We start from the raw sequence: 108,008 nt of genomic DNA, 5'->3' as shown, positions 1-108,008 counted from the left end.
AAGAAGAGAAAAGAAAAATCGGAACAAGCGCTGTGCATTGTGGGAAACAGTACACGAGGCAGACTGGTCCAATGCATACTGTGAAATTTTCCCAAACAAGCAGACATCCGGGGAGTTTTGGCATACTGCAGATTTTGCCCTTGTTCACATACTGCTTATTACATACTGAATTTTGGCCAAATCAGTACGTACTGCTAGGATAGAAGGCGGTTTCGAAAACAGCCTTAGACTGGGGTTTGGGATCAGTATAATGACTGGCATACTTGCTGATATCTAATTCCTTATTTAAGCCAGTGTCGGATGCATTCCTTCTTCACAGCTCTAATAACAGCTCCTCTTAAGCTTTTTTTTTTTTACACTGCTTCTGAATTACAGGTACTGTATTAATGACAATTATTTTAAGATCTGCTCATTAAAAGTCATTGCAAATTATATTCAGAGCGCATAGTATAGTAATGCTGCAGTGATTTCACACCATAAATAACAACAAAAACTGACATTCACATTAGGTCCTTTTGCAAATCAGAATCACTAATTGTTCAGAAATAGATTGTCCTATATCACATCTGACTGACGTGCATTCAAGGGGAATATTTGAACTGCACCAGAATAGGTTTGTCTATCTAGCAACTGCATGTGGAGTGAGTGGGGCTTGACAGAAATAAATCTTTCAGAACAGCCTAAAGCCAACTGGCACTCGTCATACATAATGTAATGCTTCATCATGTTGCCCATCTGCTGAAATGGTATCTCATACTGCAGGTCTAATCCATTCTCTCAATTGGGTGTGTGACTGTATGTTCCAGTTAAATAACCGTGAGAGCTGCTGTACCTGCCTGCTGCAGCGATTGAGTGACCTCAGGTGGCACGCAGCTCTCTCCTGCTGTTCTCCTCCTCATTAACATATCCTAATTAACGTTTCTAAAAGATGTTTTTCTTGTCGTGTTGGTAGGTACATTTTCTCAAGTGCTGCCCTTATGTGTTAATTAGCAACACTTATTCTTTATTTTATTTTTTCCTATCATGCTATTTAATATTTCTGTAACATTACAATGTTTCCTAGGCTACAGCTTTTTTTTCCCCAAAATGTACAGACCTTCAAACAAAATGTATAAGACAACAAAGTATGATGATGTAGATAATATATAAAACTCTTATTCACTCTATGGTAAGGTAGGTATGGTAAGGTATTTCTTCCTTAAAGCTCCTCTGAAGAGTTCTTAGCTGGTTGTGAAAAAGATTGAAGTTATATTTATGTCTCTTTATGATCTACAAAAAGCAAACAGACGATTAACAAGAGGGACTGTTTCTATATAGTTAGGGCCCGAGCACTGACAAGTTCGGCAAAAGCTGTATTGTAACCCTAAGGATTTTTCTTTCTTCTTTCTACCTAGTTAAGTAAATTGCCTTTTTGGAGCCTTCAACATGCCCGAAAATTCAACAAACTTGACACACTCATCAGGCCTGGCCACATGTTGATATTTGTTTCATCCCGTGCAAAAAGTCCTAAAAATGGCTCAATAGCTCCCCTTCTTTCTAATCGGGCACCCACGCAACACAGTTCAACTTACATGCATGACATTTTTTTCACATATCTATCAGGCCAAGCCCTACAAAAAAGATACCTAATGTCATGGTGAAATCCCAACAGGAAGATGGCCATCTTTTTTTTCCAATTTTTCACCTAATTCGCAAGGGTACGTATTTAAGAGGCCTTTTTCTCCGATCAAGTCCAAACCACGCACATTTTGTAGTAAACACATTGACGATTCAAAGTTATTGGGAAAATGTCGTGAAAACCAAAAATGTATGGGCGTGGCAGTCTTTGAGGCGATGCATCAAACACACGTCTCGCCATAAACAGGAAATAGATTTGGGGGGCTTTGAAATGTACAAAATCTCACCAAATCGGCCACAAGCATCGGCCGTGCATCCTATTTATATATTTTTGGGACTCTCGTCAAAGAAATTCAAATTTCTGCTTAAAGCGACCACTAAAGGGTTAAAAAAAGAGGGTAGAATAACCCTCTACTGGTGCAAGGCTGAAGTGCAATGTACACTATGCTGATAACTGTACGAGTATGCTCACAGTTTCAGCCTAGGCCTCATAGTGCAGCACAGCTACACCTGCTGCACATTAGGCAATGGCGCACATCAGGCTGTTGCGCACATCAGGTGGTGGCGTACATCAAGCGGTGGCGCACATCAGGCGGTGGAGCAGGCGGTGCTTGTGCGAGGGCCCATTCATTGCCGCTTGCAGCTTTAATTATTTTTATTGTCTGAAGGCACGGACAGAAGGTAGGTGTGATTAACTGCAAACTGCCAATACAGCCTTTGTTCATACATTTGATGGTGAATAGTCTTCATGAGTGACATCAAAAGAGAGCTGGATTTTATTTATTTTTGTCAAGAAACACTAGGTACATACATTTCAGACTACACCAGCAAAAACAGCTTTGTCCACAGGGGGCGCCAACACTGATACAAACCAAAAGTTCCTCACAGGAGCTTTAAGCACTTACTTTCTGCTCTGTCACACTTTTTGTCAGTAGTAGGTGTGATGGACTTCATAAATAAACTGGACACTGGACACAGAAGACTCAGGAGACTCTGACAGCTGACGTTGAAATAGTTTATGTACAACTTGGCCAAGGAGAAATGACATAACAGTACACAGGCAGGAGAGTGCAGTCCAATGCCAAGTCAGTTCTGTCAGACAAATCCTCAGGCATGTACCTTTATTCCCCCAAAGATGACACTACAGTTAGATAACCATATTTGGACAATAGGAAACAAAACAATTGGGAAGAAGACCTGTGCTCTAGTCTGGAGACAGTAAGTTGGTCACACACAGATAAAGACAGGAGCAGGGGGAGAGACCTTGATTACTACACTGACCCTGTCTAATCTATCCCCCCCTGTAGCCACAGCTGACATAGGAAGGAAGTTACTCTGCCCCTGACACTTAGGCTAGAGAAATACAAGAGTTAAACATTCTTACATACATATATAAGACTATGAAAATTCCACGACAGTAGGATGTAAAGCTTAATTGTGATAGTAAAACCAAATTTTAAATCTTTGTATTTGTACTAAGAGTTTCAGTAGTTGCTACTACTTCAGATCAAGCAAGGAATGTGATGTTATTTAATGTGTAACTAAATGTCCAGCAATACTGAAAGCTTTTTAAGTATCTTGTCCTCACTATACTCTCCTTCTTCCTCTCTTTAATCCCTTCAAAATGAATCCAAAGTACAACTATGCAAAAATCTATCTCAGTTTTCCATATCACACTATCATAGACTGATTCCAATAAAATTTAGACTGACACTTCAACATCACATTTCAGAATCAGCTACTTTTAGCTGGAAAATGTAAAATATCTTAAATCTCTTAAACCCACATTAATTAAGTTTACAGTTCTGGACTTCCCCTGCAGTTTTGAGTCATGCAGTCTGTCGCAACCACCTGTCCTTGACGAATGACTGTGTAGTGACGGGTCCTTGTTTACACAATAAGTAATGATTACTTTGGGGGAGTCTGCTCCCCAAGTGACTCAGTAATTTGCAAGAGAACACAGCTGAATTGGATTTTAAGGAGAATTCTGGCTGATGCACAACAACAAGAAAACAACAGTAAGTTCATTTTGCAACTTGTGTTTCTGAACATTATGTGCATGAACTGTAAATTATTTGGGTTTTATTTGTGTTTTGCAACACTGAAGTACTTCTGCAAGATATTTAAGTCCATGCAACTTTTCTGATGCAGTTTCATCTTCATTTGTAATTCTGTGTCCTCCCTCGTCTTGCATTTTAGTTATGAAGTCCTGGTGTTTCTTCGCTTTCCTCTGGTTGGCATATTTCTGCCATGGCACTCTGTCCTGTCCACCACTCTGCAAATGCTACCCCAGGAGAGGCGAGGTTGTCTGTAATGAGGTTCCCCTGACAGAGTACCCCTCTGAGGGTCTTCCAAAGGACACCACCCTGCTGACCATCCAGTTCACAAACATCTCCTCACTCTCAGAGCAGCATCTGAATGCAACACCTCTGCTGGAAGGGCTCCACCTGTACAGCAATCACGTGCAGAACCTGTCCTCTCATCTACTCCGAGGTGTCCCTCTTCTCAATACTTTGGATCTCACCGGGAACAAACTTTCTGAACTGCCTGAAGATGTCTTCATCCACGCCTCACTAGTCAACTTGGTACTGAAGAATAACCTGATTGAAAAAGCTGATACTAACTGGCTTCCTGATAACAGCAGCCTCATCTGGTTGGACTTATCAGGAAACCGCCTAACAGAGGTGCCAACCACTCTTCTTCAGAAACTGCCCAACCTGGACAATCTGGACCTTTCCAACAACCGTCTGAAGAAGATTTCTGCAAATTCTTTGGACTCTCTAACCAAACTTGAGAGGCTAAACCTGCAAAACAACAAGCTAGAAACCCTTCATCAACTCACACTTCAGGGCACCCGAAACCTCACGTATCTGTTCCTTAGCCGGAATAAGCTTAACAAACTCCCCAAGGACCTTTTTCAGGAGCTCACTAGGCTCAAGCTCCTGAGTCTGGATGACAACCAGCTGAGCCACATCCCTGCAGGTCTGCTGGACCCTTTGAGATCTCTGGACGAGGAGGGGCTGGACCTGTCTGACAACCCCTGGCTGTGTGATGGGAAGGTGGAGTACCTGTGGAGGTGGCTGAAGAAGAACAAGGCAAAGGTCTTCCTGCCAAATTCCATCATATGTGCCAAGCCGGAGACTCTGGTGGGCCGCACAGTGATGTCACTGACAGAAAATGAATTGAACCTTCGTTCTTAACAATTTTCATAGAACTGTCTTTTTTATCAGTAAACATTCTCTTTTTTGTCAAATGTGAATGTATAAATAAAACATGACATGAGTGACATAATTTAAGAATGCATGTCTTTATTTTCACTTTGATAGCAGATAAATTGTGTTGTCAAAGGAATAGTTATATTTGTTTGGTTAATATTCAGTTGCTACAATCAATACCCTCCTCCTGTGGATGTGCCAAGAATCTAATGCCAAGGGAGAGTTAGCTTAGCTTAGCATGAACACAACAGTGAGAAACTGCTGACTTGACTAATTCCAAAGTAAATCAAAAATGGCAACTCTAAAAACAATCTGTGATAACAAAACTTTAGAAGTTTACATTTTTAGTACAAATAAAAGAAACATGATATACTTGTTCATTAATGGGCTTCAGAGATGGTGGTAGGCAGATTTCTAGATGAACCAGCTTTCATTTTTTACTATGCTAAGCTAGGCTAATTAGTCTCTATCACTAACATCTTTAACAGGCATAAGTGAGATATCAATCTTCTTGTCTGTCTCTAAGCAAGAAGGATATGAAAACTGTTCCCCAAAATGTTTCTATTACTATCACTATTCTATCAAATTGTGGGTTTTTTTAACACTAAAAATGTTGAAAATGAGAATTGTGAATCAGGGATGTTTTTGGAGTCTGAGTAATTCTACAATTTTTTTAAGACAAACTGTTCATTTCTTTATTGAGACTTAATTTGAAATTTAAAACTGAAAAAAAAAAAACCCTAATGTTTCATTTTTACTATGCTAAGCTAGGCTAATTAGTCTCTATCACTACCTTCTTTAACAGACATATGTGAGATATCAATCTTCTCGTCTGTCTCTAAACAAAAAAGATATGAAAACTCTTTCCCCAAAATGTTTCTATTACTATCACTATTCTATCAAATTGTGTTTTTTAAAACACTAAAAATGTTAAAAATGAGAATTGTTTAAAGAATAGTTACATAAAATATTAGATATATTCAATATCTTAAAGCAAAGTTGTTATAAGTTGTAAACAACATGGTTTACAAACATTTTAACTGGAATATCTTCATGTAGTGTTGTCTAAAACTGTTCTCGTATGTATGAAACAGAAAATATTGATTTGTGCGTACAGAGAAGAGCAATCACTTACTGGTTGATAAGGTGGTTTGTTTGCATGGGATTGTTTGCCCCTTGCAACATTTTGTCCTGATTCACTTCTGGGGACAAATAAACCCAGTGTTGTATAAAACTAAGTCCACTTTCAACAACAGATAGAGTTCAGCCCTCCTGCTCTTCAGGTAAGATCCGGATTTATGATCAGATTTTCAAACTATGATTAGATTTTGGAATTTTCTTCTTCTCCTGTGTGCATCAGTCTCTTATACTCTGTGTGTTTTGTTTGTACAGCGCTTCAAATATGAACTGTTGGATACTCTTCATTTTTACAACACTGGCTGAGTGCCTCACCATAAAAAGAGCAGCCCACTCATGTCCTGAACTGTGCTCCTGTTCCTTTTCAACTCTGGGTGCAGAGGTGGAGTGCAGCCAGGAATCTTTGAGACATTTCTCTGTAGATGGTCTCACCTCCAACACCACCCGACTGTCCATCCTATCCACCAACCTCAGCAGTATCACAGCACATCATCTGAGTGCTGTGCCGCTATTAAAGAGCCTCCAGTTGTATCACACCAACCTGACAAGCCTCCCTGCAGATCTACTGAAGGACGTTCCTCACTTGAACTCACTGGATCTGACGGGTAATCGGTTGCTTCATCTTCCTCCAAATGTCTTTAACCATTACACACTTCGAAGTCTTGTGCTGAAGAACAATCTGATTGAAGAAGCAGACGCTGAGTGGTTTTCTGACAACAGTAGCCTCACCTGGCTTGACTTGTCTGGAAACCTTTTATCAGGTATATCTACCACTCTGCTTCACAAGTTGCCAAATTTGGAGAATCTAGACTTGAGTGACAACTACCTGCAAGACCTACAACCTGACGTCCTGACTAATCTGCACCAACTAGAGTCCCTGAATCTAGCAGGGAACAAATTAATCTCCTTAAAGTCAAACACCTTTATCCACAACTTGAAACTATCCCAACTATTCCTACAAGAGAATCGGCTCCAAGAGCTCCACGCAACCCTCCTTAAAGGTCTCCATCATCTTGAGCTTCTGTTGCTCAATCAAAACCAGCTGCAGAATCTTCCCCAGGGGCTACTGGATGAAAAGAAATCCTCCTTCAGGGTGATTTTAACAGGAAACCCCTGGGTGTGTGATGATAAGATAGAGTATCTGTGGAAATGGCTCACTGCCCATCCGCAGAATGTTTTCTTTTTGGAGGGAGTAACATGTGCAGGGCCTGGGGCTCTTAAACAACAACCAGTGTTCTCTTTATCAGACACAGATGGACTCAGCTGGGTTAAAAATTAGAGATGAGTAGGTGGTGCGCCCATTGACTGTATAAGAGATGGATGTGTCTCCATCCATAGACATATAAAGAGTAGACACCGCATTGGCTGCTGGGGCGCAAGAAATACGGCCGCCATCCTGGTCCAGTCATCCTACCCATGATCTTACCTGTAAACGTAAACTGAAGCAGCAGAGACTTCAAGATGCCAGAGCACTTAGTATTCAGCGAGTTATGATTAATTAAATGGGCTGACACTTAATTGCTCGTCAGCGCCAATAGGTAGTAGCGATCGATGCAGCGTCTACTCTTTATATGTCTATGTCTCCATCTCCTTCTGTTGTACAAAAGTGAAACCAAAAGACCCCCCATGACAAGTGCTGACATCTTGAAGCAGAGATGTTTTTGGAGTCAGCGTATTTGTACAAAAAATGTTAAGACAAAAAATGTTAAGACAAACTGTACATTTCTTTATTGAAACTTAAAGCTGGGGTTGGTAGTCATGGAAAACTAGCATGAATTTGAATGTAGCATGTCTTCAGGACCCCGTCTTACCCCTCCCCCTTCCCCTCGGAGCTCCTTGCATGCTCACATGCACGAGCGCCGCTGACTTGCGACCATATGATCTTGACTGATTCAAACCGGTCCTCACCAAAACATTATCATAGTGAAAGTTAAAAACACAAACAAACATGGCTGCTGTTTGTACTCACAACTGTCATGCTAGCATTATCCAGTCCACTGGTGACACGATACCAGGAGAAAAGTTATAATACATATAATACTGTAACAGCTCTACTGTTTGTTAAACGTGTTCAGTGTAGATGTTCTTAATTCCTACAGTTTTGACAGTTGGTGAAGGCATCAGGAGAGGTGTAGCGTGTGCGAGCAGCGAGCGGGAGAGAGGAGAGACAAGAGGAGAAGTTCTTCATTCATTCAAACATTGATTGTTGCTTTGTTGGTTGGCGTGATCACGGCCGACAGTCACCGGTTATTAAAAATCAACGTGTTCCCGACTCAGCTCGTCATCCCTACAGCGTATGGACTGACGCTACAATACATATACATTTTCTGTAGGACTTACTAAATGTCATTAATTCTTTTACTTGTCAGAGCCCCCGTGGTGAGAGCATTTTAGACTCTGATCTGGACTACAGTCCTGAGCAAAGCACCTCATGGCGTCAGAGGGGACAGGCCTGAGGTCGAGCGAGGGGGGCAGTAAATAGAGTCAGGGGAAGCAGAGGCAGGGGACGGGGACTCACTCGGAGTGCATGCTGGAGAAATGTACGCGCAGGAGGTGGGCAGAACGACAGGATGGGATTTGATTGGTTTAAAATTTTGGCACCCAAAAACGGTGATTGGTTTGTTTTTTCCCAGGTTTACTCCGGCTGTAGATAGCAGCTTCTTTTCGCACTTTTTTAAGAACACATTATGTATTGATAGCCATCGGGACATAAAGATCATTTTAACCAGTATAACAAAAAGTGTATCTAAATCTGACAACCAACCCCAGCTTTAATTTGAAATGTAAAACTGAAAAAAAAAAAACCTAATGTTTCATTTTATATTAAAGCATGGTTCCTTATGATCTCTCCTTGATCTGTCCTTTGTTTGGTTACAGTCCAGCCCACTGGGTGGCATGATACTCAACAGATTTACAAAGCAATATGATAAGTGCTTAAATGAACTGAGCAAACAGTGCAGCTCAGTTAAGAACCAATTTACTCTGTGGATGCCTGCCAACAATGTGATAAAGCAAATCTTGATTCCAATCAATTCTGACCACCATGATTAATGAGGCCATCAATGAGGCATCATTTCATTGCACGGACAAACTAGATTATAATCATGTTTTCACAAAATCTTTGTTATATTTTTAATACATCGGAAGCATATTTTAGGAAGCCAAGTTTAAGAGATGAAATGTGCATTAAAGGTGTCCAAAGAAGCATGAAATTCAAGCATCCTCTTGTCCTTCCTTGCTGTTTTTAATCAGATTCTTACGGTGCTCACTTGTTGTTGGTTGCATCACAGATTGCGGCATTGTTTCAGTCGTGCTTTTTCCTTCCTAATGATGTTGAGCATGTGGGAGTGAGTGGGCAGTGGAACGGCTGCGTCTTCCAGCTGACCTCTCCGGATGTGTTTTAATATCTTTCTCTTACTTTAAGTCTCTCACTCCTGATGTATATGTGTGTATATATTTTCTGTCTACCCACACTGTCCCTTGTGTCCTCAAGCCTTGATCCTGCTGAGTATGAACTGGAATGTAATTTATGACTCACATAAAATACAAAACATCGCCTCTTATAGGGACTGGTACTTATGAAAATTAAACCGTGTTTGTAAATGATCCCCTAAGAGTGGCTGGAAAACTTCAGGGGTTTGATGTATGCCTTTCCACTTCTTTGAACTGTTTCCTGGAGGTGAAAGGTTGAGGAGTTTGCTCGTCTGACTCATAATTCCCTCTTGTTAGAATCCCCTCTGGATGGAAACATCTGTTAAAGTGAACAAAGACACTCTCCTCTACCTTGAAACTACTTCTACTCTTGGGGTGAGACATTTAATCTCCATCTGCTCCAACTCGCCCTGAAGGTTTTCGTGTTTGTTAGTGTTTAATGGTCGTTTCTTAGATAAATGAGGATGAGACTCCTGGCATTGGTATGGATGAAGGAGAGCGCTCTCTGGCTCGCTGCAGCACTGTCGACTAATGATCACTTACACTAACACTGAAATCTAAAAGGTCACTACCAAGGTTTCACACACTTGAAAATGACTCTGGCCTTTTTGACTTGATGTTGTAAAAACAGGGACATGATCATCTCTGAAAGCTTCTCATTAGCACATAATGGTGCTCTAATCACTTGACATTCTTGTCTGAATTGGCAAACACATTATGTCTTTAAGAACATTTCCTGGTTATAAACTCATCAGTCTGCCATTTATGTTAATCTCTGTCTTGTTTTTGTTCTGAACCAATAAGAATTTATCAAAAAACTTAAAAACAGCACAGACATAGGTCTTAACGTGAAATAAAAATCAATCATATTTCCAAGGCCTACTTCACTACTTTGTGATTTGTATACTCTACTCCACTACAGACAAAGATTTAAATTGTAAAACATCAAAGGAGCTTAAAACATTGGTAAGCCGGCTTATTGGATAGCTAATCAATGAGCATGCTTCATTAACTTGCCACTTATTCTTTTGACCTTGAAAGATGAAATAGCAAGCTAATCGATGGGTATTGCATAACTTATAACCCAGGCAGTTATGCAAGTATTGCTGTACAACTAACTAACTTGCTGATCAGTCCTTGCATTTCTAATCCACCTGATGATCTGGCAATGAATAACAGTATCACATGGATAACTAGGTTTTTGTCTCTCTCCACACCAGCCCCACCCTCTTCTCAAATTGCTGTTATTGCCATTTTTGTCCTTCGTGCTAGCTACAGACATCGAAGATGTCACCACATGACCATGATCAACTCATATTTTTGTGTGCTTTATTTACATTTTTGTCATTACAACACCTAAAATAAGTACACAAGAAAATGTTGATAACACAGTTAATGAAAAATTAATCCACTCCATGTGTAGACAATCATTTTGATGAAATATAAACAAGGAGGAGTTGAAACTTACCACACTGTCTTCAAGGTTCCCGCCAAAAAGGATGTGCCCTCCAGAAATGTGAGTCATGTGACTTTGGAGCAAACCATTGCTGACACAGTTGACAATAATTTCTTGGACACCTATAAAGTGGATAATCTAATGTATATTAATGTTTTAAATAGATTTAAAAACAGCTATATCATGTTTTAATGATTACTTTTGAACAATTAATGCTTAAATAATATATAAAAACATCTGTTCTATTGTTAATTTTTAAGAGCAATCTTAACATTTAAGAAATTAGACAGCACAAAATCTGTAAATTCCAATATATAATTTGCATTTTTTGCAAAATAAATCACGGAACCTGTTAAATTTTTGTATTAAATGAAATAGACATATCACCCAGTATAAAATTGTTCATTTTTAAAAATAATACAATAATATTTGGTAAAATTGGCAAATACACCCCATGGACTTCAAATATACCCCTAATTATAGAATCACTCATGTGCTAAGCTAGCAAGCCAGCTGTAGTGAACTTTCAGACACCACTAACTGCTAATATAAAAATAAAATGTTTGGACAGTTCTTTAAAGTGCTTCATTTGTGAAAAATAAAAAACAGTACTTTAAAAACCTACACCAACATCTAAAAGGTAGAGGTTAGAGTCTTGATAAGTTTGCAAAATTGACTATTGTCTGCCATCTTGACTGTTTAAAGTGCCCTCTGCTGGCGGAGTGCACAACTGTGCTTAAATACCCCATGAAGCCATGCAGTCTCCATCACCTACACCAGCAGAACAGTGATTGAGGTGGATTTTACTGCAGCCAAACTGACAAACTGTGAGTAAAGACGATCATTTCTGACTGAGTGGGACTGTATTGAGTTATCATGACATCTTAGTTTAGGTTATTTAGATCGTTTAATTCATGTTTAGCTAATGAGCACGTAACCTGCTTATGCTTATGCTAGTAGAGACGCAATTTTTACATACTACAGATGAGATGAATAACACTGATATTTGGTACCCACTTATTGTACAATGAAAGCCTATCAATATGTCAGCATCATTTATTTATGGTGGATTGTAAGAAATAATAATACACTTTATTTATATAGCACTTTTCTAACATATATACCTATACATATATAAATACATACATACACATATATACACATGTACATATACATATATACATACACATGCACATATACATACATATACACATATACATACATACACACATACATGCACATACATACACAAACACATATATACACATGTACATATACATATACACTTACATATACACAAATGCATACATACACACATACATGCACATACATACATACACATACACATGTATACATACATGCATACATACATACATACATACATACATACATACATACATACATACATACATACATACATACATACATATGTACATACATACACATGCACATACACATACATACATATGTATAAATAAAGGAACTCCAAAGTACGAGAACACATAGCAAGACATCCAGATCAAAATAACATGTTTACATAGTTACCGTAAGTGGTTCGCTTTTGTAAGTAGTTCAAAGTTTGCATTTAGCATTTACTAATGCAATCGCTCCTGCATTTTATTTGCATTTATTGCCTCTTTACATAGTTTTCCTAGAGTTAACAAACCTACATCAAATTAAATGGATTTCTTTCCACTCTTTGATATGATTACAGTTAGTACACTAGAGTATGTGATCAGAGTTGCATCTTTGCCCACATAGCAAAATTGGTCTGGCCCGGTTCTGGCCCACAATACACGTAGACTCAGCCAACATACCGCAAAGAATGATGGCCCAGATATAGTTTGCCAGAGACGGCCCACACATGGGCCAGCTTAATCACAAGCTCACCCTTAATCGGCCCAGATGCGGCATGGACAGACCTGGACCACATAAACCAAGCCACAATCGGGCCAGATGTGGCATGCCATCATATATACAATGCCATCATTGCCAGACCTGGTCCACATCCGATTGATATACCACTTGCCATGCCAGCAGTCAGCCAGCAGTGCCGACTTGACGCCAGATCTGGCCCAGACATATTTGCTATGTGGGAGTGTGTTCATGAATGCAGATTGAGGAATAAGCTGTAGCCATGAATTGTGAAGACCAATCAGAATCAATTACTTAACACAGCTGTGTTCTAATACTGGTTAACCAACACCTGTACAGCCTATTTAATATTCAAAGTTGTCAAAAATGGAAAATTAGTTATACACTGTTTTGTCTGAGGTCTTTATAAATGGCTATTATTTCTGCTATAATGTTGGGCATTTAAACAAAAGTGGTATTTGTATATTAACTTTTTTTAAAGCTAGCCTGCAGTGTCCATCCAAGAACTTATTTGAAAAAAATGACTTTTATCAGAGGTACATTACTCAATAGACAAAACTGCCGTAGTTTGAAAAGTGTCCCCACTTATGGGATGAAATTAAATAAATCACAAAGAAATACAATCCTAAAACGAAGTTTGCCCTCTAAGAGAACACACATCCCTCACTGGACATTGGTTCTCTGTAGCGGTGCACCTTCAACCTTGGTATTTTGCCAGTCACACTCACCTTCTTACTTTATGTGCTTTTTGAACTCAGGCTGAAATATGAAGAAAGATTGTTGGCCTCATTAAAAGCTAACCTGGAGGTGGGTGAGAGAGGAGTCACACTGTGGCTGCCTTTAGAAGCCGGAGGACATTACCATGCAAGCACTTAACGACAGAGAAACCCTCCCATTGAGCCCTTTATCAACCTTCCCACACTTTTGTTACTCAAGATTGACAGTAGTTTGTTTATGCCTAAAACCTGAGCGTGTTCTGGACCAGCATGCAATGCAGCTCACCGCCCTCATCTAGCGTGTTTAATCAAGCGGTTGAAGGTGGCCAGCATGGAAAAGTAGCATGATCCCATGCATTAACCTGCATCTTCATTTATCATAATCCTACGCACATTTTATTCATCACATTCTGCCGGTCATTAATCATCGCTCTACTTGTCACATAAACACATGGAAATGATTGGGCTGTTGCATTTGTGTAAAGAGGACTGAGGCCCCTTCCCCGGCTGTATGATTGGTTGTTGTAAATGGCCTCTTGGTGCTCTCCAGGGAAACAGGCTATTAGGAGGCTTTTCCTAGATGGTCGCTGTGTGTAACACCCTGCGACAAATCGAAGCTACTTTACTGCTGAAATAAAGATTTTGATAGTGGCTCCCTCAATTAACGGCATTAACCTTTTGAGAAAATAACACATATTTATTTAACAATAACAATGTAACGTTAATGTTGTAAAAGATGAAAAGTGGGTGACATTGCAAAGCGACCTTAGGGAAACATCAACTTAGAGGATCAAATGACATCAACACGAACTTAATGGCACCAAAATTGATGGAGGACAGAAGGAAGCAGTGATGACGCACGCTAAGAGAGGAGATGGAGCACAAGGTTAGGGATGCTGCTCAATTTTCTCAGCCAGACACAGCTCAGAAGAAATTCAGAATGAGTAATCTCCAGCAAAGAGGACAGGCAAGTGTTGCGTATTTGCATTTGCTCCTTTAAATAACAAGATACATATTTTATATATCATTTTGATGTATGTACCTGCCTATACCTCCTCCGAATAATGAAAATGAACCCCCATATTTTTTAGGGCGCAAGGTTTCACACTGCAAAAAGCGAAATCTAAGTAAGATTTAATGTCACAGATAAGGGTGAAATAGCTTTTTTTTCGCGTGATAAGATAGTTTTTCTCACTGAGCAGTTTTTATGTTAGAGTGTTTCACTTGTCACTTGAGTGTTCTTAATGATCTCAGTAAGATATTACAGCTTGTTATTGAGATTGTATGACCTATATTGAGTAATACATGCTTGAAACTAGAATATCAACTGTTACAAAGCTGCTTCATTAACACTCACACGTATAAAACTGCTTTTTCAAAGTAATAATTTCTTATTTCAAGCATGAAATAAGAAATCATGACTGACACAATTGTATCTCTTCACACAATTAAAACAAATGACAGCCAAATGTAATCCACTCTTTTATTTTCAATGAAACAATAGAAAATATGTACTACTATATATTAGTACAGTTGGCACAGTACTGTAAACTGACACTTAATATTTAAACATTTAACATTTCAAACAGAAATAATTCATATACATTCAGATAAGTTCTTCCAAATAACAAGGCATGAATATGATTTATGAATTCCACAACCTTTGGCTCATTTAAGAATTTTCAGAAAATGATCCTACATAATGAGAAATATATTCTTAACTTTTGTCTTCCCATCAAGAAAAGTAAATTAGTTTTTTGTATAATTTTGCTGGTTTCAAGAAATGTAATAGTGCATGTCATTATGTCAAGATAATGGCACGAGCATTTACTTAATTTAAGAAAAAATGTCAACATATTGAGAAAAGAAGTGTCATATTTCTTTATTTCTATTAAGAAAACTGCACTTGTTATTAGTAAAAAATAACACTAATTTTAAGGTATTTCTGGGTTCATTGAGGTTAGATATTTTCACTTGTTTAGGAAAGTCTTGACAACTCAAATTTTGCTTAGTTTAAGTAATATATCCCCAATTTTTGTATATTTTTTCTTGTATTTGAAGGCTCGCTTTTTGCAGTGCATGGGTGGGTGATTTTAACTTCATAACCCAGTGTGTCGCACACTGAGCACTTGACCTAGAGGAGATAAAACATCTTTGAGAATGTAAAACCCTTTGAGAGGTTCCTTTAATGTGTCATAACAAGAGGATATTGAAGCCAGTGAACATCTCCCACTACCGTTCATACCAGACCAAATTAGGCTGCCTGAGAAAAACCCCCTTTATAAATTGTCCCAACCATACAGTGTTTTATTGCTTATGAATTGAACTTTTCAACTGCTCACGCAAGACTGTATTATGTCTTCTTTCAAAAGCTGCATAATTTCATTTCAACAACAACAGATCCAGATGCTCAGGACTTACAGTACATCTGTGTTTTTTCATAAACTTGCCCTCAGACAAAAACAACCGCTCTGATCTCCTCGTGACCCTCCGATAGCCTCCTTATAAAAACAGATTTTTATACCCCTCCCACGTCCTCCGCTGTTCTCCTTTCCCTGCACACATCCACGCTCTTATATGTAAATATTACACATTGAAGAGATGCTCTGTGTATGATCCTCGCAGCTTTTTTTTTCCACAGCTGCTGTAAGAGGAAAAATCTTTAGAGTACACACTCACTGATTTCTTTTGTGCCTTTCTCTGTAATTTTTCCTCCCATGGCAGATTGATCTCCACATTGTGAACCATCTGTAATCACCCACAGTGACCCTGCAGGGGACAAACAGGGCCAAGGGACTTTAATTATGTCTGAGCACAAAAAGACAAGAACACAGCATTTCATCACTGTTTGACATCTGAATCTTCTCCATGGCTCCTCACATCCTTTGCCACAAGTTTTTATGTGTGCTTTCTTTCATCCTGCTGAGCTCACATGGATTATCATTCGGCTCCATTTGTCCAGAGGGGCTTTAAGCAGTGCCTATAACAGACCTTTCACCTGTTGTTGGGGTGGTCCAACATGGAGCCATGTAGAGACTTATTCACATTATGTAGAAACTATGTCAAGGTTAGTGCTGGAGATCATGTGTCACTCATGAGCGCAGGGAGGGGTCAAGTCAGCTGTCCGTGAAGGCCAACTGTAGCAGGGAATAACGACTTATTGATTCACGCATTTACCAAGCTCTTGCAAATAGCTCTGAAAATGAAACCAGGGGCTGGTTGGACGAGCAGAATGAGGAGAGCAGGGGAGAAAAGCTAGGCTGGCTGCGTTGTTGAAAACAGACCGAACAGAAAGATAGATGACATGTTCGCTCCTCAAAAGTGGAACCAAAGACTTTGAGCTACATTCAATTAAATTACACAAAAAAATGTTTTCCACATTTTGTGTCTGTAGTTAGTTGTAATTGTGCTGATCCATATGGGGCGCAGTTTGTAAAGTTGTGCTGACTGAAAATAACGGCAACAATTCTCCACATTAAGCTGCAAAACGTCATAAAAATGTAGAGTGAATTTTTAAAAGTCACTTTTTTTATCACATTTAGAGGAATATTTGTGATCTTCTTCACATTTAATTTTGTTGTGAAAAATATGTTCAGTTAAAATTTAGTTAAATCTAAATGCTAAATAGAAATATAAATGATAAATTTAAATGCTAAATATAAATGTAAAAATTTAATATATGTCTAAATGTTAAATATAAAACTATATGCTAAATATACATATAAATATTAAATGTACATTTTTATTTAGCATTTAATTTATATTTAGAATTTAGATTGAACAATGATTTAACTTAAAAATTAAATGTGAAGAAGATCACAAATATTCCTCTAACTGTGATTAAAAAAGTCACTTTTAGAAATTCACTCTACATTGTTATGACGTTTTGGAGCTAAATGTGGAGAAATGTTTACTGTTATTTTCAGTGTGCACAACTTTACAAACTGCGCCCCATAGATTCATGGTCTCATACTCTTATTTATGATAAGTTTTGCAGCTCCTGCAGCAGTCTTTAGCAAATTAGCAGAGTAGAGGAGGAACAGCAAGAGCAAACATAACAAACACTGACACAAGAACTTGCCATAACGTGAGTTAGATTCAAATCAATACAAGAATGTATTCTGCTGACGTCTGTTTGCTGCTGAGGGATGATAACAGTTTTACTAGTGAGCTAAATATCTGCTTTGGTTGGCAGAAAGGGGAGGAAGTCATCACTATCGCTTGGTGAGGAGATGGAGACATTTTGTCAATACCTATATACAGTCAGCATTGAAGAACTTGACTAGCATAGGGCGACCATACATCCCAGTCACACTGGAAAAAATGCCCCCCCCCCCGAAAACCAGAAAAAAAACAATTTCATGGTACTTTTACCTTGAAATAAGCAGAAGAATCTGCCAATAGAACAAGTGAAAATTAGCTTGGTAAAATTTCTTAAAATGAGACGTAATATTTAGAAAACTGTGATCTTAAAATTAGCAGGGAAAAATTATTTTAAGCAATACTTTACCAGTATTTTGAAGCGTAGTGTCTCAGAATAAGACAGGAATGTTAACAATTAGTATTTTTTCACTCAAATAAATATTTTTGCACTAATACATTTCATGTCAACTTCTTCATTTGAGATATATTCACCTTAATTTGAGTTATATTATAGCAGCACTTCTCTAGGTTTAAGACCTTCTTGTACTTGAAATGTTGACTTTGAGCATTTTGAGATATGTCTTCCCATAGGGAGCTGGATATACTAATAATCAGTCATTTTGTATTTTAGGATAAGCCAGCTATGCTCAAAAGTAGGTGTTTCATTGTATGCATGTATTTTGAGGAAGTATATTTTTATCTGATTTAGAAGAAACGGTGCATGAAAAGTGTAACGCACCCTTAAAAAAAACAACTTTTCTTTCTTTCTTTCGTTCGTTCTTTCTTTCTTTCTTTCTTTCTTTCTTTCTTTCTTTCTTTCTTTCTTTCTTTCTTTCTTTTATCAATGGAGCTGTTTTATGATAGATCATAAATCTATGAAATGTAAAATAAACATTGTTTCCTCTAAATTACAACTCAAAACAAGATCATTTCAAGATTGTTTGACTTTACAAGATATTTAAGATGCATTGTCTTAAAACAAGTCCCTCTATCTTGCTCAAATGTTACTTGTTAAGTACATTTATCTTAAATCAAGAGGGATAAGACTTTTTGACTAAAAATGAGTCAATTTCACTTGGTAAGATTTTGAGTTTTTGCAGTGCAAGCTCCGTGTCATGAGTCAAAACACATATATATATAAAACATTAATATGTCCTGGTATTAAACAATTCCTGTCCCGGTTTTGACCTGTTGAAAAACAAAACAATGCACCACGCTTGCAATGCTGATTTTTCTCTATACATGTCAATCATTGCCAAGGCTGTAGCTGTTTTAACCAACAGAAAAACATCCCTAAAGCACGTTGAGTCAAAGTTCAACACTGATTTCTCTGTACTCTGTACTGACAGTACCCGCAGTGTAACATCAGGTAGGCTAGTTGTCATGCCAAAAAAAGGAAGTCAGTGTTTTTTCTAAAGAGCTCCTGAAGTGTTACAGCTTCAAAAAGTTGCATGCAACAAATTTACTGTGTTTTGTGGACACTGCTAGTGACTGTTTCCAGTCACACACATTGGAAATGCTGACATTCAAAGCCATAGTGGGTTCGCGGTACAATTAAGTTTGAAAATATGGTCACCTTAGACTAGCAGCACATCTATAGCTTCTTCGGAATATGTTGCATCAGTCAATTATACTGCAATGAACGCAAAGAGGAAAAGAGGAGACATCGGAGGAGATGGAATGTATGGCGATTTCAAAAAAAGATGCTACTCAGCTGACCAATCATATCAACACATAGTTACATTTTTGAGGAGGTGCACATCAGGCTATGTGCTTAGGCTTCTGTGTAGGAACAAGGCTATACGTATGCATGCTGGAGTAGAGTCATTGCAGATATATAAGCCAGGCTTTGGCTAACTGTTGGCTTGCTGGAGCTTTATGTTGACAGTTGTGTGTTACTAAGCTTCCTTTTATTCCTAAACATGAGTCTGGCCACCACATTTTACACTGGTCTAAAAAACAAATGATTTCATTGACAAAAGAAAAGAAAAGAAAACAACATCTAAAATATGCATTTCACAAATGTCTCACATTGTCTCTGTTCCTTAAATATCTATAGAGAAGATCTTTAGTTGTCAGCTTTTCACCTCGTCTTTACAAATGAAAAGTGTCATTTCAGAATGTTAAGAATGTTCTTGCAATTAATTTTCAGGAACCATCACAAAAAACCCACAAGCATCTAATGCTCATCACTCAAGTGAGTTTGACATTGATGGCAGAAATCAATCTCCTGGGTCTGGTTATTGCATCATAAGATAGATATCGCACGTTTAAATTTACTTAGAGTGTCACATGAGCCCATGGCAGAGCAGGCTGCTCATTATAATAATGCACAGTTGTCACAGTTTGACAGAGCCTGTGGAAAATGCTTGTTTGAGTAATTCTGCGACAGATATAAATCTTGTGTCTCTAAGGAGGTATGAACCTGACGTCACTCTAAATGAATTTTGCTTTTATGACCTGCAGTGCTAAATTAATTGTAATCATTGTAGCAAACCACTGTGGGACTCGGATGTTCAGCTCCATAAAACCTCATTGTGTCTGGATGAGATAATCAGCAGTGGCAAGAGCATCAGCAAGCAGGTCAGATCTATCACTGCGGCTGCGGTCTCTCAAGGCCAATTTCCTTAATTAGATGTCCATACATTAATCAGCAGAAGTGACACAGTGCCACTAGAACATGGCTGATACAGTAAAATTTGCTCTTTGTAAGCCGTTTTCAAGTGGGGACCGTCAGCAAAGGCCGTGAACTACTTGAGTGAGAGGAAAGAGAGCAACTTTCACCAGATGCTAAGCAGACCTCGTCGTAGCTCTTTGTTATGCAGCAGTTGTACACAGGAGAGCAGTGCATTACTTTCATGTGCTGCTGTTTATAACTTTCTAATTAAACCTATCTTTCAAAAAAGCCATGCATCATATGGATCGACTTCTAAATAAACTGAGGCAGCTTTAACAAGCTCTGGCTTTGAACAAGTTATTTGAAGCTGTCAGTGGACACTGCTTTCAAAGCCGGAGTTCATCTGGAGACTGTGCTTGGCATGAATGTGAAAGTTGTTAATCCAGACTGCAGAGCGCTGATCAAAGCAGCAAACACAACAGTAACGTGTGAAGCCATTTCAGGAGATGACAGTTCAAATAACACAGCAAGCTACAATAGATTACAGTGAAACAACGTGAATAAACACGCCATGGATTCTGACTTTTCATTTACATATTCATATTTGAGGAAAGACTGTTCCCCTTAGACTAGGGAACTTCACCCTGAAAGACTAACAGTGGAATATAAAGGAGGGATTTCACATTATTTTCCCCGCACTCTGTGAAGTTGGTTCAAACAAAGCCTGAGGGAAATACTGCTACCTCACTCTGACCTTCAAACTTGCTGAATCTGTCAGTGTTTCTCTTCAAATTTTAATTTTGAAGTTAGCTCCCTTTCAATCACAAAATAGTTTAAAGGTTTGCTTTGAGTTATCTGGGAAAAGCTCCATGAAATTCTTAAATATTTTTATAAAGCAAAGAATGCGCAGCAAGTGTTTAGTCTTGCTTAGGATAGATGCTAGCAGCAGGTCAAAACTTTTACTGTGGATTTATTTATTCACATGGGAGCTAGTTTTGCAAAGGCCCTTTCTCCACACTATGTTTCAGGACTGGAGAAAGATCCTGCTGTAGCTATTATATTTCAAATCAGTTCTGTTGTCTAGTTCTTGTTTTGGACATTAGTGTAGTGATGTTAATGATTGCACTTGCCATCATCTGTCTTTATTTGCCATTATGCACCAGAATTATTCAAGTAAGTAAGTAAGTAAATTCTATTTAGTATAGCACTTTCCATACAATAAAATCACAAAGTGCTTCACAGGAAAAACATTCAATTTAAATGAAATCACAAACATTAAAATGAAATCATAAAACATATAGCATAATTAAAACAGTCTGTACAAGGTGAGTCGAAGGTCTATTTAATAAATGTGTCTTTAAGAGTTTTTTAAAGGCGACAACAGGGACAGCTGAACAAAAATTTACAGGAAGAGTGTTCCACAATGTTGGTGCCACCACTTCAAAAGCACGGTCACCTTTTCTCCTTTTGTCACTTGACTTGACTTGACAAAAACAAGAACCTTGAAATGAATCCTAAATTTAACTGGAAGCCAATGTAGGGAAGATAGTATCGGATGTGATGAGGTGATGTGGGTTGTCCGGCTGGACTTGGTCAACAGCCTTGCAGCAGCGTTCTGGACTAATTGAAGACGATGGAGGGACAAGTCTGTATGTGGTCTGTGACGTGTTATTAGCTAGCCACTGGGATTTGTATTTTGTGTGTAACAGGAGCTCCCTCTGCCCCTGCAGACTTGAGGGAGTTTGCCCCATGTATTGGATGCCAGTATTCTGTCGCTGTAGTTTGTTTGTCCTGCTTAAAGTACAATAAAACCAACCTGCATGTATGAGAATCATTATATTTAATATCAAACACATTGATTTGTTGTAGAGAAAGGTAAGCTGAACATGTTGCAGGGTTGCAAGGTGAGCAACTGTATAGGTGCTGCAGCAGGTCGATTTTTTTTGTCTAGAGGTTGTGTGGATCTATTTTTGATGTCAAGTAAATGTTCAATACAAATTCATCTTATAAATAAACTACTTTGTTAGAGCACAAATGGAACCAAATCGACAAGCAGATAAGCAAGTTCACATGGAATATATCACACACACACACACACACACACACACACACACACACACACACACACACACACACACACACACACACACACACACACACACACACACACACATTGATCTGACAAATAAATGCATTTTATGTATATTATCAAAACACAATGAATTAACAGGGAAAAAATAACATTCCTATCTCTCTTGTTTCGCAAAAGGTTATCATGTTACATTATGACATCTCATAAATCATCTACTGAGCACCTGTTGTTACATAATGTAAGGACGAAGCAGCTGTTAATCTTCTCCTATCATTTCCAGATAGGGAGCCCGTATAGATCTGAATACCTTGGTGTCATTATTCATTCTGTAATTAAGCTGCTCAAAAGAAGCTATCCCAGCCAGATCAGATCATCTCTCCATTCCCTGAAACTCGTCTTCTCCTTTGACTTCTAACACCTCAGCACTATCCTGCAGCCTGTTATAAGGTTTCATTTCACCCAAGAACACATTTTTGAAGACAGATTAGCCTCTTCTGGTAAAATCAGCAATATGCATCATGATGATGGGCCCTTATTGAACTCTGTTTAAATATGTTGTTAATACGTTTGACAGTAGTAGGACCAAAAGTTCTGTACAATTTTGCATTCATAAAATATATGGAGCAACGTGTCACTTTTTTATTGCATCTTCAAGAGCTTTAATCCTGCATAAGCTTGATATTTTTGAGTGTCCAATAAATCTTGTTTATTATTTTAGATAAAATTATGCAAATCCACATGCCTTGGGCAACTACACTTATTTTACCCAATCCTCCCTATAAATAGATGTTCCGACATATTCCTCCCATGCAGGTTCAATGCCCTCTTGGGTATTACAATGTACCCCCTCTTGATGTGCTCCCTCTAAGATACCAACTTAATGGTCATAACTCCTGAATGCAAGTACACAGAGCAATGTTTTGTCCAATTTTTGCTGAGCAAGTATGATTAATATAGTAACAAAACTCATACAGCCAAAAAGAATCCTCTGTTTCATTGGGACTTGTAAGATATATACTGTATTAAATCCCATTTGATCCATTGTTGTAATAAAACATTACACAATAAGCCAATACTTATTAACTGTAGTATATAAACAAGATCCAGCACTCTGTATCCCTATGAAATATTAATTTAATGTCAATGCACCTTCATCAGGTAATACAGCACCACTATATATCTATTCATAAACACAGAGGAGCTACCACCTCTAACAAAGGGACTGCAGGGATTAGAATTGATTGATGATATTGATCTCACTCAAAGAATATTACAGCCTTGGCCTATTATGCCTCAGTTCCCATTATGCTTTGTGTTGGATTGAATGCTTGGTTAGTGAAGCTTGTTTATATTTTTGAATCTGAGATTTTTGGTTATTGTTTTGATTACTAATGTTAGAATTTGTGGGTTAAAGCTAGCGTGAAAGGTTTTTAGTAGGGATGTGAGGTTTAAGTCTACTGCATGATTATACATCCTCACCCTTGCTTGTTGACAGCAGAATTACTAGGCAGTTAAACAAGTTATTAATGTTTTTTTAATGTTGGACGGGCATATGTTGTGTCTGAGCTGTAGCACAAACACCCACCACTAGTTGGAGCCAGAGCTCCAGATGACTACTGTCCGATGTAAACAATCACAGATGACAGATGGGGTCCCGTAACTCAGCGTAGTTTAGAATATTTTTATTAAGAAAACTGAGGTAAAGTTGTATAAAGGCTATGTCTGGTTAACTTGACTAGAGCAATGCATAACCAGCACAGGTATGTGAATGTTAAGGGGCAGGGAGGACCTAAGGCTAGTGATGCTAGCTCTGCGGATGTAGCCACGCCCTGCAAACCCATTGACATATGATCTTCTTTTTTTTTGTTTTAGAAATATATGTATTAGGTTTTTTTAACAGTTCAAACATAACATATACACTTGGCTCACATATATATCATGGTTAACATTCAAGTTAAGTTAATACAGGTGTCAGGCCCAGGATTCACAATGTACATAGCAGAGGTGCAAAAATAGAGGAAAAGAATGTTAAGGAATAAATCAAATCAAATAATAATAATGATAATAATTAAAAGTTGTGTCTATAGCACAAATCCTCTTGTAAGAATAGTGGAAACATTTAGCCCATTATATACCAGGAAGGGTTCCCATGCTCTATGGAAAACATTGTCTCTTGAATGCAGTTTACATGTTAGGTAGTCCAGTGGGACATATTCAAGTATAACTCTCTGCCATTGTACCTTGGAAGGGACCCTATCTGTAATCCAGTTTAAAAGAATACACTTTCTGGCACAGAAAGTTAACACCTTATAAAGTTTCCTCTTATATTTGTCAGTAACAGTAGAATTAGGTATACCAAGAAGTAATGACAATGGTCCACATCGGTATTAATATAATTAATTAATATTTTATGATCTGCTTAAGTAAATAAGACCATCCGAGATAAGATTGACTATATATAATAAAGTATATAATATTTATATTGTTGAGATGTCACTTTGTCCATAGGGGGTGCCAAAATTGACACAACTTGAAAAGTTCCTCATAGGAGCTTTATTGCAGTTATATAAAAGGTTGTTTTCTTTCTACAGTATTTCATTCGTTTAACCATAACTGAGGAGACCGTTGAATCTCATGGTTACTTTGTATTCAAAATGTGAGCCTGTGTGAGGGTTATTCTTGTTGCACCCTCCTCCTACATGACTGTCACACACTTTATTTTCCAAACAAGAGTGGTGCAATTAAAAAGAACAGAACAATCTTATTCACAAGCAATGACCTACAATTTGTTAAGCTCCTAGATGTCTCATTGTACAGAGGCTCTCTCTGTACAACTTAATCAACATTCATGAAATCTCAAAGCGATCTAAAGGTCAACGTGGTTTTCAGTTTGTACTTTCCTCTAACCAATCCGTCACACTAATAGGTTTGCCGAGGTTTTTTCAAAGTAAAAGGGGTTTATTTGAAAAGAACTGAACAAACAAAATCACAAGCAATTCGCCATAACATAGAATGTAGAATGAGAATTTGAGCTGCATGTTGTATTCCCACTGTGCAGCATATCAGTAACTAATGTGTTCATATTAGGCTCCTGCAGCAATAATGAACTAAACCAATATAGTGTAATGGAAGAATATAATAGATTCAACTCCTGTAATGACTTCATTACTCCCCTCAGTAACTCTATAACAAATACACATAATCACACAGGTACTTCTAGTAGAGGAGAGTGCCTTGCATTGGCTAACTTTCCCCTGAGCTGATGTATGCAGGCTTGTTCACAGCAGCAGAGGACTTTTCAGCCGCTGTGAAGAAGGTGTTGAACAGGAGCCAACACAGATACTGTAACTGAGTTAGGGCTACATCACCTTCTTGACATCCAACATTAAATTGTTACGGCCCGAAACACCCATTCTCTATTTCACATAAGAAGCACTATCAAAAGAACGCTCTGATAACAACCTGGAACGATGAGGCCATAACTTGACTGCAAAATCTCAAGACACTGAGCCGAGACTCAACATACACTCTCTTTGTCTTCTTCTCAGGTGATTTTTGTCTCAAGGAACTGATTTACAGCTCCACTGTGATCATTGAGGTCACATTTTGGGAACATCTATCACAGTTTAATCTTACACTCGGGACTCAGAAAACATAAATCTTTATTTTCATTCAAAGAAAAGAGAAAAGGTTATAACCTAGTGCACTGTAAGAAAAAATATGTTTGTTCAACTTAAAATAAATTGTAACCTGGCTGCCTTAAAATGTTAAGTTCAGCAAACCAAGAAATTTAAGTTGTTCCACTTTTGTCTTAGTTCCTTAAACTTAGTTTTATTAACAAAGACAGTGCTGATGAATTAGTTACATCAACTTCATACTTTAAGTTTAATCGACAAGCCTTTTTAGTGAGACCAACAAGCAATTCTAAGTTTTACAAACCTAAATCTTAGTAGAAACAGCATAACAAACAAATGAGATCAAAATGTTTCTACAGGTATATTGAGTTGTAAAAACATGAACATGTAACTTGCCTGAACTAAGCATCTTGTTGGATCAATTCATAATTAATACTTCTGCAAACATGTCTAAAATGTTAGCTCAACAAAGTGTTTTGTTGAATCAACTTATCTTTTTAAGGCAGCCAGGTAACTTTTTTCCTGACTTGTTCATCTTAATTGTAAAATTACGTTCATTAAAAAACAAGTACTTGTCATTTCTTAAAACAACCTAAGCCTCAATTTTCAAAAAATACTACATAAAAATGATTTCTCAACATGGGACAACATTCAAAATACTTAATTCAATGTCAAAACTGATAATAGATTTTTTGTACGAATTTGACTTGGCATCAGAATGCTATCATAAGAATGGATTAATATGGCAACAGCCATATGTTTAATATTTATCTAGAAGTAAACACTTAGCTCACAAAACTGTAAGCAGAATAACAGAAGAGTGATCTCACTATATAAGAACTATGTAGGTATAAAAACAGAAACTAAGTAGTAAAAAAGTCTACAAACATTTCTCTTTTGGTAAACACTTAGCTTCTGCACTGCATGCAGAAAAGTATTCAAACATTGATCCAAACATTGATCCTTGATATTTCAAGTAAAACTGACATTTGAGTTGAACTGACTTAAGAAAGTGAGCTGAGGTAACTAAAACCTAAAATCCCTTTTTACAGTGTACTGTTACCCTCTCCTCATATTGCTCCTTGATTTATATTAAACAGTCAGATTCACACACACACAAATATATTAACAGTGCACCCATGATGACTATCACTCAGTATTCTCCTGCTGCTGTCTTCACCAGCAACTTAGTGTTTGCAAACTCTCATTCAACTCTCTGCAGGAGCAAAAGCTTTGCATCAGACCACATCTCTCTTAGTCACTCTGAGGGAAAGGAAACTGGCTCACGAGTGAGAACTATTTTCCAGGCGAATCACTTTTCTCTTCTCTTGCATCTGCAGTTATATTTCCTTTCCATTTATTATGAGTGCAGGGTAAGTGTACTAGCAAAAAGCAGAAGGCTGCACTTCATCTTCACTGGTCAGTGTTTAGTTTGCAGAGACACGGCTGTATTGATTCCACCATTTCACACTTTACATTGACATCTTGAAAGGTTTTGGTGTCGTCAACAGCGAGGCCATTTACTAATGCATTTGCAGCAATGCATTACCTGAGCACAAACAGTGAGGAGAGTGTTTATTATATTCTACTGGTTCCACACTTTTTACTTGACGTTTCTTATCGGTGTTCTTGAAAAACCCACAGGGGCTGACGTGATCATTTTGCAAGAGAACATTGTGCGATTTAAAAAGAGTGGAGGAAAAGGCAAGGTTAGGAGGAAAAGAACATTTGGTTGTTTTTCTGCGGGCTGGTTGAGTGCACCATCCTACCCTGCTTTTTTTTAGAAGGTCATATCTAATCTATGTAATTATTGTCATGCAATTTTACGCAGCTCTCAGCTTGAATCAAAGTGCCCCCAGGGTGCACCTATGTGGCCTTTTGAACAATTTGGTGAGAAAAACAGGAAAATCATTGGGCACACATTAACGCTCCTGGAACATGTTTTTCCTCTTTTCTGAATCTGACATCAGGGAGATTATCTTTCCCCTCTCCTGCTGCAGCAAATATCTCACAAGCAGAGAAAGCGCTGAGAGCGATGGGCTGTTAAAGCCATAGCATTATGCACACACATTCTTATTCAAATTAATGTGTTTGACCATCTTCTGCAGGATATGAATCCATTTATACATCCCATTTACACCGTTTGAAGGGAGACATTATCTTCTGTTTGTATGGCCCTGGGTGAAATGTTTTATCCATCATGTGTTTTAATGCCTCCATCAAGAAATTGATGTTTGCAGTGCTCTTCATTTGTTTGTGCGCAGGGCAACATTATTTCATGAATCACTGTGGAGGACAGTAGCATGGACCAAGGAAAGAGGCTATGGATTTTGAATAAAATGGTGATTAGAAGTCTGGTGGGGGCCACAGTATGAAAGTCCCGTCCCATCTGCTACCAAAAACACACATCAGATAAAACAGAAAAGATCCCTCAGGTTGGTACAGCCCACAACTTAACATTTCCTTTTGTTTGAGCTGACACTTATGGTCACAGAGAATTCAGTGACTTGTGTTAGTGATTGTGACATGTCTCACACTATTCCTCCTCTATACTGCTAATCCAGTGCACACAACACCGCAGGAGTCGCACTTGTCAACAGAGCTGTCAATCGTCATGGTGTTACACCCCTTTTTATGGAACCAATTAAATAATTAAAATTAAAATTCATAGAAGAATTAACACTTAGACAAACAGACAGACAGATAGAATCTATTTTTAAGAAAAAAGTATTTGACATGTCCACTGATTTCACAGTTTGATCCATCTCCCATCGGTTAAAATGGGGGAGGCAGGCTTTATGACTGCTACTGCAGCCAGCCACAAGGGGAGCTCTAAATATTTTGGCTTCACTTTTTTTTGGGAACTCTCATGCTGTCCATCATTTTATCGAGTCTCTGGATCAAACTCACAAACAAACAGAAGAAATAAAAGTTAGATTAAACTTGAAAACTGTGTCAAAAAAAAGTATTTTACTTTTTACTTTAAGCTATTTCGGCTGAAGCTGCCTTGTTCTTGTTTTAATTTAAGTAATTTAAGGTGGTTGATATTTAATCATATGTATATTATAATAACATGTTTCAACTTTTTTAATGTTCATGTGTAGATAATGATTGTAAGATATTTTATACAACATGTGTTTGCCTTTGCATCTGATACGTCAGATAATTTCCCTATCTCTGTACAACTTCTGTACAAGGACCCTCTTAACAGTTCACTTTTGATACACAGGCACAGCTGTTATTGTTCCTCTAGCATGCTCCAGTGCAGTCAAAAACATCCGACTCATTTCTGGATCAGCTCTTGTAACTGAGCCTGTCAGCAGCTGTCTGCCAGCAGTAACGCTTTGTCACTCATTTGAATTCATTTCCATCAAAGTTGTAAATAACCAACAGGTGCTCTTTGTAAAAGTCTAGTGACTTTTTTCTCATTTATATAGCATGAACCAAGATTCCAGTATAATGCCAATTAAGTCAACATTTTAGAGCGTGGTTGTGCCACATGATGTCAAAGAAATAGATCAGAGATGTTGCAGTATAAATCGGCTTTCTGTGAAAATAAGAAGCTAAGGTAAGGCAGGAAAAAATGAAGCATCTTCACTCTGTGTGTATCACTGTTACATGTGTTACACGTGTAAATCTGTTTTATCTGTTGTTCCTTTGTTAGTCTATATCTTTCTTTCTGTGTAGCTATCTATCCCACCCTCTAAGCCCAACACGGTCCCTGTAGGTGGGTATTGAACATGAGTCTGGTTCTGCTCAGGGTTTCTGCCTGTTGAAGTTTTGTTACCTGCTAAATGTTGCAAAGTATTTGCTTGTGGTGGTTTCATGTTGGCTGTCTGTAAAGAATATAACAAAGAGTACAGTCTCAAACTGTTCTTTATAAAGTGCCTTGAGATGTCATCTGTTATGAATTAGCACTGGGTTAGTAAAAGTGCCAACAACCCTGTTGTATGCATTTGGCCTTACAGTGATGTCACACCCCAGTTTATCACATACTAATGCCAGACAACCTCATACCTGAATTACAGTAAAGGTTGTCTTGGAGAACCGTTTTCCAGAATAACCTTTTCAAAGACTGCTGGAAAATATCAATCACAGGCATGCAGTAAAATATGAAGGACATGGGGCTGACATTTTGAAACCATGGCAGATTGCTGTACAAAATAATTATGTAAGGCGGAATATCAGAGTTTTGGGTTCAAGAGGATTTAAGCATCTTCAGTGACAGTGAGGTTATGCAAGTGAAGGATAAAGATGTCATTTGAAATTGTAACATTTAAGTTACACTGCATGATTATATTTATATTTGTGTAACAAAAAACAGTCACAGTTTTCCTTAGTTGTGATCAAAGAAAGACCTCAGGTGTTGAAAATAAAGCCAATGCAGAAGTGCAAAAGTTGCAGTTCTTCAAGTGTCCACTTGAGGAAGACTTCAGAAGTCAAGGGATCCTCATTACAGTCTGGTTAAAAAGCCAACAAACAGCTTGTTAGTATCATTTCTCTGTTCATACACATTGTACTGGGGGTGAATTATTTTATAACTCATAATATTTGACTTTATCATGGCTCAGAGATAAGCATAATTACGGAAGTCATCATTTGACTGACAGGGGTGTGCATTGTAGCCGTTCGTCAGCTTGGTATCCATGACGTCACTCATGTGTTCTTGAAGCGTTGTTTTGAAGCCAGCCGTCGTCGGGTTTGTTACGCTGAACACAACCTAACTCCGTCAGAGCCTTTAGCCTTTTCGCTAACAGCTACAGGGTGCCCCATCTGCCAGTCAAGTCAGACATGCGCTTATTAAGGCAAAACTCGTAAGTTTAATATCTTCGAAAATACTGAGTTATAAAAAGAAATAAATCGTATTTAAATGAGCGATTCAGGCCTAAACCATTTTTGAACCAGGCTGTAAACATGTTTATTTATGCTGTAAAGATCGTCTTTTTTGGATGGGTGTGTATTTGGTTTCCAGTGTTTCTGCAGCCAGCCTCAAGTGGACACTCAATGATGATGTTTTGAATCCTTCCACTTGGGTTTCATATTTTAAAACTGGAGGTTTCTGCTTGTTTAGGACCCAAAGTTCAGTCCACATTTGCCTCTGCTGTAAAGAAGTAAAGAGAGCTCCTCTTCTGTGTTACAACCATAGACTGTATAAATAATGGACGTAGTATCTGTGACGTCACTAATCTGTTCCTGAACACTGTTTTGAACCCAATCGGCAGCGGCAGCCATGTTGGAAATGCGGAACTCAACCAGGCATAGTGTGACGTAAAGAAGTGGAGTTTGAGCCTCCGAGCCAACAGCTATGTGTTCCCGTCCAGGAGTGAAGTCAGTCATGTCCTTATTTGGGCAAAAACTCATAATCTTAATATCTTCTGAACCGTCACGTTAGATAAAAATTCCCCCCCGTACAGTGTGTGCCGATAGAGAGATTAGCTACGTAGAGCCAAGCCGTTTTTTGAACCAGGCTGTAAATATGTTTATTAATGCTGCAAAGATCGTCTTTTTTGAATTGGTGTCTACGTATGTGGTTACCGGTGTTTCTGCAGCCAGCCTCAAGCAGATTCTCAATGAATTGCAGTTTATAACACTTCTGCATGTCTTCATAGTTTGAGACCGGAGGTTGCCGCTTGGTTACAACCAATTGTTTTGTTGAGAATCACTCGTGTCATCAGGGAACAATCACAGCTTTTGAAGGACCTATGTACACAATATTGTGTTGAACTTCATTGTGTCTCTGCCATTAGTGTACAGCCTTCATACAGGGACTTCCCTATTTATAGACAGGAGACATGAGAAGAAGAATACCCCTGTCCTAAAGGTCAACAGAGAGGCGAGCAAGTTTTGTCATGCAGACATCAGAATGTTTGGCTGAAACTGAACACCAATGTGCCACTACGTCACCAGGCAAAAATCATGACTGGGAGTCAGCTGGATGCGAGTTACAGACATCACTCTGATTACTAATAATCTTTCTGCAGTGTATCTGAGGGTTCAGGCAGAATGTCATACAGGGTTTATTTACAGCATCCTGCGAGTATGATCCATTATTTAACACTAGATTTAATGAAATGCTGAAGTGCAAAAGCAGCAGCATGATACTGAAGCAGGCACGGCATGTTATAGACTTTTTCCTGTTAATTATTCCTCGGCGCTCTCACTGCTCATCGGCGCAGTTGTGAAATGAAACGTCTGGAAGGAGATGTAAACACTATGAAAAATGAAACAGAAAATCTGCGTTTAAAAAGCCTTTATGGAGAACACAGTGACACAGACAAAGATCCTTTTTAAAAATCTGCTTTTCACAGAAACATGAGTCTTTGAATTATGTTACCATCTTTAAAACTTTAAAAAACGACATCCATCTTTACCCAGAATCCAGTCTTTGGATAACTACTAACAATCAATTAAAAAAAGATGTATTTGAGCTGTAGATGGACATTCTCAATGTAACTGTGACTATTTTTGTGAGGCAATAATGAGCACCAAATGTAAATAAACACCCAGTAACACCTCTTATCTTATACACCCACTGAACACCACGGTTGACCAACATGTGGGTGTAAAAATTGGTGATTAGCCAGCAGATCACAGCGGGTCACTGTGGAGAGGATCACACACCGCAGTGGGTATAAGTGTGAGAAAGCCTGTATGTGTGTAATTATTTGTAGGCATCAGAGAGGAGGGGAGATGTTTGTATTTGCCTCTGTTTGTGTGCCTGTACATCTAAATTTGAACGTGAAGGTGTGTGCGTGCTTTTATGTGTAGCATTGTTCTGTTGCACAATGCCCGCCTTTGACATTACAGCTCCACCTGTCAGCACGTACAAAGGCCCTTCTCCAGCGGCTGACATGTGTGAGTGTGCTGCTGGTCAGGAGAGATAGCAGGGTCCTGGGTGAGACGATGTGTGGGCGGACAGTCCAGCCCAACCTCCTGTGTGATCTTTATTTCAGGTTGCAGAACTTCAACTGCAGCTAAGGGGGGAAACAGAGCTGAGGGGAGAAACAGAGCTGAGGGGGGAGCTGCCTGAGACTGAATCAGTGACATGGTACTAATCAAACAAGCTGACATCTTGTTTCAGTGATTGGTGCCGACAGGCTGTTAGGAAGATGATTCACCCTTCTTCAACAATTTCAGATGTGACAGGTGATGCTGTAATGAGGCCTGCATGATAAGAGAGAAAAACAGGCAGTGTGTGATTACGTTGTTCAACATTGTGATAGAGAAATGAAGTGCACTGAGTAAAAAGTAAGAAAGAATGCATGCATCCACAAAAAAGTTGTTAGCTTTTGGAAAATAAAAACAGCTGTTAGCAAGCTTACACTTCCTCTGACTGCATTCATCATCATCATCATGGCATGAGAGCATTGGTATCATGCCCATGCTTCCATCCACTCAAAGTGTATTCACACTGAGCAAGAAAGCACTGCTCAATTACAACAAATAATTTTTCTTATTAATGCAATAAATTTAGACTTCACTTGTTTATTGCAAATGTTTACATTGAAAATATGATGAAATTGGGATTAATCATGCAGTTATAATTATATAAAGATCACGTAACCTAAAATCTCACATTTCTGAGTTTTAATTTTACGTTCCCAGTCAAAACTATTTTTCTTCACATAACTGAAAGATCGCATTTTGAATCCTTTCTTTACTCTCTGTGAGGAACTTTAGGTTTGTGTTGATTTTGGCACCTGCTGTAGGCAAAGATGTGATCACTTTGCTGTTTTGCCAAGGTGGTATTTTCAGAGAAAAACTCTCTCAAAAGTCTGATTTCCTTTCATTGTAGAATATGTCACTCAAAGTGAATTATTGCTGTTGAAAGTGAAAAGAAAGGCTCCTTGTTTATCGGGCTGTCCAGTTTTTTGGCCTGACATATTCCCTCTAGCAGCAGATCCAGGTATTAAAAGTAAGGGGTATTGGTTAGGCCTGGTGGCCGGAGCGCAAGCTACATATACTGGGACTGTAGTCTTTGTTGCAGTGGTAATAAACATGTTTATTAATGCTGCAAAGATTGTCTTTTTTTGATTGGTGTCTATGTGGTTTCCGGTGTTTCTGCAGCCAGCCTCAAGCGGATTCTCGATGTATTGCAGTTTATAATACTTCCGCATGGGCTTCATATTTTGAGACCGGAGGTCATGACCTCTCGCTGCATGACATCCCCAACTCTCTATCTTCTCCTGTCTCTCTTCAGCTGCCCTGTCAATAAAGGTAATAATACCCAAGAAATAACTTTAAAAAAATAAAATTATAAAAATAATAGTTTTGTTTCTGATGGTCTCTTTTGCTTTTGTTAGTCGTAAACAAACACCGGTATTAATTCAAAACTATTTCACAGCCAGTTGAAAACTCCTCACAGGAGCTTTAAATGTTGTGAAGGTCACTTTCATTTAACAGAACTGTGAAAAAAATCTGAACTTTAAGGCTCCTGTGACAAGTTTTTAGCTGGTTATCATATTAAGTCAAATGGATAATGAAGACTCTACATGACCCACAAAAGCAAAAGAGGCAATCAGCTAGAATACCGGTTATTTCTTCACAGTAATAAATGATGCCTGTAAATGGTACCATGGGGTAGGTGTCAGACAAGGGGACAAACAACTTACTGTCAGAACAGCCATGGCAAATATTCACTGCAAGTGATGTGACTGACATTTAAAGAAAGCAGTATAAGATATTTGTGAACACTTTTAAAACATAGACAGGACAAGATCAGCAATTTGCCCTCAGGGGCCACCATAACTGACATGAACCGAAAGTTCTTCACAGGAGCTTTAAGCTTCTTAGTTATTCATAATTTCATATCCCCATCTGGTGCTTACCCTGTGGCAACATTTACAGGTATTAAAACTAACGTCATAAAAGATAATTAAAATTGTTGGCGATGATCTCTTTTGATTTTAGGGTCATAAAGAGGCACAAATATTAATTTTAATAGATCTCATAGCCAGTTAAAAAAACTCTTTACTGTAGCTTTAAAGACACTGACAACTTCATGAAAGCTGCAGTACCTTTTAGATTACAAAAGCAGGACAATTCTGACAGTTGTGACATGCTGCTGAAACAAACTGGATCAATTACAGCATTGCAGTTGTGATAACCACTATTGCTGGAGCCGTTCATCTGATAGTTGAATATCTCTCTCTTGTTGTCCCAGCTCTTTTGCCTCTGGTCCATGTTCACATTAATTTATTTTTTCCTGCTGCGAAATGAGTCACAGATTTCATTCATTCTCACCGTCACAGCTGACCACAGCTGCTGTTTTACACACTGTGAAATTTTTACACCATTCTCATACCACTCCTGTCTGTGATTTTAGGTGAAATATCAAACCATCATTAAAGCTGGGGTTGGTAGTCAGATTTAGATACACTAGATACATTTTTTGTTATACTGGTTAAAATGATCTTTATGTCCTGATGGCAATCAATACTCAGTTGTGAGTACTAACAGCAGCCATTTTTGTTTGTGTTTTTAACTTTCACTAGGATAATGTTTTGGTGAGGACCGGTTTTGAATCAGTCACGATTATATGGTCGCAAGTCAGCGGCGCTCGTGCATGTAAGCGGGGGGGCGTCGTTATGGAGGAGCTCCGAGGGGAGGGGGGGAGGGGTTAGACGGAGTCATGAAGAAATGCTACATTCAAATTTATGCTAGTTTTCCGAAGACTACCAACCCCAGCTTTAATGCAGGAATGAGTGACAGTGGTTTGAAGTAGTCTTTTGGGATTACATTTTGAATCCCAATTAATCCCTGAATTTCAATAGGTGATCGCACTTGATTGCATTTTTATTTATTGCACTGTAGGTAACTCTTTTCATTTAGTGTCACCCACAGGTCTGTGACAATTCACACGCTCCACAAAGCTCATAGGTGGGAGCTCAAACTGAAAGTACTTCGGGTGATATTTTAATTTTGTTTGACACAAAGTGCATATTACTTTTGACTTATCAACTGAGACATTTGAAATGAAATGTGTCATTCAGAAGCACTGCCGTGTCCTTTCAATCAGCAGGAAGCAGGAAGACACTGCAGTGGCTTAACTACGGTATGCTGAAAGGGACAAACAGCACAAAAAACTTGTTTCTACAGTAATTTCCTAGCTTTATCGTTTCACAATTAGTGTGCTAACATTGACAGCCTTATTTTAGAATTCGCATTTAAAGAATGAGATGAATGGGGCACTATTGGTCTAGCGTTCTAAGTGTGCGCCCCCTATACACAGGCTATAGTTCTTGCAGCGGCTGCCTGTTCAAGTCCCGGCCTCTACTATTTGCTGCATGTCTTCCTGCACTCTCTACTCCCTACATTTTCCTGGCTGTCTCCAGCTTTCCTATCCAACAAATGCAAAAATGCCCAAAATACATAACAAGATATCTCTGTTATATTTGTGTTTACAAGAGAAGTGACTAATTAAAGCTTGAAGCTATAGATTCTAAGTGTGAGATGTAATATGTGCTATATTGCAGAGAGGTCAAAAAGTGTGGGAAAGTGTTGGATTGTTTCTTTACAAAGCTTTGTTTTAACCCACACACTTTCAAGTGCGTAATTTAGAAGTGAAAAGGAAAGAACAGTGGACATTTGTTATTCAAGAACGAAAGAAAAAGGAACAAAAACAGGGCAGCAAATTGTCGATTGTCTGTTACTCAAGAGTAACAAGTCGAGAACAAGGGGCGCTTGGAAATTCAGATCGCACTTGTTCTGTCATTGTGTAACTGAAGCATATCAAGACTCAATTTCAACATAAAAAATACCCTCAAGGTTCAACCAAATCAAACTGCTGACATCTAAGACAGGTCGTTTAAAACACTTGTGTCAAATCTGAATATTACCCCCCCCCCCCCCCCCCCACCCCCACACACACACACACACACACACACTATGTCGACTAATGTAGGCTCTGGGGGCTGTGCTATTTGTGCAGCAGGTTCATGTCGCTCAGACTAATGGATTAGGAGGTGAGACATTTCAAACTATGAAAAAAGTAACCTTTCAGTGCCGAGCCCATTAAGTCAATTTAGAGTCTGTAAGTGAGGACATGTGACAGTGTGAGACTGAGTCATCCTTTCTATCCTTTCATCAAGATAAGAGCTGTAATACATTGAGACATTTTGAACAGGCAGAGTCTACACTTTTAACACATATGCACCTTTTGTTATGACTGAAAACTTTGTGGACTAATGATGCATGTTGTTTTTGTGATTTAATGAAAAAATATGTTGTTTTGTAATATACTTTAATCACAGTACCTTCTTTTCTATTCAGATTTGTAGGCTAACTAGTCTGTCAGGGTTGATTGAGTCAACCATGATTTTTTCATCCTTCAGCCTGTTGCGCTTTCCTCCTTAACTTTAAATTGTGGAGTTTTTGCAGTGAACCTCTGCTCAGAGTATCAAAGGCAGCAGCTGCAACTTTAAACCTATTATACATGCCCTCTAACCAAGGAAGCCTGTGAGGTTCTGGTGTTTGTTCCATGATCCTGCAGCTCAACAACAGTCACTGCTGCTCTATCTCTGCACATGTTTTGATATCTGAGAAATTACCTCACAAAACTACACTGATGCTAAAGATCATGGACGGAAACAGAGGAAAAAAGTCAAGATCAAATGTTTCTTCTTCTTCATTCATTTAATCATTTTTGTGAACCTTTAATGGATTTATAGACTTGTGATGTATGGCTTTATAAGTCACTATCACTTTGAAACATCAATAATTTTCTGGTGTTTCCTCACTTTAAAAAAATGAACAATTGACTACTTTCATCTGGAGCAGCTGCCTTCTTTATTATCAACAAAAACATCCAACGTGATACACATGTCAGTACAGAGGAATAAGCTACAGTGCAGTCTACAGTGTGAGTGTGGGGATTGGGGATGGGGGGTGTTACATAAGAAGCCTACATGGGGGACAATCGGTGTATTGGCTGTTCATACAGAGACCCTCTAATGTGGGGAGTCACTGCGCAAAGGCACAGACCATAAAGTCAATATCTCACACATGTCCTGTTAATGGGCGCCATTCCTCAACTGCGTTCAGGTCCCTGGAGCGCACTACTGCAGTCCTATTATTCCGAAGGGGCTATATACAAGCATGTCTCCATTATATTGTCATTAACCCGAATTTGGGGATGAACAATTAATTGTATGCTTTGTTGTTGTTCATCTTGACTCTCAGATGAAGTGTTCGGTGGCCTCGGCTGTGCTTTCAAAGCTCATGTCCATGCTAGGAGTCTGGACCCCTGCCCCTCCCCTGGGATCCTTCAGTAAGGGGATGTATGTGTCGCTGTGACAGGAGCGCATGGTGTTATCCCAAACCCCTGCGCCGCAACTGTGTTTATGCGCCCCGGGTGAATCGTCCTGCTCGGCTGCGTCGGAGCGCAGAGCCATCAGCTCAATCTCATGCTTGGCTGCGGTCTCCAGCACCTGTTGCTTGTTGTAAAACAGCACGAAATTGTTGATGATGGGGTGTATAGGTAGCGCTATAGCGATCACCCCGCACAGGAAGCTGATGGCCGCATTACAGCGCCCTAAAGTGGTCTTTGGGTAGACGTCTCCGTAGCCCACTGTGGTCATGGTAATCACAGCCCACCAGAACGACTGGGGGATGCTGGTGAATAAGGTTTCCGGGTGGTTTTGCTCCATCGTGTAGCCCAGGGCGGAGAAAAGGAAGACCCCTACGCCCATGTACATGAGGAGCAGTCCGAGCTCTTTGAAGCTGCTCTTTAGTGCAGATGTGAGGGTCTGGAGTCCAGAGGAATGCCGTGCCAGCTTGAAAATGCGCGCAATGCGCATAATGCGTAAAGCCTGCACCGCCTGCTGCACGTTAGCCAGCTCCATCACACCTGCACCGAATGAGATAAGAATGAGGACCACGTAGAAGGGCATGATGGCCATGAAGTCGATGATGTTCATAAAAGCCAGGACGAATTTGACTTTATTCGGGGCGGAGATCAGACGCAAGAGGTATTCGATGGTGAACCAGCCGATGCACACCGTCTCGATGACCTCCAGTGTTGGGTGCTCCGTGAGGTGACCCTCCGAGTCCTCCACCTGCAGGTCGGGGATAGTCCCCACGCACATTACCACAGAGGAGACAAGAATGAAGATGAAGGAGACTATAGCGATGACTTGCGCAGGAAGAGATGAATCCGGCTTCTCCATCAGCCTCCACAGGCACATCTGGAAGCGCTGCCAGCGTCCTGCAGTCGGATCTCCCTCTCTGTCCACCAGGATAGTTCTCACTTTCTCCGCAATCTCCGCAAGTTCATCCTCCACCTCATTCAGCTGGCATTTACAACATTCATCCAGAAAATCAGAGTCGATTTTCCAGAACTCCATCTCCTTCATGAAACAAATTGGACAGATGCCTCTTTTCATGTGAATCTCTCCGTAATAATAAAGCTCAATGATGCACTTAAAGGCTTCGGGGTCTCTGTCAAAATAAAATTCCGCCGTTTCAGGGTCGTAGTCATCACACACAGACGATATTTCTTCGTTAGACCTGTGTGAACACTTCACCAGTTCAGCCAGCCTGGTGTCTGGGTAACGATTCAACACGTCCCCGTGTAGCACCTGTTTCACCCCGCCGATGTTCACAACAATATCCGTCTCCTCACTGGCTTCTGAGTCGTTACAGTCAGCATAGCGCGTCCTCTGGATCCCCCACATTGTGCTGTCAACAAAGTCCGTCAGAAAAACAGCAGAGATTTTTCACACAACTGTTCTGTGAAAGTAATCACGAGTCACCAGAAGCTTTCGCACTGTGCGTAAAGCCTCCTAAATCGTCTGAACTCCTCGTTTTAAGCGGAGACTTATAAATGTTTTTTTCAGAGGTGACTCCCGCGTGAAGTGCACTCCGTTCAGTGCAGCCGTATTTGACAGTGAGCAGTGCGCCTGTGCGCGTAGAAAGTTGGTATTGAAGTGTGCGTATTATCAAGTTACACACAATCATACCACTGGTGAACCGGGCATACCTTTCAAAATAAAACTCTCACGGGACAATGATGGGTTGGGATATTTTCTCTTTTTCATATCATAATTAAATCAAACAAATGCGTGCACATTCACATGAAACATATATGTTTGATTGAATTTATAACCTTTAAGCTTTATGGGAATTTTGAGGGGAAGTGCAATTTTTACCATTTTTTAATTTGATGTCTTTATTTCGAACATGTAAAAGTAAAATAGAAAAAAAACATACGAGTAAAAAAGAAGAGACAGTTATACCAAAACCCCCAAATCAATCAGTTCCATTAGCAAGCACTGAAACATTTTACTTTACATGTGCGAAAAGGAGTAGGAAGAAATTAAAATGTATCTAATCCTACCCATTTATTCACTATTTTCTTGCATTATATGAGTGAATTCCCACAATACATTAAAATCTGAAGTAATTTTCTGGACACTAAATGTAAACTAATTTTGCAGACGCTCAGACTATGTCCTCTTTTGCTTCTGTTCCTAGCACACATTTCAATATGCACAAGGAAAGACATAAAGGGGACAATAAATTACTCTTTAAATTGTGCAGTAGACCTACTGATGTACTTTAAATATAAAATATACAACATTTTGTATGATACAAAAAAGAAGTCAGCTAACAGCTAAATGAAAATAAATAACTTGGTCCCTATCAGGCCTTCTTTATGTGATAGATGCCTTGGAGCATGTGTTTACAATCCAGACAGCCAGTGCTTTTACATTTAAAACTCTCTTCGTGGTTTCCGGTTATGCTCTGCCTGTCTCCAGCTGTCTTGACGCAGCGCAGTGCAGCCAGGCGCAGCGGATCATAAATCTCAGCGGCATGTAATGAATTGAGAAGTAGCAAACAGGGAAATCAGGGACGCACACTCCGCCGGGTTTTCCTGGCAGCTCGAAGAGCAACGATTAGTCAAAGGTAATCGATTAACATGCAGCACCACACTGGCGATTTAAATCAACCTCCTTTTTATTTTCTTTTTTAACAACTAGACTCTAAAATCTTCTTTCCACACAAACCCCAAAGACGCACCATGCATCATCCATTTTGAATGTACCATGGATTATCACTAAACAATCCAGATAAAGGACAAGAAGGCTAAACCACTTAAACTGGAGAAGGCTCTACAGCCTCTGGCTATACTTAATCCTAAATTATATAGTTCTTCAGATGTGTTGATTTAAAGGGATTGTTGTTGTGGAGTTGAATGAGTGCAATCAGTGGGGAGATTTAAGGAAATGTTTTTTCCAAACTTGGGTGCCTGCTTATATAAATATAATTTCCTAACTAATCATCTTCAATACTTTTGTTCTTTGTTCAACTGACCAGTCCTGCAGTAACTTATGATGCATTGTTGATATGCTGACAGATCGACCCTACAGCATGTTCATAAGCGCTTAGCCTTGGTGTTTGTCGCCTCCTAGTGGCAACACCTGGTGGAAACAATGGAACAAACCATTGAGGATAGTTTTTATGAGCAGTGTAATAAAGTCAAGCGTTTTTGTACGAGACAACAGTAAAACCTTATGGCCTATAAAAAACAAATAAAAAATCATAACAGCGATGTTAGGCACTTGATTACACCATTTATTAAAAAATTACTTTGTTAAAAGAGTATAATGGAAAAAATATTGGACTACATAGCTGTCAGTGGAGGATTCAAAAAATCATTATTGGGACTGTACTTACAAAATAAAGATGATTTTTTTTTTTTTTTACAAGTAGTCTTCACACACACACACACACCAACCTGATATTTGTACATCTGTATTTTAAAAAGTATCAATGGTTTATTCTAATATGTATTTCTAAATACAAGAACAATTTTCATGTACTTTTACTAGACTCAAACATTTCTCTTCTTTGTATCTTTACATAAACTGCACTACATTTTAAAAGCATAAATCCTATAGTTTACTCCATTGTAGCATACTCATTTAATTTTAATCTATTTTCTTACTTTAGACATTAGTGGACAAAGTACACAGCTTCATTACTTAAGTCAAAGTATAGATACCCCAGGTCAAATATTACTCCAATACAAGTGAAAGTTGCTCTGTCAGATTATTACTTGAGTTAAAGTACTGGAGTACTTGCTTTTAAAAATACTTAAGTACTCAAAGTACTTCTTAAAAAAATCTCCAAACGTTGTATTTTAACATTACATTAAGAATACATACAGGAGTACATTCTGTTACATCATGTTTATCTAGAAACATTACTTGAAATCTCTAAAAACTATACCATGGAATAAAAACAGACACTAAGTTACTCCAAGCACAGACAACTTAGTTTGACATGTTAATCTGGAATGAAACAAATGTTACGTAGCTCAACACGCTTTCTCAGGTTGGACTGTGAATGTTTGTATGTTTGGGCAGAGTGGGAAACAGGGAGAACATTTCAAACGATACGTATCGTTCTTCATTTAAAAAACCTCTAACACAGGCTGAAGATATGACCATGGGTGCTCAGGTGGAGAATTATAGCCATCATTACCACCTCTAAATGAACTGCCTGATCTGAGGGAAATTTGCTCTGTGTTTGCTCCATGTTCAATCATGGAGATGCACGATATACAGGTACGGCTAAACCACTGAGACAAACAGAACTACACAAACACATTTTACTGTCTTATAGGGATCAGATTTCAGAAAAGAGAAGGAAATTCATGAGCTGACTTCAAAGCTAAAGTAGTGAGTGACTAGAGCACTGATAGAAATGTAGTGGAGTAAAAAGTACAATAATTGTCCTTCAAATGTAGTGGAGTAAAAGTAATAAGTATCCCCAAAAATAATACTCAAGTAAAGTACAGATACTCAAAAAATTTACTTAAGTACAGTACTCAAGTAAATTTACTGTTACTGTCTACCACTGATGGTTACACATTATTGAGTAAGTAATACACTAGAAAAAATGCCCCTCCAGAAACAGGGAAATAAAAAACGTCTTTCAAGGTACTTTTACCTTGAAATAAGCAAAAAAAAATCTGCCAATAGAACAAGTGAATACCTTGCTTGGTAAGATTTCTTAAAAAATACATAATATTTAGAAAACTGTGATCTTAAAATTAGCAGGGAAAACTTTTTTTAAGCAACATTTTACCAGTACTTTAAAGCTTAGTGTCTCAGAATAAGACAGGAATGTTAACAATTAGTATTTTTCACTCAAAAAAAGATTTCTGCGCTAATAAATTTCATGTCAACTTCTTCATTTGATATATATTCACCTTAATTTGAGTTGTATTATAGCGGCACTTCTCGGGTTAAGACCATCTTGTACTTGAAATAAGATTACAAAGTTTAATTTGAGCTTTTTGAGATATAATGTCTTCTCATAGTGAGCTGGATATACTAATACTCAGTCATGTTGTTTTTTAGGATAAGCCAGCTATGCTCAAAAGTAAGTGTTTCATTGTGTGCATGTAGTTTGAGGATGTATATTTTTATCTGATTTAGAAGAAACAGTGCCTGAAAACTGTAACCCACCCATAAAAACACAACTTTTCCTTCTTTCTTTCTTTTATCAATGGAGCTGTTTTCTGATAGATTCTCCAATAAAATGCATTTCCTTAAATCAAGTAAAGTGTGTGTCTTAAATCAAGTTTATCCGTCTTCTACACATAAGATCTCAGCTTGAAAAATGTATGAAATGTAAAACAAACCTTGTTTCTTCTAAATTACAACTCAAAACAAGATCATTTCAAGATTGTTAGACTTAAGATATTTAAGATGTCTTAAAACAAGTCCCTCTATCTTGCTCAAATGTTACTTGTTAAGTAAATTTATCTTAAATCAAGAGGGATAAGATATTTTGACTAAAAATGAGACAATTTCACTAAGATTTTGAGTTTTTGCAGTGTACGAACCCAGTATTATCATTAGATGGCATGAAAAGGGACATTTAGTGTAAGGACTTTAACTGGATCTTTTAATTTACATACATTTTACTCCTCCGGCTCCTCTCTTTTAGCTGTTCCTAAGAGCAGAACTAAAACATTTGGTGACGCTGCTTTCAGCCACTACGCTCCCAAACTATGGAACAGCCTGCCGGAGGATCTGAGAGGAGCTGATGGAGATATTGAGACTTTTAAACGTAAACTAAAAACGTATTTATTCAGTCTGGCTTTTATGTAGGGTTTAACAATTTTATTACCTACCTTTTACTATAATATTGATTTAAATGTTGCTTTATTATTTTAGTAATTTTAACTGTTATCTTATTCTATTTTTATGTATTTATTCATTCATTTATTTAATTTTATTTATCTACTCAGTTTTATTGATATTTTTCAGCCTTAGTTTTATATTTCAACTCTTATCCTTACCTTTTAAATCTATTTATTTTAACTATTTTTATTTCTTAATTTTGATGCTTTAACTTATTTTAATTACACATATTTTATTTTGGTGTGCATTGGTCTCTTTTTTATTTTATTTTTATGTTGTTCTTATTTTTAATTTGTATTTTTATTAGTTTTATTATTATCATTATTATTATCTTCCACTTAAATGTCTTAGCATTGTTTCATTTCTGCTTCTTTCTTGTTTTCAATCGCTGTAAAGCACTTTGGGTTGCATTTTATTTGTATGAAAGGTGCTATATAAATAAAGCTTGATTGATTGATTGATTTAATCGATTCATACTTTGAGTCTGTAGCCCCTCCCTTTGTTTTTTAAAAATTCTGTCTTTCTTTTTTTACTTGTAGCATACTCATTTAATTTTAATATATTTTCATACTTTAGAAGTACTTTTTTTCTCATTCTGTGTGTTATATCTTGTTGCTTTAAAGTAGTCAATGTGTAATTGTTGACATAATACACGTATGCCTAAGATGTGTACACCCCATCATTGGTCTGAGTCACCCTTATCACATTTGTTGCATCTCCATTCACAGCACTTGCATGTTGCCTCTCTATGGTTGCCTCCTCCTCTACAGCGTACCGGTGTTGAAAACTTACACGGCGCACGCTGATTGGCTGAGGCTCAGCGCCGCCGCCAGTCAGCCAATCAGAGTGGGCCACGGTGAGATCTTTTCGATCTACTTTTGTGGGAGCAGCAAGCAGCAGCCTCCGTGTGTTGCTAACCGAGGAGACCAGCAGAGATCTGCCTAAACCATGAGACCGCTAATACTAGGTGAGTCATAATACTTCTCCATTAAAGTAATACTTGTTTTATTTGTGCAGTTGAAGTGTTTTTGAGGGCGTTCGAGCGCCTTTAGCTAGCTTGAATTGCTGAGTTTAGGTGCATTAAACAGTGTCAGGCCTCTGTTATCATCAAACCAATGAATTAATAAAAGCCATTTTCACTTTTTGTTACTGAAACGTGCAATAAATCTGCACATTGAGTGGGGGTTTCACCCGCCAATGTTGTCTTTCCATTGTTTAGCTTTGTGCGTAAATTAGCCCTGGCTGTGTTTTTGAATATAATCGAGCATGTGATGATTATATTATATTAACCTTATTTTTCCTCAGGAGTGTTGGGCTGCTCCCTGCTCCTGTCTGCCCAAGCCTTTTACTCAGCCAGTGATGATGTTGTGGAGCTCAACCCTTCCAACTTCAACAGAGAAGTGATCCAGAGTGACAGTCTGTGGCTGGTGGAGTTTTATGCTCCCTGGTGAGTCCTTGTAACTTTGCTTCCCATTGTTCAGTGATGACTGTGTCCTCAGATCAACCAGGCTAGGACACAGTGGTCATGTAGCTTTTCCATGCAAACATATTGTGTTGTTACATATTGACTCAGTTTTATTTCATTCATGTGTTGAGATGGCCCCTCCTTCCAGAAACATTACCTTTGTGATCTAAGGAGGCTGTGGACACTTGTATGCAAAGCTGGCCGCTCCTCATTGGGTTGCAGTTTCTCATAAAAGTTTCTTTGTAGAGCACATCCTAGTTTAAATACAAAGTGGGGATAAACCAGTGGAGAATGTGTTCTGCATACATACACACCAACAGTATGCACACACACAATCAACACAACAAATTAAGAGCATTACATAGGAGGAAGTTACTTAAAATTATTGTCTATGCATGGCAAATTTAAGACTTCTTCAGAAAACACGTTCCTCCTGTGACACAAGGAATGTTCTAGGTCAAATAACTTAAAACCGGTTGTTAAACAGTATTTTTGACAGGCTAATATCAATTTATTGACTAATATTTTATTCATAAAATGTTAGTTACAGGTGGACAGTGTCAATTAGTGTTAACCCAGCTGGAGTTACACAAATGTCATGTTTTTGATCAAACTAAAAAGTAATTTTTTTATTAAAAAGTAGGAAAGAAATCAGAAAATATTCACCTTATTAACCCTCCTGTAATGTTTGTTTTTTAGGAACAGCAATAATGTTCCTGGGTCAACTTGACCCGGGGAATATTAAATGATCCAAAAGTGTCAAAACCCCAAAAAGATTCAAATAAACAATTTTTAAATCTCATTATTAGCTCCATTACTAACCATTTCAATAAATGTGAAGTGCAATGGTGTTCTTTAATCCTCACAGATAATGGTTCAATTAGGATAACTCACTTGTTTTTTTATGAAAATTAATGTTAAAACTTTTTTTTTATATACATTGGAAAGACCTAAATATAAATACAATAGTTTTATATGACCGATTTTTGTTTATTGTATTTTAAATTTGTATTTATTTTATTCTTTTATGAAGTGATGTTGATAAATTAACAAGAGACACCTCTTCTGTCACATGCTGCCCAGATTTTGATGCTGTATTTAGCTTGTTTGGAATACATATATTGCCTAGAATGGAAGGAACCTCTGAATACCACTAACCTCTCATCCACAGTGACATTAGGCCTGGGTTATAGAGTAGTGGAAGTTGCTCTACCCACTTGTCCCTCACTGTCCCAATGGCTCCCAGCTTGTCTCTATTTGATCCCAGCTCCTGCAGATATGTCAAATATGTGAAATGAACCATTTTCATTTCATATGTTGATTACGCTAATAAAGCCAAGCAGAAGAAGTTTCATATTAAAAAAAATACTTTTTTTGTGATCAAATTTTTATTTTATTTTTTTCTTCCCATATAATAAAGTAAAAAAAAAATTAAAAAATGAAAATAAAGTATGAATAGGCATATGGACATTTACAGAAAAAAACCTATTCACATACCTATACAAACGTTTATATACAAATAACATGAATACCCAATTAAGATAGAATAATAATGATAATAATAATCATAATAAATTAATATAATACATATACAAAAAAAAAAAAAAAGAAACACACAAAAAAACAAAACAAACCCCAAATAAAACCCACCCATTCCCCGGATCTAGAACTACAAACCTCAGTTACATGCTATACCTGAAACCCACGGAGACTGGTTAGAAGTAAATACCAAGCCTGTATGGCAGAGTCTTTAGCTCGGTGGACTCTGGCTAACGACAGCTCCAAATAAACAATGTCCCTGAAAAATACTTTTAACAATTGTTTTTTTTTTTACTTTGAAATGGGTCAATTTGACCCGCAACATAACAGGAGGGTTAAGAAGCTGGAATTAAATAATTTTACAGCTAAATCCCTTCTCTAATGACTTCTTTAAAAAAAGTTATTGATTGAATGTAAAAGTTAACAGCTACTATTTTCAGTCACATATTTTTGATGCAAGAAGCAATGCAGCTTTGATGCTGAACAAGAAGCCAGTGTAGATGTGCAAAATTAAAACCCATGTTAAACAGCGTTAAGTATTTGCTGCATGTGTTAATGTTGGATCATTTTGTGTCATGATTCATAGGAGCCAGAATTACATGTGGTGTATTTAAATCACATTCAGCCCCCTGTTCTGAAAGACCGTGCAGATGTACTGATTACTACCTTTTGTACTGTGTGTATGGGGACTTTAAATGTATAGCAATAAAGCAGTGATATTTATTTTCCCTATCCTCAGGTGTGGCCACTGTCAGAGTCTGACTGCGGATTGGAAGAAAGCAGCTACCGCCCTCAAGGTAAACAGAGTGTCTGTTGCCAGCTTGGCATTTTATTATAAGTAGTCTGACAAACTGTTATCTTTTCATTGTCAGTGAAAAAATGCCTGTAAAGAAACATTATGTAGTCCCAATATGGCTGTGCATAGAAGATGCTCGTTTCAATACTTCTTCCACCAGCAATGTAACAACAGAACTCTGATGAATGGATATAAGAGAGATATCTCTTGAGTTAAATAATCACTTCACTGTTTCTTTAAAAAAATGTTCAGAAGTTTGTAACACGGCAGTGAGAAAAGCAGCCTTGTGTGAGACGTGGGCAGACATGGGACTCTAGTCAAATATTAATGAATAACATTAACTTTGTTCCAGAGAAGAACAAGACTCACTGTTTATTTCATGGAGTTTGGTTTTCTGCACACAGTCTCTACTCCTTAATTAATCTGTGCAACATGTTGTGTGTGAGAAAATCTCTTTGTCATAAAAAATGTCACATAAAAGCCTTCTCAGTATAATAATTGAGGCTGCACACACTAATCTGTTTGTCTTTACATCCTGCAGGGTGTAGTGAAGATTGGTGCCGTAGATGCAGATCAGCACAAGTCACTGGGTAGTCAGTATGGAGTCAGAGGATTCCCCACCATCAAGGTCTTTGGAGCCAATAAGAACAAGCCAGAGGAGTACCAAGGTATGCACAAAAGCAGGACATCAAAGGCACAGCTTAAAAGAGCATATGAAAGGTATTTGTAGGAACTTCAAATTAGGGCTGGGTGATAATTCAATAATGATAATTATCGTGATATAATTTTTCTTGATAAAAAAAACTTGATATATTTAAACGCCTGTAATCCATAGTAAACTTAAACAGGAGTGCACTACTCACAACAATACTCTATAAACTGATACACAGGATACAATGTGATGTATCTTTGTTGTGAATTTAAAGCAAAATCTATAAATAACCTCAATCTTAGAAAAATAAGAATCTACAAACTAAAACTTCACAAAAATCTCTTCTTACACCAAAGACCTGCTTCCTGTTAGCACTGTCAGAAAATAGAGATTCAAGAAGCTTCTCAGAGAACTACAGTCCCCTCCAAAATTATTGATGATGTAACACATGATGGCAGCAGCAAAATGAACTCGGTAGTCTACAGAAACATTTTGTCTGCCAACTTAAAGAAATATGCAACCAAGCTGATAGGGAGATACTTCTTCATGCAGCAAGATAATGACCCCAAACACACTGCAAAAACAACAAAGGAGTTCATCAGGGGCAAGAAGTGGAAGCTTTTAGACTGTCCAAGTCAATCTCCAGACTTAAACCCTATAGAGCATTCATTTTACCTGCTAAAGAGGAGACTGAAGGGAATAACCCCCCAAAACAAACAACAACTGAAAGAGGCTGTGGTGAAAGCCTGGAAAAGCATCACAAAAGAAGAATGCAAAAGTTTGGTTATGTCAATGGGTCACAGGCTTGATGCAGTTTTTGCAAGCAAAGGATTTGCAACAGAATATCAAGTCTTTTTCACTTTAATTTATTTTAAGTGTATCTATTCCAATAGTTTTGCTCACCTAAAAATGTGGTGTTCCTTTACAAATAATGCTATCTTCTAAGTTGTGCATCAGATCCAGATGTAAATACCTGGAAATAAAAGCTGAAATGTTGATCTCTTGTCTCATGTTCATCTTTGGTGGCACACCCAAATGTTTCCAGTCTACAGCAAAAATAAGGGAATTGGCCTCACTGTTCCAATACTTTTGGAGGGGACTGTAAATCCAGATACAAGCTAAAACCGTCTGATTTCTAAAGCCTTCAAAAATCTGCCTTTAAAAGTAAATAAGATAAAGGTTTGATATTTATTGTGATTGATATGAAAAACTTTATTGTGATAACTTCTTTTTCATCATCACCCAGCTCTACTTCAAACATCAAACTTAAATGACTTACCTCTGCATGTCCCTCATCTTTCAGGTGGCCGCAGTAGTCAGGCCATCGTGGATGGAGCCATGAACTCTCTCCGCTCTCTAGTGAAAGACCGACTGAGTGGCAAGTCTGGCAGCTCTGGCTACAAGCAGGTAGATCTAATAGAGGAGTCTTTAGTTGAATGTTGCTTTTGCAGTTATTTGAAATTGGGAACACTTACTGATCATGGTTTTTCTCTCTAACAGAGCGGTGGCAGCGGCGGCGGTGGTGGTGGCAGCAAGATGGACGTGGTGGAGCTCACTGATGACAACTTTGACAAGCTGGTGCTGGAGGGTGATGACGTGTGGTTCGTGGAGTTCTTTGCTCCCTGGTGTGGACACTGCAAAAAGTGAGTTTGATACTGCCGCACAGTCCATTCCCAGTCACAGGAAACGGCACATGCGACACATCACCCCCACTCTGTAAAGCGAGATTGAGATTTCTCCCACACTGTCAAAACAAATGCTAATGAATCTGTTTGTGTCGGTCTGAGCTCTGAGAACTGAAGGACAAACTTTCTTTGTGGAATAATCCACAGTTTATTCAAACTTTCAAGTACAAAGTAATTCCTTTGAAAACTGATGATAAAGTCTGAGATGTCTCTTACTCATTAAATCTGCTGATCTTAATTGACGTCAGTATATCAGAAAGCACAGATGTGTTTTCGCTGTTGTTTACTGACTGAGGAGATTTATTTGCAGTTCCTTAAAATAGCACAACAACAATCACAGGTGTGCGCTCTGGAGGCGTTGCCCAAGGCAGAAATCCCTTGGAGGAAGTGGATGATGCACGGGTCAGCCAAAAGTGAAAAACAGGAAGCAAAAAACAACACAGCAAAACAAGAAACACCAACAGATCAGCCTTTTTAAGTTTTATAGCCTTGTGTTATAATATGAGAACACACACTGTGAAAGGAGCAGGTCTGGAGATCTGAATAATCCAACATGAGCAAACATAAGAATCAGCCCCCTTACAGTCCAGAACAATGGCAAACACAGTAGAGCGTGTCCTTTTTTGAATACAACCTGGAGCTATCATAACAAAGACGCGAACAAGACTCACAATCTGGCCACATCAGAGACTCTGGTGCAAGAACAGATGCATCAGAGTCTGAATGATGTCAAAGAATGCGAGCCTGGACCAGAATTTACAACTAACTTTTGGCAAATCAATACACTCATTATTTTAAAATGCTCAAGGCTAAAACATTTCAGATGTTTTGATCATGTCGGTTTTTTCCCAACCTTTGCTCTCCTCTCTTGTTTATAGCCTGGAGCCTGAGTGGGCAGCTGCAGCCACAGCTATCAAGGAGCAGACCAAGGGCAAAGTTCGCCTCGGTGCTGTTGATGCTACCGTACACCAGGCCGTGTCGAGCCGCTACGGGGTGAGTGAGAATACAAGAGGTTTTGAGCTACAATTCTGATGCAAACTGCTGCAAAGTAGACGTAGTGCATAAGTTTGAACCAGCATTGTGAGGTGTCAACACAACTGCATTGTAGAATAGCTGATAAGTACACCATGTTTATATCATAGACTGTATAAAATATGGATGTAGTATCCGTGACTTCACCCATCTGTTTCTGAAGCGCTGTTTTGAGGCTAATCGTCAACGGCAGCCATATTGCTGCTGTCGAATGATTGTGAGGTAAAGAGGCGGGCTTTGAGCCTCCTAGTGAACAGCTACAGTGTTCCCACCTGTCAATCAAGTCAGCTGTGCCTCTCATTGGAAGACTCGTAATCTAAATAACTTCGAAATTGCCGCGTTAGAAAAAAATTCACCCCCCGTACAGTGTGTACCGATCAAGCGGCAACCTCCGGTCTCAAAGTATGAAGCCCATGCTGAAGTGTTATAAACTGCAATTCATCGACAATCCGCTTGATGCTGGCTGCAGAAACACCAGAAACCACATAGACACCAATTCAAAAAAGACAATCTTTGCAGCATTAATAAACATGTTTACAGCCTGGTTCAAAAAACAGCTTGGCTCTACGTAGCTAATCTCTCTATCGGCACACACTGTACCCCAAATAAGGACATGACTGACTTGACTCCCGAACGGGAACACATAGCTGTTGGCTAGGAGGCTCAAACCCCGCCTCTTTACGTCACACTCTGCCTGGTTGAGTTCCGCATTTCCAATTTGGCTACTGCTGTCGTTTGGCTTCAAATCAGCGCTCAGGAACAGGTGGGTGACGTCAAGGATACTATGTCAATTATTTATACAGTCTATGGTGCCGATCAAGAAATGAGCTATCCAGACTACACTCGTCTTTTGTACCAGGCTGTAAACGTGTATTTCTGCTGTAAAGATCGGCTTTTTTGAATTGGTGTGTATGTGGTTTTCGGTACTTCAGAATCAGAATCAGAATCAGAATCAGCTTTATTCGCCAAGTATGCTTGAACACACAAGGAATTTGACTTTAGTAAACTGTGCTCTCTTTGTACAAAGCATAAGAATAGGAATAAGAATAAGAACTACAATAAAAAATAAAATAAAAATATAATAACAATAACCTTAGCTATAAATACAAAGAAACAACAAATAGGCATGACTAATATGTACAGGCTAAAATAATTCCGGAGCCAGCCTCAAGCGGATCCTTGATGAACTGCAGTTTTTAGCACTTCTGCATTGGACTCGTATTTCTAAGACCAGAGGTTGCCCCTTGGTTTATATTTAACTATATATAACTACATTTAAACACCCCAATCAGCCACTTAGAATTTTTTTTCTCCAGTCTTTTATTGATGTATGGTAATAATGCAACAATACTAGTTACATCAGCCTTAAATTGATAATCAACTTTAAAAGTCTTTGCATAGCTTGTATCTTCCTGCTCTGAATCCTCTTTTGAATATACAATAAAGGTGTTTTGTGTGTGTGTGTGTAGATCCGTGGATTTCCCACCATCAAGATTTTCCGCAAAGGGGAGGAGCCTGAAGATTACCAAGGAGGCCGCTCCCGTGCTGACATCGTTGAGAGAGCTTTGGATCTGTTCTCAGAAAATGCTGCTCCTCCTGAAATGGTGGAGGTCAGTGCGCCTGTGTATTGCCATCAATCATCCAATATTAGAAGCCATAATAATAGACCCTTAAGAAAACAACCAGGCTGACATTGAGCCTTGACGACTTTAGTCTTGATAAAAATACTGGAAATAAACATAAAACATGTCCTCTATTAAATGTTTTTTCCTCAGATCCTCAATGAAGACGTCTTAAAGAAGACATGTGAGGATAGTCAGCTGTGTATCATTGCTGTCCTGCCACACATCCTGGACACAGGTGAGAGCTCACACACACACGCAAACATGTCAAACAGATAAGAGATATAACCTTAGTAATCAATGAGTTGTCACATGTTATAATAGGAATAGATTTTTGAATCACCATCCTTCCCCTGTCCTTGTTAACAGGTGCAGCAGGTAGAAAGAGTTACCTGGAGGTGATGGTGAAGATGGCTGAGAAGTACAAGAAGAAGATGTGGGGGTAAAGAGGAGAGACAAATCAGACATCAAAATAACATCAAATCACATGTGGAGGAAACTAACACCAGCCTCTTTCTTCCTCAGCTGGATGTGGACCGAGGCCGGAGCCCAGATGGAGATGGAAGCTGCTCTGGGTATCGGTGGATTTGGTTACCCTGCCATGGCTGCAATCAACACTCGTAAAATGAAGTTTGCTCTGCTCAGAGGCTCCTTCAGCGACTCTGGCATTCATGATTTCCTCAGGTAGGAGCAGCTGTTGCCTAATCTTCGGCTCGCTATAAAAAGAATCAAATTTTGCTCCAGATGGTACTGACGTGGTTCACCTTCTCCTCAGGGAGCTTTCTGTCGGCCGTGGATCAACTTCCACACTGGGAGGCGGGGCCATGCCCAAGATTCAAGCTGTTGAGCCATGGGACGGCGAAGACGGGCAGGTGAGTGGGAGCGTCACAGTTGTGTCATCGTCAGAGACAGACAGAATGTTTTTCTGCTATATGGAATACTAATAATAACATGAGAGGTTTGCTTCATTCTAACATCATTCTACTGTTTCCTTCATCTAAAGAGGAGAATGGTAGAATTTCGAAAAATGCAAATCTGACAAAGATTCAGACACTTCAGTCAAAGTTCAGTTTTGCATCTGTCTCAGTAAAATCTCAGGCAAGACTTTTAGTCACAAAACTACTGAATATATCTTCCAAGCTAAAAAAAAAAAAGCTCACTACAGGATTCCTGCAGATTCTTGAAAATTTAAGTTTATATCATAAAATGTCTTAAAAAGTCAGATTTTTAGTCCTGAGGGGTCTTCAATTTTTAGATGGATATTTGACAAAGACATGTCCGATACTTGATCAGATCTACAGTGTTCTGATAAAGTTAATTACATTTTTATTACAGTTTTTTTAGGGACAGATTCCCACCCAAAAAGTTCAAGGAAATGTTGCATTGAGACGGTAAATATAGGCCAGGAGACAACAAAGATTATGAGAAGACTTTCAAGACATGCAGAACAGCTTTCAAACTTGGGACATATTAAATATGTAGTTGAATATGACACACCTTTGTTAAGTGCAACTATGTTTTCTTTGGGCGTGGGTCTTAAAAAGTGTGCAGCAGCCCTGTCACTGTCATTTATTAATGTATTTTTGGAGCCCCTGAAACTTCAATACAGCCAATGAAAATCAGAAAATGAATCCAGCATTCAAACTTGCTGATCATTCAGGTTACCCACACCCAACCTGTCTGACCTCAACAACAGAGCCATCACACGCAGAGCACGCACTATAACACTGGACCCCCAACACCCCCTCTACTCAGTCTTCACACTACTCCCCTCCGGTCGCAGATACAGATCCCCTTACTGTAGGCGAGCCCGGTTTGGCAGAAGCTTCGTCCCATCAGCCATAGCACTGCTAAACAGAATGCCACTGTAATGTGTCCGGTGTGTTTATATGTGTCCGGTGTGCATATTTGTGTCCAGTGTGTTCATATGTGTTCGGTGTGTTTTATATGTGCCCAGTGTGTGCATATGTGTCTGGTGTGTATATTTGTAGGATGAGGGGCACCATTGCTGTGAGGCTGGGTGGATGGTTATGGTTATTGTGTTCATACATGTATTCCTGTACAGACGGTGGCAACAAATCTCCTTATTAAGGACAAATAAAGATCTATCTATCTATCTATCTATCTTATCAATCAAATGCCTGGATCTCTTACCAAGCTCAATCAGACTAACACAGGACTTCCACCAGATCCGTGTCTGGTCCGTCTCCGATCCCCTGTGGTCCAGCTCCGTGCGCTCTCGTCCGTCAATACCCACTGATTGCGTTTTCAGAACGCAGCACGGAGCAGGACTGCCTGACAGCTGGAGTCATGTGACCAAGGTTTTCCCACGGCAATCACTGAATCAAGTATTCTCCTCCTCCTCTCCTCGTCCATGTTGTCTTTATCAGCCTCTGAAAACCTCTGACTTGATGACTCTTGATGGCTCTGTGCTGAATTGACGTGTCGTGCTCCGGCATCCGGCAAAAATAGAAGACTTGCGTATCTGATCCGTTGCGTTCCGACCTGCCGGATCAGAGCTGCGGAGCGGATCCATAAGGTGTTAACAGATTGACTAGAATAGAAACATATCAGATCCGGTGCCGTGATGGATCTGAGACGGACCGGACACAGATCTGGTGGAATTTGGCCTTGAATGTCAAACAGCAGGTATGGCTGTAAGTTTGCCATGTCTCAAAATATGATCAGGCCAACCAATCTCAAGTTGAATAGTGGGCTCAAAGGTTGAAGTTTCTGTCTTAACACAAAGAACTGTGACCTGTTTGCTGTTTTCATTGAGTGATACATTGTAAACAGTCCAGCTAAACTACATTACTGTGGAAGTGTCTCATGATTATTCAAAAATCAAGCGTTAGAAACTTGAAGTTGAAGTTTTCTGCTTCTTGCCTTTGCTGACAGTTATTTTATATTCTGTGTAATCCACAGCTTCCTGTTGAGGAGGAGTACGACCTCAGTGACATAGACCTGGATGACTTCGATAAGGATGAGTTATGAGCCCAAACGGGGCAGGATTTGATACAGACTGGTTTGGTTGGATCCGGTCTGGTCCGATCTTGCGTGACCCGCCTCCCCTCTCCTGTGGACGAATGGGAAGCCCGGTCGCCCAGTTACTGAAATACTCCAGAAAAGACACGAGAGACACCTGCAGTTTCTCACATCATCTCTGTCTGTCACACACGGGGAGGAACAAGGAGGGAGGGGGGGCCTGCGTGTGTCCGCTGTGTGAACTCTGCTTCTTGTACCTGCTGAACGTCAGATGCTGCAGCTGAGGAGACAAGGGGACGAGGTTCTGAATGTGGCTTTTATGTTTTCCATTCAAGTCGATTTCAAATATTGTTCCCCCCACTCCTGTCTTCAGCCACCCTCCAGCACCTATTTTTAAGATGTGGACTTGTCAAAGTATCATTCAAGTATCCAATCTGATGTGAATCTAGATTTTTTTTTTTTCTCTTTTTAAAAATCATTAAGTGTGACTCTTGGTGGGTTTGCATCATATTCGTTCAGGATCAGGGGGAAACTGTGGGACTTCTTGTGTAGATTTTTCTTACACGACTTTATTTCAATTGTGTGAAAACAAAATGACATTTTTGTTACAAAAATAAAAAGGAATAAAAACCATCACGGCCTCCTTGTTCACATAAACTGTTACAATATCAGAAAACGCTTATCACTGAGCACATGCAATACCAAAGGCATACAGAACTTGTTCAGCTGCAGTCCTGAACAATAAGCCACTTGTCAACACACTTAAGTTGAATCAAATTATGTTGTAATTAGTTTCCTCTTAGTGTAACATAATGGGGGTCATAATACTTGCACATGATCCAGTCAGTATAAATACATGATATGGCACTTCACTTATGTGGGAGAAGAAGAAGAAACCATTTAAAGGAAAAGGAGTGTTCAACAGGAATACCTTAACCAAGGGCACCTAAGGAGTCCACAGAGAAGAAGCCATACTAAAGAAAATCAATGTAAACATTAAGACAAAGAGTGTTCTGAAAACTAAGGGACTGTCTGTCCAGGGTTGGTGTGAGGACATTCAAGCCTCTAAAGCTGGATGGATGTGGGTTTGTGATTGTGTAATAGAAAGTGTGTATCATAGTCTCTGCACTCAGAACTGGCGAGCGGCTCCCTGATCCGACTGCAGCAGTCTGACGATGGACGGGTCGCTCTTGGCACCTTTGATGAACTCCTCCAAAGACAATCTACCTGTGAAGCAGAGACACCCAAAAAAAGATTAACGTCAGGAGGAGTGGGAAGGTGTGAAGGAGGGAGGGAGGGCTGAATCACGCAGCAGCCACTCAACATCATCATGTTGGGCTTATGAGCCTGATGATTATCACTGCTGCCCCAGGATCAGACAGCAGACAACACAACATATTTTAAAAAAGTAAAATTAAACACATTAACGATTACATTTAAATGGCCATGTGTGTGACTAATTCATGGCAATCAAGTCACAACAACCAGCAGGTGGTGCTGTTGTGCTATTTTTAAGTCTATCAGGGATTCTAATGGTGTTGTTGCAGCAGTTGTTGTTTTGATCAGTTTTAAAATGTTCCTGATGCCAATACTGAATGTGTCTGAAAATAAAAATAAGAAAATACGGAATTTCAAACATTTAACTTGAAGCTGGGGTTGGTAGTCTCGGAAAACTAGCATGAATTTGAATGTAGCATTTCCTCATGACTCCGTCTAACCCCTCCCCTCCTCCCTCAGAGCTCCTCCAAAACGACCCCCCCCCCGCTCACATGCACGAGCGCCTCTGACTTGCGACCATATGATGGTGACTGATTCAAACCGGTCCTCACCAAAACATTCTCATAGTGAAAGTTAAAAACACAAACAAACATGGCTGCTGTTAGTACTCACAACTGTCATTCTAGCATTATCCAGTTGTACTGATGACACAATATCAGGAGAAAAGTTATAATATGTATAATACTGTAACAACTCTACTGTTTGTTAAACGTATTCAGTGTAGATATTCTTAATTCCTACAGTGTTGACAGTTAGTGAAGGCATCAGGAGAGGTGTTCGAGCGGGAGAGAGGAGAGACAAGAGGAGAAGTTCTTCATTCATTCAAACATTGATTGTTGTTTTGTTGGTTGGCGTGATCACGGCCGACAGTGACCGGTTATTAAAACTCAACGTGTTCACGAATCGGCTCGTCATCCCTACAGCGTCCGGACGGACGCTACAATACATCTACATTTTCTGTAGGACTTACTGAATGTCATTCATTCTTTTGCTTGTCAGAGCCCCGTGGTGAGAGCTTTTTAGACTCTGATCCGGACTACAGTCCTGAGCAAAGCATCTCGTCGGGTCAGAGGGGACAGGCCCGAGGTGGAGCGAGAGGGACAGTCAGTAGAGTCAGGGGAAGCAGAGGCAGGGGACGGGGTCTCGGAGTACACGCCGGGGAAATGTACGCGCAGGAGGCGGGCAGAACGGTAGGACGGGATTTGAATGGTTTAAAATTTTGGCACCCAAAAAAGGCTGATTGGTTGATGTTTTCCCAGGTTTACTCCGGCTGTAGATAGCAGCTTTTCTTCGCTCTTTTTAAAGAACACATTATGTATTGATTGCCATCGGGACATAAAGATCATTTTAAACAGTATAAGAAAAAGTGTATCTAAATCTGATTACCAACCCCCGCTTTAAAACTCACAGGAAATTAATATCACCAAAATAAAATACATTTCTAAGATAATAAAACACTAAAATATTAAACCAGTAAAATAACATAAGATCATAGACTGTAAAAAATATGGACGTAGTATCCGTGACGTCACCCATCTGTTTCTGAAGAGCTGTTTTGAGACCAATCGGCTGCGGCAGCCATATTGCTTCTGTCGAGCCAGTGTGACGTAAAGAGGCGGGCTTTGAGCCTCCTAGCCAACAGCTGCAGTGTTCCTGCAGGCAGCTGTGCCTCTGATTGGAGGACTAGTAATCTCAATATCTTCGAAATTGCCGAATTACAAAAAAATTCACCCCCCTCACAGTGAGAGGACGTCGAGAAATTAGCTATTCAGACTACACTCTTCTTTTGTACCAGGCTGTAAACATGTTTATTAATGCTGCAAAGATCATCTTTTCCCCATTCATGAGTATGTGACTTCCGGTACTTCCGGAGCCAGCCTCAAGCGGATCCTCGATGAACTGCAGCTTTTAACACTTCCGCATTGACTCATATTTTTAGACCGGAGGTTGCCGCTTGCATAAGATGCTATAATTAAAATAAATAAATGAATAAGTACATAAATAAAAAAAGTAGAATAAATGTGACTACAATTTGAACTAGATAGTAAATAAATAAATAAAACTGTTAAGAATAAAAATAAAACTGGACATGTTTGTTTTTGTCTGTGACTGCCCGATGTTACTGTTGTTGTTGTTCTCAATGTAAATGTTTTTTGTGACTACATTTGAAAAAAAGAGAAGAATAAAAGCATAATTTCACAAAGCAGCCTTGTGAAATTAATTAAAGGACTGTAACTTAGTTTTGGTGGATTTAGTCATGCAGCGTAATAAAACTTGAGTCTGAGATGCACAGATTGTCCTTCAGGTTTTCTGAACCTCCTGCTACGACACAGAGTTAGCTGCCCACTGCTGTGCCAATCGCTTTAAATATCTGACCGAGATGTGACGTGCTAGAAACCTCCAATAGACAGGAAATGCTTAAGTACATGTTACATGCATGTTGTGTCACCTTTTCACACTAAATGTCAGACCACTGGCATCGAGTTGGCACAGCAGGCTCAGATGCAGAAGCCTGTTAATGATGTTGTGAGTTGTGTTCATGTAACATGGTGTAGATGTGTGACCTGATTTTTTTTTATGGTATTGTCTTGTGTGTTTCCTCTTACTGCTCAGTGGGACAGTGTGCATCATTTTAATGACTATCTAATAACCTTTGTGTAATACATGTTATGTGGCATTTATATGCAGTGTCCATATGACACACAAACATGGCTGTACACATATGTAACAAAATTTTTAGGCCAACTCCGATTACCAAAAAAATGGGATGCTGTGTAAAATGTAAAAAAAAACTGATTTTTGATGGTTTGCAAATCAATTTAACACAATATTTGAATGAAAATAGGACAAAGACGACATATCAAATGTTGAAACTGAAAAAATTGTACTGTTTCATAAAATATATATGCTCTTTTTGAATTTTTTACCAACATGTTTCAAAAATGATGGGACAGGGGCGTGCTTATGACCGAGGGGACTCGTTTCTGATGTTTTGAAAGTGAAATGTTGTCCCATTCTTGTTTTACTTCTTCCCACTCCTTTTCGGACATGTTACAGAATTCACATTAGTGATGAAACAGCATTGTTTGTGATGTTGCATTTTTCTTTTTTGGGGGTATGTCTTTTTGTTTATTTCTATTTATTTTTTGACATTTCCGAATTAGACACTTTCAAATCAAATTCAAATCAAATCAAATTACAGCTGCTCATCAATTCGGGGTCTCCTTTGTCATAATGTTTGTTTCATGTTGCAACTTTTTTTTCAATGGGTGACAAGTTGGGACTGCAGGAAGGCCAGTTTAGCACCAGGACTCTTCTACTACAGAGACATGCTGTATTACATGCAGGAAGTGGTTTGCTAATGAACACAAGCTCTTCCTCCAAATGGCGTCGTCTTGATTGCCGCAAATTTTGCTTTAAAGCCTTTATATGTCGATGTTCGTCTCCCCAAATGTGAAAGCTTCCATTGCAATTGCCAATATGCATACTTGTTAACTTCCTAAGTGTGCTGGTAACAAGCCAGGTGATCCCTCTCCTCTTTAGAGCGGAGAAGGCTGCATTTTTGCCTCAGTTCATCTTAAATGGGCTTGATCACAGAGAAGTCACCAGCGTTTCTGGATCATGTTTATATTTGGTTTCCACTTTGCATGGTAAAGTCTTAACCTGCATTTGTTGATGCTGCAACAAACTGTGTTCACCTTGTGTTTCAGGTCACGTTTCCTCCCTGTCTGTATTCTGTATTAGTTATCAGTTATCCTAATGTCTTCCTCGTTTTGTTTTTGAGTGATCCGTGTCTTGTGTTGTTGTCCTTGTGTGCGTGTGTGCATATTTTAACTTGTGTTTCTGGGTGAAGTCTATTTGGTTTCCTGCTTTATTTTGTAGTTCTCAATCCCTGTGTGTCTGGTTCAGTTTTACTTCCTGTCCTTGTGTGTTTCCCTCCATTTTGATTACTCTCATTAGTTTCAACCTGTGTCCTGTTTCCACTCCTGTGTCTGATTACCTTTCAATTCATCTTCCTTGAGTCTTCCCAGTGCTTTCTCCTCATGTTGTTCCTCCCTGTCTCCCAGTGAATCCATATTGTGTTCCCTTGGACTTTTTGGATTGTATTAGCCTGGACTTTTTAAAGTACATTTTTGTTTACTCTCTTTGCTTATTTGTACTTTTGCAAATAAACCTTTTCTAATCTGCACTTGGGTTCTCATTCTTGTTTTGTACCCAATGTGTGCAGTGGTCTCCACTACAGAGTCTGTTGTTAATACAGTGCCACCTTTGGGTCTGAAAATCTCAGCCATCCAGGACTGGTTTTCGGCCTTGTCCCTGTTGAACAGAGATTTCGCCTTATCCTCTGAATCTTTTGCAATTATTCACTGGAGACGATGAAATCCACAAAGTCTTTGCAATTTTGCTGAGGAACATTATACTGAAATATTTTAACTGTTTGCTGAAGCAGTGACTCGCAGTGAGGTGAACCTCTTCTAATCAGAGAGACTCAGGCTGTTTTCAAAACGGCCTGCTACATACTACCTACTAATTTAGTCAGTAGGTACTGCCTACTACATATTGCGTTTGAATTTAGTATGTAGTATGACTGTTCTGTTCGATCTGTGTTGCAGTACGCTGGGCCAGATGTCACTGAATTTCTGGTTTCGGAAAGCGGAAGTAAACAACGGACAAGCTGATAGATAAACTGCTTTTTTAGCATCACTTATGATTTTAAAACTTAAGAAGTGGTTTATATGAAATTTAATAATTTTCACAGCAACCAAAAACTGAGTTCCCCCCGTGAAAAAGTAAGAGCACTGTGCATTGTGGGAAACAGTACACGAGGGAGACTGGTCCGATGCATACTGTGAAATTTTTCTGAATCAGTAGACATCCGGGTAGTTTTGGCATAGTAGGCGGTTTTGAAAACAGCCTCAGCCTCTCTGGAAGGCCCTTTCATACCCAGTCATGTTACTAACCTTTTGCAAAGTAACCTGATTAGTTGGGAAATTTCCATTCAGGTGTTTTTTTTTTTAAGCATTACACAACTTTTTCAGTGCTTTGTTGTCCCTGTCTGAACTTTCCTGAAACCTGTTGTGTTTGCTCTATTTTCATGTAAATAGAGTTCAAATGATTTGCAAAAAATCACATTATATTTTATCAACATTTTACACACAGACCCATATTTTATATATATATATATATATATATATACACAGTTAACTGTGTCAAATATAAAACTATTCTAATAAAAATTATACACAGATCTTACATTACTCCACAAACTTAAATGAATCCAAATACTTCTGACCTGTGCTGGCATGCTTGTGGTGGGAATGGCACACCTATGCACTTACTGTGGTTCTGTCCAATGGTTGAAAGATTCTGGACCCAGGTAATCAATATTTTACAGGTTTTAATGAATGTTCATATCCCTCAATGCCGGATGTATGAATACTCGGAAATATGATGGACACTATACAGCCAAGAGCAACCAAACGCATTGTTGCTTTAGCTTTCTTGTCTTTGAAAAAGACAATACTTATGAACTGCAAAATTTGCAAACCGGACCGCTACAACATACAGAAGTGGCTTGCAGAGTTTTTGGACTTGCTATCGATGGAGAGTGCAGCCCTTAAATCTAAGTGAGCATACTGAACTGGCTGCCCTATGGACCATAATCAGAGAAAAGCTTGGACCATAACCAGAGAAAAGCTTGGAGACTACATCCCTGAATATGTAGGAATGGCATGTAAGATTATTGTAATCAAAATAATAATGAAAAACTGTACTAATGTTGCCCCCCCCCCACAATTGCAATTTATTTCTGCAGTAATGACCCTCTGAGTGTACAGTATTCATGACAACTGCTTACAAGAACACCACTTAACAAAACCATCATTAAACATTCTTTAAATGTTTACATCATGTGTATAAATACTAAATGGGTTACACTATGAAAACAAAACGTCATGCTCATAAAAATAACAGTAAGTCTTACCATCATTGTCGATGTCCATCTGTCTGAAGATCTTGTCTGTCCTTTTCTCTGGTGTTGATTCATCCTCGGGCATCTTCATCACTGATGACACCATCTTGTAAATCGCCTACCAAGATAAGAGGAGTTGATGTTATGAGTACATTAATAGGGTTGATAGCAAAGAAAGAAATTACTATTATATTTTTTTTATTTTATCATGTCTTCTTTTTGACTTAAGTTTACGGGCTGCTTATCCCTCAATAAAATGTTATGCTTTATTTTCAAAAGATATACATATGGAATTTGCAGTTGTATGAATACATTATTTCTTTTTGGCCTATGTTTTTTTTTTTTCTCCTTTGTTCCTCTTTTCTTTTGCTAATTTTTATTACTTTTTTTATGTATACTCTGTCTTGAGATGTAGGAGGGATGGGGGGTTAAAGGGAAGTTAAAAGCTTTTCGTGAGTGTTTTGCACTCAAAAGTGAAAAAAATAAAAATAATATTGAAAATAATAATTATAATAATGGAATTGATTGTTGATATAAAGTTTTCATGCAGAAAAGATGAAGAAAAACATTCCTGCCTGACATATTTGTTACCCCTATCGTGAAAAGGCTGACCTGTTTTCTACAGCCACCTGGTAATGACAGTGCTCATCCTGCTGCGACACTCACACTCAGTCACTCTGAACGGACTACAGCGTGTTCATTTGTATCTGTGAAGACTAAACACATCTCAGACCATGATAAGGTCAGCGCATTTAGTACTGAGGAGGTGCTTCTGCTAAAAAACACAGAGAGCATGCTGCAGTTAAAGAAGCTCTTGAATGCTTCTTTTTCTTACATTCATTTGTTTCCACAAACACAATGGACTGAGCTAATATTGATATGGCCCTGCAGGCCCGCTCAGCTCCACACATTGGAAAAGTAAATATAGCCACAGTGATAAGAAAATACAGAAAGGGCAGCCTCAGCCATCGTGTGATGTGAGGAGATCTTGGACATTCAGACTTTCAGTTGAACACTGAATCTAAAAGCTGTCTGTAGACAAAAAGGTTACTACATATGACACATATATTTTGTGGATTACTAATAGAATTAGTCATTTAATTTAAATGTGCAATCTTTCTCTTATTTTTTTTATTGCTATTTTAACATATATTTATCTTATTTGATTATTTATTTATCTATTTATTTCTTGTATTCACCTGATCTTGTTAACGCTACGGTATATTTAACTTTTCTTTCCACTATTACTTATTTTATTAATTTTACTGCATTTATTTTATTTTTTAGTATTTTATTTATAATCCTGCCTTTTTAATTTTACCATTGCTGTTGTTTTCTGTCTCTGTTATTCTGTGAAGCACTTTGGGCTGCATGTTTTTATGTATGAAAGTTGCTTTATAAATAAAGTTGAGTTGAGTTTCTACCTTTTTAATAATCATTGTGCAACCACCAGCTACATTTTAAAGTCTGTATGAAAAACACAGGCACCTAATCAGGTCAATTTTTGATATTTTAGATGATGCAGGGTAGGCAGATGCTGACCCACATCATAGGTAAGGGACACAGAACGGTCATCCATTCAGAAAATCCCTGTTCAGTAGTTTGAGTCATACACTGTGTCCTCACCTGAACTATTTCCAGCATCTCTGCCCGGCTGATGTAGCCGTTCCCATCCAAGTCGTACATACTGAAGGCCCAGCGCAGCTTCTGCTCCAGCCCGCCGCGGGACGTCACACTCAAGGCGATGATGAACTCCCTGAAGTCGATGGTGGCATCCCCGTTGGTGTCGAACGTGCGGAAGACGTGCTCTGCGAACTTTGAGGCGTCTCCGTAGGGGAAGAAATTGGCGTAGATCTTCTTGAACTCCTCCACGGTTAGGTGGCCGGTGGGACAGTCCTTGAGGAAGCCGCGGTACCACTCCTGCAGCTCATGGTCGGTGAACTCTGTGTTTTCTCTCAGGTCGTTCAAGACCTCCGGCCGCAGCTTGCTGTTCTGTTTCCCCATGATGCGGCACTCTCAGGTAGGCAGATAGCTGGGGGTTGGTGTTTCTTCCTCCTGCTGTCCCCTATTCCACTCTCCTTGTCTTTTTCTGTCAACGTCACCGTCTGCTCTGCTTTCTCTGCTCCTGCAGGAGACCAACAACCCTCATTAATATCCTTGTATGAATACCATAAATGATGCATGGGGTCAATAAATCCTCTCAGCTTGCTGCAGTCTTTTATCATAAAACATGTGATGAAGATGCTCCTCACACAACTGAGCTGAGGGATCAATCTGGACAGCTGGGAAACCATACACAGAAAAAAAGAGATACAATTACAGTTTCATGAGGTTATAATATGTTTGTGTGTGTGTGTGTGTGTGTGTGTGTGTGTGTGTGTGTGTGTGTGTGTGTGTGTGTGTGTGTGTGTGTGTGTGTGTGTGTGTGTGTGGAGGGAATGGCCTGGTCTCCGTGGATACAGTATGTGTCCTCAGACACGGTGTTTATTTATCGACCCTTCACTGCATGGTGGAGGGACAAGTGTCCTGAGGCATTGTTTTTTGTTTGTTTTTTTAACAATAAAGCCACTTTCCAAGCGGTCAGGCTCATTCTGACTGCTGTTACTGAAAAGGCCAGATTATAATCTCCTCCTCCTTTTATGTGAAAACGAATATTCTGATTGATTCAGAGCAGGTGGAGCAAATAGGGACAATAACGATGGCTTAAAAAAAGAAAAAAAAATACCATTGCAAACGAGGACACTGAAGCTTCTGGCCACCTAGGCCTATTCACTTTCTTTCACCATGGGAACATTCTCTATTAACAGGAAATGAGGATGCATATAAACCACAGCAAAACCATAACAGCATAATAGGTATCAGATGGGAGGCCTTGTGCATGCAGCAGGCTGATAAAGCAGTGGCAAACATTAGTGTCAGGAAGGATAAAGGTTAAGACACTTGAAGGTACAATGATTTTAAAGACAAGAAAAGGCGAGTGGATGTGGACTCTTTCAATAATTCTGGAGAAAAATATACGTAATGTGATTTATCTTCTACTAAAAATGTAGTTTACTACCCATTAATTTACAATTTACAATGAGGTAAATTAATACTATATATTTTTAATTCTATTGATCATGTAAAATGTGTAGAATAGAATAGAATAGCCTTTATTTGTCATTGTCAGGTGTTCAACACTGGAAAAATGCCCCTCCAAAAACAAGAAAAAAAAACTTAATTCAAGGTACTTTTACCTTGAAATAAGCAGAAAAAAAATCTGCCAATAAAACAAGTGAAAATTAGTTTGGTAAGCTTTCTTAAAATAAAACGTAATATTTAGAAAACTGTGATCTTAGAATTAGCTGGGAAAACTTATTTTAAGCAATATTTTAAAGCTTAGTGTCTCAGAATAAGCCAGGAATGTTAACAATTAGTATCTAATAAAGATTTTTGCACTAATACATTTCATGTCAACTTCTTCATGTGAGATATATTCACCTTTACTTGAGTTGTATTATAGCGGCACTTCTCTAGGTTTAAGACCATCTTGTACTTGAAATAAGATTACAAAGTTAAATTTGAGCATTTTGAGATATAATGTCTCTCATAGTGAGCTGGATATACTAATATTCAGTCATGTTGTTTTTTAGGATAAGCCAGCTATGCTCAAATGTAGGTGTCTCATTGTGTGCATGTAGTTTGAGGATGTATATTTTTATCTGATTGAGGAGAAACAGTCTCTGAAAACTGTAACCCACCCTTAAAAAACAACAACTTTTCTTTCTTTCTTTCTGTTATCAATGGAGCTGTTTTCTGATAGATTCTCCAATAAAATGCATTTATCTGACTTCTACAAATAAGATCTCAGCTTGAAAAATGTATGAAATGTAAAACAAACCTTGTTTCTTCTAAATTACAACTAAAAACAAGATCATTTCAAGATTGTTTGACTTAAGATATTTAAGATGTCTTAAAACAAGTCCCTCTATCTTGCTCAAATGTTACTTGTTAAGTAAATTTATCTTAAATCAAGTGGGATAAGACATTTTAACAAAAATGAGACAATCTCACTTGGTAAGATTTTGAGTTTTTGCAGTGAATGAAATTAGAAGCGCTGCTCCTGAAGGTGCATGAGATAAATACAAATAAAATGAAAACAGGTAGAAAATATGTACAAGAGATAATAAAAATATGGAATAATATAAAACAAATGTCAAATATATACAGTCAGCTCGGGAGAAGGTATTTGGGTTAAGGATATTGCACATTATATGAACAGTTTTCACAGTTTATTGCACTTGATATGAATATTATTACACAGTAATAAATATTGCACTTGAGGGTTTATTTAGTAGGTGTAGAGCTGGATGTGATCACATTACTTATTTGCCTCTGTAGATAGAAATGAAAGAGATAAATGTAGCATGGTCAACATTTAAAAAAAAAACATCTCTGAAAATGAACAGTTGAAATGTGAGTGTTGCTCTCTCCTTTTTGGAAGTCGTGGTAAGAAATTGGCTTCAACCTGAGCCAGTCTTTTTACAACATGTATCTGGTAAAGTGTGTGTGTGTGGGAGGAACAGAAAAAGAGATGAGCGGGGGCAGGGATGAAGAAAGAATGGAAAAAAAGTATGACACATAGGAGGAGAATTTATTTCCAGCTATACTACATGAGCCCCCTTTTGTAAATATGTGCGCTTCAGTTGCATAATAATCTCTCTGAATGACACCTCCACTCATCTGTTCCCTTTAATGACTTTATCTGACAGAGAGATGCATTATCCCTGTTCTCTCTCTTTTTCAATTACTGCAATCCCATCTCTCCTGCGATATTGGCACCAAGATGATTCTATCTGGTGCAGAACAAAATGAGAGCAGTGTGAATTTGGATGAGGTCTTTGCTACGCAGAGACGTCTCCTTTCTTATAATGGTCACATGGGTGTCATTTCCAGGTTTGAGGAACAGCTGGAGACACAAACTCTTAATGTCATTTATGGATGGAAAATAAATCAATGAAGAGATGCACAAAATATTAACACATAACAATGTCCTACAACTCTTCTTTTTGTGTGGTTGTGTCCTTCAAAAATATGGTTAAAAAAAACGTTTCACCAATGTGCAGAGGCGTGATTAAAGAGGTGTGAGGTGTGATACAGGCGCCCTTTGGAAATCAAACTGCACCACAAATTCCTAAACTATGATTGGCTGCTGCTTTGTCACTGACAGAACTTACATTGGAATCAGATATTCAGACTGTGTTGTAATTGGCCACTAGAGGCTTTCTTTGCATTCAGTTGTAGCACATCTATTTTGGGTACTTTAAGTAGTACAAAAATAATATGTATGCAGGAGAGGAATCAGTGTGCAGGAGTATGCCTAAAAATTCTGATGGACTATCTGTCAAAAATACAGTTATTTGCATTATTTGGGTCGTGACTACATAACTAGAAAATGCATTTTTGACATTTAAGAAGTGTGCAGGAATTTTTAAATGCTTGAAATTGTGACTTTGGAACATTCTTCAAAGAATCAAGAGAGTTTTTTGTGTTATAATCATAGACTGTAAAAAATATGGACGTAGTATCCATAACGTCACCCATCTGTTCCTGAGCGCTGTTTGGAAGCCAATCGTCGGCAGGAGCCATATTGGAAATACAACCTAACCAGGCAGAGTGTGACGTAAAGGGGTGGAGTTTGAGGCTCCTAGCCAACAGCTATGTGTTCCCGTCCAGGAGTCAAGTCAGTCATGTCCTTATTTGGGCAAAAACTCATAATCTTAACATCTTCGGAACCGTCGCTTTAGAAAAAAATTCACCCTCCGTACAGTGTTGGCAGATAGAGAAATCAGCTACGTAGAGCCAAGCCGTTTTTTGAACCAGACTGTAAACATGTTTATTAATGCTGCAAAGATCGTCTTTTTTGAATTGGTGTGTATGTGGTTTCCAGTGTTGCTGCAGCCAGCCTCAAGCAGATTCTCGATGAATTGCAGTTTATAACACTTCTGCATGGGCTTCATAGTTTGAGACCGGAGGTTGCTGCTTGGGCTCAACCTAACCAACAGCTACAGCGTTCCTGCCTGTCAATCCATTCAGTCATGTCCTTAAATGGGAAAAACTTGTAATCTCCATATCTTCTGAACTGTTAGAAAAAAAATTCACCCCCTGTACAGTTTGTTCCGATCATAGACTGTAAAAAAAATGAACGTTCCGATCGCTCCGCTGGAAGTGAGGCTTCCACAGAAACTCTTCCCCCTGGTGGCTGGCTGCAGTATAGGTCAAAAACTCTGTCTCCCCCATTCATTCGAATGGGGCTGCAGTCAAAGTTTCAGTCAAGGTTGATATCAGTAAAGACAGTGATGGTGTTATCATGAAAGTCATGCTTTAGTGTATGCACATACTCCCACATAGCAAAATTGGTCTGGCCCAGTTCTGGCCCACAATACACTTAGACTCGGCCAACATACCGCAAAGAATGACGTCCCTTAAGTGGCCCAGATATAGTTTGCCAGAGACGGCCCACACATGGGCCAGCTTAATCACAAGCTCAACCTTAATCGGCTCAGATACGGCATGGACAAATCTGGGCCACATAAACCAAGCCACAATTGAGCCAGATGTGGCATGCCATCATATATACAATGCCATCATTGCCAGACCTGGTCCACGTCCGGTTGACATACCACTTGCCATGCCAGCAGTCAGCCAGCCAGCAGTGCCGGCTTGACGCCAGATCTGGCCCAGACCTATCAGACCAATTTTGCTATGTGGACTTTTGTCACCTCTGCATGATCTAGTGCCCAATTTGGGCCAACCCATCCAAAAATATCTCGACACACCTCTGCCAATATGGTGGATGCAATTGGGTAATTTACGATGACATGCCGTCTAAATACTTTGAATTAAACACTTTAATTCTATATCCTTTTCTTGATGACTCTAATGAAATAAAACATGACTCATGTTCCCACAACAACTGGTAAGCATTACCTAGTGACGGTTGTGATCTAATCTAAACACTAGGAATGATCTGCTGATGCACAGGTTGATCTATTTAACTTCACAAGTGAAAAACTATGTTGAATTAACAGGCAGAGATTCGCCAAAATCACTAGGGTTCATCTTCCTGGCCCAACAATGGCCTTTACAAACTTCATGACAATCCATCAAAGAAATTGTTGGGATATTTTTAGTCCAGAGCTAAGTGGTAGATTGAGCCATTAACAGAATAAAATTGCTATCCCTGGAGCTATGCTGCTAGCCTGGCTAAAAATAGGCTGTTTCAGATGAGACTGGTTTAAAACAGCGCTCAGTCTCTTATTGTATTTTCAGGTAGTAAAATGCTAATGAATGACTATGTACTGCTTGTTCCCACTTTCCAGCAAGCCTTAACGCAACAGAGCTAAATCAAACTGATGGTCACACTGAGAGTATAAAATCCTTGTCTGCTTACTCTGTTTTGACAGAGCTGTGGTATAAATTACACAGTGCCCTGCAGGCCTGACCGTTGTCCTTCCGCTCTAGCATACAACAGGATGAGGAAGCGGCAGCACCTCATCAGCTCTTGGTCACATGGACTTTTCCAGGACAGCTCAGTGTGTAGTCAGAGCTAGAGCAGACATAAATATGGGCGTTGCTATTTATTCCCCTCAAGCACACAAAAAGCCACATACAAAAAACCCCAACAATATTCACGGTTTGAAGACTGAAAAGTGCCGCAAGGATGTGTTGAAGTAGCTCTCAAGGTAAATTAGGAACTTTCGCATCCAAGAGAAGAAGTAAAGCAGTTTGGGCTTCAGAGGAGAAATTGCAAGCTTGGGGTTGCAAGACAAGTTTATGACTTCTACGAACCGTTTAATCATGCCTCTTTGAGCCAAAAAAGTCAAAACAGAGACATAAAGCAGGGATTGCAATTTAGACTAACTCCATATTACCCAGTGACTTTTTTTAGGGTCACAAAAACAAAGAAGGTGAAGTCTCGGTGCATTTTGCATTAATATGTTTACTTCAATTTGCATAAAGAATGGAAGCAGTTGCTTTATGAGCATTTGAGACGTCACAGGGATTTTGTAAGTTTTCACAGCTGAGTGCCAGACAACCCTGGTGTCATTTTTTTCATAGTTGAAACTTGTTGCAGTGGAACATTCTTCAGAATGTGGTCAAAAATAACTGCTCACGCTCCTCTACAGAAAGCATCACGATCTCCCTGCCCTAAACTTGGAGGATACACTGTAATATTGTCGGCAAGTACAGTTTGATACACAACAGCCCCTCGAGATTCCCTTTCTGCATTCAATATCTGCAATCCCCCCCCCCCCTCAATTACACAGCAACAGTCTCTCCCTGAATCATACCAACCCCCATAGCCATCCGTGTGTTTCCTCTGGTCCACTTTTTCCAGAGGGTTCACTCTCTAATGAGACTGTTTCACACAGGCTCCAGAGCCGCAAACATGTATCCCCCCTCCTCCCCAAAGCTACCACGGAGACTCTGTAAACCTTTGACCAAGCTGGGTTCACTGCTGTTTTCAGTTTTTAAGGGCCAACTCATTTCCTGGCTGACGCTTCGTGACAAAAAAGAGAAAGCAGTTTTCTTCTTTTCACAGATGCTCAGTAGTTTCTGTGCGGTAAAAAACACGAGGGAAGTTACAAGGCGTGTTGCGTTACAGTAAATATGTTTATATGTGTGGGAGGATGTGGGCAGCAAAAATGCAGGTACTACAACATCATAGTGCAGCAGGCAAAGAAATTTGAAATATGTAGTAAAGGGACTCACTTTTTTGTCAATGCACTCTTTTGTAAGGAAGAAATCCTGAGCTCCAGCTTATATAGTATCCGTGACGTCACCCATCTGTTTCTGAAGCACTGTTTGGAAGCCAATCTTCGGAGGGAACCATATTGAAAATGCTGAACTCAACCTAACATCTGCTGAGCTAGTGTGAGGTAGATGAGGCGGGCTTTGAGCCTCCTCGCCAACAGCTACAGCATTCCCGCCTGTCAGTCAAGTCAGCTGTGCCTCTCATAATGGGAAAATTTAAATCTTGTTATCTTTGAAATTGCCGCATTATGAAAAATTTCACCCCACGTACAGTGTGAGCCGATCAAGTAATGAGCTATCCAGACACATGTTTTTTGCACTGTAAACATATTTATTTCTGCTGTAAAGATCGTCTTTTTTGTATTTGTGTGTATGTGGATTCCGGTTCTACCACAGCCAGCCTCAAGCGGACACCGAGCAGCAACCTCCGGTCTCAAACTATGAAGCCCATGTGGAAGCGTTATAAACTGCAATTCATCGAGAATCCGCTTGAGGCTGGCTGCAGTAACACAGGAAACCACATACACACCAATTCAAAATAGTCGATCTTTGCAGCATTAATAAACATGTTTACAGCCTGGTTCAAAAAAACGCTTGGCTCTACGTAGCTAATTTCTCTATCAGCACACTGTACAGGGGGTGAATTTTTTTCTAAAGCGAAGGTTCAGAAGATGTTAAGATTATGAGTTTTTGCCCAAATAAGGACATGACTGACTTGACTCCTGGACGGGAACCCTTTACGTCACACTTTGACTGTTTGAGTTCCGCATTTCCAATATGGCTGCCCCCGTCGATTGGCCTCAAAACAGCGCTTCAAAAACAGATGGGCAATGTCACGGATACTACATCCATGTTTTATACAGTCTATGGCACACACTCGGGAAACTGCAGATCCCAACACATCCACATTGGCTTCAATTCTTGTGGCCAAAGGTTGCCGCGTGATTGTGACATTTTGACAAATCTATTTGCAGGTTTGACAACCTTGGCGCCCCCTGTGGTCAAATTGGAGGCTACTTTCTCTTCACTTATTTTGTCCTATGCTTCATTAAGTATTTTATCCATTAACTTCGAACAGAAAAATCTCCTTCTGCCTTCTTTGAACACTACAAAGTATCACATGGACAATGTTAAATATAAAGGTTTTATTCAGTGGCCTACCACTAATTGCTTTGGCAGCAGCAGCAGGCTCAGGCATTAAAATCATCTTTATAGAGGAGGTCAATATTTATGATTGTGGTCTCAAGTGATATAAAAGCAGCTTTGTCCCAGCAGCCATCAGCATCATAAACAAGTCTCAGTAATACAGACTGATGTTCTCCACTTTTTTTTAAGTATTTATGGACCTTTTTATCTTGTTTTTTACTGGTGGCACTTTCTTTCTTTGTTTTATCTTGTTTTTATTGACCAATGGTTGATTTTATGTCTACCTTGTTTTTATTGATTTTGCTCTTATTGGTTGCTCATTTCCTGTTTTTAATGTTTTTATTAAGGACTAAAGCACTAAGCACTTTGTCACTTTGTTTGTCATGTATTGTCCTGTGCTGTTTGTTGGGTTGATGTTAAAAGGAGGCTGAGTCACTGCAAACAAAATCTACTTATGGGTACAAATAAAGTAACCTTGAACCTTGTTTGCTTTTGAAGCTCATAAAGAGCCAGCAGTGAGAATTTTTGGTCTCTTTCAAAACCAGCTCCTCAAAGGAGCTTTAAATATTTCCTGCTATAAACATTTCATAGCCTAACTAGCTGGTTGATTAATCCAAACATCTATCAGTTGGTGAAGAATACACCCTCCTTGTTGTTATTCTTTAACCCACTGGAGTAAGTTGGATTTTTTTCCATCCCTAAATAGAACTGACATTTCCCATTCTGAGCGCTACAGAAACAGGTCAGAGAAAACATTTCTCATGTTGCCATTTTTGAATGGAATGTAAATCAAACAAACGGGACGAGGGTTCAGAGCGCGAAAAGAAAGCAGACTCACTCAAAGCCTGTAGAGTATAGTGTGCGAGCAGAGCAGCACCACAGCCTGAGGTACTGCGTGTACTCCAGGTAACTAAGGCAGCATCAGGTGGGTGAGGAGTCAGCAGTGTCACAGGAAGAAAAGACTAAATTAGCTCTCCAGTTATTTTCTTTTTCAGCGCTGTTTCGTGGCAGTCTTCGTGATCCAGTGTCAAAGAAAATTGTACAGAAGATCAGGATGAAGTCCCCTGACACACCAGTAGTCAAGGCAACAGGATAGTAGTGCACCGACTTACGAGAGGAAGGCAGTGTAGCTATCAATCAGGGGCACGTACAGGGCAGAAGATATATTAAGACTCAGGGAAAAAAGAACATTTGTAGTGTTCGCTTCTGCTCCATGTGGCTGTTGTGTTTTAAATATTGTTTTTTGAATACTACAGTTTTCTCATTCAATCTCAACAAAGTTTATGAACATTTTAAATAGAAATGTTTTAGTTAGCATCCACAAAATACACTCCTTTTTGAGGAAGCAGTGAGTTTTCAAGTGAGAGGGTTATTTTAATTTTGGATCCACACTCTTCACATGTTGGCCAAAGTTTTTTGGGTTTTAAAAAAAGTGGGAGTTGTAATAAAAGCAGCAGTGTGTAGTATCGTTATCTATTTTTCTAAGAACTGGGCAATAACTCAGATTTTTTGTAGAGATCAAATGTTTTTAATTCAAATTTTTCAAAAAATGAGATGTTGGTTTGTTGAAGTGCATTCATAGAATAAGACTGAGATTATGATCTATTGGCTGAGAGGAACCAGAGTGAAATAAATAGGCTACAAACATGGTCGCTGCAAATTAATTAAAACCGAGTATTAATCACTTAACTTTTTCTTAAATGTTATATTTACAAGTTATTCACGTGTTAGTATAATACACACAGGTCTAGTGGAGTTCACTCAATATGTGTGGAAGAAATGCTCTTATATAATAATGTATATAAAGTTAAAGCCATTGTGCATATATGCTAACTGTAGTGTACTGTTGATAAAGGTAGATTCACTTATTATTATTTCAGCTATACTACCAGTCAAAAGTTTGGACATACCTTCTCATTCAATGGTTTTAATTCATTTTAATTATTTTCAACATTGTAGATTAATACTGAAGACATCAAAACTATGAAATAATCTTGTTTTGCCATAATATGGATTAAAACAGTAGTCAAATAGGGCTACCCATTGTGTACTAACCCTACCTCTGAACAACACAAGTGATGGTCTCAAACACATTAAGAAGGAAAGTCATTCTACAAATTAACTCTTGACAAGGCTCATGTTAATTAGAAACCATTCCAGGAGACCACTTCATGAAGCAGACTGGGAGAACAGCAAGAGTGTGCAAAGCTGTCATGAAGGAAAAAGGGGGCTACTTTACAGAATCTAAAATATAACACATATTTTGGTTTGTTTACACTTTTTGTTCATTAAATAATTCCATATGTGTTCTTTCATAGTTTTGATGTCTTTGGTATTAATCTACAGTGTTTCAAATAATTAAAATACATACAAACCTTTGAATGAGAAGGTGTTTCCAAACTTTTGACTGGTAGTGTACATTGCACAGCTCTACTGCTACATTTACTTGTGTAGCCTACTATATGTATTCAGGGTTTATGTTAGTTAAAATTTTACTCATAGGTGAGGAATACTTTGGAACTGTTTTAACATTTTCAAATTGTAGGTGTGATGTAGGCTAGTCCAGTGCATAGACTGTAAATAAAAAGTCCAGTGATTCTCAAATGGGGGTACCCCTAGGGGTACGTGGGAGTACTGCAAGGGGTAAATGTAAAAAAAAAAAGAAAAAAAAGTTGCATCACAACAAATAAAAAAAAAATCTGATTAAATACAACTTTATCAACAGAATTGAATTTGTATTTCAGTGCAACATCATATAGGGCACTATTTCCAAATTGAGCATATTCACTCATAAAATATATTATTTGCAAAACCATCAAAGGTACTAGCTGCCTCAATCTTTAATTATTACAGAAAATATTGCACTACATATAATTTGTGTCATCTTTCATTTCAATGTTATTATGACACTGTAAAACCACATGCATACATTTATTCATGTTACTTTCCCATATTATTTCCTGAAATTTTTTCTCTGCCGTACAGGTACTTGGCTGAAATTATTTTTGAACAGAGGGTACACAAGCCAAAAAAGTTTGAGAACCCCTGTCATAAGCTTTTAAGATGACTTAAAGTGTGTTTAAAATTTTGCTCATAAGTGAGGAACACTTTAGAACTGTTTTCACATTTCCAAAGTGTAGGTGTGATGTAGGCTATAGTCATTCATGGGTGTAGCCCCTGTAACACCCTCCTGTGTCTTGGGGAAACTGACACACAGCAGTCAAGGGCAGACTAAAAACCACTGAGCAGCATTAACACTCCGACTGAGTTCATAAAGGGATGTAAACTTACCTGCTTGTAAAGTAACGGCTGTCTACGTAGTCTTCCGGTTTACAAGTGAACACTTTGTAAAGCCCCCTTCCACACGTAATGACGTCACCGAACCCTATAACCGTTATAACTCACGAACCGCAGCACTGTAACCTATCACCTCCTCCCGTTGAAAACAGTCAGGAAAAGTCCAACACTTCAGAATGTAAAGATGTTCGAGTTACTTTATCTCAGTCCGTCATGTCCGGATAAAAAATAACTCTATATTCAGTCAAACAAGAATAAAATGGGTTTTCCTAAGCTATGTTCTTATTTCCTCGGTCCTGCCTCTACTTCTCGGTGTAGCGGCTTTATCAGTCAGTGGAAGAAGATGTGGCAGCAGGGAGCTCGGTTTTCATCCGACTTTACAAAATTACTACTAAGAGGGGTTCCTTTACTTCTTAAAGGCGATTCAACACACTTTGTACAGCTGCCAGATGACTCCTTGCAACTTATAACAACAGAATGTATCTCTATATTTAAAGAAATAGTACATGTAGGTGTCATTTGAAGTGTTTCATAATCATTTGCAGATTATTTGTTTGTGTTGTGTACTTGGATTCCCCCCACTCACTGAATGGACTGTTCCACACTCGCTTGCTTCCCTCGTTGAAACAGTTGCAGCAGCGTCCGTGTGGAAAATTATCACTCGAGACTATTATTAGCACAATATCGAAAATAAAACATTGACATTTGAGAAAAAAAACTTGACACTAGGTAAAGTATTGATGAACTGCATACAGTGTACATGTTAAAATATAAAAAGTCTATAAAACCACACTTATTCTTTGAAAGAAATCCAGATAATCACAATAAACAAAACATGTCAAGTTCTAATGACTTACCGTTGGCAAGTGCTATTGTATTGACATGCTTCTTTTAAAATCAATAAAACGTTCCTTTCTTAAAGTAGCACAAGGTTAGACATCACCTCCTTTCAGGACAATTCCCTTTTTTACATAGTCTACAATCACCATCATGTCCTCTGATAAACAAAACTTAAAATAGGCACAATTTAACACATAACAAGGTCATCTAATGTAGTGAAACAAAGCAGTGGTATTACAACAATAACAACCTTATTTCATCTTAAGCCCCTGTGTGACTTCCCCCAGCCTCTCTGAAGATGCCCACCCCTCCATCAGCGCCTCTTGTGTAGGCTAATGTAACACTGCAGGCAGGGTGGTGTGTGTGTCAGCATTTCAGTGAGTGGATAAATAATTAACTGTGTGTAGCATGTGTGTGTGTGTGTGTGTGTGTGTGTGTGTGTGTGTGTGTGTGTGTGTGTGTGTGTGTGTGTGTGTGTGTCTTCCTGTAGCCCGACACCTGTTTCTATAAGCACGTGGAGTGTTTATCTCTACCTAAGAGTGAGTACAATAGAGACTTTAGGGGGGGTTGAGGCAGTGATAAAGTAGTCTGAGGTCGCTTTTGTTGCTTTCACCAGTTTGCAACCTAAAGCTGCCACTACACTGTTGCTGTTCAACTAAAGAGGATGAAAACATTACTGCTGTTATAACTCCATCACTCATAGGGATAGAAAATGTCCAACCTTTATAGAGGTTGTAAAACACAACCACTGCAAGGTTTACTATAAACATAGAATTGTTTTTTGATACATATTTTCAACTGCTGAGATAGTTGTTCATTTTGATCAATATTTTCTACCAGACAAATTGACCTACTCTGTTTGGAACTGAATTCATAGATCTAGAAATGCTCCTTTATTTATATTACATACCCACCTGAAAATGTTCATGCAGATTAAGAAGTCCATTTTGATACATATTTCATAACCAACCTAAAAAACTCAGATTTAAACTGCATTTATAGAGATAGAAGTCCACTTTGATTTATTTATCTCACAATGTGCTATCCTTTTTATGATTTTAATTTTTGTGTACCCAACTGTGGAAGAACAGTTGGCTACACATTCCCTTCCTGATAGAATGTGATACTCTACTTCAACTATACCATTACAGAGGTATACGTGCTTTCACAAAATGTTCATAACTGGAACATTGTGCATTTACCTGACAGAATTCATGTTGACTAGATGACATATTTTTAAAACTGCATTTATAGAAGAAAGGTGAATTTCAATGCATTTGAATTAAATATTGAAGTATGCTACCCTACTTTTTCTGCAGAGGTAGAATCTAATTTATATTTACATTTCCACCTGAAAAATTGGGGGAGAATTTAATTTTGAGACTTTTTTTTTACTTAAAACATTCACCTGCTCTCACTGCAACTTTGAAGACTCAGTTTTACAAATATTTTCAGAACATACTACCCCACTAGAGTTTGCAGAGAAATGCATTTTGAAAAACACACAACTCTATAGAGTTGTGTAAATCAATAGAAGTGCATTTGATTAATATTTTCTACCTATCAGAATGTGCTTCCCTACTTGTTTCTACAAAGATAGAAGCAGAGATATTTTGTTTACACTTTTTTTGTAGAGGGTAAAAGGACAATCTGATACATATTTCCTTCCTAACAGACATTATACCATATTTGTAACTATACATAAATGTGGAAGTTCCTTCTGATCCACATTTCTTCCTGACAGAATGTGCTATCCAACATGTTTCTGCAAAGGTAAAGTATATAACTCTGAAGTCTTTCCTGAAGAGTTCACCTATTCTGTGACCTATTCCTAAACTGTACATTTAGAGATATGAGTGCGTATTGAGGAAATATTTGTTTGTATTTGATACAACATCCTACCTGACACTTAGTCTGTTTTAAACTGCATTCATGGAAGTAGAAGTATATTGTATTTATTGTGTTATTAGGCATCAAGAAAACCACTTTTTTTTTTGTAAATGTAAATAATAGTTTACATGAAACCAAAATAAATATCATATGCATTATATGAAATACTTTATATATTGAATAATTTTTTTAGGACTGAAATATTAATTACTGGCACAACCCCTTTCTATGATAACTACAGGAAAGTGAAAAAATATATATATATTATTAATAATAATACTTATAATAATAATAATAATAACTATAATACTACTACTAATAATACTAATACTACTACTACTACTACTACTACTACTACTACTACTACTAATAATAATAATAATAATAATAATAATAATAATAATAATAATAATTAGCATGAGTTTTTGGGCCTTGAGACTTTTTCTTGACAAAAATCCCTTAAATGTTTTATTGACAGTTCCTTTTTCCTCCAGCAGAGGCAATGTTGCTTAATATTGAGTCATCTTATAGCATATTGAAAGTTTATGAAATACAGTAGTACTGTATGAGTAAAGCAGACAAATCGAAGGTATATATTGTAGGCTACATCTCATTTTTAAATTGACCTATTTCCCAAACCTGCAGTCACAGTTCACACATCTATTTGAAATGTAGACATCAAATTGATTCACTAATCGAAGATACAATCTTACACATGGACATTGCAAAAGAAGAGTTTTTTTTCTTGCTCAAGGCTCACTACAATACGCTACAATTAAAGCTTCTGATAGGTTGAATATAATACCATAAAACATAAGATATACTTCAGGTTTAAGTACTATACTATATGAAGAGGGGCAGTTTCTGTTCCATAAACACAATTATCCACCAGAGGCCACTGAAAGTCCTCCACTCTGCTTTTACTGCAGTGTTAGTTGTAAATGAATCATCTAGAGTTTGGACACAGTTGATGACAGGTCCAATTATTAATTATTAAGTGTTTGCAGGTGCATCTTCCTTACAGCCAATTATCAAACTATCAGTATCAAGTAATAACTCACATTTTAGTTGCCAGAGAAACATATTTTGCTCTTTCACAGACATACCCTTGCATACAATATCATATTAAATGTACAAGAACTAATATATACAGTATACAGATGAGTCTTATTCTGTAATTGAAGGGTTTGTCTCTAGATTCTCTTTTCATTGTACAATCAGAAAACATCCTAACTTGTCGTTGCTGTTGTTGTTTTCTAAATTTAGCATAAGGAGCTAAAAAAGTATAATTGTTGTCATTAAATCAGCATTAAACCAAATGAAACCAAGTTATCTTGGGGCTCCAATTTATCTCGGTTGTTGGAACAGGCACAGAAGCTACAGTCCTCCTCCCACTGGACATAGTATTGATTCCTGCCCCCAACATGATTTGATACATGCCATCTCCCCACATCTGCCCTATCAAATCAAATAAAGGCTTAAAGGCACCACACTCCACTCTGCCCACCACACACACACACACACACACACACACACACACACACACACACACACACACACACACACACACACACACACACACACACACACAAAATGTAATTGTAGGAAAGGTCACCTTTTGCTTTTATGATGTAAGACCTCGCCCTTTGATTGGGTTTTGTACATGCACCTTAAAAAAATGTCCCAAATATAGATTTTTTTTATTACAATGATTCAATATTTAATCTAATACTTAATTTATTTTTGAAAACATTTTAAAGTCCAAATTCATCATGTTAATTTCACCTTCTATACTGATGATTCCACATCACACCACCAGACTGGGTGTCAGAGAGTGAGTCCGCAGTGTTACTGATTTCAAATGTCCAGGCATTTCTAAATATGAGTTCAGGTCGACGCACGTGTTGCAAAATTGTGTAAAATTTCCTCATAAAGACTTGTCGACCTCTCTTTCCTTTCTGCATGGCATACATGCACATGTAATCTTCCTGATGATTAGTGACGAGCAGTGACTGCAGCTGGAAACGCGGAACACACTGCTCATATATTGATCTGTCTGTCTTTGCATTACATAGAGTGAGGGGCAATGCTCCCCTCTATAGTACTCTGTCAATATTTAGGGAACACATGGAACTGAAATCAGAGTTTAACTTGATTAAGCTTCAATAACAGATTATTTAAAAATATATATATATATTTTCAGTATGTGGCATGAGAAAATTGAAGCCCTTGACTGGCATTGCAGTAATGGCAGGTGTAGAATACTACTTCTAAACATGAAGAATATTGATTATTTAGATGCCATCACTAGTAAAGTGACAGAAGTTGTTAGTTCTTTCATCTGTACTTTTTTCTACTGCATGTGTCACTCATGAGACTCCTTTTTTTCTTTTCTTGTTATTCAGACTTTAGTCCCCGTAAATATTGTGGCTCTCTGTTTTAAAGCCAATTGACCTGATTGTCCTGTTTATGTCAAAACAAAGACCTGGAATAAACTCATGTTTTTCAGCGGTGTGAGCAGGTTGAGAACAACCTAGTTGGATGTGATACAGCTCTTGTTTTGTATCAACATTAGTTGTTAGTTTTGAGGGTCGATATGAGATCATGTCGTCACCGGCCAAGACTTTTATCATAGCTATATTGTTTTCTTATAAATCATGGGCCAAATGTGAAAGGGTGCATTTCAAAGTAACAGCGAAAAAAAAAAAAAAGTAAATTATATTTTTAAGGTGACCAAATATAACTACACACCCAATCCAATCCAATCCACTTTATTTACATAGCACATTTAAAAAAACAATGAAGTTTAGAAAAGTGCTGCACAGTGACGTAAAATAAATTAAAACACATAGAACATAAAACGATGTCAGAGAATAAAATAGAATAAAATAAAAGAATCATGATAAAACAAATAAAACACTTTTAAAAAATAAATAGAAAAAAAAACACTGTAAGAGCAAATAAAAATCAAATCGAAGAACAGACAGAGACAGAGACCACACAACTCTCGTGCCGGGTTAAAAGCCAAGGAGTAAAAATGTGTTTTAAGACAGGATTTAAAAGTCGGTAATGTTGGGGACAATCTAACATGGGGGGGGGGGGGGGGGGGGGGGCAGCTCGTTCCACAGTTTGGGGGCCACTGCTGAGAAGGCACGGCCACCCCTGGTGTTCAGCCATTTAAAGATTTAAAAACAAACAATAAAATCTTAAAATGAATCCTAAAATGACACACAAACTGTTGAAAGCACCCTCCAAAAGCAGGCTTCAAAGCAAAAAATTACAAAAAAGATTCACATCAACCAATTAAATTGATTGTAGAAAGACAGTGGGATGATTTTTTTTTTTAAATGAAAAAGACTACTTACATATGTACTGGACATAATAGACCACACAAGCAAAAGTTCTTCACTGAAGCTGTATAACAAAACTGGGGACCAAGTGGCATCCTCCAGCTTTAAGAAATTAAGCAAATACAGGAGTGTAAAAAAAACTGCATTATGTGGTGAACCAACATTTTTCATACAGATGTTGGGCTGAGCTTCCCGGTGCATGCACACATGGTATCTATTAATCACCTGCTGCATTTCTTCTACCCTGACTCTTCTCATCCACTCTGCACACAACACACACACACACACACACACACACACACACACACACACACACACACACACACACACACACACACACACACACACACACAAACACACACATTGTGCCATTACTGCTCTCAACACTGCTTGAGTATGGGCGTTTTGAATAGTGACTTTGTGCAAAATAGTCTAGTGCAATACACAAGTGCAATAATAACAAACTGTGCAATAATAAGACTCCGTGATTTGATTTGTATGTTGTGTGTGTATGACAGTGTTTTTTTATTCCTGTATTTATTACTTTTTATACCTTGATTGTTTTTGCCTCTTTTGAATGGCACCTAATGAGGACTGCACCTTTCATTGTACTTGTTGCAATGACAATAAAGGCATTCTATCTACACACACACACACACACACACACACACACACACACACACACACACACACACACACACTTTGATAGGGATAATACACAACAACAGAACTAAAATATACTGTGTAAACTAAAAAAGTGCTCCAAACTGGTATTTTTGTAGAACTATAACATCGTGTTCATGAAGGCTCTCGGTAACAGGGAAAGACTTGGTGGCTACTATTATGTAACAGCCACAGAGTAAATCTATGTGGCTAGCTCAGTAGCTAATGTTAAGCCACCTTAACAGTTAATCAAAGTGATCTCTTCTAGCTTCCTCTTCAAACATGGAGATTCCAAATTTTGGTTGGATGATGCTAAAGTCATCATGCCAATAATCTTGACAAGCAAAGCAAAATCATTATTCATAAATGTACTTATGTGTGTATAGATTTCTGGACATGCCACAATAGAGGGACACGATTAGGCTGCAGACAGCATATGGACTGCTGAAACACGGATAAGATACAGCCGCTGTAAAAACTGGGTAATCATATTTGCACTACTTCACTTTTTATCGTCTGTGCTGATAGCGGCACTGCTGAGTAGACTTTACAAGAAGATTCCAGATACTAAGTGGACGTTATACCTGTGTTATTTCATGTTACAGGTTTTTGTTTTCAGGCTCTGATGTGGAAGTGGAACTGATTTGTTATGTGCATTAATGAGCACCTACATGCAGCTTTGAGATGAAAATACTGCGTCACATAACAACAGATTTTTGTTAAGATGCTACAAGGCTAACGAAAACACAACAGTAATCTGTAAGAGCTCAGTTCAATTATGTGAATACTTGATAACTTCTTATACCTCTTTAAACAATAAAACAATCATCAACGTTACTGGTATCTTGAAAAAAATGCCCCTCCAAAAATAAGGGAAAAAAACATATTAAAGCAAAAAAATCTGCATATAGAACAAGTGAAAATTTCCTTGGTAAGATTTCTTAAAATATGACTTAAAATAAGATTTCTTAATATGATAATATTAGAAAACTGTGATTTTAAAATTAGCAGGGAAAACTTATTTCAAGCAATATTTTACCAGCATTTTAAAGCTTAGTGTCTCAGAATAAGCCAGGAATTCTAACAATTAGTATTTTTCACTCAAAAAAAGATTTTTGCACTAATACATTTCATGTCAACTTCTTCATTGAAGATATATTCACCTTAATTTGATTTGTATTAAAGCAGCACTTCTCTAGGTTTAAGACCATCTTGTACTTGAAATAAGATTACAAAGTTTAATTTCAGCATTTTGAGATATAATGTCTTCTCATAGTTAGCTGGATATACTAATATTCAGTCATGTTGTTTATTAGGATGAGCCAGCTATGCAGAAAGGTAGGTGTTTCATTGTGTGCACGTAGTTTGAGGATGTGTATTTTTATCTGATTTCGAAGAAACAGTGCCTGAAAACTCTAACCCACCCTTTAAAAAAGCAACTCCTCCTTCTTTCTTTCTTTCTTTCTTTCTTTCTTTCTTTCCTTCTTTCTTTCTTTCTTTCTTTCTTTCTTTTATCAATGGATCTGTTTTCTGATAGATTCTCCAATAAAATGCATTTACTTAAATCAAGTAAATTGTTTATCCATCTTCTACAAATAAGATCTCAGCTTGAAAAATGTATGAAATGTAAAACAAACCTTGTTTCTTCTGAATCAAAACTCAAAACAAGATCATTTCAAGATTGTTTGACTTAACAAGATATTTAAGATGCATTGTCTTAAAACAAGTCCCTCTATCTTGCTCAAATGTTACTTGTTAAGTAAATTTATTTTAAATCAAGTGGGATAAGACATTTTGACAACAAATGAGACAATCTCACTTGGTAAGATTTTGAGTTTTTGCAGTGTATCAAAATGTTACAACTCTGATTATTTAAAACTATTAAAAGCAACATAAAATAAATATGTTGCATGCCTCAGTTGTACTTGTGTGTATGCTTAAAATAAACATAATTTAAGCAACACTGACACCAAAGCAGAGGCTAAGTGTGGCATATAACTTGTAGAGATTCAAAATCCTTTTAACATTTCCTTGAATATGTGCTCAGTAAAGGTGAACTCGAAATGAAAATGAACCTTCATTTCATTTGGTTTTCACTGTCTCTGTTGCATTGATGAACAACACTTCCTCATCAAGCTTTGGGTTTTGTGTGTGGAAATGTTGGTTTGGATGTGGCAGTGCTGTCAGAGAGTTCCTCAGATATAGACCAAAGGTTGAATCTGCGCAAGTCCAGTCCCTGCACAGTGTGTGTGTGAGTGTGTGTGTAAATGTGTGTGTGAGTATATCATTTGGAACAAAGCCAAATAAGTAATCTATATGATGTACTGTACATGTAGAGTAAACTGTATGTCCTGTACAGTTGTGTGGGTCTCCTGTGTCAACTTTTAGGATTGAGCAGAGGGGAGAGGGGAACATTCAACAGGGGGATTCAATTAAATCATATTTGTTTCTGCTCACATAGAGTTTGAATATTCAACAAAAATAATTATTTCAAATCTTCTTTTGAAAATATAAACTAATGTAACATGCTTTGATATTACTGAGGTGTACCCTCGAGAGGACATCAACACATTTTCAATCGTTTTATAAAAGTTAGGTCACAAGGACTTTTCCTTGCCTCAAAGTGCATAAGGTAAAAGCACAAAACATAGCTTGAAGATCAGAATAGTTCAGAGGTCCTTGAGATGCAGATTGAATCAGCTAACCATTATCCTTTTGTCCATATGCAGCCCTCTTCTCTAGATAAAACAAATGACATCATACTTTGTAGTCTTAAAACTATCTACACACAAAAAATCTGCTGTGCACCTTAACCCTCCTGTTATGTTGTGGGTCAAACTGACCCATTTTAAAGTTCAAAAGTCTAAAAAAAAACTTTTAAAAGTATTATTTTGCATTTCTAATGTCACAGTGGATGAAAGGCTAGTGGTATTCAGAGGTTCCTTCCATCTTAGGTAATATGTGCCTTCCAAACCAACTAAATACAGCATGAAAATCTGGGCAGCATGTGACAGAAGAGGTGTCTCGTGTTAATTTATCAACATCACTTCATAATAGAGAAAAAAAAAAAGTAAAATAAAGAAAAATCTAAGTCATGTAAAACGTATTTATATTTAGGGCTTTTCAATGTACATTAAAACAAGTTTTAACATTATATGTAAATATTATATATAAAACGAGCGAGTTATCCTCATTGAACCATGATTTGTAAGAATTAAAGAACACCATTGCACTAAATATTGATTTAAATGGTTAGTAATGGAGTTGATAATGAGATTAAAAAATGTTTATTGTGATTTTTTTTGGGTTCGGACACTTTTGGATCATTAAATATGCCCTGGGTCAAGTTGACCCAGGGACATTATTGATGTCCCTAGGAAACGAACATAACAGGAGGGTTAATGCAAGCTTTATATTACTTTGGGAGGACATAAATGACAAGAGTATCTCAATATGAGGTATATATTACCAAATATAAATTATTAATATAAAAAAGGTAATCTGTTTGATAGAAAGTCAGTAATTTTTTTAAAAGCATATTACATAATTTCCTCAACTGGCTGATTCAGAGGCCACTGATTTTTCACCATAGAAATCCTGAAACTAATACTGCAGAGACTCAGGGATCCCTTCATGAGCAAATCATCCATCTACATTTAAAGTAGGTACAGTATGTGTGCATGCATACATGCATGCTTTCTCTATATGCTCTGCATAACATGATAACCTTTGATCTTCCTCCATAGAATGATTCTATCAGTGAAGTTTTATCAGGTTTGGTCTAAAGTGCTAGCTGTCAGCTGCAGATAAACTGAAGAACAATCATGGTGGTTTATGACACAGCGATACCCTGTGCATGACTTCATTGTGTCTGGACTTTCAGCCAATGTTTGCTCAATCAGACTGACTGACAGGTCAGTACACTGTCAGAGATGGTATTGCAAATTGTATCATGCAGTAATGTGTGTTGTAAGTGAATGCATTTTTTATAAGAATATAATATATGTCTTGGGTTAAAAACAAGGGTGCACATTGCTCATTGCATATGTATTTTCTATCAGCAATAAATACAACCCATTCTCATTGTCAAAATTATTTTTGTTGAATAATTTAAGCAAATATCTACACACTTTAGTTGTGATAGATTATGGCTTTTTGCAACATGGTCCTCTACAAGTTATCAGTTGATTGTTGCAGTACCTCCAATAAGTATAATTCCATCATTTAAGCAAGATCCCCCCCCAGACAATGTCCCAAAAAATCATTTCAGTTTGCAAAATGCAGCAAACACATCTGTCAGTTTGTGCACAATGAGCCACAGTTAGAAGACTTTTCTGTCAGACACTTAAAAGGAAATGAGGAGAGGCAGACATGTTGATTCTGTTACTGACTGTATGATGTTAAGAGGAAATTGTAACATGTGCAAGTGGAGAAGAGATGTAAGGCTTGTGACCTTGTGACCCCAGATGAAAAATACAGCAACTTTTTGAAGATGATTTTGCAGTCAGATTTCAGGTAACATAGAAAATGCATGTTTTGGAAATGATGCCCAGAGACAGAGTAATGCTCATGTTTAACTTTTCATTTTCTCTCTCTGTGAAGTGAGTACGGGCATTTCTACTTTCAAGAGTCTTTCAAGAGGCTGGATGTGCATGGAAAAACCCAGAAAGAGGGTGGAGCCAAAAGCGATCCATAACCTGAGACTATATATATTGACAATGACCACAAATCGCATGAGCTCCTCTCATCCTACTGTAAAATCAGTGCCCACCATAAACATGATCTTTGAGAAAAATATCAAAAACAAGATCCTTAAGATCTAATTATATCATAAAGTTTTCCTTTGGAAGCTTGCTGAGCAAACGTTTACCAATATTTTAAAAATGTTATCTCTTGAGCTTTAGTGTTAATGATCCAGAGAAAAACTCCCATCTACGTAAGGGCCTTTTAAGTGTTATGTATGTTACTGTTATTTGAAGGCTTTTCAGTGTGCCATCACATGCTGTAAATTCAAACTCTTTGCCCATGTTACTTTTTCTGAAAAAACCTGGCTGGAATAGCTTCACTCAAAGCTCATGTTTGCAGATTTGCCAAGCTACTCGAGTCCAGCAATCCCCACACACGTGATTAAGAATATACAGATAACCCATGATTACACAAAACAGAGCACAGTCTATATATCTCTGCCCTGCTGTATCTCTTTCAAACTGTCATGTGAGTAGGTTATCATGCTGTTTGATCATACACCATCAGGAAGCTATGTGTCCTATTCAAGCTGCTTTTTCACTGCAGAAAATGTCTTTACCTTTTAATTGTAGGTACTGACAAAGTAGAATCCGTGCTTTCATTGGATTAAACAGCCGACCTTCATGCCGGGCAACTGATTGGGCAAGAGTACCTGCAGGTGCCCCTCTCGGCAACTGCACATGTCTGTCTGTGTGATGTAGGTCAGAGGGTTTAAACTACTCATGAGCCTCATCAGGTGGAGAGCAGAAACACAATGATATGCCAGTCTCTATTGCCTTTTTACTTAAATAACAATAAAAAAATATATAAAAATACATCTCAGTTGTGCTTGATGTATCTTCTTCTCATATGCACTCTTCATCTTCCTCTTATTACACTGTCAGCCTTGGTCAATGTGCACAAACATATTGAGAACCAAATGAGGGCCTTTATATGAGACCCTCAATGGAGACACACAAAGTAGGTCCAGTGCAGCCAGCATCGAAATAAAGAATGTTTCCCCTTCTTGTACAGATTTGAGTACCCACTATTCACTCTGTTGCTTACAGTGATTTTCAGTGGTAGGATGTGTAGTGGTTCTGACCACGGTTGAATGATTTTGAGGAAGGGATGCTACTATTTGTAGAAACTATAAATCCTTACTTTACATGACATATTGCTAAAAGCTCCATTCACATGGATGTTAGGTTAAAACTACTGCTGACAAATTGAAGCAAAGGAAGGCCAGGGTAGCCTATTAAAAACACTCACACAAGTATAGTCCTGTAACAAGATATCACTTTCAACTACATCTGCAGACATTTGATGTGTTTAATGATTTGGATTACTTGGTGAGAACTGTCTGTTGGGTGAATTATAAACATGTGTTTATTTTATTTTTTTCATTTAACATGTATTTTAAATCTATCTATAGTTTTTTTTTTCAGATTCAATCAGGAATGTGCTAGAAGCTATATTTATACATGTTTCCTCTAAGTATCGTTTCCCATGAACAGGATGTTCACTCAACTGTTCAGTGAGAGCAGAACAAGGCATTACTCAATCGTAATCAGTCTATGTGTGGTATATTTTTTTACATTTTTTAAGATACATGAGAGTTATAGTGAAAAATATCTAAACAGTAAGGGAACATTGACAGTTCAGAGGCTCAAGCCCCCTTTGGACTCTATCTGTGTACATGTCTGTCAGTGCAAACACTGTCCGTACCTGACAAACTTTTAGAAGGTGCTGATGGCCATATATTGCAACAGGCTATTACACAATGTTCAGATGTAGTCAAGTGATCAATGTGCAACAGAACAAAAGACGGTTAAATGAATTAGATTAGAAGAAGATTAAAAATAACATCATTTGAAAGTATACTGAGTACGCTTCTTTATACTTTGTACAAATAAAAACATTCCTGAATCCAAGCTTGTAGCTGTGTATGTGTTCATGGCATCCACTGCTGAAAAGTTCACAGTGCTTCCAATTTCAACAGAAAACCAAACTCTGCATGAACCTTTGAATCTTTGCTGTTCAAAGTTCATCATCTAACCCAAATCAAATTTTGTTTTCACTGTTTTCATTCAAGCTTGTGAAAGTGGGAGCAACAACAAGCATCCAACTCCTAAAAAGGTACTGTAAGTACTTGAATTTATTTCTACTTTAAGGATTATCTGAGTAAAGTGAAGTGATGTTGAGAACTTAACAGAAATATATAATTAAGCTATTGCATAAGGATAGCTTTCTAACTTACACTGGTGCCTAAATAGCAAAAAAAAAAAAAATTTACCAACACTTAAATAAAATGATCAAACAACACTCAACATTTACATAACAGAGGAGCATCTGTCTTCAAATGGGTTTCCTTTTTAGTTAATATCATCAGCGGATAAAGCTGCTGATAAGTTTATCACCTTTTCATCTCGAGCTGGGACTTTGTGTTTGGAGCACGCCTTGACCACTCACTGTTAACTAATGAGCGTCTATCAATGACCTGAGTCACACTGGTGCTGTCAACTTGTAAAATTCAGTGATTTACTTAAAAAAATGCTCAGCAGGAGTTCTGCAGGATCATGGACATTTAAAACATTGGGACCCAAATTTCAGTCATATCTCAATAGTTGCAACAGTGGATCCAGTGACATCTGAGTATTGCAGTACTTGCAAGTACTAACCCCTAACCACCACCCTTTTTAATATGATCTATACATCAGTGATCTGAATATATAAGAAATTATGTGACAGAAAAAGCCTTATTGAACTAATTGCATGTGTTATTTGATGTATCAACAAAATGTATGAAACCAAAAGATGAGCCTCAGCATGATTGAACACAGAGTTCTGCTCTTTAGGAATATGTCGATGTTAATAAAGGCAGCAGAGCACTTAAAAAAAAAAATCCAGTATATGATGAAAGCATTGTTATTTTCTGTAATCCGACAATGTGTATATCCCTAATGTGAATCAAAAATAAAATGCATTTTTTTAATCTAATCAGATAAAAAAACCTTGAAGTTTTACTGAATTGATCAGTTTTGTAAGACTGTGCTTTGTGACATGACTCCACTCTTAAACCTTTTGCCTTTGTCCCTCCACACAGGAGGGTGGAGTGGACTTTGAGCATTCAAAGCACTGTCTGTGTGCCTCCCAGTCCTCTGTCAGAGCCTGGCTGTGGGTATAAAAGCCCTGATCTGGAGCTAAGAAATCAGTCTCGTCTGAGTACTCGCAACCAAAGGGAGAGAGCTTCAACGAACCCAACATGGGGGACTCTAAGCTCTGCCTCTTGCTGCTTCTTAGCACAACTGCCTTGGCTTGTAAGTACATCTAGTGAAATGTTTCTGTGAAAATTTTACCTGGTGGAATTTTTCTTTATTTTTACTTTCTCTTTTTGTAGTCAGTTTATTTTCTATTTGGCTTTTTATGGTCATTCCAAATTGTGCTGCAAATTATTCAGTCAAATATGGTTTGAATTGTATTGTATTATTTTGTAAAACCTTCAAAATAAAATGTAGGAAAAAGTCTTAACATTTTAAAATACTCACCTATAAGTGGAGACATGGTATAATGAAAATAATAAGATCTGAGGTTTACTAAAGTTTTTTTTTTTTTACATGTAAACTCAATCTAACTGTTTTCAGTTGCACTACATTAACTAAAATGTACTTCTTTTTTTTTAAGTTGCCCAAGATGAAGACCAACCAACTTGCCTTTGTAAGTTACAAATGACTACTCTTCATGATCCCGTTAATTCAATGACTTTTGTGTTGATATTCCACTCTACACATTTACAGTATTTAAAGGGGAGTTAACAGATTGTCTTTGTCATTGATTTTCCCATGTAGTGGCAACAAGGTACAAGACCCTGCACAAATATGAATACCGGTATGAAGCTGAATCTCTGAACGCCATCAACGGAGCCTCAAACCTCCGGAATGGACCCAAGGGATCTTGCATGGTACAGGAAATCTATAGCAATGAGATTTTTCTCTTTAAATATAAGTAGAGGGTGACATGACAAAGAATACGTTCTTTTTTCTCACAGGTTGAAATTGAAGTGCCTCAGACTTGTAGTTACATCGTCCGCACCACAGGCTGTAGCCTGAGCGAGGTGGTTGACATGGACGCAGAGGGAAGCCCTGTGTTCGGTCCTGCTGCCGGCTCTGATGCCTTTGCTGCTGAAATGGAGAAGTATGTTCCATCAGTGGGTTTCCATTTAGTGACAAAACAAGTTGCATGAGCATAGATCAGGCAATGATTCACATTTTTACTTTGGGGGTAATGATGAAAGTATTTTATTCCGCTAATATCTTAAAGTCTCTAATCTGCTGTTTTAGGAGATTAAGCCCTGGAAATATGATTTTAAACTCCTTCCATTTCCTTGTAGATATCCTCTGAAGGTTGTGGTTGAGGGTGTGTACGATGTGAAACTGTACCCAGAAGATGGTGAGACAACAACCATCCTGAACATCAAGAGGGGTATCATCTCTGCCCTGGCTGTCCCTCTGCTGGAAGAGGAGAAGAACAAGAACATGGTACATTTATTAACTGAGAAAAATACTTACTAGTCCAGTTCTTAATATATATCGAAAAATAACAGCCTGTAGTACATCGCACTTTGTATTTACGTATATATGTTTTGTCTAATTCTCACTTTTAGCCCACCATCCATGGCAAGTGTAAGACTCTTTACAATGTCAACGCCAGAGAGGACATTGCAACTGACATCAGCCTTTCCAGGGATCTGTCCACATGTGACAAATTTGTCCCAATCAGAACTCACACCAGCCCTCTTGCTCTTATCCCCAGCATGGTAAGACATCCAACCCTTACTGTCCATGGTCCAAGGGTTTATTACAAATACAGTTTATAATTTTAGATAGCAGGAAATAAGTTTGTGATTGTGAAAGAAAAAATTTTGTAAGGTTAAAATGTACAGATTAGGTCAGTACAAGTATAACAACATCAATGTTGAAGGGACTAAAGGTGATATCTCACATTTTATGACATTAAATCAGAGTGAAGTCACTTTTCAGCACTCAAAGCTATATGTGATTGACAAGTGGTATCTTAAACTGCAATCCAGTCTTTAGTCCTGCTTTATTTTTCTTCCAATGAATCCACTTCAATAATATGCCTGTCAATTGCAGCACTACCCTGTTTCCAAGCTGATCAAAAGCACACAGAACTGCAACTACAAGTTCGACAATGAGAAACAGCACATGGTCTCTGGCTCCTGCACTGAGAACCACATCCTCATCCCCTTCTCACACAAGCAAGTCTTACCTTGAACATGATATTCTGATTTTTGTAGATTTTCCCATTAAATGTATATGTTTTTTATTAACACATTGTCTTCTTTCAGGGGAGAATATGGAGTTACCAATGTTGGAAAGCAAGAACTGACTCTGATTCAGGTTTCTCCTTACAATGAGAGAGTCTTTGAAACAAGTATGTTCCTTTAAATATTTTAAATTATGAACGCTATGTTACTGGAAGCAACATTAACTAATTGAATCATGTTGTATCATAGGTAACATTGTCAAGGGACTTCACATGGAGACTGTTGAGGACAAGAGCGTTATCCAGGATAAAGATGCAGGTCTGGCCCTTCTTGGAGAACTGGCAGCTCTGCCCGAGAGTGAGGGAGACAGGAGAGCTGACCTCTTCCATAACCTTGTCACCATGGTCCGTGGAATGAAGGCCGAAACCCTTCTCCCAGCCATCCCTGAAGCTCTTGCCGTGTCCAGAGTCCTATCCTACCAGGTCCTCGCCCAGTGTGGTACACCTGAGTGCAGCAGTGCCATCATGCAGATCTTCAGGACTCTTGATGCCTCTTCACTCGAGGTTGATGCAGGAGTTTTTGCTTTGGGACTCGTCTCCAATCCTTCTCCCCTGCTGATCAATGACATGCTGGAGATGGCCAAATTCAAGCCCAGCAAGCCCATCATGTATGCTCTGAGCAATGTGGTCAAGAGGTGAGTGAATTCAACCACACTTTATCCCAGGTTCAATAAGTCTTATTTCAGCATGTGTCTTCCTTTTTTGCACAATGAGATCTAAAGGCTTTGGATTCTAAACATGTTTTCTGTAACAGATACTACAAAGCTGAAGGAAAACTGATCCCTGAGATTAATGCTGTTGCTGAGTTTATGGCTGAACAGTTGGGAGACTGCACTGGTGACAAGGATAAAACTTTCATGACATTGAGAGTGAGTAACCTTCAAAATGTGTCAACTTTAAAAACGATTACAGGACTCAATGAGAACAATATTAATGTGTCCTTTCACTCTAGGTCATTGGAAACATGGCTGCAGCTGTCGGACCTGCCAGTCCTACTCTCAGAACCGCTGTGATCCAGTGTGTGAACCAACCCGAAGCTCCCCTGTCTGTGCAGCAGGCTGCCATCCAAGCATACAGGCTCACTGCCGTCCCCGAGGAGGCAAGTCCAATCCTGCAAAGGCTTTCAATGAAAGTTTCTGAATGAAAACTTCCACAGTAAACTTATTTTGTAAATCTTCTTTGACCACAGGGCAGAGAGGTTCTCATGCAGGTCCTTTTGGACGGTGCTAGCCCAATGCAAAAGCGTGTCGCTGCATATCTGGTTCTTATGAAGGACCCTCAGCCCAGTGAACTTGCCCAGCTTGCAGCTGCTCTGCCCATTGAGCAGGACAGCCAAGTCAAGAGCTTTGTGATCTCCCATGTGACCAACATTTTGACCTCAACTGCACCAGAGACCGAGGGGTAAGTGAAAAGCAGTGTTTATATTCTTAGAGTTCAGATTTGTAGCGTCACCAATTGTTCTGCAGTAGCTAGGTGTCTTGGTATGATCACAACCATGAAGTTTATAGCCCCATTTATTTCTTCCCCACAGACTGAAGCAGAAGATTCTTGATGCCCTGCAGGGTAATGAGGTTGGTCAAATTATGGACCCCACCAAGTTCTCTCGCAACTACAAGATCGGATCTGTGGAAGGCAACATGATCTTTGAGGGTGCCAGCTACCTGCCAAAGGAGGTCATGCTTGAAATGACTCTGAAGGCTTTTGGCTATGACATTGACATGATGGAGGTAAATAGCTTGATTTAAATGCAAATGTGCTACAAGGCAATACAGCTGTGAGTCAAGTTGTGACTAAACAATGTGTCCCCTGTTCAGATTGGTCTGGAGGGCACAGGATTTGAGCCAACTGTTGATGCTCTGTTTGGAGAGCATGGTTTCTTCCCTGACACTGCTCTGAAGACGATGTACTTTGTCTCTGACAACATGCCGCTTCAAGTCAACGAGATCCTGAAGAACATTATGCCTGCCTTGAAGAAGGACAGGATGAAGAGACAGGTAAGCAGATTGATCTGTTATGTGCAAATGATGTAGGCAAAAAGCTGTAATTACAATGACAAATGTTTCTGTAAGGGAAATCTTTATATAAAGGAAGAATATATCTATGTTTAGGCCACCCAAAACCTGTTAAGAGACCTTGGCCGCAACCTCAACAAACTTGTGAGGGATCTGAAGACAACACAGACTCCTGAGGCCATGGTTTATCTGAGGCTTCTGGGTAATGAGCTGGGATACCTGAAGACAAATGAAATGGAGGAGATGGCCTACTCTGCTGCCATGTGGATGGACAGCATGTTCAAGATGTTCCCAACTGATGTGAGAAAACTTTTGGTTGAATTTGAAATAGAATCACAGAAAAAGTGACAGTCCTTTAATTTAAAAGCGCATTGTTCAGGAGTTAAAAGATTCCATGTGTGTTTTTATTTGCAACAGCTGCTGAAGGCACTGATGACTAAGGCTGACAACACAATCTTTGCCCACTACATCTTCATGGACAATGAATTCTTCCTGCCTACTGCCACTGGTGTGCCTCTGAGGATTGCACTGTCTGGTACTTTCACCCCTGGCATCAAGGGCGGACTGAATATTGCTCCTGACATGGTGAGTAGAAATTAATAAAATTGTTTTTTCTTTTACAGAATTTTGACTGTTTTGTATTCAGAAACACAGAAGCAACAAAAGTCACCTATGTCTACTGTGTTTCCACAGAGTGAAGTGAGCTTCATGCCTTCTGCTGGCATTGAGTTTGACACTCGGATTGGTTCATTCATCCCCGAGTACGTCAAGTCCGGATTAGAGATGCACACCAGCATATTCCACGAGAGTGGGCTCACTGCCAAGGTCTCTGCTGATGCTGGCAACTTCAAGCTGACCATCCCTGCTCCAACTAATGCTATGAAGCTATTGAAAATGACGTAAGTTATAAAAAAGCGTTTTTAGTATTGGGAAAAGAAATATAGCGTAACTACACCATTTGTAAAATGACAATCGAAATGCTAGCTAATAGTTAAGTGAAAATCTAATTTATTTTTATGAGTGTTTTGGTAGCTTCATAAAAATTATAAGGAATACTGTAATTAGTATTTTGCAACAAGTACAATTAATCTACACTTTGAAAGCAAATATTACATTTCCACTTTTCTACATTTGAAATACAGAAACTCTCTGGTGGCAGTGACTCCAACAGGGGTGATTACAATCCCTCCTGTGGTGACAGACAAGGTTGATGTTAGTGAGTGCACTCCCTTCTTCGCTGGAATGAAATACTGCAGTGCTCTGCAGTACACTGATGCTTTCTCTCAGGAGACAGCACCCTACTTTCCCTTCACTGGAGACAGCAAGTAAGTGAAACTCTCTAATCCAAAGACAAATGTACTTCCATATATTGAAATGAATAACATGTAAATATTAGATGACTAATTTGATTATCCGAATAGAATTGCCATTGAACTCCACCCAACTGGTGAGGTCACTGAGTTTACAGCCACACTTACCTATGAGCTCCTGAAGGAAGGAGAAGAGGGCCGGCAGAAGGTTGACTCTTTGAAGTTTGTTCTGAGGGCTGAAGGTAATGTGCAATTTGAATAAGGTTTTATTTCTTAATTACTTAATTTGAAATAAAATGTACATTTTATTTGAGTTATTTGACTTTGACAGTATAATGTCTGGTCAACAACAGGTGCAGAGCCCACTGAAGCCACAGCTATGGTGAAATATAACAGAAGGAAGAATGTCATCACAGCCGACGTCCAGATCCCAGACTACGACTTGGAGGCTGGACTCAGGGTGGGTGTTGTTGATGGATCCACCAAGGGCAAAGGAACTCACGCCATCTCTATTGACTTGATAAACAAGAACATCCCTCAGCTTTCCCTGGTTGGCCGTGCCAAGTAAGAAATCAACCACAGATCCTCAAGATAGAAAGTTTATGTCATCATAATAATAGAGATTGCACTAACTGACTGGTATATTTTTTAGAATTTTGGCCATGAAGGAAGCTATGCTTCAAGTCCAACTCCTTGTCCCCATGATCAACACTGATGCCACCATCACAGCCAACCTGAAGCGTGATGAAGAAATGGAACTGGAGCTCATGAGTGAAGTCAAGGTCATGGATGCCACATCTGAGCAGAAAATCGCAATGAAATATGGTAATTTTGTCACCCTGTTTCTCAGGCTATTTTACAACAATATATTTCAAAGTTCTCAGAATGTGCATTTTAGCATGTGGTATAACCTTAACATACCCATGGATGGACAATGGTATAAACTTGGGATCAAAAATATGGGGCAAACATATATAAATATCTACTAGAGAGTGTTAGTCATTAAAGTCAATGAAGTTTGGGGGTAAATTGGCTGAAGAATATAATGACTTGGGTATATTTTATTGTTTTGTGTTATTGCAGATGGCACCAAGGTTGAGGTTGAGGTCAAGTCTGATGTGAATGCTGAGACTGCTATCCTGCCAAAGGCTGAGATGATCAAACAGTATGGCAATGAGCTTCTTGACATGCAGGTGGGACAGACTGACATGAAGGTCCGTCACATCCTAATGAAGTTTGCTGAGGTATGAATCCTGGACTTAACATGTATTCATATTTTCTACGATGAAATGGAGAGCATGTGTAAAACTATGATTGTTATTTTTTCTTAGGCAGCAAACAACTACATGGAAAAGTATGGTGCTGATATGCCTTACATTCAGAACTTAAGAGTGCCTGATATGCCAGAGATTTCCATGCCAGAGAAAGTGTACCTGAATTCGTAAGTGTGAAGAACTCAATCATAGTGTTCAAAGTTATCTGAATATTATTTTCCATGTTGTTCATACTCTTTCTTTGTTTTTATACAGTGAGGCAAAGGTTGTCTACCACTTCAACAATGAGCACCTTATCCTTTCTATCCCTCTTCCTCTTGGAGGAAAGTCAACAGAGGAGCTGAACTTCCCACCAGCTTTGTCCACACCTTCTCTCTCTCTGCCCCAGTATGGAGTGGATATCGTCTCTATGGAAATTCCCATCCCAGAGCTTGTTGTCCCTGAGAGCCTTACTGTGTCTATTCCTCTGTTTGGCAAAGCTGAGATTTCAGCAATGATGAAGAGCAACCTGTACAACGTGGAAGCCACAATTGCTGCCGGCAAAGATGTTGTCGAGACACCAAGCTACTCTGCTAAGTTTGAGGTGACAGGAACCTCTCCACTTGACATCCTCTCAGTGAAGATGGACGGTAGGTTACAGTAGATGTAATAACAATATTTTAAACAGGTTGAGCTAAATGCTTTACTTAGAATTAGGTAATTGATCTAAAAATGTTGTTGGTAAATAATTAAATAATGCAATTTTCAATTAATGAAAAACTTTTTGTTTCCATGTGTCTAGGTTCTGGTATGTTGGCCACCACTGATGCCATCAAGGCCCAGTTGAAAAGCTCTTTAGTTCATAAACTCATTGAGGCTAGTATTAATGTTGTTGAGGAAGCCACCTATACAGACAAAGTTAGTCTGAAGTCCAGCAGCAAGATTGAAGCCAAAAGCCCCTTGGGTGTCAGTGTTGCTCTGGAGCACACTGGTATGGCTGGAGTCAACACTGAAGAAATCTCTGCTGATAGTAACTTAGAGGGAATGTGGACAGTCGGACCAGCATACGGCAAAGCCATTGCAACCCAGTCCTTCACCATCGCCCCATTCAAGCCAGAGGCAAAGATTGATTCATCTGTTCAGATTGACTCCACAATTGTCACGGCCAAGAACACCATCGCTGCAACCCTTGCCAATGGTGAGCTGTCAGTTGTCTCAAACACCAACGTCTTTGAAGACATTCTGACCAATGCTGCCGAGCTTTCCTTCAAAGAGAGCAAGCTGTCACTGAAATCTGACACAAACGCCCTGGCTCTTGGTATGAAGATCCGCAACCAGGCTGAGGCTTCTGCCGGTGCAGGTGAAGTCATCCTGAGAATGGAAACAAATGCAGACCACACTGAAAACCGTGTTTACTCTCTGCTCACTGCTTCCCTGAATGTCGATGGTCTGACTGTGAACAGTGATGCCACCGTGAAGCTCCTTGAGAATGAGGCTACTCACAAGGCTACTCTGACAATGAACAAAGATGGTTTGATCACAAGTGGAACCACCGCCCTCCAGAGCGCTCTTGCCCTTGAAAACACCTTTAATGCAGCACTTGATGCTTCAAAGGCTTCCCTGTCTATCAACAACAAGGCTGTTATGCAGGACATTAAGGTTGATAATGCCAACACTCTTACCATCACTCTCTCTAGCATTGACTTCAACTCAAAGGCTGAAGCCACCGCAAGTGAGTATGCCTCTTACACACATGATGTCACCATCGACCTGAAACCCTACACAGCTTCTGCAAACGTAAACAACAACCTGAAAGTTCTTGCGGCCAACATTGTTAATGAGGCTCAGCTCAAGGCAGAGCTCTACAAGATTGACCTCACTGGAAGCCTGAAAGCCATCTATGGTGAAGAAGAGATCAAGCACATCTATCAGGTCAATTATGCTGATATGGCTGCAAACGCAAAGTGCAGCACTACTGGAACAATCCTTGGAACCCACATGAGCCACAACACTGAGCTTGAAGTTATTGGTCTTGCAGCCAGGATCACCAATGATGCCCGCTTCAACTCACAGCCAATGCGCTTTGATCACACCATCCGCTGCAGTGTTGTACCTTTTGATTTCAATCTTGATGCCATCTTCAATGCTGATGGAGACATGACCATGTATGGAAAGCACAGTGCTCAGCTCTATGGCAAGTGGCTCCTTAAAGCACAACCCCTGGCAGTTGCAAGCTCTCATGAATGCAGAGCATCAGTGGCCCAGCAGCTGGATAATGGTTTCTCCCTGGAGACGACATTTGACAACAAGATGGATAACGTTCTGTCACTTCAAGAGCAGAAGAGCAGTTTTAGACTGAAATCCAAGGTGAATGACCACTCCCTCAGTCAGGACTTAAGTATCTACAACACTGCTGACAGAACTGGACTGGAGGTTTCTGGCACCATCCTCACAAACATCCTCAACGGTGACTCCACAGAGAACCAGGAATTCACCCTCTCTGGCTTCCTCAAGTATGACAAGATGACAGAATGCCATGCAATTCAGATCCCTCTGGTCTTGCTGGAAAGCATCAAGGGCTTAGTCGTATATGTTGGAGAGGCACTGCAAGGTTTCATTAACAACGAGGAGATCAGGGCTAAAATTGAGGCTCTTCCACAGTATGTAGAAGACTTTGTTTCTCAACTGAATGTAGAAGACAAGGTTAATCAGCTGAAGCAGTTCTTAAGTGATCTTACCCAAGAATATGTCATCTCCATGGAGGATGTGGAAGCCACAATCAGTAACCTGAAGGCAGTTGTAACGACACTGCTCTCAGATCTCAGTGTTTACATCCAAAACTATGCTGGTATGATTAAGGACATTATTTTCAGTGGTACCCTTCCTGAAACCCTCATTCAGAAGACCCAAGAACTGCTGGATGCCATTACAGAGGAATTTGACATCAGGGGCACAGTTATGTATGTAATTGATACCATTAAGGATATGATTGAGCAGTTTGACCTGGAAAAACTGAAGGGCAGCAGCATTGCATTCCTCAGTGACATCGATGCCACGTATGAAATCAAGGCCAAACTGCAGGCAGTGGTAGATTATGTGAAAGAAAAAGTTGCAACCTTTGACATGCAAGTATTTGTTGCTGACCTGAAGAGTTTTATTTCATCTGTTGAATTTAAGGCTCGCATTGATGAACTTGTCAGTCAGATTCCCACTGAGATCTTCAAAGGTATCACAGATACTGTCGCAGAACTTGTTCAGGAACTTGACATCTTAGGCAAGATCAACGTTTTCTCTGCCAAGTTGAGAGAGCTGATTGTGAAGTTTGAGGCTGACAAAAAGGTTCAAGCTATCTTGGAAAAGGTTGTAGAGCTCATTCAGGAATGGAAAATTGAGGAAACCATCAAGACTGTTACAACAATGGTAAAGGATGTTAACCTCCCTGGCTTGTTTGCACAAGGCCTCGAAAACACCATGAACTACTTGAAAACAACCGATGTCATGTCAATGATTCAAGCTTTGAACACAATGATTGAAAATGCCGTGCAGAGTCTGAAGGCAATGGAGTATAATGATTTGGTGAATTTGGTGAATGACTGGATTAAGTATGCTACAGATTATGTAAATACCCTGATCAGCAGTCTTGAAATTCCCCAGAAACTTGAAGCAACAAAAAATCTTGTCAACCTGGGCCTGTCCACTGTTACAAGCTTGGTGGAAAGTGTTAGAGAAATCAAAGTAGCAGAAGCAATTAAATCCGGCAAGGATTTCATTGACCAGGCTGTTCTTGCTAACCTTAAGGGACTGGTAGAATTTGTAAAGCAGACAGTTACAGATCTTGATGTCCAAGCCCAGATTACATCTTACCTGGACTTTGTGAGCAAATACTATGCAAAGCTCTTCACCATCGTCACTGATCTGTTCACCAATGTGGTTGAGATGATTAAGTCAGTCGTACCTGATCAGAAAATCATCAGCGAGGTTCAGCAAATCCTTACTGGGCTCTTGACTGAACTTAAGACAATTGAGTTGAGCACGCCGTCCTTCAGCATGCCTCTCACTGATCTCGTTGTGCCCTCAATGAAGCTCAACATGGATAAGCTTGAAATCCCAACACAGCTGGACATCCCTGAGTTCACTATCCTGGGCTCCTGGACAGTCCAAGCCACCACAGTTTCCATTGATGACATCAAGCAGAGAATCATTGAACTTCTTGACCTAGTTTTAAGCTTTGAGATCCCAATGCTTGATGTGGATGCTTTCTATGGAGATCTGACAATGAACTATCTTCCTTCCCTTCCAGAGATAACCTTACCAGAAATCTCTATTTCTCAGATCTCATTCCCTGCCCTCCCCGAAGTCCCGTTAGAAAAATTTGTTAAGTCTCTTGAGTTGCCTGAGATGAAACTGCCAACCATTGCAACTGATATCATGTTCCCATGCTTTGGTAAACTCTATGGTGAGATCAAACTTAGCACCCCCATCTACACAATGAGGACAACTGGTGAGTTACAGAACTCAACTGAGAGTGAAATGACACCCACATTCACTGGGTTCTTTTCATCCCAGGGCACATCACCAAGTCTTGAAATTTTAAATTTCAACATTGACTCCACTGCTCGTGTTGCCATCCCAAAATTAAGCCGTGTTGTTTTGGCAGAGACCATCAAAATAACCCTTAGTGGTCTTGAAACTAATCATCAGGCATCTGTAACCCTTTATGGCCTATCAGCTCAAGCCCAAGCAAAAACTACAGTCAAGGTGAACACTGCACCTTACACTGCTGAGTTTATGAACACAGCCTTTATTGCTTATGAAGAAGGAATGTCTGCTTCTCTTGATTCATCTTACACTCATAATTTAGAATCCCCACTTTTCAACATCAAAAACGAGGTTGAGGTAACCCAGAAGGCAGTTGCTCGCCAAAATGGCTACACCTTCACTCTTACTGCAGACAACACCGGCAAGATCAATGCTGATGATGGCAACCACAAGAGTAACTTGCACTTGTCACTCACTCCCAGCATTATGACTTTGACCTTCTCTGGAGACACAGATTCTGCTCTCTTAAAGCTGAAACAGCAAATTACAGCTGAGATTGGCACCTTTTCTTACCTGAAGTTCAATGTTCGCAATGAAGCAGAGGCACCAATTATCAAGAACAGTCTTTTTGTGGCATCTGGACTTGTTAACTTGTATGACATGAAAGCTGAGCTGAAAGCAAATCATGACACAGAACTGTACGGTGCAGTTAGTGGAGTCTTGTCCAATGGAATCCACATAGTAGCCCGTCCTGTGGAGCTGGTTGCTGAATTCCAAAACAAAGGAAATGCCAAGGTGAACATTTTTGATGCTCTTGTTGCTAAGATAGATCTGCAGAATGATTACACTGCCATGCTCAGACCTGAGGGTCAACAGTTTAACACTGTGGTTCTGGCTCGTTTTAATCAGTTCAAAGTATTCGGTAACATGACTGTGGACAATAATGTAAATGAGGTTGGCATCTTTGCTGCCATGGACGGTGAAGCAAATCTTGACTTCCTGACATCCCCCATTAGCATTCCTGAGCTTGATCTGCCTTTTGTTGACTTCCATACTCCAGCTATCAGTGATCTGAACTTGTATGAGGAAACTGGATTGAAGAACATTTTGACTACCACTGAGCAGACAGTAGGTGTTGATGCCAAGGTTGTCTACAAGAAGAGTCAAGCTGCCCCACTTGTTGATGTGATGGGTCTTGTTCAGATCCCCTCCCTGGGTAACCTGATCACAGATCTGTCTATCAAGTCTGCCATCATTAATTTGAATGCCAATGCTGGGCTGTATGCTGATGACGATATTGTGCTCCGTCTTGGAGCTACCACAGCCTCTGTGTTTGACAGTCTGAAAGCCAAACTTGACGGCACCGCAAGTCTCACCACCAAGAGAGGAATCAAGCTGGCCAATTCCCTGTCCCTTGAGAATCAGCACATTGAAGGAACTCATGACAGCACCGTCGCTGTGAACACTGAGACACTTGAAGCTGCAGTCTCTGTGGTTACAGTAGCAAAGGTTGCCCTGCCCATTCTCAGCCTGGAAGCAAACCAAAACCTGGCTGCTGACACCAAAACCAAACCAAATGCTGTGTCTACCTGGAGAGTGAAGGGTGATTTCAACATCCCAGTGGTTAAGGCTGTTGGCAAGATGGAGATGGACCACAGTCTGAAGCTGGAGGGAACCTTTGATGAAGTTTCCATGGAGACATCCACAAAGGCAAACATGGATGGTACAGTGCTGGATGACTACCTAGTTTTGGGAATCCTTGACAATGAAGCCAACATGTATCTCAATACTAATGGCCTTAGATCCACCCTTAAGGTTATTGCTGATGCCAAGCTTAACAAAGGCACAGACAAAGTCATTGGCATGGATGTAAATGAGAATCTTGAAGTTGAAGCCTCCTTGAGCCGCGTGTATGCAGTGCTGAAGTTTATTAGCAACAACGAAGCAAACGTATTCGACTTTACCACCACTGGAAAGCATACTGCCCTGGCTACAATTGATCTTGCTCCAATCTCCTCACTGACTGCTGATATTGAGATTGATATGTCTCAGCCAACCAGCCTTGGTGACTTCACCATCTTTGACAAAACTGTTGCTGAAGTGACAGCTGCCAAGCAGAAGGTTTCTACCAATGCCAAGATTGTCAGCCCACTGTACACCACCAACCTGGCAGTTGAGGTTGACGGGAGTGCTCCTGTCTTCAAAGTCACCATTAAGTCCTCTGCCACCTCTGTTTTGGCTGTCTTGGATTATGACATGGATGGTGAGTTGATCAAAGTGCTTGAACATGTTCCTCTGATTTAATATGTAAGTATTGTGGAGCACTTAATCTAACCAAAATATTATTTAACAGCCTCCTCCACTGCAAGCCTTGAGGATGGTCTAAGCTTGACGAACAAGCTTGCCCTGACACATGCTGACTTAACCATGAACCTAAACCATTTCTCAGGCCAAGCCATGAGGTAAGCTTAAGTATGATTGAACATATGTTTAACAATTATTTCTGATGTTCAGAGCTTGAAGCATTTCCTATTTGTTCTCCCTTTTTATTAGGAAAAAACGCCAGGCTGATGACAGGTAAATACCAATCCATAATGTTTTCCTATAGTTTCAGCCGGACCATGTATATCAATTTGTATTTATCAAATTCCTTCTTACTTAGCACCTACTCCAAAGCTAATATTTATCATTTAATTTGAATGTTTTCTTTCTCAGTGCCTCTGGCCATACCCTGAATGTGGACATTACCAGTCCTATTTTCACTGATATGAGCCTTCGTGCTGCTCTCAGAAATGGTATCACTGCTTCACTTTCTATCCCATCAACTGGCTTCCTGGGCTTGACTGCAGTCCCATCTCAGCTCAGAGTCTATGGTCGTTATCCTGTGAGTCTCAGTCATATATACTTTTTTGATATAACGAATAACCAAATACAATAATTTATGTACAGCTAAATTGACGTTTCATTTTCTTCTGTTTAACAGTCCACCCCAGATGTTGATGTTGATGTCTTGATCATTAAATCAATTGCAAAGGATGCTGAAAAGATGAACCTGCAAGTTGCCTACAACATGGAGGCCCCCAAAGCATTGCTCTCAGAAATCAAGACAAGAGTCCCTTCCGTCATCTCTGCATTAACAATGTTCGCAGACAAATACCAAATCACAAGTACCGTTGAGGAGTTGAAGAACACAATTGTTACCCGCATCAGCGAGGCCTATGAGGCTGCAGTTAACTATGATACCCAGTTGAGCCAGCTCTCAATCTTCTTCAGAAACAGCATTGTCCAGTACCAACTTACAGTCCAGACCATCCTGGATGCTGTCATCAAGGTTCTGAGGGAGACCCAGTTCAAAATGCCCGGGAGTGATGAGATGACCACCCTCCCTGAGGTCCTGAAGAAGCTTACCAGCAGCATTGCTGCTATGCTTGATGCGACCATTCAGACCGTCTATGCGGCACTTGAGACCCACCTTAACTCCTTTGTTGAGATGATCAGTAATGTTAAAGTACGCATGCCAGTTGGTGATGCAGTTTCTGTAGGCCAGGTCTTGGATCAGGTCAAAACAGTTTACAAGACAATCTTTGATGAACTGGTGGACATTGTGAAAAATATGGAAAGTATTGACACAATGCTAGTGAAGATAGGTGAGACCCTGAAGGCTGTTGTTGACAAATCTCAGGAGTTTATTGACTCTGTCCAGTCTGACTATTTAGATGCCGTGTTCGTCAACATCAATGTCCTCTATGTTAACTTTGTCTCAGTCCTAAAGACTGTTACTGACCAGCTCTCTGCCCTTAATATGGAGCAGCTCAACAGTTCATTTGAGTACATAATGGATACAGTCATTTACGTTGTGGACCAATTCAACACCACTGTCTATGGTTTACTGCAGCAAGCTTCAGCTGAGGCTCAGGCCTACATGAAAGTTAGTGATGGTAGGCTTGAGATTGAACTTCCATTTCCCTTCCATCAGTGAGGAACTCTCACAGACTGAAGACTAAGTCCATATGAAACACTACCATCTGTTCAAAATGTGCTTGTAAGATTATGGACAATTAGCTCTTTAACCATATTTATAACAATGAGTTTAACAGCAACCACTGTTGTAACATTTTAATCTCAATGGTTTATTGTGTGCAAACATTGAAATGTAAAGTTCAACGGCAATTTCATGTAAAAGTTTGAAAGCATCAATAAAATGCATAAAATAACAAAGTATTCTATTCCCGTCTTTTGTTCCTGTTGTGATGATGTTTTTTGGAATTCGGAAATATTAAGCAAGCTCAACAAAAATCAGAGCAACAACTGAAAAAAAAAGTGTTTTTCAAAAGAGAGGGGAATACTTTTGAAATGTTTCATTACACAATATACACACACTAAAGGATTTTGAATATGAATTTGAGATCATCTTATTAGATAGGAGATTCAAATTAAACATGTTTCCATGTCAGGGATAACAACTCATATGTAGCACAGACAGTTCAAAGCAATTCCTGAGACATACTTATAATTAGAACACAAAATAGAATACAATTTGAAATTAAAGACAAAAATAAAAAAGATGCAACTTAAACATATTGCAAACAATCTACAGATTTTCACAGTAAAGTTTATAAACTGAACAGGTCAACTGTGAAAAATATTCTTGGTGGGTTGCATAGATATGTAATGGCATGTGGAAGGTTTTTGGCTGAGTCCCCGGTATTGCACATTATGTACCAATACAACACATTATTTCCCATTATAGATCTGACCTTATAATCATCGGCCCCAAATCCCTCACCAGAACCGCCAACAACTTCAACCTCTCCCTCACTCCGTCCTCACATGTTCACAACCTCGGTATCATTTTGGACTCCCATCTCACTCTGGAACAGCACATCAAGCACATCACCAAAACAGCCTTCTTCCACCTTAAAAATATCGCCCATCTCCGTCCATCTCTCTCCTTTTCCACCACTTCCCTAATCCACGCCTTTATCACTTCCAAACTTGATTACTGCAATAGCATCTTCTATGGCCTGCCTTCAAAACAACTCAACAAACTACAATATATCCAGAACTCTGACCACATCACCCCTGTCCTCCAAAACCTCCACTGGCTCCCTATCAAACCGCGCATTTTAAAATGATTTTACTAGTTTTTAAGGCACTGCATGGCCTTGCACCAGACTGCATCTCAGAGATGCTTTTAGTGTATAAACCAGGTAGGTCTCTCAGATCCTCCGGCTCCTCTCTTTTAGCTGTTCCTAAGAGAAGAACTAAAACATTTGGTGACGCTGCTTTCAGCCACTATGCTCCCAAACTATGGAACAGCCTGCCGGAGGATCTGAGAGGAGCTGATGGAGATATTGAGACTTTTAAACGTAAACTAAAAACGTATTGATTCAGTCTGGCTTTTATGTAGGGTTTAACAATTTTATTACCTACCTTTTACTATAATATTGATTAAATGTTGCTTTATTATTTTAGTAATTTTAACTGTTATCTTATTCTACTTTTATGTATTTATTCATTCATTTATTTAATTTTTATTTATCTACTCAGTTTTATTGATATTTTTAGCCTTAGTTTTAGTTTTATATTTCAACTCTTATCCTTACCTTTTTAAATCTATTTATTTTAACTATTTTTATTCTTAATTTTGATGCTTTAACTTATTTTAATTACACATGTTTTATTTTGGTGTGCATTGGTCTCTATTTTATTTTATGTTGTTCTTA

General features: G+C 38.8%; 6 protein-coding genes across 6 annotated transcripts; 4 read left to right on the top strand and 2 right to left on the bottom strand.

Moving 5' to 3' along the window:
- The first annotated feature begins 3,585 nt into the window (after positions 1–3,585).
- LOC117824463 (leucine-rich alpha-2-glycoprotein-like) lies at positions 3,586–4,846 on the top strand. Its single transcript, XM_034699950.1, has 2 exons — positions 3,586–3,635; positions 3,817–4,846. The coding sequence occupies exon 2, from the start codon at positions 3,819–3,821 to the stop codon at positions 4,815–4,817; it is 999 nt and encodes a 332-aa protein (XP_034555841.1). The 5' UTR covers positions 3,586–3,635; positions 3,817–3,818; the 3' UTR covers positions 4,818–4,846.
- Positions 4,847–6,227: 1,381 nt separating this feature from the next.
- Positions 6,228–7,248, top strand: LOC117824583 (leucine-rich alpha-2-glycoprotein-like). Its single transcript, XM_034700115.1, has one exon. The coding sequence runs from the start codon at positions 6,235–6,237 to the stop codon at positions 7,246–7,248; it is 1,014 nt and encodes a 337-aa protein (XP_034556006.1). The 5' UTR covers positions 6,228–6,234.
- Positions 7,249–37,703: 30,455 nt separating this feature from the next.
- LOC117824312 (potassium voltage-gated channel subfamily F member 1-like) lies at positions 37,704–39,834 on the bottom strand. The gene has a single exon (XM_034699768.1). The coding sequence runs from the start codon at positions 39,606–39,608 to the stop codon at positions 38,112–38,114; it is 1,497 nt and encodes a 498-aa protein (XP_034555659.1). The 5' UTR covers positions 39,609–39,834; the 3' UTR covers positions 37,704–38,111.
- A 929-nt stretch (positions 39,835–40,763) lies between these two features.
- pdia6 (protein disulfide isomerase family A, member 6) lies at positions 40,764–56,499 on the top strand. Its single transcript, XM_034699673.1, has 14 exons — positions 40,764–40,839; positions 44,819–45,057; positions 45,396–45,537; positions 47,834–47,891; positions 48,432–48,558; positions 49,846–49,949; positions 50,043–50,185; positions 51,106–51,220; positions 52,729–52,869; positions 53,035–53,119; positions 53,251–53,323; positions 53,407–53,565; positions 53,657–53,753; positions 55,807–56,499. The coding sequence occupies exons 2-14, from the start codon at positions 45,039–45,041 to the stop codon at positions 55,873–55,875; spliced, it is 1,332 nt and encodes a 443-aa protein (XP_034555564.1). The 5' UTR covers positions 40,764–40,839; positions 44,819–45,038; the 3' UTR covers positions 55,876–56,499.
- On the bottom strand, positions 56,416–76,701 carry hpcal1 (hippocalcin-like 1). Its single transcript, XM_034699674.1, has 4 exons — positions 76,349–76,701; positions 64,742–65,240; positions 63,128–63,233; positions 56,416–57,093 (listed from the first exon to the last, which is right to left on the bottom strand). The coding sequence occupies exons 2-4, from the start codon at positions 65,117–65,119 to the stop codon at positions 56,996–56,998; spliced, it is 582 nt and encodes a 193-aa protein (XP_034555565.1). The 5' UTR covers positions 65,120–65,240; positions 76,349–76,701; the 3' UTR covers positions 56,416–56,995.
- A 14,376-nt stretch (positions 76,702–91,077) lies between these two features.
- apobb.1 (apolipoprotein Bb, tandem duplicate 1) lies at positions 91,078–106,471 on the top strand. The gene is made up of 29 exons (XM_034699739.1): positions 91,078–91,142; positions 91,507–91,539; positions 91,671–91,783; positions 91,871–92,016; positions 92,213–92,360; positions 92,486–92,638; positions 92,976–93,100; positions 93,191–93,276; positions 93,359–93,803; positions 93,923–94,037; positions 94,121–94,267; positions 94,358–94,569; positions 94,700–94,895; positions 94,983–95,162; positions 95,277–95,480; positions 95,598–95,765; positions 95,874–96,079; positions 96,323–96,505; positions 96,602–96,732; positions 96,844–97,054; positions 97,143–97,315; positions 97,574–97,734; positions 97,822–97,931; positions 98,020–98,393; positions 98,546–104,545; positions 104,636–104,744; positions 104,836–104,859; positions 104,998–105,166; positions 105,266–106,471. The coding sequence occupies exons 1-29, from the start codon at positions 91,088–91,090 to the stop codon at positions 106,259–106,261; spliced, it is 11,373 nt and encodes a 3,790-aa protein (XP_034555630.1). The 5' UTR covers positions 91,078–91,087; the 3' UTR covers positions 106,262–106,471.
- Positions 106,472–108,008: the final 1,537 nt, after the last annotated feature.

This window comes from Notolabrus celidotus, chromosome 13 (genome assembly GCF_009762535.1).
Source record: "Notolabrus celidotus isolate fNotCel1 chromosome 13, fNotCel1.pri, whole genome shotgun sequence".
Lineage (NCBI taxonomy): Eukaryota > Metazoa > Chordata > Actinopteri > Labriformes > Labridae > Notolabrus > Notolabrus celidotus.
This window is presented reverse-complemented; position numbering and strand designations above follow the sequence as displayed.

Coding starts and splice junctions, on each gene's coding strand:
- LOC117824583 (XM_034700115.1), top strand. CDS start 6,235: ATGAACTGTTGGATACTCTTCATTTTTACAACACTGGCTGAGTGCCTC.
- pdia6 (XM_034699673.1), top strand. Junction 49,950..50,042: donor GCAGCTCTGGCTACAAGCAG/GTAGATCTAATA, acceptor TCTCTCTAACAG/AGCGGTGGCAGCGGCGGCGG. Junction 51,221..52,728: donor CCGTGTCGAGCCGCTACGGG/GTGAGTGAGAAT, acceptor GTGTGTGTGTAG/ATCCGTGGATTTCCCACCAT.
- apobb.1 (XM_034699739.1), top strand. CDS start 91,088: ATGGGGGACTCTAAGCTCTGCCTCTTGCTGCTTCTTAGCACAACTGCC. Junction 95,163..95,276: donor AGGACAGGATGAAGAGACAG/GTAAGCAGATTG, acceptor ATCTATGTTTAG/GCCACCCAAAACCTGTTAAG. Junction 96,506..96,601: donor CCCTTCACTGGAGACAGCAA/GTAAGTGAAACT, acceptor TTATCCGAATAG/AATTGCCATTGAACTCCACC.
- hpcal1 (XM_034699674.1), bottom strand. CDS start 65,119: ATGGGGAAACAGAACAGCAAGCTGCGGCCGGAGGTCTTGAACGACCTG. Junction 63,234..64,741: donor AGATGCTGGAAATAGTTCAG/GTGAGGACACAG, acceptor TTATCTTGGTAG/GCGATTTACAAGATGGTGTC. Junction 57,094..63,127: donor GATGGACATCGACAATGATG/GTAAGACTTACT, acceptor TCTGCTTCACAG/GTAGATTGTCTTTGGAGGAG.
- LOC117824463 (XM_034699950.1), top strand. CDS start 3,819: ATGAAGTCCTGGTGTTTCTTCGCTTTCCTCTGGTTGGCATATTTCTGC.
- LOC117824312 (XM_034699768.1), bottom strand. CDS start 39,608: ATGTGGGGGATCCAGAGGACGCGCTATGCTGACTGTAACGACTCAGAA.